Raw genomic sequence first — 144,179 nt, 5'->3', positions numbered from 1 at the left:
AATTTTCTGGAGATCAGCTCATCTTTTTAATGTCTGTTTTTCCTTTTCTTTTTTGTTGTATTTTACACTTTCCCCTTCTACTGTGTTTTAATTTTCTCGAAGAACACGTTTTTATGTCTAAAGTCTATGACTAATGTATGTTAAACACTCAAAATGTTAAACACTCAGCTTGTTTGGTGTGTTGAGTGCAGGATGTTTAGTCATTCTTCCCCTGTCCTTAGTAATATCTTTATTTGTTATGTGTATATTAGTTAGCTATCTGACAGAGAATACTGCAGCATTAGAGGTGCACATCCAGACCCTAGAGAGGGTAGTGAGAGTGAGAGCAGTGTAGTTTCTGTAGGGGAAAGTCTAGATGCCTTAGGTGGAATTAGCAATCCCCCAACTCCACCATTAGAGCCCTCACAGTGGGGTGAATGGTTAATGACTCAGCGGTAATGACAAAGCATTGCTCTGGCCCCATGCGGCATGGCGATGTAGCTTACAGCAGGTTCTGTATGCTGAACTGATGGATGTCCAGGTAGTGCTCCGAAAACAATGTAGGCTTTACAGATAATTGGAGTAGCTTTATGAGCAAGGCTGGTTTGTTAGGGTGGGACGTTATCCATCCCACTCAGGAAGGTGCTGCTTTCATTTCTTTCAGTATAGCATAGCTGTCCAACTATAGGCCAATATCAAACGTCCCTTTTATCTCCAAGATAAAGATATCTCCAAGATATGGCAGTGGTGGCTCACTGGTTAAGGCTCTGGGTTACTGTTCAGAAGGTTGGGGAGTCAAGCCCCAGCTCCACCAAGATGCCAATGCTGGGCCCTTGAGCAAGGCTCTTAACCCTCTCTGCTCCAGGGGTGCCATGTCATGGTTGACCCTGCACTCTGACCCCAAGTTCCTAACAAGCTGGGATTTGCGAAGAAAAGAATTTCACTGTGCTGTAATATATTTGTAACAAATAAAGGCTTCACCTTCTAAAGGTTGTAACACAGAAGTTATGATCATAACTACAGTATATAGGAATAATATTCCGAAAATCTATCTCATTATATTTAGCCTCATCATAACACAGAGACAGTGCTGGTTAAAGTGGTAAATGTGAAAATGGCTACTACTGGCCTCTGATCAGGGTTGTGTCTCTTTGTTTGTGTTGCCTGACCTTAGTGAAGCTCTTGACACCACTTGTCATACTATTCTCTTTGATAGACTAGAAAATGTTATTGGAGTTAAGGGATTAGCCATCTCCTGGCTCAGGTCTTGTTTGACTGTTCATTATCAGTTTGTAGATGTAAATGGTGTCTTCTCAAGGTAAAGGTATTGCTTTGCTTGTACTTCCTCTGGATAAAAGCATCTGCTAAATGAGTAAATGTAAATGCAAGTTTGGCATTCCACGAGCTTCTGTTTTATTAGTCCATTTTCTCAATGAAAATAGGTACATTTCAAAATACCAATGTCCTGCTCACAAAAGCAAAGGTTGAGGGGAATAATAGCCATTTTCAATATGTTTGCAATTAGCAATTAGGAAATAACATCTACTAACCTGAAATAAAAATCGACGGTGTTATTTTCAGTGAAGCTTGAAAGTTCTATATATCTGCATAAATATGACCTAAAACATCATCAGATTTTCAGAGTCCTAAAAGTAGATAAAGAGAAACCAATTAAACAAATAAGACAAAATATTATAGTTGGTCATTTTTTTATTGAGGAAAATTATCCAATATTACAAATCTGTGAGTGGCAAAAGTATGTGAACCTTTGCTTTCAGTATCTGGTGTGACCACCTTGTGCAGCAATAACTGCAACTAAACGTTTCCTGTAACTGTTGATCAGTCCTGCACATCGGCTTGAAGGAATTTTAGCCCATTCCTCAGTACAGAACAGCTTCAACTCTGGGATGTTGGTGGGTTTCCTCACATGAACTGCTTGCTTCAGGTCCTTCCACAACATTTCTACTGAATTAAGGTCAGGACTTTGACTTGGCCATTCCATTTCCATTTATTCATTTAGCAGACACTTTTATCCAAAGCGACTTACAAATGAGGAAATACAAGCAAAGCGATATATCAAGCAGAGAACAATACAAGTAGTGCTACTATACAAGATCTTTAATTGAGTTCTAGTAGGAGCAAAGTGCACCGAGTAGAAGTGTAAGAGCAAGAGTAAGGGTTTTTTTTGTTGTTGTTGTTTTTTTTAGAGGTTAGTTAAGTGCTCATGGAAGAGGTGGGTCTTTAGCTGTTTTTTAAAGATAGTGACAGATTCTGCTGTCCAGATTGAGGTTGGAAGTTCATTCCACCACTGAGAAACAGATAATTTGAAGGTTCTGGAAAGGGACCTTTATCCATTCTGAGTAGGCACTACTAAGCGACGGTCATTGACCGATCACAGATTGCGTGAGGGAACGTAAGCCTTCAGGAGAGTGTTGAGGTAAGAGGGTGCTGTTCCAGACACGGTCTTGCACATGAGCATCAAGGCCTTGAATTTGATACAGGCAGCTACAGAAAACCAGTGGAGGGAGATGAAGAGGGGTGTGACATGGGTTCTCTTGGGCTGGTTTAAGACAAGGCATGCTGCTGCATTCTGAATCATCTGAAGGGGTTTGATGGAGTTGGCTGGGAGGCCCAAGAGTAGTGCATTGCAATAGTCCAGTTTTGATATGACAAGAGCCTTGATTAGTAGCTGTGTAGCCTGTTCAGTGAGATAGGGTCCGATTTTCTTGATGTTGCACAGAATGAACCTACAGGACCGTGCAGTTGTTGAAATGTGGTCTGTAAACGTCAAGCTGTCATCAAGAATCACCCCAAGGTTCCTGGCTGTCCTGGTTGGCTTGAGTGTGGTTGAGCTAAGCTGTACAGTGAGGTTCTGGTTGATTGAGGGGCAGACTGGGATGACAAGAAGCTTAGATTTTGCCAAGTTGAGCTTAAGGTGGTGTTCCCTCATCCAGTCCGAGATGTCAGGCAGGCAAGCAGAGATTCATGTAGAGACAGATGGATCCTCAGTCTGGAAGGACAAATAGAACTGGGTTTCATCAGCAAAGCAATGGTATGAGAAGCCATGAGACTCAATCACCTGCCTCAGAGATGTAGTGTAAAGAGCAGTGCACCCAGAAGTGACCCCTGAGGAACTCCAGTTGTGAGTTGCTGAGTTTCAGAAATACCTCCCCTCCACAACACCTTGAAGGTTCTGTCTGAGAGATAGGATTCAATCCAGCGCAGAGCTGTTCCGGTGATGACTAGGCTGGAGAGAGTTGATAGGAGATTCCAAAACATTAACTTTATTCTTCTTTTACCATTCTTTGGTAGAACGACTTGTGTGCTTAGGGTTGTTGTCTTCATGACAACATGCATGACACACTTTCTCTTGAGATTCTTTTCATGGACAGATGTCCTGATATTTTCATTGAGAATTCGCTGGTATAACTTAGAATTCATTGTTCCAGTAATGATGGCAAGTCGTCCTGGCCTAGATGCAGTTAAACAGGCCCAAACCATGAAAGTACCACCACAGATGGGATAAGGTTCTTATGCTGGAATGCAGCGTTTTCCTTTCTCTAAACATAATGCTTATCATTTAAACTAAAAAGTTCTATTTTGGTCTCATCTGTCCACAAAATATTTTTGCAATAGTTTTCTGGCTTGTCTATGTGATCTTTAGCAAACTGTAGAAGGGCAACAATGTTCTTTTTGGAGAGCAGTGACTTTCTCCTTGTAACCCTGCCATGAACACCATTGTTATTCAGTGTTCTCCTGATTGTGGACTCATGAAATTAGCCAATATGAGAGAGGCTTTTAGTTGCTTAGATGTTACATTGGCTCCTTTATGACCTGCAGACTATTACACATCAATGGTCTTGAATTTCCTCAATTTGTACACAATCTGTCTGAGTGTGGATTGGTGGAGTCCAAACTCTTTAGAGATGTTTTTCTAACCTTTTTCAGCCTGATGAGCATCAACAACTCTTTTTCTGAGGTCCTCAGAAATCTCCTTTGTTTGTGCCATGATACACTTCCACAGCTATGTGTTGTGAAGATCAGACTTTAACAGATCCCTGATCTTTAAATAAAACAGGGCGCTCATTCACACCTGATTGTCATCCCACTGATTGAAAACACCTGACTCTAATTTCACCTTTAAATGAACTGCTAATCCTAGAGGTTTACATACTTTTGCCACTCACATATGTAATATTGGATCATTTTCGTTAATAAATAAATTACCAACTATAATATTTTTTGTCTCATTTGTTTAATTGAGTTTGCTTTGTGTACTTTTAGGACTTGTGTGAAAATCTGCTGATGTTTTAGGTCATATTTATGCAGATTTATAGAAAATTCTAAAGGATTCACAAACTTTCATGTACCACTGTATATGTGCACCTTACTATATCCACTCCGTTATTGCTGTGTCCACCCTGTTATACACTAACATGAAGTTGGCACCCCATAAAATTAAATAATCACCAAAACTATGCCATTCATTTGTGCTGATTTGTGATGCAAAAATGAACATTTGTGCTGGTTTGGTGTTTGAGATATTAAAGGGTGCTCTCCACCCCATGTCATTCAAATCATTCCTAATCGGTGCCATTCATTTCTGCTCAGTTTGTGCCAGTTTGTGTCGTTAAAACAAACACTGTATCTATTTCCATTCCTTAGCTATTACAAGAATGTTTTTGGGAGCGGTGATGTCACTCTCCACCCCATGCCATCCAAATCATTCCAAACCGGTGTCGTTCATTTGTGCTCAATTTGTGCTGTTTTGTGATGTAGAAAGAAACATCATAACTTATTCCCATCCTTAGGCATTACAAAATCTCTGGCGGAGCACTGAATTCACGCAAGCCACTCTCCATTCATCTCGTCCATCTCATCCTGTCTTGTTCATTTTTGCTCATGCAGTGCTGGTTTGTTACCATCGCTGTCATTGTTTTTTTTAGATATGGAATTTTGTGTTTTATATTTGTGCCAGATATTGTCATATGTAATTTTTTTTAAAGATAATTGCCAATGCACTGCGATCTAATAATGTAGTGTAACTACTCTAGCTGTACTAACAGACTACTGAAGTGGGACTGACACTTGATTTTGTCCAATAAAAAATAAATAAAAAACATATATGTGTGATGTCTTAAATTCTCTGAATACTTTTAACAACTAATAGATGTTTAAAGTTTTTCTCCCCTCTTAGGAAACGTTTATTTTCCCCAAACACTGCATAGTGGGGGAAAAAAAAACAAGAAATAACATTTATAGCTGTGGAAAAAGGTAAGCATGTGCTCCGAGATAAAATAATTTTTTAAAAATAGTACTAAAAGCATGTGTGCAGGTCAGGACAATTTATAGCAATTTACAACTTTTTATAATATTGGGTAAACAAGAAAAACTCACATGAGCATGTCCAAATTATCCTCCATTGGTCACATTAATACGTGTATGACATCTTTATTTCATGCCAGAAAACACATTAAGTTATAATATGCACAGCAATGTGCATTTCATGGCAATACAAGCAAGATGTTAAGCAGAGCAACACCCCCAAGCTCCATAATGACAAAAAGCAATATAAGAGCAAATAAATGTTTTACATTTAGTCTTCTGAAGTCATTTGATAGCTTTGAGGAGCTGACTGAATTTTCAATATTTCATTAAAAAATTATAAAAAAAAAGTCATTGTTTTCTGTTAATCCTTCCTTCCAATGAGCTGGATCACTAAGTCAGTGAATTCAGAAACAAATAGATCAGTCAGATTCATTAACTTATTAAGAATCATTTTGTGAACTCAATAAAATAATTCATTAATCTAACTCGAAAGAACAACACATTCACTAGTCTTGCAAAATGTTAGTTAATGACAGACTTAATCACCATTCACTTACAGTACACTGCATCTCGGCAATTCACAATTTTTCACAAAAACCTCTTTTACATGTAAGAAAGCTATAGTCATGGATGGCTGTGGCTAAGGTGGTAGAGCGGGTTGTCAACTAATCGTAGCTTTGGCAGTTCGATTCCTAGCCCACATGACTCCACATACCAAAGTGTCCTTGGGCAAGACACTGAACCCCAAGTTGCTCCTGATGGCAAGTTAGCAACTTGCATGGCAGCTCTGCTACCATGAGTGTGTGGGTGAATGAGACACTGTGTAAGGCGCTTTGGATAAAAGCGCTATATAAGTGCAGACCATTTACCATGTAACTTTTAAAAGATGTATTTTTCCTGTACATTGCCATGGTATGAATAAGCATGTAACCTCAGGATGTGCTATGTGGGCTGTTAGTAATGAGTTAGTGCCTTTGGTCGAGGGATTACATTAAAAATAATTCCTGTTTTGATCAGATGCCTAGGAGACCAGCCTGTGGAAGTGATGACATCATCAAAGTCATCAGTGCTGCAAAGGAACAGATTATTACAAGACAGAACATAGCAGTTCCCTCAGAAAAGGTGTGGGTAGATTTAAGCCAACAACTAAACAACAAAGTTTCACCAAAGAACCTTTATACTTTTGTCAAGACAAACAGGCACAATATACGGCAAATACTTAAGCTATGCAAAAACAACACAAATATCAAAGATAAAGATCCAAACAGTGACGGCTTACAGTTCAGTAGATTTTCATTCACCAGTGTCAAAGTCAGACACAAAACAAATATCAATGCTTTGACATTCAGAGATTAGAGATGAGATTAGTCTCTCTATCATCTGGCCTGAAAAAGTCGATTACAATGACAAATATGACAAATCACTCAACACATGTAAAAGGGAATACACCATCCTGAAACATGGTGCATGGGCTCATATCTTATATGAAGAGATATGGAAAAATATCAAGACCTCATGCACTCATAAGATTCATGAGAGAAATTTTTTTTCCAACTGTTGCATCTCACTGTATAGACATAATTGGGCACTGCACAGAGTGTGACACACAACTATCTATAACAGCTGAGAATATTCCTGCAGCTAACAAACAAGTCATGCTTAAATGCATGATCCGCAATGTTGACAGTCTCCATACTGGCAAAGCAAAACGCAAGTTATCAGGGGCTCTAAGAGCACATGTGTCTAAAGAACTCTGGGAAGGGTGAAAACCAGCACATGTATGGCGAGCAGCTGAGGCTTACAAAATGATGGATGTTGGTGACACAGGGCCTAGCCACCTACCAAATCTGGCAACGTTAAGAAAAATTCAACAAGAGATGGGTGACAAAAAGCTTGGAGACAAAAACCCAATCATGTCATTGCATCTAATAAATTACAGTGTTCTCCACAGTGGAAGCATTCATGACATAGAGACCGTGATAGGTTGTTTTTTTGTTTTTTTGTTTTTTTTGCCATTACTGGACCTCATCTCAGATGCAAGTTTATCAAATGAAATCAAGTACTCTGGCTCCATTGTGAGTTTTGATGCAACAGGGACAATTGTGAAAAGACTGATAAGACCCTGTGGCAATTCTGGGCATATCTTCCATTACCAAGGAGTTTTGTGTTCACTAGGAGATTATGTTCCAGTAGTGCAAATGCTATCAGAGAAGCACTCCATCAATTCTATTGCAAACTGGCTCACCGAATGGTAATGAGCAAGTGCTGCTGTGCCCAAAGAAGCAGTGTATGATTTCTCCTTGGCTTTGCTTGGAGCATTGGTTAAGGCCTTCACTCCTTACCCAGACTTGAAAACATATGTCAATCAGTGCTTTGGAGTGCTGACAAGTAAGCACAAAGACTCAAAGCTACCATCCTGCTTCATCAGGGTAGACATTGAACACTGCATCAAGGTCATTACCCGGTGGGAATGCCTAAGACAAAAAAGAAACAGGGTTTCCTAAAGACAGCTGGATTTTGACATTAGACGATGTGGTGGTTACATAAGAGCACACCAGCATGAGAATGAGGATGTTATGACAGATGCACTGTTAAGATAAGAATGCGCACAAGCACAGAAGAGCCTCAGGACAGATGTCGCAGTAGGTTCTTTTATTAACATACCAAGGCCATTAAGTGATACTAATGAAGGTTGAAAGTTTTTGTTTATTGAAGAACATAATCTAAAAATTAGAGAGAACAGGAAAAAACAAGAACTATATCAACAAGAAATGGGAAGTGTACATTCACACAGGGAAGTGTGAATTCACACAAATCAAAATGGGAAATGGGAAATCACACAGGTCAAGGCATTACAAACATATTATTGTCCCTGTCCAGGGTGTACCCCGCCTCGTGCCCGATGCTCCCTGGGATAGGCTCCAGGTTTCCCCGTGACCCCGAAAAGGATAAAGTGGTATAGAAGATGGATGGATGGATGTATAACCATCTAGCAAAAACAACCAAAAATGGGTAGTGTGAATTCACTCAGTGCTTACATAATGATGAATAATGAGGATACATAATGTGGAGACTTGTGATTGGAGACGCAAAATCATTACGTGATGTAATTGATGTAATGTATGATGTAATGGTTAAAGTTGGATAAGAGGAACTTGCATGAAATGTATACAGGTATACAGAGATTGCAAGCCACTGGTACATTGGTGGAAGTTACATCTTCATGTGGCAAACACACCTGGTACCAGTTGGTTTGTTTGCTGTCTTGCTTGAATGCTAATAAATCTACTTCATCTGAATCCAGTCTTCCTGAGTTCGGCTGTTTTATTCATCTCGAGTGTAAGATAGATATTTTAATTAGCTAATAGTTTGAATCTGTGAGCTACCAGGGTCAATGTAGGTTGGAGAAGCAAATTATCCTACAACAAAATGAAACACACCTCACCTATCCTTGCTTTACTGGTTATGCAGCTTCCTCAGAGAAAGATAAAATGCTGCAATTGCAATTTAAAACAAACTACACTTTAATCATGTTACATATTATTACTCGAGCAAACACATAGGGTTATAACACAGTAACCTAATTTATTCCCTTGGTAAATGTAAGCTACTACTTGCTTTGAATAAAATCCAAAAAACATAATGATAACAAAGGAGATTATATGCTTATTTAAGGGATGAACAAGAACACAAACAAACAAAGGGTGTAATATTAAGTCGCAATAGGCTATGTTCCGACAAACTTTTCAAACACCGTGATAAACAATGTGAATTTTCAAACAAATGATATACGTCAACAAATACAGACCATGTGTGGGGGATTGGAGCTTGATGAAGTCATTGGCAATAAAAACTTTTCCATATCTAAAAACAAAACAAAAATGATGACAGCAATGGTAACAAACCAGCATCGCATGAGCACAAATGAACAAGACAGGTATTTGGAGGAGATGGATGGAGAGCAGCCTGCGTAAATTTGGTGCTCCGCCAGAGATTATGCAATGTCTAAGGATGGGAATAAGTTATGATGTTTCTTTCTATGGCACAAAACAGCACAAACCAAGCACAAACGAACTGCACCGGTTTGGAGCGATTTGGATGGCATGGGGTGGAGAGTGACGTCACTACCCTGAATTATATTTATTATTTCTAGGGAAGGGAAATTGATACAATGTTCAATTTAATGGCACAAATCAGCACATATCGAGCACAAACGAATGGCATCGATATGGAGCTATTTGAGCAACATGGGGTGGAGAGTGACATCACACAGCCAAAAAAATTATGTTTAATATCTCAAACACCAAATCAGCACAAATGTTCATTTTTGAGGCACAAATCAGCACAAACGTAGCACAAATGAATGGCATAGTTTTAGTGATTATTTAATTTCATGGGGTGCTAACTTCACGTTGGTCTGTTATACACAGGTTTTCTGTCTATTATTTAAAGTCAGTACAAGTGATTAAAATTTAAAATTTCAATTAGTACATAAAAGGAGGGCCAACTGTATGTCCATCCATCCATCCATCCATATTCTATACCGTTTTATCCTTTTCAGGGTCACAGGGAAACCTGGAGCCTATCCCAGGGAGCATCGGGCACAAGGCGGGGTACACCCTGGACAGGGTGCCAATCTGTATGTCCATAAAAAAAAATTTAAATACCACATTCATTTTATCTGAAAAGAACAATTTTATATGGTGTGCTGGTGAGATATCAGACACAAAATTCATACATTAGTTACTATTTTAAAAAAATAATAGGCAAAAAAATATTTAAAAGTAGAAAAGGGACATACTGTATTAGCCCATAGATATTGTGTTATATGTTTACACTGAAAGTCTTTCAAACAGTTATGCACATGTCCCTAACAGGGTGGACATCAGCCACTTTATTAAAATGCTTTAATAAATGCTATAATTTGTACTTGCAGGAGTACCATCCATTTTGAAAAATTTAACATACACCTTTTATAATAAAGCATGAAAAATCTTTGATGATGATTCATTTTCTATAAGTTTTGAGGTCAAAAAGGCACAGAATATCAAGAATGACCCAACTTCAATTCAATTCAATTCAATTGTATTTGTATAGCGCTTTTTACAATAGACATTGTCTCAAAGCAGCTTTACAGAAATATCAACGTGGTATACAGATATTAAAGGTGTGAATTTATCCCAACTGAGCAGGCCACTGAGTGGCGACGGTGCAAGGAAAAACTCCCTAAGTTGTTTTAAGAGGAAGAAACCTTGAGAGGAACCCGACTCAGAAGGGAACCCATCCTCATCTGGGTAACAACAGTTAGTGTGAAAAAGTTCATTATGGATTTATATGAAGTCTGTATGGCCTTAGGAGCAGCCGTAGTCCCAGCAGTCTGGAATTAGAGAAGATTTGAGCTCCATCCAGAGGCAGAAAGGATCTGGATCTCTAGTATCTCCATAAATTCGTGTGGGGCTCGGCGAAAGGAGAGAGGGAGAAAAAAGATTATTATGACTGCGAAGTAGTAGAACAGAATCTAGTCAGGGTAGGCTTGAGTAAACAAATACGTTTTAAGCCTAGACTTAAACACTGAGACTGTGTCTGAGTCCCGAACACTAATAGGAAGACTGTTCCATAAAATAGGAAGACTGTTCCATAACTAACATTCACTCAAGCAAAAATACTGGAACATGTGACTGATAAGTGTTTCTTGTTACCCAGGTGTGTCCTGTTAGACTGATTGTTTAAACAATAAATAGCTCTGAACATCTACTCTTGGTTTTAGCCTTCAGTTTCACCCGTGAAAACTGCATAGAGAGCTGTCTATGGGAGAAAAGCAAGCTATTTCAAAGCTGAGAAAAGAGTGAAAATTAATCAGAATCATTGAACAAATATTGGGAATAGCCAATACAACAATTTGAAATGTCCTGAAAAAGAAAGAACCTGGGTTAAGGTTACATTTATGGCATTTGGCAGACACCCTTATGCAGAGCAACTTACATTTATACAACTGAGCAGTTGCAGGTTAAGACCAGCAGGGGGAATATGGCAGTGCTGGTATTTGAACCTATAACCTTCCAATCAGTAGGCCAACATCTTAACCACTGAGCTACCACTTCCTGAGGGTTGGTGATTCACTTGGCCAGTCTAAAACCTTCCACTTTTTCCCCAGATAAAGTCCTTTGTTGTGTTGGCAGTGTGTTTTGGATCACTGTCTTGCTGAATTGTGTTCTTCTCAATTAGATTGGATGCATTTCTCTGTAAATTGGAGACAGAACGTTGCTGTAAACTTCTGAATTCATTCTGCTGCTACCATCATGAGTTACAACATCAATAAAGATTAGTGAGCCTGTTCCAGAAGCACCCATGCAAGCCCAAGCCATGACACTACCTTCACTGTGCTTGACTGATGAGCTTCTATGTTTAGGATCATGAGCAGATCCTTTCTTTCTCCACACTTTGGCCTTTCCATCACTTTGGTTGAGGTTAATCTTGGTTCCAGAACTTTTGTGGCTCATCTCTGTATTTCTTTGTGAATTCCAATCTGGCTTTCTGATTCTTGCTGCTGATGAGTGGTTTGCATCTTGTGGTATGGCCTCAATATTTCTGCACTTGATGTCTTCTTCAAATGTTGGATTATGATACCTTCACCCCTGCCCTGTGAAGGTTGTTGGTGATGCCACTAACTGTTGTTTTGGGGTTTTCTTCACCGCTTCATAATGTTTCTTTCATCAACTGCTGTTGTTTTACTGTGTACTGAAATGGAGCATTGATCCAGGAATGACTTTCTAATGTATCCAACACTTATTGCTAATATGCTGTTAAGCTTTTTTTATTATTATTATTATTATTCCCTGTGTTGTTAGCAAATTGTTAATACCTCTGTGTTCTTCAGAGGGTGAGGTTCAGATGACATCAGGCGTATTGGTCATTTGTTGGATGCAGCTTTGAGTCTGGGCCCATCATCTAAGTACATTATAGTAAAGCCTAATGTTTCTTTTCTACCATATATTAAAAGAACATGTTTCTTTTTCTAGGCTAGCATGTGCTGTTATTTGAGCCCAATTTTTTTTTTTTTTTTTTTTTTTTTTACAGATGTCCTTCTCTAAAGGGCCTGGACCTACAAACACCATGTGCCTAGCAGATGTCTGCTCATTGAAACATGATGAAATAGGGCTTGGTAAATGTGGTCAGGCATGGAGAGGCAAGAGAACATTTTTTATTGCACCGTGAGAGCTATGGGCCTTGTATATACCATTGACGTATTGATCCAGCAACCCTCCCTCATTCACAACTGGCCACACACACACACACACACAGATATATATATATATATATATATATATATGCACTCAAAAGTGTTTGAGTCCCTGTCTCATATGCTTATGTGTGTGCTTTGTGTTTGTGCTCTATGTTTTCTTGGTAATGTTTCCTTCCCACAGTGTGTGCTGGTCTTGAGTATTTGTGCTCCTCATTTCTACTCAGACTTTGTGGTCAGATTTGAACGAGAGGAAATGAGACTGGCTGGTGAGCTTGATGCTTTGTGTTGATGTTGAGGTGGAGCACAGAAGTTGGGGAGAAAAGTCAGTTACAACATTCCTGACCTCTCTGCAACCATGACACATCCGTACATAACTCTCCATCTGCTTGCCCACAATCCAAATCAACTTCAGAGGTTAACCCTGACGGGAGATTTCCACTCTTCTAGTTACCTCTGGTACATTATGCATACAGTGGTTATAGTCAGAGACTTTTTGTCTCATTATTTCTAGATACTATATACTGTATTCAATGAATTCTCTCCACACTGAACAGCACTTATTGACCATTACACCTGACTTATAATAAAGCAGTGTGGGAACTATTTTGGTAGTGTGTGGTAAGTAAAATTCACAGTGCAAAGAAGTATAAGAAAACATTTGGGGACCATAAGGGTCTTTTGTAATGTACTATAGAAATGATGTCAAAGAATTCTGCTACAAAATTAACTAGCAGACCGCTCACATTTATGAATAAGAATCTTCATTTAGACACTACAAGTAGAACATGCTGGAGAAAGTCCTATTAGAAGCCATTTTTGTTTCCATTTGAGAGATGTTTTTGCTCTACCAAAAAAGGAAATACAAAAAAACAAGCTGGTGTTTACCTCAGCAGCTACAAAAATACTGGGTGGTTTTCTGTGTGGTGTGTCATTAGATTTTTCACTAGCCTGAAACAGGAGAAGGTTCATGGGTGCTTAAAATTTGACCATTTTTTTGCTACCACACCCTGTTTTCATGTGCATAAAGGAATCTCAACTGAGGCTCTGTCCCTGAGTCAAACCCAATCTCAGCATCACAGTCCTGCTAGTTGTTTTGCATGTCTAAATTGGTATTTATGTAGGAATTTTAAATTGCATGTTGGGCTGGCAAATCAAGAAGTGTGGTGAGCTTGGGTCTGTCAAAGCTGCCCTCAAACTATAACCTTGGCGTAACTATTAATATCCTTCCCAGACACCATGATTTTGAATGACTCATAACAGCTTTAAAACACTGAACACTGAACTAAGTATAATAAATTAACTGAGTATAATAAAACAATGTTAATAAATTATGAAGTTATATATACATATATACGTGTGTGTGTGTGTGTGTGTGTGTTATGAACTAATTACAAAGATAACTATAACTATCGGTATAAGAGCATATTTCTATGCTTAACACAATATTTACAGTATGTTTCATATAAGAAAGAGATTTTGTATTCAGCTCTGATTTCACTTCCTCACTTACAAACAAAAGGTTTGATCCCAAAAGGCATGTCTTTCCCTTCACCAAAATGCATTAAATTACAAGGAAAACCACAGTGAGGGAGTGGGGGAGATGTTGATTCTCCCACATATGTGCTGGCGTCGTGCTTTTTAAGCAATGGTTGCACTCAGTCACTCTGGCTTCCATTCCTTCTTCTTTTCCAATCCCCACCCCCATTTTCCTGTCTCCCCTTTATTCTCTTTGACTTTCAAATACACATCTGACCAGTTTTCAGAGTACACTATATGGAAACAGATTGAAAATGTTGACTGAATAATATGAGTTATTGGACTGCATCCAGGAGCTAAGTTAACTAATTATATATGTGCACATTGATTGACACATGAATACACATGCCTTCAAATAAGAGTTGTTTGTTTTATTACCCATAACTTTTTGTTATACAAAAACAATGCTTTTCCAACACTGTTTAAGCATAGTATATTCTTTTAGCTCATTGTATTTAATCTCAGCTGTACACTTTGAAAAACTCAGTTCTGAGGGGCCACAAAAAAAGCATTTCTCAGCTTTCTGGGTATCTAACAGCTGAAAGAAGGGTGGCGGGGTTGCATAGGAAGAAATCATAGGGGTGCAGTATCAGTCCTTCCCAGTCTTGTTTCTAGTTTCTAGTTGTTCCTGAAAAGTATGAACTCATCTGAAATCCCCAATGCATTTAGCCACCTACACAACCACACAGCTTGCACAGCTTGGACTGATTATAGCTTTCCCATGATGTTTACCTTCATAGTTGTGGTTTTCAGGCTTTGGCAACTGCATGTGGTCACGTGTGTTGTAAGTCCTGTGTGCTCCCTTGTCAAGCCTACACACGAATGTTCTTTATTTTATCTACTTTTCAGTACTATCAAATCATGGTACCACAAATGACATGCTGTGAAGCTGGGAGACTAAAAACTCTTACAGATTAGAAATTAGCACTTTAAAAAAATAATAAAAAGACAAAAATAAGAAATAAGATTAATAAGAATATGAAATATGAAATACTGCACATGTACAGGAATGTGCAAAAACAGATTTACAAAATTAGCATGGAATGTGTTTTATGTGAATTGTTGAACATATGAAGAAATTAAACTCCAAGTTATAAAGGGAGAACAGGTTTGGTTAATTTTTGTCTGGCAAACAACCAAAATTATGGAAAATCTCTTTTCTTCTGCCTATAACATTCTTTAGGAAATTATAATCATTGTGAGTTTTTTTAAACTTAAGACTGTGAGTTAAAGTGTTTGAACTAAAGGAAATAAGTTCATTTCCCCATCACAGACTTACATCATAATTCTTTGAAACATCATACTTCTTTGATAAATTGTCACATGTTGTGTTGTTTTTCTAAGTAAATTAGGTTAAAACAGGTTGATAGGATTCCATACCACAAGATGCAAACCACTGATCAGCAGTACAAATAGGAAGGCCAGATTGGAATTAGCAAAGAAATACAGAGATGAGCCACAAAAGTTCTAGAACCAAGATGAAAGCAATGAAAAGGCCAAAGTGTGGAAAAGAAAGGACCTGTTCATGATCTAAAACATACAAGCTCATCTATGAAACATGGTGGAGGTAGTGTCATGGCTTGGGCTTGCATGGCTGCTTCTGGAACACACCCACTAATCTTTATTGATGATGTAACTCATGATGGTAGCAGCAGAATTAATACAGAAGTTTACAGGACCATTTTGTCTGCCAATTTACAGAGAAATGTAACCAGATTAACTTCATCAAGCCGCAAGATAATGATCCAAAACACTGCCAACTCAACACAGGACTTTATCAGGTGGAAAAAGTAGAGAATTTTAGACTGACCAAGTCAATCACCAGACGTTAACCAAGTTCAATCATTTCACTTCCAGAAAACTGAAGGTAGAACCCCCCATGAAACAAACAACAACTGAAAGAGGCTGCGGCAAAAGCCTGGAAAAGCATCACAAAAGAAAAAACCAACAATTTGGTGATGTCAGTTAGTCACAGTCTTGATGCAGTTATTGCAAGCAAGGGATATACAACCAAATATTAAGTATTATTTACTTTAATTTACTTTCATACTTATCTGTTCCTATACTTTTGCTCACCTAAAAATTGGGTGGTCTGATACAAAAGATTCTATGTTTTATGTTGTTTAACACATCTAGATGCAAATAGCAGGAAATAAAAGTTGAAATCCTAAACTCTCTTCTCATATCCATATTTTGATCTCAAACTCAAATGTCTTTGGTGTACAGAACAAACAAATTAATTGGCCTTGCCAGTCCAATAGTTCAGAGGGGACTGTATATACACTCACTGAACACTGTTTTTTTTTAGGAACACCTGTACACCTATACATTCATGCAATGAGCTAAGCAGCCAAACAGTGGATGCAGTGCAATGCATTAAATCATGCGGATACATCAGCTTCATGTACACATAACAAGAGGTGCCTTCTTCCATTAAATGCAATTCAACATGCACTATGAGTGTTATTTGTGAAGCAGCAACATGGAGTCAACGATTTCACTTTTACCAGATTCTACAGATTAAATGTTGCATTCTGTGGTTAGTTTAAGTTACTCTCATCCTCAGGAACATCATATGACTGTAAATCTCTTTCTGCATAGAGAAATATCATCGTTACTTTGAGTGATTTCATCATCAAGTCAGTACAGTAATTGGACTTTTAGAAAGTCTTGTCCTCAACCAGGATCAGTATCTACTGAGTGATTCATCTTAAGTCGAAAGCAGTAGCAGTACCCTGAGTGATTCTAATCCTCAACTGAGTAATATTAGTAGAAATTGTAGTAATAGATTGACCAATCCTCATCATCAGTAAAGAGCAGCACTATAGAAACGCATTGTAGTTTAGTACCAAGAAGATATTGCCTTTTTCAGGATATTGGCTGACATCAATCAATTGTATAACTAAAAATCTGAGCTTGAGGCAACCATATTTTTGTAAGCACATACTGCTTTTGGAGACTTAACCAGTGTATTCTTTGCCTAGATTCCAAAATAAGCAGGGAACAAAATGTCTCTGTCTGGTCAGTGTTTAACTTGGCTTAACTTATTTTTTAAAAGCTCAAGTGCCAAAAAGGAACTTTTTCCTCAACTAAGCCTTTGTTCATCAACTTTATGATCTTTTGAGCATCATATTTCACTTGCTGCAGGGTTGTCTTTAGTAGGGAGTCAACCTGGACAAACACGTTTGCATGCTCTCTAATAAAATTTATATATATATATATATATATATATATATATATACACCCCTTACATTTTTGTAAATATTTGATGATATCTTTTCATCTGACAACATTGAAGAAACACTTTGCTACAATGTAAAGTAGTGAGTGTACAGCTTGTATAACAGTGTAAATTTGCTGTCCCCTCAAAATAACTCAACACACAGCCAGTCTAAACCGCTGGCAAGAAAGGTGAGTACACCCCTAAGTGAAAAATGTCCAAATTGGGCCCAAAGTGTCAATGTTTTGTGTGGCCACCATTATTTTCCAGCACTGCCTTAACCCTCTTGGGCATGGAGTTCACCAGAGCTTCACAGGTTGCCACTGGAGTCCTCTTCCACTCCTCCATGAAGGATTGTTCCACAGGTGCATGTGTAATACTTGTTTATGGTTCATTGAACAACTATGAAAAACATTGTTTAAACCCTTTCTGATAAGGGTCTGTAAAGCTTCAGTGTGTGACAAGTGTAAAGGGTTTGCAGGCAGGAGGTACGGATTGCTGTTAAAGTGTGACACTAACTCCATTAACTTGTGATATGTGTTGTGAAACGGCCCAATGGGAAGCAAAGGACAATCATATCAGTTTCAGGAACAGTCTCTCCTTCTTTTTGGCAGTTATTAATTAAAAAAACTCAAAGAATGTGTCTGTTGCTTCAATTGCACAATTCAATTGCCTTGAGCATGTCTCATTACAAGAATTTTATAAAACCCCTGATATGTTGCAAATTGGATACAAGGTAATCTGCCAAAGCCATCGGTCAAATCCAGGATAGAACAAAATCACTAGTTTTGATCAAATATTCCGTCTAGGAAAATCAACACAGAAGTATGTTGAATAGGACCATCTGTTTGGACATGAATTCTGTTACTATGTGACTCCTCTGTTACTCCAGCATTCTTCCCAATTCCTCATGAATCAGCTTTCCTTTGTGTTAAACTGGCTGCACAGAACCACATCCGGGGTGAGTCTCTATGTGGTTTTCTAGGAGGTTGGTGCAATCAAACAAGTGGAAAAACATGTCTGAAAACTCTGCTTACAAGTGAGTAGCTTCTACTCTCAGGATGGTGAGAGATGGCCTCAAAATGCTGTGGATTATGATTTCTGGACACATCAAATTTCCACCTCAGCCAGGATTTTGGGGTGGGTGAATTGGATCCACTCCGCAATTACTTAATGAGTCATGACTTAATGGGTTTTGGCAAACATAACCCAACTACACATTTTTATAAAATATGAAAAACATGATAACTGGGTCAGTGGACAAAATATATTACAGAACATGATGCTGTGATTGACCTTGACAGTCCTTTAATTGCAATTCTCACTCAGCACTGTGTTGGGGCGTTGGGCTGGAGTAAGCCCTCGCCCCAACACACACATACATACATACATACATACATATATATATATACATATATATACATACACACACACACACACACACACACACATATATATATATACACATATATATATGTGTGTGTGTGTGTGTGTGTGTGTGTGTGTGTGTACACACTCTACCGGTCAGAAGTTTGGAGACACTCGACTGAAATGTTTCTCATGAAATGTTGAAATGTTGAAATTTCTCATGAAATGTTTCTCATGATTTTAAAAACCTTTTGATCTGAAGGTGTATGATTAAATGTTTGAAATCGGTGTTGCACACAAAAATATAATTGTGCCAACATATTCATTTCTTTCATTAGAAAACTGACATTTTATTTACAAAAAAAATATTTTTTTAAATCGATGACTTGGAGTGAAATATTTCGAAAAGCAGACAATAAGTGTGCAGAGTAGGTGGGAACACCTTTAATACTGTTTAAAAAGCATCTCAGGGCGACTCCTCAAGATATTGGTTGAGAAAATGACAAGAATACATTTCTGGAAATTCTAAGCAAAAAGGGTGTCTACTTTAAAGATGCTAAAATACTAAATTATTCTTATATATTTTGGATTTTTTATCACAACATAATTCCCATAAATAAAAATGAAAAATGAGTGTCTCTAAACTTTTGACTGGTAGTGTATGTATGTATGTGTGTGTGTGTGTGTGTGTGTGTGTGTGTGTGTGTGTGTGTGTGTAATTGTTAGTAGTAATTAATTACTACATTAAAATTGGAATTTGATTACATTACTGATTACTGCATGTAAAAAGTAATCAGATTACTAATTACTTTACTTTCAAGTTTTAGTTTTAGTTTCAACCCCTTTACTGGTTTAAAGTAAAATAAATAAATAAATAAATAAAATTAAATGGTGTATAGCATTTTCCTTCACAGTGACTGTGTGAGCTAGCGTTTGGCAGAATTGAGAGCTGTCAGCCAATAAGATGTATTTTCCTGTAAACCCTGTCTGATTGGTCTCTGCTCCATTCACTGAAGATATAAAATTACAAGCAGCCTTCTTTACTGACATTCAGTTATGTAGTGACAAACCGCTCCAAGTCAAGAATTATTCGGGACTAAAGAAAAAATCAAAATGTGATTTATTTTTAAAATGCATTTTACTTAATATTGTTTTCTTAACATTAAATTCGTAACGCAAATAACAAAATTTTATTGACATCATTAACTGTAACCAAATTACATAAATTTAAAATATAATGCGTTGCATTACTGCATTATCAGAAAAAGTAATTAGAATACAGTAACGTGTTATACACAACACTGGTGTGTGTATAACAGTCAGAAAAGTAGCCCAAGAGCCAAGGACCACTCAGAAAAAGCTCTAGAAACACTTGGAGGCAGCAGGTGCCATCGTCACAGAGAAAACAAAAGGCAATGCAGTCCACTGCTCACGCTCACTCCGCAAGACTCCATTACTAAAGAAAAGGCATGTCGAAGCTCGTTTAAAGTTTGCTAAAACTCATTTGGACAAGCCTATGAACTTCTGGGAGAGTGTAGTCTGGTCAGACGAGAGCAAAAGTGAACTTTTTGGCTATCATACTACAAACCATGTTTGGAGAACAATTGGCACTGCACATCACCCTAAAAACACTATACCAACAGTGAAGTGTGGAGGTGGAAGCATCATGGTGTGGGGCTGTTTTTCATCACATGGTACTGGCAGACTTCATATAATTGAAGGAACGATGAATGGAGCCCTTTACTGAAAGATTCTTGAGAAGAATCTGCTGCCATCCACCAGGATGATGAAGATAAGATGTGGGTGGACCTTCCAGCAGGACAACGATCTAAAGCATACAGCAAAGGAAACTCTCAATTGGTTTCAGAGAAAATAAATCAAGGTGTTAGAATGGCCCAGTCAATCACCTGACTTGAATCCAATTGAACAGAATTTAAAGACAATATGTTTAGAAGAATGGGCCCAAATCACACCTGAATACTGCAGCAGATTAATTTCTTCATGCAGGAAGTGCCTTGAAGCTGTCATTACAAACAAAGGCTTCTCCACTAAGTAGTAATTACATTTCCTGTAGCGTGTTCAATACTTTTTTCCTCTGTCATTCCTCTTTATTACACATAACTTTATGTTTGGATTTCTTTATATATGTGGATTTCTTGAGTTACTACCAAAGTCTGGTGAAAATTTCATGTGAATAACCTCATTGGAAATATACTTACTGAAAAAAATGTTGCTATGTTCAATACTTATTTCCCCCACTGTCAATATGTAATATTGGATCATTTTCCTCAATAAATGACCAATATAATATTTTTGCCTCATTTGTTTAATTAGGTTCACTTGGTCTACTTTTAGGACTTGTGTGAGCATCTGATAATGTTTTAGGTCATACTGTATTCATGCAGAAGTATAGAAAATTCTAAAGGGTGCACGAAGTCTTCGGACAGTGACACAACATTCGTAATTTTGTTTCTGTACACCACCACAGTGGATATCTGAAATGAAGCAATCAAGATGTGATTGAAGTGTAGACATTCAGCTTTAATTCAATTTAATTTTCAGTGGATCAAAAGCAATTGGACAATTGACTGATAAGCATCACAAGTTTCATGGCCAGGTGTGGCCTGTTTCCTCATTATTTCATGGCAAATTAAGGAGATAAAAGGTTTGGAGTTGATTCCAAGCATTGAATTTGCATTTGGTAGCTGTTCATGGGAACTCTCAAAATGCAGTCCAAAGACTACAAGTGAAGGAGGCCATCATTAGGCTGAAAAAAACCGGACTTATCTCAGAGAGATAGCAGAAACTTTAAATCAACAATTTGGTACATTCTTAAAAAGAAGGAATACACTGGTGATCTCAGCAACACCAAAAGGCCTGGAAGGCCATGGAAGATAACTAAAGTGGATGATCACAGAATTCTTTCCTTGTTGAAGAGAACCCCATTCAAAACCTCTAGCCAAGTCAAGAACACACTGGAGAAGTCACTTGTCAAAGTCTACAGTCAAGAGATGCCTTCATGAATGTAAATAAAGATGGTTTACCTTAAGATGCAAACAACTGATAACACTCAAGAACAGAAAGGCCAAATTAGATTTTGCTTAAAATAATACAATATTAACTTGTACCAGAATAATGGGAAGAGAAGAGTATGGAGAAGGAAAGGAAGGGCTCATGTTCCAAAGCATACCACATCATCTATCAAACATGGTGGAGGGAGTGTTATGGCATGGACATATATAGTTGCCAATAGAACTGGGTCACTGGTGTTTATTGATGATCTGAGTACTGATAGAAGTAGCAGGATTAATTCTGAAGTGTATACAATTATACTTTCTACTCAGATTCAGTCAAATGCTGAATTAAAGCTGTCCAAATACTTATGGACCTGATTGTTTACACAGGTGTTCCTATATATACGCTCACCATCCACTTTAATAGGAACACCTGTACACCTGCTCATTTATGCAATTTATCAAATCAGCCAATCATGTGGGGGCAGCACAATACATATACATGCACTCATGCAGATACAGGTTAAGAGCTTCAGTTAATGTTCACATCAAATATCAGAATGGGGGAAAAGTGTGATCGCTGTGACTTTAACCAGGGCATGGTTGTTGGTGCCAGATGGGCTGGTTTGAGTATTTCAGTAACTGCTGATCTCCTGGGATTTTCACACACAACAGTCTCTAGAGTTTACACAGAATGGTGCAAAAAGCAAAAAAATAAATAAAAAAAATTCAGTGTGCAGAGGGTCTGCAGGCTGAAACACTTTGTTGATAATAGATATCAGAAGAGAATAACCAGACTGGTTTGAGCTGACAGGAACTCAAATAAGCACTCTTTACAACCGTGGTGAGCAAAAAAGCATCTCAGAAAAAAGCATCTCAGAATGCACAACTCAGCTTGGGTTGGGTCCCCGGTGTTTGTCAACTTCTTCCTTGTTCTGCTATGAGATTTGTTCCAGTCTTTAATCTGTGTGCTCCCAAACTTGTTCACTCCTTCGAAACCATTCAAAAAAATCTTACATCCCATAGCTTTAAACTGCAACTCTGCAACAGAGTACAATTCTTTGCTTTGCAGCAGAGATTTCTGAATCCAGTACTTATGGTATGAGTGGTCTGTGCTGGAGCCCTTTCTGAAGATCCCACACTCACTGCAGTAAGAGAAAAAATAAATATAGATCAGGAAAATTTGGTTTAGGTGTTTCACATTACTTGTCCAGCTCAACCGAAACTGAATGATTTCTTTTGCATGTAACAGAACATCTGTTTCTGTAACAGATAACGTTTAGTGTTTCTGACAAAAAAAATTAATAGATGCGACTCTATACGATTGGTCGGTATGAGATGAGAGACGTCGTGACGTCACGTCGTTTAAAGACAGCGACTCAGTGATGTTCAGCAGAACCAAAAAAGTTGCAGAGCACTACCGATAGAACGCGCGTGAATGTTGTATCAGCAATCTGCACACACTGATCTGTAAACTCAGATCGCGTCTCCAGAATTTTCTTTCAACACTGCGTTTCCTTGTCTTGAGTGTCGGATATCTGTGCGGTGGTTCTGAGGATTTATTTGGGCGATCTGATACTCTGGGTAAGCTTACGTTGTTTTGCTTGTTACTTGTTTGATTTTACTTCTTTTGAAATGTAATTGCTCGACAAACCATTAGTGTAGCAGGTTACAATCTTTTTATATCGTTTGATGATTAGTTAAACTTAATGTACATGCATGAGTAGTTGTTATATGCGCTGTAATACTGTGCAGAATATATTTCCAATGGTAACTTTGTATTAAGTTTAAAAGATAAACTGCAAAAAAAAAAAAAAGTGATTTTATTTGGTGTTATAGTGTTTTATTCCTCTTCTTCTTCTTCTTCTTCCTCATTATTATTATTATTATTATTATTATTATTATTATTATTATTATTATTGTTGTTGTTGTTGTTGTTGTTGTTACAAACTAGCTGAATAATTTCTTAAGAAGTGTTCTTTTTCTGAAGGACTTTTTATTTCAATTTGTAAAAAAAAAAAAAAATAGGGAAAAGTACACAGAGCTCTTAAAGGTGAAGGAGGCAGAAGAGTTCATGTCTAAATACAAATCACAATTTGTGCTTTCCAAGAGAATGACTAGTGTATAACACTGCACTGAAGTGACTTTTATGATAGCGGTTGATTTTAATTATGTCCTAATGTTGTTTGAACAACCTATGGCACTTCTAAATGAAGCATTTTCATTCTTAAATGTGGGTCGCACCCGCAAAAAGGTTAAGAACCGCTGTAACTAGGTCAATTTGAGGTGCTACACTTGTGACCTCAAGCGGACAAAAGTAGAATAACACGTTAAAATATTGAAACTCAAACATGAATGTTTTTTCTTTGTAAAATGTATATTCTGAAAGGAATTTTCAGAATCTGAACATTATTTTTCTGCCAAACCAGGTTGTACAGATTTCTACAGCCATTTCTGTGATGCATATGAACTGGACAGAGATGCCTATCCATAACTTCTCCATGGGTAACGGGTCAGAGGAAGACTATTATGATGAATATGATGATGAGCATGCAGAACTCAGGCAATCACTCAACATCATGTCACTCATAGTCTACTGTTTAGCCTTTGTGCTTGGAGTGGTTGGGAATGGCATTGTGATCTGGGTGTCTGGATTCACGATGAAGAAGACAGTGAATACAGTTTGGTTTCTCAACCTGGCAGTAGCAGACTTCCTTTTCACTGCCTTCTTGCCTCTCAGTGTGGCTTACACAGCCATGGGCTTCCACTGGCCATTTGGACGCTTCATGTGCAAGCTCAACAGCACACTCAGTTTCCTCAACATGTTTGCTAGTGTGTACATCCTAGTGGTGATTAGTGTGGACCGTTGCATATCAGTTGTGCATCCAATATGGGCACAGAACCATCGAAGTGTCAGCTGTGCATCTGGACTGAGCCTTGGTGTCTGGGTATTTGCTTTACTTTTGAGCTCTCCCTACTTTGTCTTCAGGGACACTGCTCCAGATTACAATAATCCAAACATTATCAACTGCTTTAACAACTTTGCCTTTTCTGATGATTATGAGACTACAGAGGTGGTGGAGCTCCGTCTCCTGCGACACCGTGCTATGATCATCACACGTTTTCTCCTGGGGTTTGTTGTGCCTTTTTCAATCATTGTCTCCTGCTATGCAATCATCATCCATCGCCTCAAAAGAAACCGCTCAATGTCTGGTCGCACAGGGCGCCCTTTTAAAATCATTGCTGCTGTGATCACAGCTTTTTTCTTATGCTGGGCTCCATACCACATCCTGGTGCTGATCGAGATGGCTCACCACATGGCCCCCAAGAATAGCCCAACCCTGGAGCATATAACTACTATTGGCATTCCCATAGCCACTAGTTTGGCTTTTCTCAACAGCTGCCTGAACCCATTATTGTATGTGTTCATTGGTCAGGATTTCAAAGATAAGGTGCGGAAGTCTATATTGAAAGTGCTGGAAACAGCATTCACAGAGGAGGTATCACGCACTAACACCTGCACAAACTCCATGCTCAACACCCGCATCAAAGATCAAGGAAGTAAGTCCTTTTCTGATGTAGAGCTGTAAGAAACAGATGCAAATGGATTTTTACCCAGTAGAGGGCACACTTCACTGCAATTTTGGCAACTATAAGAAACAACCTTAGAATGCATACAGCATAAAGGACAGAAATAAAAACTGCAAGCTGCAAACATTTTGGTCCATGACTAACTATAACACAACTTTTAACAGCAGTACAGCTCAAACTTATGTATATATGGGTAGTGTCTCTAATCCACTGCTTGGTCAATATTTTGGAAGAAGATAGTCCTTGGTCTTGAAGAAATCAATAGCTGTTCCTCATACTGAAGCAAAAGAGCTACAAAATATCACTGTCAGCTTAAACACAAAGAAAGTATAAAATTTTAGGTGATAAGTATGGAGGTCCAGAAAGGCCATGAGTTTTTTCTTTTTTTGTACTGTTATTTTGAGATCACAACTTATTTTTCTTGTCATCTCAAAATATCAAAAGCTGGGTTTTTTTTTGTTTGTTTGTTTGTTTTTAGATCACAACTTATTTTTCTCATTATGTCAAAATGCATTTTTAGGCATATATGATATACATCAACTTTGAGCACATATGTTTTTACTTTAATCAGGGATTAACACGAGAAAAAAGCTGGTGCAATGATAGAGAGTTGCAATATATGTATATTTCCACTTCAGGATCAATAAAATATATATATATGTCTATCTTATATTTATGATCGCTAGACATTTTCCAAATTAGTGTCCATCACTTGGGAAGGCGACTAAGAAGTCTGCAACTATTTTGTTTTTCTGTTACATTATAGTGATCTTGAATGGGTGGTCAATTTCATTGCCAGCCTAATTGAGGGACCAGGACATCTCCATGGTTATTTCACGATGCTTAAGAGATGCTGCATAGATGATTTGCGGTTCACGAGACAAGTGGTGATCAAAATGTTTGAAAATATGATGTAATTACTGCAGAAACACCATAATACCAATTATATGACAATGTGCCACTGGCCACAATAAAGTAATGCTAGTATGCTACTGCTATGCCACTGGCCACAATAATGTAATGCCAGTATGCTACTGCTACATGATCTTGGAAAATAACTTTTGTTACTGCGAATTCACAAGAACAATAAGGTATGAGCTCAAGAAAACATCTTTTGTTATATTGAGACCGCAAGAAAAATAAGTTGTGAACTTGATATAACAGTACTGAAAAAAAATAAGTAACTCATGGCCTTTCTGAACTTCCATACACAAGACATTGTTTTATAAGGCAAAGTTGACTTTGTTTTTTGTGGGATTACCAAAAATGCATGGTATTGTTAGTATTCCAGGCTGCTGACAGTTGGAGTTGGGCTCCACATGACAGCACATTTCTGAAATTCTAGGATGGGCAGCTATCCAAGATGCATTTTTTTTTCGTTGCTAAAAAAAGAAGTATTGATAGCCAAAATATACTACATACGTTTTACTTTAGTGCAATTTGAGTGTTTCAAAGCGCATATAGGGCTTAAGAGTGAACTAGGCATGAGAATTAAATTGTTAACATACATTTGATCTGTTCTGTACTGAAATAATATGATAAATTACCAGCAAGCATCTTACCTAGAACTATATTATTATTTTTGTATGTTTTAATATTACAGTTGGTATTATAATAAACTGGATGCAGACTGTTTCTGTACTTCCTCTGTCCTCAGCATGATGAAGACCTTTAAATATGGTACTTGATTAACCCTTGTGCGTCCTTATGGACATTTTTGTCCTCTATGGATCTATATGTAGCTTTTTTAATTGACGCACAAGGGTTAAAGTACCCAATACTGATTTTTGTTTAGAACAATTTCTTGCAATGAAAATATATGTATGTATTACATCCATACCTTGCTATTCTTTTAATTTGTTTAATATATTTAATCAGCAATTTTTCATGAGAACATATAAGAATGTATTGTAGTACTTTTTAAAAAATATATTTTTCCTGAATGTGCTTTGTGTTTGTAAAATACTAACAACATTAAATACATCAAGCAAAATACTTAAGCCTGATTTAGTATAAACCTGATTTATCATTCACCACCATAGAAAGTTGGCTGGGTGTGCTCTCTTCATTACCCTCCCTCCTAGAAAAGCCGATCACAATGATGACATTCAGAGACAGCTACTTAGAACATGTCCATCTTTATGTGTGGAAAGTTCTCCAAGTGCTTAAGTTCATTTTCTGGGCAACCCATTCAATATAATTAATAACTTAACAATATGGCTTCCATCCTCATTATTCGGCAGCTTAGGAAATAGCACTTGATGCAGCACATCATTTGTTTGCACAAGTATCTTGAAGTACAGCAGAAAAGCATGAAACTTAGGCAGGGGTGAAAAACACTGCCTCTACTCTTGAGAGATACAGCAAGTGACTGGACAGGCCAGGAAAAATATTTTTAATTCTCCGAAAGTTACTTGTGTGCACAATTTAATATAAAAATAGTAAAATCATGTCATGAAATTGTATTGTGTGCACAAAATGTAATCTATTTTATCAGGCTTTTAATTCAGTATTTTGATTTGTTGAGTAAATACGATAATGCCAAACTCTTTGTTTAATTCACTGCATTTTACTATATAGAAAACTTAAAATCCTCTCAGACATCCTGGCCGGCTTATGTTATCTGGTTGACCAGTGCTGGTTATGTTGTATTTGTTAATTAACTGTATTTGTTAATTAACTTTATTAATATTTAAGATTCTCTGAGTCAGGTCAGATAAAATTATGTTAGCTAACAGCTAGCATTAACCATGCTATTTATGAAATTTTATAAATATGGCTTTACGATCATGTCAGGCCAGCTCATGTTAGCTAGATGATTAGCATTAACAATTAGCACTGCAGTGAAGTGACTGTAAAGTGTGGCTAAGGCTAATGCATCCAACCTGCCATGATTTATTAACAGTAATCATTGTTAGAAAAAAAAGTGCCGTTTGGTTAAAATGAACAGAACATTTGTGTGATTTCATAAAAGTATATTCTTCTTTTAGTATTTTAAGTCAACAGAGGAAAAAACTGTGTGATGTAGCAACTGATAAACACTGCTAATAATGTTTAATAACAATGCATCTCCTAACAATGGTGTCTGTCTTCTATTCACTTAGTGACCAGAAGTAAGAGAGTGTACTATAGATCATAGTACCCAAGAATACTCCAGCTGGGATTAGCAATATTTTTTATAAATGTTCACAGTAAATGTTTGAAAAAGTAGTGAATTTAATCATTGGATTATATTAGATTGTTATTCTCATGTGACATTTTAGCATAACAATAAATTAACTTTACTTGGAATATAATAAATTTTTATGTCATATTGATTTGGTTTTTAATATGTAATAATAGCAAGTTCCTGTAGACTAGTCAATGTAAAAAAGTAAATTAAATATTTTAATATCATGCTAATGTTGTGTTTGATATAGTTAGTATGTATAGAATCACAGAAGCCTGGTAGTTTTAAAAGCTTTTTTTATTTGTTAAAAAAAAAAAAAAAAAATAGTCAAATGACTTAGAAATTTAGTTGTAACTTTAGTTAGTATTTAATACAGTCTGGCTGCTTGAGTCAGAGAGAAAAGTCAAGAAACTGGGGCAGAGCTGATCTAGAAGACATTATACTGTAAAGTGGATCTGGTCTGCATTTGGACTGGAGGAGCACTGAAAAATGTTGAAGCCAGTTGCTGAGCCAGTGCCAGCCCAGAAATCAGATTACAGATGTGGACACCACCAGCGCAAATATTACTGTTATATAGCTTGTTCGAATCTCTTATAATGCTTACCAAAAAGAGACAAAATCTACAGCTATGTCTACAGCTAATATGTTCTTTATAAACTTATTTATAAAAGAATTTTACTGAATGTTATTATAAATGTGTGTCTCTCTGTGTGTCTAACAAAGCTTAAACGTTTGCCTACATAAAATTAAAAACATCCCACTCCCATTATTTTTTATTGGGTCCAGTGGGACCCCAGTCCCTCTAACCTTTGAAATATATAGCTTGAAATCAACAAACTTCACCTATTGAAGCATTGAAAGGTATGGAAACTAATAAAATCAATGCACATGAAAAGTGATTGGAAAATCCTTTTCCCACTATTTCTACTGCATACAAGCTCCCAGGACAAACAATTACGTGTCATTTATTCCTGTGAAGAGATGGTCTTAGTAAGGAGCAAAATCGACAAATAAAGTGTGGGTAGGTGAACTTTGCATGTATATTAAATTACAGTCACTTGAACACACACATCACTGTTCCCATGTTAGAGCTGTGCTTTACCTGACACAAAACAGTACATTAGAACTCTGGGCACAAGGTGGGGGACATCCTGTATAGGGTGAGCAGGCAACATGTGTCCACAAATCAAAAACTTTGTTGGGGTCAACATGATGCAGTGTGGTGCTCCATAGTGGTACAAGAGTTCACCTATCACTTTATCCGCAAACTCAGGAAAAGCAGACTTGGTGCCCCGATCTCAGCTGAACTGTGCAACATGGAGTCAAGCAAATCTTTCTCTGCAATCCTCAACTGATGCAATGCTTGACTAGACTGAAATCACTCTTCAAGGATCAGGACCAACCAAGAAGACATCGAACATACAGTTGCAATAAAAATTATTCAACCCCCATTGCAAATCAGGTTTATTGTTAAAGTATACAGACTTTCAGCTGTATGCAATGAACAAATCAAACAAAAGCAATTGAAATAATTCAACACAACGAATGCTTCAAGTGGTTTCCCCAAATTCAACTGAAAATGCAACTTATAATGACTTCTCCAGTCTCAAAATTATCCAACCCCTTCATGGCAAGCATCTTTAGTACTTAGTAGGGCACCCTTTTGCTGTTATGACCTGCTGCAAACAAGACGCACAGCCAGACACCAGCTTCTGGCAGCGTTCCTGAGGAATCTTATCCCATTCCTCTTGAGCAATGGCCTCCAGTTCAGTAATATGCTTGGATTTGTATACCCTGCAACCACCTTCTTCAAATCCCAACAGAGATATTCTATGTAGTTCAAGTCACTTGACTGTGATGGCCCTGTAGATTCTTCCAGGACTTCTTCTGCAACCAAGCCTTGGTGGAATTTGAGGTATGCTTGAGATCATTGTCCTGTTGGAAGGTCCAATGACGCCCAAGGTTCAGCTTCCTCACAGACGGCATGATGTTTTCTCCTAGGATTTCCTGATAATTGAATCCAGCTCACCTTCCACATGCTGCAGGTTTCCAGTGCCAAAGGAAGCAAAGCAGCCCCAGAGCATCACTGAGCCACCACCATGCTTGACCGTGGACAGAATGTTCTTTCTTCATTCTTCTTCCTCCAGACATACTGCTGATCCATCATGCTGAAAAGTTCCACAGAACAGAATCCCAAAACTTCTGTGGCTTATTTATATGATTTTGAGCCAACTTTTCTTGTGCTTTTGGGTCAGAAGTGGTGTACGTCTTGGAGTTCTGGCATGGAAACCTTCTGTGTTTAGTATGCACCATACTGGGCTCACTGAAACCTCAGTGCCTGTTGCCACCAAGTCTTGCTGCAGGTCATTTGCAGTCACTCGAGGGTTTTCACAACCTGCCTTCTCAGAATCTGGTTGCAGCCATTGATATCTTCCTTTCTCTGCCCCATCCAGGAATTTCATGTATTATCTACCCCTAGCCAGTTCAGGTATTTTATGTGTTCCAGCTTAAGCACACCTGGTGCAACTAATGAAGCCCTTGATTAGTTGCATCAGGTGTGCTTGAGACAACACCTGTTTTGCATATTTGTGCTGTAGTGAGGGATTCTATTCAGGGGTTGAATAATTTTGAAACTGGAGAAATCATTATAAGTTGAATTTTCAGTTGTATTTTGGGGAAACCACTTGAAGCATTCATTGTGTTGAACTATTTCAATTGCTTTTGTTTTATTTGTTCATTGCAAACAGCTGAAAGTCTATAAATTTTGACAATAAACCTGATTTGCAATGGGGGTTGAATAATTGTGAGTGCAACTGTAACTATAAAGCTTCTCTACGCACCTTCTTCAATGTTGATCTGGTGGTTTAGCTAGAATTAATTGTTTTCCCCACATCACATACAATCTAAACAGCTGCCTACAGTATTTGTGTATACCTGCAATTAAGCATCATTCCACTTATTATCTAATAGTGTATCAGCTATATTCAGTACACTTTTATATATTGTCCATTGCCATATATTGTGTGTGTGTGTGTATATATATATATATATATATATATATATATATATATATATATATATATATATATATATATATATATATATATATGTATGTGTGTGTATATAATATATATATATATATATATATATATATATATGTATATATATATATATATATGTATTTATGTATGTATTTATGTATGTGTATGTGTGTGTGTATTATGTTGATGAATAACTTTCTTATTATTATTAAAAGTTGTATGTTTTATTCGTGTGTATCTCTTGTCACAAAGGAATTCTACAAACTATCAATGGATTCACCTAATTTGATTTTAAATTAAATATGCTTCAGATAATAGCAAATTGTTACTATTTCTTTTCTTGGTGATGCAACCATCATCAAGTCGTATGTCATTCTGAGATTATTTTGTCCATACTGGTGTATTGTAATAATTTCTAATATTTAATGTAATAGCAGACTATCTTTATAAGAAATGTCCCAGAACCATCCCAAAACTGAAACACACCATTTTTTGGGCTAATGTTCCACACTGCTATAACAACATCTGCAATCAGCTGCTTATGGATTATCCTGACTATAGTATACGGTCTCCTCCAAAAGTATTGGAACGGCAAGGCCAATTTTGTTGTTTTTTGCTATGCACTGAAGACATTTGGGTTTAAGATCAAAAATATGAATCTGATACTATAGATTAGAATGTCAACTTTCATCTCCTGATATTTACATCTAGATGTGTTAAACACTTTTAGTTTGAACCCACCCAAATGATAAAAAAAAATATTGGAACATAACTGACAGATGTTTCTTGTTGCAGAGGTATGCCCAGTTAGTTTGGTTGTTTAAACAATTAATAGCTCTGAATGTCTATTCTTGGTTTGAACTTTAGGTTTTGCCTGTGCAGACTGCATTTGTTGTTAAAAAAGATAAACCTGCATGAAGCCAGAGAGATGGGACTGTATTTCATATAATTATGATTAAATAAGCACAAGCATTGGTTACATTGTACATTACACAGATAGCAGTAAATATACCGTATTTTCTGAAAATGTATTTTCTGAACACCCAACACAATTACACTCAAAAAAGGGAGTAGAGAGATAAAGAAAATTCAATCTAGGTTGCAAATTACTTTAATATGTTACAATAGTAGCACTCCACTTTATCATGTGCATGGTTTGATACAATTTTAACTGATAATTTTTCTTGACTATTTATTTTAAATGATCATTGTATGGTGCCTTGTATACACTACAGTGCTATGAAAAAGTATTTGCCCCATTCTGATTTCTTCTGGGGTTTTTTTTTGTGTATATTTCATACATAATTGGTTCAGAAATTAAAACAAAATCTAAGATAAAACAAAGGCAACCTAGGTAAACACAAAATACGGTTTTTAAAAGATAATGTTATTTACTACAGCAAAAAAGTTAACCAGTACCAACTGGGCCTGTGTGAAAATTTATTTACCCTCACAGTTAGTAATTCTCCAAATCTATAAAACTGCATTCATAATGGGCTTCAGCTGGACCAGGCCCTGAGTTTCAGCGTCGAGTCTAAATTATTTTTTTTTCCCCCTGAGCTGCTCATGCTGAATTAAAGCGCCAGTACACTGTTGAAAGATTTAAATGAAGATGAGTTGACAAAAAAGTATATTGCACAGAAAAATATATTTGTAGAATAGTATGTTTCATATCCAGTTAATGTTAATATGAGTTAATACCATCAAAAAAAGTTTATATATTTTACCAGTTTGTTGCTCAATGATAAAGTAGAAATGCTTTTGTTTGTGGTGCATGAATGTGAGCCTAACAGAAGTGTTTTTTTTTTTGTTTTTTTAGAATTCAGTCAATGTTTATATGAATTAATAACATTCAATAAGTTAAGAAATCTTCTGAGAATTTTCTGAGAAAATTTAATTTTCAGAATTTAGTTAATGTGTTAATGTTAATTTGAGTAAGGTGTTGTCTGTTTATGAGACCAGTTACTGTGAAACAACTTGTTGAAATTGAGAGAATAAAGTTTTTATTGGAATTTCTTTCAGAATTGTGGAATTAGTTATTATTAATTTAAAAGAAGGTATAAAAGGCAGAACCACCGAACTATCGGTATTGACATTGGCCGATGTCACTCTGAATAATCGGCTATCGGTATTGGCTGAGAAATTTAGTACCGGTTCATCTCTAGTAAAAAGCACCAGCACAAAAATTAGGAAGTTCTGACAGATGTACTGTTAAAGATAAGAACGCACATACAGAAGAGCCTCATGACCGATGCATTGTTGATGATAAGAGAGAAGCACCCAGGCAAACGTGAAAAGTTCATACACACACGGAGGAAATTGAGGTTAACAGAATATATAAAAAACATTTAACATTAACAAAGAAACATTACTCTCTACTTTTACAGAATAAAGTTTCACAGTATGTGTAATGGGCACATTATTATTATTAGCACAAAGGCCATTTTAAAGTTTGCAGTGCACTTAGGTGCAAAAGAGAGGAACACCTGGAGATCACTCATACATCAAGGAGGGGAATATTTTGAGCAACACAGGAGGAAACGAGCGGAGAAGAAGAGAACAAGAAGAAAAACATGAGTCCTCCAGCCAAAATCTCCTCTTCCCACTGGTTTGAGATGTCCTCACTGCAACTAAATATGTATAGTCAAGAAAGGACTCTTTAGACATTTGCGAAGAGTGTAAGGGTGTCTGGGAAAAGTGTGAGAGTGGGTTTGTGTGTATCAACCATCTTGGAAGGTCCAGGGTTCACCTTGGAAGGCCCAGGGATGATGTTTGACCATATGTTTAAGTTAGAAGAACGCATAAAATATAGAATAAGTTATAAGCAAAAGTCTGACCCTACCAAGCCTCAGACAAGGAGCAAAGAGAGAGGAGACAGCCAACTAAAAGATGAACAACTATACCATGTAGAAAAGCGTTAGAATGCTCACTCATCCATGACAAGAGAAAAGTCTGTCACGCATCCAAGGTAGAAATAGATCAAAAGTAGATAAGGAACTAACTGCCAGAAAAAAATAATAGAACATACAGTATAACTGTCAAAAATAATGACATAAATAATGTTGCAAGAAAACAGACTAAGGCAAGAAATAAGGAAAAGTTTAGGGCAGCATTAAAATAGAGAACCCAAGAGGTAATGAGGATATGTGTGGAGACTTGGGATTGAATGTGCAGAAAGAGGAAACATGTGTGATTGGTTAAAGTTGGATAAGAGGAATATACATGGAATCTATATAATAGATTGTAAGCTAGCAGGTCCTTTGGTGCAAGTTACATCTTCATGTGTCGTGCATACCTGGTACCAGCAGGATTGTTCACTGTCTTATTTGACTGCTAATAAACCTACTTCATCTGAATCCATCTGAAACTCACAAAATCCCTTTGTGAGTTTGGCTGTTTTATTTATCTTAAGTGTAAGATAGATCTTTTAATCAATTTTATAGTTTGAATTTGTTAGTTAGCAGGGCCAATGTAGGTTGGAGAAGCAAAATATCCTACATTACTGATCGGAAATCTGGTTCGCTTAAATATATACTACTATGTGGTAACGGTCAAGAAAAGACCACAGCTAAAATAAACTTTTTGACATTGTCTATGGTGGCTAACTGAGGTCAGATAAATAGCTGACTAAATGTAATGTACCCTAAGCCTATAGGGCATTATTATGTTAGCCAGATAGTTCTTCAGTCAAAATATATTCTTGGCATGATTCCACAGGCCCGTTAAAAACTTAAAGGGTCAGGAAACACGCCACCACCCCTCTTTCAGCGCAAGTCCACCTCATGTATCCAACCAGTTTAGTCCTGAAAACAAGAAACAAATGTTTGGCACCACTAAATTTGTATTTATGAATATGATATATAGCAAATAACAATATCATAATAATAATTGTTATAATAATAATTTTATAATAATAAAATATTATAAAATAATTTTATAACAAGAATTATGAAATTCTTCTCTTTGTACTTTTCTCAAAATTAATTTCTTCATTCAGAATTTTTTCATTCTGAAAAGTCATCACTAAAATTAACTTGAAAAGAAATTAAGAGCTCAGACCAAAATTTGTTAGTATAAGTACATTGGAAAAGAGATGAATAATTGACATGTCTATTTTCAGACATGTTTTTAGAAAAGGAGCAGTCAGTTTCAATGTCAGCCTTGTATCTCATAAGAAATACATTCGATGGATAAATTCTATGAATTAATTTAAGCGCAACTTCTCTCATTTTGTTGGAAAGTAAGTACTTCAGTGGCAAGGATCATACTTTTCGCCAAGGTATATTCGCCACAATGCCATCCCAATATGGCATTATATAAGGAATCGTAACAATGTCTTTCTGAAATAAAGCTCTAATTTTCTTGTTATTACATTGCTGCTTTTTTGAAAAGCACACACTCCCAACAGAAGTATCCATTAAATCAAGAGAGCATGGCCAAGTGGCCATGGAAAGTTAACATCCCTCAACAACATAGTCACTCCAGCTGGAATAGTATAAAATACAATTGCATATTTCTTAACAGATAAAGGAATTTTATATTTTTGCAGGAAATCTAGGTAACTAAATGGCCTACCATTTGAGTGAAGAAATCGGCCATCTAAAATTAGTTTATTTCTGAACCAGTTTTGAAGAATAATGACTTGTTGTGTAGAGAATATGTATATTCCAGCTATAGTATCTATGTGGAGAGAAGGTATGCGTATATAGGAGAGACCAAGCCAGTAACATTTGTTTGTGGAAATTTGATTATTTAATTGGGATCTTTTGTCATGGTCCTGGCCCAAGCTCCTGTGTTTCCCATTTTTCCCCTTCCTCGTGTTTTCAGTGATTTCTCTCCCTCTCGTGTGTGTGTGTGTGTGTGTGTAGCACTCCACTTCATGCTGCTCCCTGATGGAATCATTGAACACACCTGTTCCTCATCAACTCACCGAATCAGCAGCATGTATATAAAGCCTGGTTATTCAACCACTCATTGTCAGTTCATTCTGGCTCCCAATGTACTAACACAGCTGGCCTACTCTGCCTTGATGCTCCCTGACCTGCAGCCCAGTCAGTCTGCCACTGTGGCTTCCCCTGTGTCCTCCCCATTGTAAAGCACATGTCCCAGATCCTAAACCCTATATGGGCAACCTAGTGAAGTGTAAGTCCTCCTCTAGTGCATGGTGTTTGTTCAGTGCCCCTTGACCTATGGCACTGATGAGGCCAAGGTAGCCTACATTATGGGGTTGCTGAGGGGAGATGCCCTGGCTTGGGCCACTGCCATTTGGGACAGGCAGCCATTCGGTCCAGCCTAGCTGCATGTGTTCTTTGGGTGGAGGGGAACTATAAAGGACTTGGGGTCTGGACAGAGGCTTGGGAGTAGGCTTAGCGGGTAAGCAGCGGCTCGGATGAGGGAATGGAGAGGAGTGGGGCTGAAGATATCAGCACATTGAGGGAGTCTGACTCATCCTTAAGGGCTAGTTCACCCTTCAAATGAGAGTCCATGGAGAAATATATTAATGATTCTCTCACCACCAGCATAATCTGTCCTTCCTCTTCTCCCCTGTGTGCCAGCTTCTTTATCATGGCCAAAAAGGACAAATCCCTGTATCCACTGCGGGGGCCTGAATAACATCACAGTTAAGAAATAGTATCCCCTGCCTCTCCTCAACTCGGCCTTCGAGCGACTAAATGGAGACACAATCTTCATTAAATTGGGCCTGCGAAACACATACCATCTGGTCAGAATCATAGAGGGGGATGAAAAAGTGGAGACATGCAAATTCCATGTCTGCTCAGTCACCTTCTTTGGGTATGTCATTGAGAGCGGATGAGTCAAGGCTGACCCAGAAAAGATCTTAGCCCTGAAGCAGCTTCAATGGTTTATAGGGTTCGATAATTTCTACCACCGCTTTATCAAGGACTACAACCTGACCCCTCGTGACAGTCCATCATAGAGGTGAACGCCTCATACTTGGGTGTGGGTGCAGTGCTCTTTCAGCAATCCATCCCTGACCAGAAACTTCACTCCTGTGCCTTCTTCTCTCGCTCCCTCTCCCTGGCAGAACACAACTACAATGCAGGGAATCGTGAGTTGCTAGCTATGACGTTAGCCTTGGAGGAGTGGAGGCATTGGCTCAAGTGGACTGAGCAGCCATTTTTCATTTGGACTGACCACAAGAACCTGGCCTAAATTCTTGCCAGGCACACTGAACCTTGTTCTTTGGCTAGTTCAACTTTAGCATCAACTACCGCTCGGGCTCCAAGAACACCAAGCCCGATGCGCTCTCTTGCCAATTTCCCCTGAAGAAGATTCCCTATGCCATGATACCATCCTCCCGCAGTCCTGTCTTGGCTACCACTGAGGCAGTGGTCAGGAGAGCTCAATATACCTAACCCGATCCAGGTAATGGGCCCCCTGGTCACTTGTTTGTCCCTGACCTTGTGTTTGTTCACAGGTCATCCAGTGGGCTCGCCATTCCTGGTTTGCGGTCACCCCTTCTCCAGTTGCACCCTGCTGAAGTGACACTTTTGATGGTCAACCATAGACACCAATACCCAGTCCTTCATATTGGCTTGCTCTGTGTGTACCCTGTAGACCTGTTGGAGTACTTTGTCCCTTTTCCATTCCCAGCCATCCCTTTTCTCACATAGCCTTGGGTTTTGTCACCAGATATCCCCCCTCACAAGGTAACAGCCTTTTCCAAGGTTGTACATTTTATAATGACAAAGACATTGCAGTCCCCTGTGTGCAAGCCCACATTCACCTTCACCACAAGGTATGGAGACCTTCCACCCTGCTCCGCTCCACTGATCGCAACCGTCTGTCACGTTTCGTGACGTAACGGAGATAAGGCAGGATGCAATCGCAGTAAAACAGGTTTATTTAAGAGAGAGACAGGCAGACAAATCCAAAACGTGATCCAAAACGTAATCCACAAACAAGCAAGAGGTCAGGCGATCGGCAAACAGGCATAAAGGGGCAAGGCAGGAATCAAGGTCACGGAAATACAGGGTCGAGGAACAAAACAAGAAACATGAACTATAGCGCGGGACTGGTAGCGGAGAAACCAGCGTGAACTAAACTAACTAACCTGAACATGAACCTAAACATGAACCATGAAACATGGCATAAACTAAGACTATGGTTATCTATCGTGAGGACTCTAAACTAAGTGACTAACTCATTCAAACTACTCTAATATTTCGCGCCGTGTGCTGGGAGGCGCGCGGTATATATAGATACATAATCAGCTTCGTAATGGCTGACGGCTGAGGGCAATTCGGACACACGTGACACAATAGCCAATGACGGAACAGGGAGGAGATATAACTAAACATAACAAATGCACGTGTCCAAATGTCACGAATGTCAACAACGAAAAAGCAGGTGCTCGCGCACCTTGCACAGCAGCGTGCATTCACATGCTCTTCAGCACGCTGCTTAAAGGGGAAGTCGTGACAGAACCCATCCCCAAGGGCACTCCTCCCGGAGTGCCATGAAACATCCATCTCCATCGTCGGCCCCGGTCCCCTGGGCAGAATGTCCCAAGCAGAGCCAGGAGACCACACGGCGTTTTTGGCAGAGGGATGTCCTCAGCTGAACAGGTAGGCAGTGCAACAACCACAGCCGGGCAGACAGGCTGAGCGAAGTCCTCGGCGGAGTATGAAGGCAGAGCGACGTTCTCGGCAGAGCAGGAAAGCAGAGCGACGTCCTCGGCTGAACAGGGAAACAGAGCGCTGTACTCAGCAGAGCAGGGAAGCAGGGCGATGTCCTCGTCGGAGCATGAAAGCGGAGCGACGACCACAGCCGGGCAGGCAGGCTGAGCAACGACCACAGCCAGGCAGACAGGCTGGGCAAAGTCCTCGTCAGAGCATGAAAGCAGCGCGATGACCACAGCAGGGCAGGCGGGCTGAGCGAAGTCCTCGGCGGAGCATGAAGGCAGAGCGACGTCCCCTGTAAGGCCAGGGAGAGGAGCTTGGGTCTCCGTGAGGCCAGAGAGAGGAGCGTGGGTATCCGTGAGGCCAGGGAGAGGAGCGTGGGTCTCCGTGCAGCCAGGGAGAGGAGCGTGGGTCTCCGTGCGGCCAGGGAGAGGAGCATGGGTCTCCGTGAGGCCAGGGAGAGGAGCGTGGGTCTCCGTGAGGCCAGGGAGAGGAGCGTGGGTCTCCTCGAAGCAGGAGGGGGGAATGATGTTCGCCATGGAGCAGGAAGGCTGAGCGGCATCCACAGCTGAACAGGGAGGCCGAGCGACGACCTCAGCTGAACAGGGAGGCTGAGCGACGTCCACGGCTCAACAGGAAGGCTGAGCGACGTCCACAGCTGAACAGGAAGGCTGAGCGACGACGTCGGCTGAACAGGAAGGCTGAGCGACGTCCACAGCTGAACGGGAAGGCTGATCGACGACCTCAGCTGAACAGGAAGGCTGAGCGACGTCCACAGCTGAACAGGAAGGCTGAGCGACGACCTCAGCTGAACAGGGAGGCTGAGCGACGTCCACAGCTGACCAGGGAGGCTGAGCGACGTCCACAGCTGACCAGGGAGGTTGAGCGACGTCCACAGCTGACCAGGGAGGCTGAGCGTCTGAGGTCACCAGGTGAACCTTGGGCATGGGCGGAGCTTGGCTGGCCCTGTCAGCAGACTCTGGCGTGAGCAGAACTTTGCTGTGCGTGTCAGCAGACTCGGGCGTGAGCAGAACTTGGCTGCGCGTGTCAGCAGACTCGGGCGTGAGCAGAACTTGGCTGCGCGTGTCAGCAGACTCGGGTGTGAGCTCAGGAACTTGAGACTTGACTTGGATTTCAGAGACTGGAGACTTGACTTGGACCTCAGGGACTTGAGACTTGACTTGGACTTGGATCTCAGGGACTTGAGACTTGACTTGGATTTCAGAGACTGGAGACTTGACTTGGATTTCAGAGACTGGAGACTTGACTTGGACCTCAGGGACTTGAGACTTGACTTGGACTTGGACCTCAGGGACTTGAGACTTGACTTGGATTTCAGAGACTGGAGACTTGACTTGGACCTCAGGGACTTGAGACTTGACTTGGACTTGGACCTCAGGGACTTGAGACTTGACTTGGACTTCAGGGACTTGAGACTTGACTTGGACTTGGACCTCAGGGACTTGAGACTTGACTTGGACCTCAGGGACTTGAGACTTGACTTGGACCTCAGGGACTTGAGACTTGACTTGGATTTCAGAGACTGGAGATTTGACTTGGACCTCAGGGACTTGAGACTTGACTTGGACTTGGACCTCAGGGACATGAGACTTGACTTGGACTTCAGGGACTTGAGACTTGACTTGGACTTGGACCTCAGGGACTTGGTTGTCCGTGTTAACATCAACTTGGTGGCTCATCCGCTCATAATGCATGTGTAGGAAGATCAGCACTGTTCGCCACATTAACTCCCTTCAACAGCTCATCCAAGTTGTAGCTCTGCCCTAGTTCTCCAAACTCCCTCAGAAACAGGTCCGAGAACTGCCTACTGTCCTCCAGTACCCGGGGTCTCATGGCTGCTACTCGCTGTTCCCACTTGCGAGCGATCGGGAAGGTCCATGAAAGTCCATTGCAAAAACTGCATAGAATCCAAGGCGGGGATGATTGGCGTGGACCTCCGGGTTCTGCGTTCTCTCCGTTCTCGTGCTGCATCCATGATGGGTGGAATATTCTGTCACATTTCGTGACGTAACGGAGATAAGGCAGGATGCAATCACAGTAAAACAGGTTTATTTAAGAGAGAGACAGGCAGACAAATCCAAAACGTGATCCAAAACGTAATCCACAAACATGCAAGAGGTCAGGCGATTGGCAAACAGGCATAAAGGGGCAAGGCAGGAATCAAGGTCGCGGTTACGGAAATACAGGGTCGAGGAACAAAACAAGAAACATGAACTATAGCGCGGGACTGGTAGCGGAGAAACCAGCGTGAACTAAACTAACTAACCTGAACATGACCCTAAACATGAACCATGAAACATGACATAAACTAAGACTATGGTTATCTATCGTGAGGACTCTAAACTAAGTGACTAACTCATTCAAACTACTCTAATATTCCGCACCGTGTGCTGGGAGGCACGCGGTATATATACATACATAATCAGCTTCGTAATGGCTGACGGCTGCGGGCAATTCGGACACATGTGACACAATAGCCAATGACAGAACAGGGAGGAGACATAACTAAACATAACAAATGCACATGTCCAAATGTCACGAATGTCAACAACGAAAAAGCAGGTGCTCGCGCACCTTGCACAGCAGCGTGCATTCACATGCTCTTCAGCACGCTGCTTAAAGGGGAAGTCGTGACACCGTCGGCTGGCTGACCACCAACAGACTCCTGCACCCAGTTACCAGCTGGGTCAGAAGGTATGACTTTCATCAAAGGACATTAGTCTAAAGACAGACTCCCTGTTACCTAGGCTCTTTCACCAAGGAGAGCATTATCAATACCTCCACTGTCAAACTCAAGCTCCCCAAATTTTTGCACATCCACTCATCCTTCCATGTCTCCCAACTAAAGCCTGTCCATGACAGCCCTCTGCAGCATATATAAACCCCAGTTCTTATGCCACTCATCGCTAGATCCTTCCAATGCAGTAACACGTTCGGCCTACTTGTGTTTATTTTCGATGTTTGCTGTTCAGTGTTTTCCAGTTGCATAATCCTGTCACTCTCTCTTTGTTTTCCTTTTGCTCCAGGTCCACAGCTCACCATCCTGCCTGCTCACTTCCTGCTATACCCACCCCTGCTTTGCCTTCCACGTGGCTCACCGATTAAGCACTTGACTTGAGAACACTTGACACATCACCAACCTGAGTTCGAGCCTGGCCTTGCCAACTATTCAAGCCCACTCATGCTTTGCCTCATTCCCCCTCCCCAATGGTACATTGACTGAGAAACTGACCGCCACAATACCGACCTGAGCTCAAACCTCACCCTTAGCCACACCTCTCTCCCACACAACATATCTACCCCAACCTTCAATTAAACCTGTTTAATCTCAAATTGGGAGACATTCTTTAAAAATAAGCGTAGTGTCCTCAGCCAGCTGGGTATTGATGATGTGTCTGTCAGCAGTTGTTATCCCTTGTAATGAACTACTGAAAATATGAAAAGCGAGAAATTGATAATCAATAAAAAATAAATAGTGAGAAATTGGAAAGCCTTGTCTAATACAGCGTGCCATCTTAAATCTTGGGGATGTACCAAACTTGAATAACAGAACTGCTATTATTTTTATATAGTGTTTTGATAGTTTTACAAAAAAAATCTCCAAAACCAAATGCAGTGAAAGCTTATAGAATAAAGCATGTTCAAATGAATACAAAGCTTCATAGAAATCAAGAAACAGCAAAAAAAAAACTATCATCCTTAATAAGTTCATTATAATCCAATAGATCTAAAATCTTACATTGTTTGTTTCTCATAAAACCTGATAGAGATTCATCAGTAATGGAATTTAAAATATCTTTAATACTTTTAGCAAAAATAAGGGCCAACACTTTGTAATCATTAAGGAGAGTGATTGGGCACCAATTCTCTATGCATTCCTTATCTTTGTTGGGTTTTGGTACCAGAGCAATGAGTAATTTGGTACCCCTGAGTCATACTTGGAGGAAGTTCTTCTATCTCTATGCTTTCAGTAAAGACCTTAACCAAAAAAGGGGATGGTTGTTCAACATTTTATACAATGGGGAAAATAAGTATTGAACCGTCAACATTTATTTCAGTAAATATATTTCTAATGAGGATATTCACATGACATTTTCACCAGACATCAGTATTAATTCAAGAAATCCACACATATAAAGAAATCCAATAACAAGTTCATAAATGAAGTTATGTGTAATAAAGCAGAATGACACAGGAAAAAAGTATTGAACACGCTAACTGAAATTCATTTAATACTTAATGGAGAAGTTTTTGTTTGTAATGGCAGCTTCAAGACACTTCCTGTATGAAGAAATTAATCGGCTGCAGTATTCAGGTGTGATTTTGGCCTATTCTTCTAAGCATATTGCCTTTAAATCTTGTTCAATTGGATTCAAGTCAGATGATTGACTGGGACATTCACAGATTTTTTTTCTGTGAAACCAATTAGTTTCTTTTGCTGTATGCTTCGGATCGTTGTCCTACAGAAAGGTCCACCCACATTTTCATCATCCTGGTGGATGGCAGCAGATTCTTCTCAACAATCTCCCCGTAAAGGACTCCATTCATCATTCCTTCAATTATATGAAGTCTGCCAGTACCATGCGAGGAAAAACAGCCCCACACCATGATGCGGAGTGAGCGTGCATAGAAGCCATGGTGGTGGAGTGCATTGCCTATTGTTTTCTCTGGGACGATGGCACCTGCTGCCTCCAAGTGTTTCTGGAGCTCTTTCGGAGTGGTCCTTGGCTCTTGAGCTACTCTTCTGACTATTCAAAGCTCTCCTCTCAGAGCCACCCAAACTGTCCCTATTTAGGCAGTAATACAACTTTACAGTGTGAGACATGTATCCACGTCTTACGTCCCTGACACAACCATTCCTTATCTTTGTTGGGTTTTGGTACCAGAGCAATGAGTAATTTGGTACCCCTGAGTCATACTTGGAGGAAGTTCTTCTATCTCTATGCTTTCAGTAAAGACCTTAACCAAAAAAGGGGATGGTTGTTCAACATTTTATACAATGGGGAAAATAAGTATTGAACCGTCAACATTTATTTCAGTAAATATATTTCTAATGAGGATATTCACATGACATTTTCACCAGACATCAGTATTAATTCAAGAAATCCACACATATAAAGAAATCCAATAACAAGTTCATAAATGAAGTTATGTGTAATAAAGCAGAATGACACAGGAAAAAAGTATTGAACACGCTAACTGAAATTCATTTAATACTTAATGGAGAAGTTTTTGTTTGTAATGGCAGCTTCAAGACACTTCCTGTATGAAGAAATTAATCGGCTGCAGTATTCAGGTGTGATTTTGGCCTATTCTTCTAAGCATATTGCCTTTAAATCTTGTTCAATTGGATTCAAGTCAGATGATTGACTGGGACATTCACAGATTTTTTTTCTGTGAAACCAATTAGTTTCTTTTGCTGTATGCTTCGGATCGTTGTCCTACAGAAAGGTCCACCCACATTTTCATCATCCTGGTGGATGGCAGCAGATTCTTCTCAACAATCTCCCCGTAAAGGACTCCATTCATCATTCCTTCAATTATATGAAGTCTGCCAGTACCATGCGAGGAAAAACAGCCCCACACCATGATGCGGAGTGAGCGTGCATAGAAGCCATGGTGGTGGAGTGCATTGCCTATTGTTTTCTCTGGGACGATGGCACCTGCTGCCTCCAAGTGTTTCTGGAGCTCTTTCGGAGTGGTCCTTGGCTCTTGAGCTACTCTTCTGACTATTCAAAGCTCTCCTCTCAGAGCCACCCAAACTGTCCCTATTTAGGCAGTAATACAACTTTACAGTGTGAGACATGTATCCACGTCTTACGTCCCTGACACAACCCTGCCGAATCAGTCAAAAAGGACTTGGAGACTTGGAGTCAAAGAGTATTTAGAAAGGACCATTCCATTTTGCCTCTAATGGTCCAGCGGTGTAGTTTTTGACCATTACCCACTGTCCTGGCACAAGAGCATGTCCCCCCTTTTGCTTTGAGGTCCACGTTTCCTGGACATGCTTTTGCACAGAGCTAACAGCTTCAGTGAGCCCTTCACAATACTTCATTAGGGCATCAAATGTAAGATGCACATCTGCTTGTCTCAAATCAATTGTCCCTTGTAGGGCCATTGGTCGACTCGTGATGATCTTGTTTGGACTGAGACCAACCCTTCTCTCGGCTGTGGATTGAATACTGCACAGAACAGCTGGCAATGCTGTAACAACTCACCTCTTAAAGACACTGGTTACAAATAAGATCCGAGCTCTAACAGCATATAGAAAATAGCACACCAAAAACCACCAATAACTCTCACCAAGTTTCTTGTGTATTATACAAGTGGCCACCAAATATACCCCACATCCACAGACTCTCTTGCAGTGAAATATCTTTTTAAGAAATACAGGTGCATCTCAAAAAATCGTGGAAAAGTTCATTTTTTCCCATAATTTAATTAAAAAAGTGGAGCTTTCATATTCTATATTCATTACACATGAAGTTAAATATTACAATCCTTTTTCTGTTTTAATGATTATGGCTTACAGCTCATGGAAATCAAAAATCAAGTATCTCAAAATATTAGAATAAAAAATATATAATACAGAAATGTCGACCTTCTGAAAAGTATGTTAATTTATGCACTCGACTTGGTTGGGGCTCTTTTTCCATGAATTACTGCATCAATGTGGCATGGCATGGAGGCAGTCAGCCTGTGGCACTGCTGAGGTGTTATGGAAGCCCAGGTTGCTTTGATAGCTTGGCACAGAGTTCTGGTAAATCTCATGACAATGCGAGCACAGAGCCAAGAACAATGACGATGGTGGCCATAGACATATATAGACACCGCATTGACCGCTTTGGCCTGTTGCTGCGAAAGGTCAACACGTCCGCTATATTGATCCAGGCAAGACTGCCCTATAAACAAATCCGAGTAAATGGGGGAGCTGCGTTTTTTGGATAAAATGCACAATAACATTTACATTTCTCAAACGATTTCAGTGATTTATGATCTGCATGGAGTACAAAACAAGTTCTGGAGGTTGAATGTTCTGCAGTAATACACACATTCAGTCATTTGAGCACAGTAACATGTATTCTGTAAATGTATGACACTTCTATATACAATTACTTGTTATAACCCCATTACAGTTACTGCTCTCATAAAAAAACACAATTACGTTTGTTCTCAATACAGCTAAATATAACATCAAACAACATATTTGATCAAAATGTATATTTTAGTGAGAGTTATTGCACTTTATTGAGTGCTGTTTGATTGACATGTATGCGTGGACTCACGCTCATTCAGTCACATTACTGGCATGAAATACTGGAAATACTGAAATAAATTTAAAGGACATCAATGTAAAAATGTCATTTCTGTGCTGAAGAAAACGTCTGGAACACATTAAACAACACACGCATCTGTCGCAGCATCTGACATGACAAGCCACGTTAATACGCTTATGACTTTGTTTGAAGCACTTAATATACAACCCCAATTCCAAAAAAGTTGGGACGCTGTATAAAATGTAAATAAATGTAAATATAAACAATGCAATGATTTTCAAATCTCATAAACCCATATGTTATTCACAATAGAACATAGAAAACATATCAAATGTTTAAAATGAGTAAATGTACCATTTTAAGAAAAAAAATAAGGTAATTTTGAATTTTATGGCCGCAAAACATCTCAAAAAAAGTTGGGACAGGGGCAACAAAAGGCTGGAAAAGTAAGTGTTACTAAAAAGAAACAGCTGGAGGTGAATTGGCAACAGGTTAGTAACATGATTGTAAAGATGGGCAGACATTCACCAATCTGTGAAAAACTGCATCTACAATTTGTGGAACAATTTCAGAATAATGTTCCTCAACGTAAAATTGCGAAGACTATGAATATCTCATCATCTACAGTACATAATATCGTCAAAAGATTCAGAGAATCTGGAGAAATCTCTGTGAAAAGATGAAGGGTGAAAATCAATGTTGCATGCCCGTGACCTTCGGGCCCTCACTGCATGGGCTCAGAAACACCTCCAGAACTCATTGTCTGTGAACACAGTTCGCCATGACATCCACAAATGCTGGTTAAAGCTCTGTCATGCAAAGAAGAAGCCATATGTGAACATGATCCAGAAAAGCCGCCATCTTCTCTGGGCCAAAGCTCATTTAAAATGGACTGAGGCAAAATGGAAAACTGTTCTGTGGTCAGACGAATCGAAATTCGACATTCTTTTTTGAAACCATGGACGCTGCATCCTCTAAACTAAAGAGGACTTAAAAGGAGAGGGACCATCCAACTTTTTTTATCAGCACTCAGTTCAAAAGCCTGCATCTCTCATGGTATGGGGGTGCATTAGTGCCTATGGAATAAGCAGCTTGCACATCTGCAAAAGCACAATCAACGCTGAAAGGTATATACAGGCTTCAGAGCAACATATGTTTCCATCTAGATTCCATCCCATACAGTTGCAATAAAAATTATTCAACCCCCATTGCAAATCAGGTTTACTGTCAACATTTATAGACTTTCAGCTGTTTGCAATGAACAAATCAAACAAAAGCAATTGAAATAGTTCAACACAATGAATGCTTCAAGTAGTTTCCCCAAATTAAACTGAAAATGCAACTTATAATGACTTCTCCAGTTTCAAAATTATTCAACCCCCTGAATAGAATTCCTCACAACAGCACAAATATGCAACACAGGTGGTGTCTCAAGCACACCTGATGCAACTAATCAAGGGTTTCATTAGTTCCACCAGGTGTGCTTTGGCTGGAACACATGAAATACCTGAACTGGCTAGGGGTAGAAAATTCATGAAATACCTAGACAAGGCACAAAAAGGAAGCTATTAATGGCTGCAACCAGATTTCTGAGAAGGCAAGTTGTGAAAAACCCTCGAGTGACTACAAAAGACTAGGTGGCAACAGGCACTGAGGTTTCAGTCAGCACAGTAAGGCGCATACAAAACACAGAAGGTTTCCATGCCAGAACTCCAAGACGTACACCACTACTGACCCAAAATCACACGTAAAGTTGATTCAAAATAATATAAATAAGCCACAGAAGTTTTGGGATTCTGTTCTGTGGAGCAATGAAACAAAACTGGAACTTTTCAGCACGATGGATCAGCGGTATGTCTGGAGGAAGAAGAATGAAGAATGAACACTCTGTCCACAGTCTGGCTATGCATCTCGCTTGCAGCAGGTCATAACAGCAAAATGGTGCTCTACTAAGTACTAAAGATGCTTGCCATGAAGGGAATAAATGAATAAATTTGAAACTGAAGAAGTCATTGTAAGTTGCAATTGCATTTTTTTATTTGTTCATTGCAATCAGCTGAAAGTCTGTAAATTTTGACAATAAACCTGATTTGCAATAGGGGTTGAATAATTTTGATTGCAACTGTATTTAGTTCTGAAATGTATAATACTCTTCCAAATAATAATAGGTGCAGTGGGAAATAATTAAATAACAAGGTACCTTTTCTTTGTTTCCAACATCTGTATAGGCAAAACGCTATTAATTGAGCATTAATGGCAAGTTTTTCTTCACAAACAGAAGAATCTCTACCTTGTCACCTGATAATCGGTTTCTTCTTTCATCTATCACATGTCTGGCTCAGCTAAACAAGCGCTCACTTTCAGTGCTTGTACCTGGAGCAGAGAGGTAGGCTCGGGCAAGTGGAGCAAGCGCAGGGAAACAAACTTTGTTCATCCTTCAGTAGGTCGCTTCTGCTGCTGGGTAACTCAGACAGGTAACTCTGTACCTGCACAGCTGAGAGGCTGGCCAGCAGCTGTTTCACCTCAGCATTCTCCTTCAGTATTTCAACATGTACTGAAAGTGGTAGACTACATGGCTTTTTGGCTGCAGGTGCTTCTGTGACAGGACCAGGTACTGCATATGCTTCTGCAACAGGTTCATCAACTGCATGTCTGGTCTCCCCCACCAGCATAGCCAAAAGTGCCTCTTTCACTTGGTCTTTAGCTTCTGCTGAAAAGTAGCGATTCTTGTACCCTTTGCATAAACAAAGACAAGAAGGATTGGTCAAATGATTGTGTTTCAAATATAACTAGGAAAACATAAAGCATAACTATTAACCAATAGCTACATAGTTATGTTCATACAATTTGTTTTACACTCTAGGCTACACTCAAGTTTTTAACATGATGATCATTATTATTATTGGCAATAATCATACTGTTTTTGTTGTTATATTATTATTATTAGTAAAAGTAGTAGTAAATGGCAAAAATATTGCTAATAATCATCATCATCATCATCATCATGTTTACAGTATATAGTAACACTTGGCTATATAACATACCTGGGATCGATAACAGTGGTCAAAGTATACAGTGGCAGTGGCTGTTTAAGTGCAGTGATGGCTGGAATGACTGTGATATCTTCATGACATTCTCATTAAGCCCCCACTGGCTAGCAGCTCATGTTCTGCAGTGTATGCCCCCAAAGCACGTCTCTGCTCCACCAATGATTACTATTATGTGCTGTTCCATCTGGTCAGAATATCTTGCTGCAATCTTTTACTGGGCTGACCCAACTGTGACTGAATGTCATGAAATTGCAAATAGGTGAGGGTTGTGTGTTTAAAATGTCTGAAAATCTGCCTGGCAATTGCCACCACATCAGTGATGCTTCGCTGGGACAGCAGACTCTCATTCACAACCAGCTGTAATGTATGTGCCATGCAGGGCAAACTTGGCATGTTGCCTTCGTGAAGTGCTTTGCTTATATTTCTTGCATTGTCTTAAAGCAAGGCATGAACCCTGTTCTTGTTTCACGGTGGTTCCCCCACGGTTTACTTTAATTATCACAAATTGCAAACTTTGTGTATTCTTCACTCACAGTGAAGAACTTCCACGACAATGACATGTTTACATGCAGCTGTGAGCGTGAGCGTGGCTGTGACGTTATTGCCTGTGCCACTGGCAACAAAATGGACTGGCTCAGAATCGGAAAGAAGTGAGACTGATTGGCTGGTCACCAGTCCGGGTTGAGCATGTGGAAAATCAGTTGATTCCGGTCCCAGGCCGGTCGATTGGTGCATCTCTAGGCAAGATAGCTCTGCCCAGTGAGTTAGGCTGAGAGACTCCGGAATTCAGAGTGCATTTTTCACTCCTCTTCAGATCAACTTACTTTTTACGACATGCTCCCTCCCAGTACCACTGTTTATGGCAGTACCGGCACACATCTCGCTGAACAGACTGAGTATTCACAGCATTCACAAAAGCTGCAGTTTGCATCATAGCAGACACATGAGTTTTTACATTTGAATCTCTTTCATAAGCTGAAAGAGTATCAGCAAGATCACCGAGGTGTAAGGTATGCCAGGTGGGTTTCAAAATGGGCAGCACCTTGCTGAGTGTATTTAAAGATTTTATCCCATGTTAATAAGTGACAGGAATTGCACAATGATGCGATGAGTATGTATCATTGGAGCGGGAACCCAGCCTGTGAGCAATGTCCAAAGAGTAAGGTCAGCTATGTCAAGAGAAACTTGTCTGAGCAGGTCAGCAACAGTTTTCTTGACATTCTCTCCATGTATTTCCTGAATCAGTTTGTACAGGAGTTTTTTTTTGTGATTGTTGCAGCCAAAAATGCTTGATTTTACTGCAGCTTTTTGCAAAATTTGCGATGCAATTTGTGGAGATTTTTGTTCTTTGTTGCAGAAAACTACTTGAATTTGGCAAAATTCACAGTGATGTTTGTTGGTAAATGAGACCTTTTAGCTGTACTCATATTCGACGCATGTGAATCGAAGAGGGCTTTGGCTGAATGCGCATTGTGATGTCAAATGGAGCATTGAGATGACATCACATGACGTGTTTTGGCCCAAATCTGCATAAAATCTGCTGTCATTTTTTAAAATTTGCAAGCGCCTCAGAATATTGTGGTGTTTCTTGGCTTTTGCTATTGCAGAAATTAATGCAAAATCATTTGCATCTGTTACACTTTTGATGGAGTTTGCATTGTATCTCTTGTTGCATTGTATCTCTTGTCTCTTGTTGCATCAAGAGACTGTAGTCGACTGAAAGACTCTACTTGCATTTTTTCAATTCTTTCCATTACTGTCAGCAGTTGAGATTTTAGCACAGTTTCTACAGATTTGGTTATCTCACATTTTTTTTAAACCTCTTTGCTGGCAGCTTAGTTGTTTATGGAGTGAATGATGGCTCCATCAGTTCTAGTGCTTCTTCCTCAAACACATTGACCAAGGACTTTCTGGCATAAGAGTGCAGTACTTCTCAAATGTTGTGCTCCTTCATTTTTTACCACCAAAAGAAGGGATAAGAAGTCTAAAGCCTGTTTCAATGGTCACTGTGCTCACCATCGTTTGACGAATGAGAATGTTAGGTTTGATGCATCACATATTGCAGAGCTTCAGCAAAATTATGCTACAGCAGTGCCATCTTGGCTCGCCTCAATCCTGCTGTTAGTCTATACTTCTCACTCATTTTTTGTCTTCTCAACTATCAGTTACTTCCCCATTTAAAGGGTCATGAAACCTCCCTCTTTCAGCTCAAGTCTACCTTTCAATGTTTTTGAAAAATGCAGCTTAAATGGGCATGGATGGCCGTGCGAAGAAGGGACAGGTAGTGGGCGTGGCAGGGAAAGGCAGGAGAGGAAGAGGGGGGCGAGCCTTCACAACATTAAAAAAAAAAGATGGAGAGTGACACAGTTTCCAGATGAGGCAGAGGACTTCTCTCCTCCTGAATCCCCAGGGTTAAATGTAGACACAATAGATAGCATTGCAGGTCCTACACCCAGTCTATTTGAATCATTAGCCCCTGGCATGACTATGGAGGAAAACATGACAAAACCGGTTGCAGCACAGATGACAGAAATGTTGGAATGCTAGTTAGCTAATAGGCTCAAGCTTTTCACGAATAAAAGGGAAGTACTTCCCTTCAATAGAGACTCTCGTTGTATAGTTTTGCACGCAACAGCCCACGGAGCTTTTAGCTGTTTAATTAGCTCGAAAGGTAAGTAAAACTGTCATGGTTTAAATGAGACACATACCTCATTTTCAAGGGATAGAAAAGTCCTCGGGACTGAGTACCGCATCATCGTGTGGACACAAACTGTTTTCATGAGCAAGTCCGAAGTCCACCTTTCTCATTCTCATAGCTCTCCAGAATAAACACACTCGAACTCTTACACCACTGAAACAAGCACCTCCGACCCATTTGAACGCCTCTCTCATCTACTACATATGTAGGAAAGCACCACATGCTGTCATGAATAATTAAGAGACAACATCTTCTCATATGATAAGAAAATGCAAGGCTCATGACTGAGACCCCGACAAGTCATCGAAGTACTATAGTACATTGCCACGTCACTACCTGTGGCCGAGATTTTAAACCAGGAAGATGAAAATAGCAGACAAAAGCTCAAAATTAACCAGCTTTCTCCTACAATTAAAATTAAGAGATGCTAAGATTGTCTTGTATGATGTGCAATATGAACACCTCTGTTAAAATCTCAGAAAATTTTGTTTAGTGTTTCATGACTATTTAAGGAGGGAGGTACAATCAACATGGCACCTCACACTGTGAACAATATACCCCTTCTACCCCTACTGTTTATAGCAGTATTGGCTAGATCAATTAATATACAGACACAGTACTTGGTTAAGTCTAAACCATTAACCATGCTAATTGCTGCTTTGTGAAAATAATGAGCAATGTTATAACACTGCTCCCTATTGATCGTTGTACTATACTGTGCTGCAGTGTCAGTCCACAACATTACATGAATGTTCACTATAATAGTAACAACTAATAACAGTATTAGTAGCCACTCATGGCTGTAACTCTAAAGGTGTGGATAGCTATTTATGAGCTTTATGTGCAAAGAAAAGACATGCGTCCTTGTTTTTAATTACAATTCTCACGTCGACCGTACCGAGGCGGGGAGTAACGTCATTACCACCTGCAAATGATCACTTACAAGGTACCATGAACGTAGCAATAGAGCGCCGCTTGCTGTAGCGCTCAGTTTGCAGCTGGCGCATGCGTTGCGTTATAAATTTCGCCGTTACACATATCTGAACGCAACGACGCGTGAAACTTGTAGCTCGACGCGTATGCGTTCGCGTCGATACGTAGGGTACGTTTCGGCCGTAACTCGGAATACACATTTTGGAGGTATGCGCGAGACTGTCCGAGAGTACTCACATATACACGGCGCATGCGCACATTTTTCTTTTCTTTTTCTTTCTTTTTGCGCATGCGAGTTTAAGCGTAATGCGTGGACTTCAGCGCGTCAACTTTCGCGTTACACCTTCGGTCGGTAGAAGTGCTGGATATTACTGCTAAGTTGAATTTGAATCGCCGTTGAACGGCGATTATGCTGCGAGATGAATCGACACTGCACACAAGGACGACAAAATGTTGAAATCACGAAGAATGAAAGCGGTTAGTGCTCGTTTAAAAGCAAAGCACAGAAATCCTGTTGAATATACGCAGAGTCGTTTAGCCAAGAGCTTCCGACTGCTGGCTAATGTTTAGCTACTATTCCAGTCTAGGTATCCAGCAAAGAAGCTCGCAAAATGGCCCTGTCTGCAAACCATTATCATATGATTTATCATGATTTTACAGAGCAGTTTAATTAAAGGTCTTAGCTGTCCACTTGTATGTTTCACTTGGTCTAATTTGTTATCGATTATAATACGGTTAGCTTAGCTAACAATGGTAGAGTAACGTTAATAGCCATGTAGCTAGCTAACTATTATGGGTAGCATACTGTACCGCTGTGAAGATAACTCACGGTTCTTGATTCAGTGGGATATTAATCTGTACATCTGTAAGTAATAGAGCATTTTATTTTCCGGATTTGTGAACATCGGATATATTATAGTCGATATTTATATATAGTATAATATATAGATATATTATCATCTTAAGTGTATAATGTCAAAAGCTAGCCACTCAGTGGCGAAAAAAAAAAAACCTGCTTGAAATTGACCCAGCTGATTTGTAAAAAATTTCACAGTCCTTTTTTTTTTTTGTCTGTCAGCGGAAATAAGTTTGCCATCCAGGAACAGGAAATATAGGCGTTTTTGACTTTGAGATCCTATTTGCAATACAGGTACCACAACTGTCCATGATAATCTACAATTTTGCTTTTAAAGTAAGAATGATACGGTGTTGTGTCCCAAACCCTTCTAAAAGTAGGGATGTTAGGGTTTGAAATACAGTGTTGATATCATCATATCAGACTAGTCTAAATATATCACTGGATCATTTACAAACACACAAGTCAGTGGTGAAAATGAAAGAGATCTATTTTTAAATCTTTGTACAAAATCCTCTTTCCACACGCTAATATGTAAAAGTGGCGGATTACACTGCTAAATAATGTGTGCAAGTTTCAGTGGAACTAAATATTGTGTTGAATAAAAATGGGTGATATGAAACGTGCCGAACAGCTGTAACATTAAAACCACCTGCCTAATATTGTGTAGGTCCTCTGAAGGTGTGCTGTGGTATCTGGTGACAAGCAGCATGTCCTTTAAATCCTGTAAGTTGGAGGTCTCCATGGATCGGACTTGTTTGTCCAGCACGATCAGCTTGTGATCCTGAGGAATTTGGAGGCCAAGTCAACACCTTGAACCCTTTGTCATGTTCCTCAGACCATTCCTGAACAATTTTTGCAGTATGCTTATAGACAGCGTGTTAATTTAGAACGGTGTTTTAACACACTCCTTCCAGCGAATCCGAATCAAGTATCCCATGATATGTTATATAAATAAACAAGTAACATAATGCAAATTCGTGCCAACTGTTGTCTTTGAATTATGTACAGTGGGTAGGTAAACATAATGCTATTATTTTATAACAAGTCATAACCAATTACGTCGCCAATCTGTAAGTCTGTTTACAGCAGGGTTGATTGTGTTGGTTTCTTACTTTTATCCAGACTTATCCTCGTCCCCCACACTTTTCAAGCAATGCACCCAAATATACAAACTATAAGCTTCTTTGTTCTACATATGGCTTGAAAACTACAAATTCCAGAGGTTTACCCATATGGAGTTGCATGATAACTTCATATAGGTGGCGAGACCTGGCCAAAGCAGAGAAGAAAAAACTGACAAGGATGTACAGTGTTGGAGTACTTTGGTTTCATCATATTTTAGTTATCAACAATGTAAAATCAAAATACTTGTAGTCCCATTTTAGAATAATTCAGTTTTAAATTATGTATCAATGAAATGCCTCATAAATAAGAAGCTATAGTTTTTTTAATAGCATAAATATTTTTAAACTCTCTTATGCAATTGGTTCGTGAAGACAGTATTTAAGCTGCCCACTGCCTTTGTTCAGATTCATAATTAAAAGTATGTACATTTTAAGTACTACATTGTTATTTACCTTACATTTTAAGTACTTTTAAAATATTACATAATTTTCTGCAATGGTTTACATTATAAGTAGCCTTTTCTGTGTTCCTTTTATTTGAAAGGAAATTGCATTAGTTTGTAATGCTTTCTGGATAAGGCCTACTTTTGAAGTCTAGATTACATTAATCCCTTAGACCTTAAACAAATTTACTTCCATAAAGCAATCCAAAATTGCTTCTCAATTTTTTTTAACACATACAACGTGAATTTATACAAGTTTGTAAACAAAACAGTTAATAGTAGTGCAGACTTGTGATCTATGCATTTTACTGATTGTGTGGTTCCCAGAAAGTCTGTCCCTGGTATCTGCTATTTGGAGAAAATAAAATACTGAATTTAACACAATTTTCTGTTTTTATTGCTATAGAAATCTAAGGAGGACTATGTTGTATGTGTTGGCATCAGTTGGCTGAAGAATTCAACATGCATCACAGAATCAGGGTAGGTGATGCATGAATTTCACAACTTATATGTATTATTGGAGTTATGAGAATTTTTTTCAGTAGGTCTTTCCTGAATTACTTTAATAAGAAAATGTTTACGTTCTACTTTGGCTATTTATAAAGCGGATTTTAAATTGCTTTATGATTATAAATTCAGTATGTTTTATATCCTGTTTATAATTCTACTGCGAACATACTGCTTGCTAGTGGATTATGGTAAGCCCAGCTATAGTTTTCTTTTTACTAGCAACACTGGTTGACAAGATGCTAAATGAGTGCTAGAGAAGGAATGGTTATTGAGCTTTGTATGTAGCTAGAGATTCCTAATTATATCGTAATTATTCACTGATATTATTTATAATATGGTGAATACAATAAGAAATGCCCTGAGCCTTACAATTATTAATGATCTTTCATATCTGTGTGACTTATGCCTACCACAATCAAACTTAATTATAAACAGTTTGACATAGCTAATTTATATTATTCTTGTTTATTAATTTGCCAGATATTGCCTTTAAACCTTAAACATGTGGAAAACAAGAGAATGTTTTGTTTTTGTTTTTATTTTCAGTAGTTGGAGGTCCAACAGTGCAGTAGCAAGCAAGCTGAAACGTTCAAAAAGGAAAAACAATGTTTATTATTTATTTGACATTTTCAATTAAGGTGAGTCGTAGAGAAGCAGGTTATCCAACAAAATACAATATGGTGAATATAAGACATGAAGACAAAAAAGTAAGTTTAAAAACAAAACAAACAAACAAAAAACACAACTAAAATGTAAGGTTTCGAAGATCATTAAAAAATCCCAAACCGGGTATTTACATGCCATAGCGAAATGGACATAAGCCTGAACAATTCAGTTTGTAATCAAATGCCAGCTGTCAAAATGTCTGCATGTACCTGCTCTGTCACATGATCAAAACAGAAAAGAGTGCTTCTACACTCTTGTACAGGTAAGAGTGAACATGTTTAAATGTTTACATGACATAATAAAAGATTGATTATTGAGAACAGTAAACAGTCAATCATGGGCATCTGCAAACTGAAGATGCATGCTGAAGGGGGTGGATAGCGTGTTCTGCTAAGTGCATTATACCACCCTGTGACACAACATGAGTAGCAGTTCAAAAATATGCACTTGGCTGGCTTTACGTGTCTTGGAGGAAGCATGTGAAAGCTCCCCTAGATTTGTAGCTGTCCATATGATAGGGTAGACCTAACTGGTGGGTGGGAATTGGCCAAGACTAGGGAGAAAATTGGGGAAAAGTCATTAAGTTTTGTTAGACCACGCAATTGAAATGTTTGAAACAGCCTGTACATTTACATGAGATGTGCTCTGTGGGATAATTTGTGGGAAGACTGGCATAATGAACATGCACAACACCCTTCCTACAGTCAAAATGATGTATGAAGTCTAATCATATGTGGTCACTGGAGATGCATTCAAAATGTCACATGTACACAGCTATGCGTTTTGGCTGCCCACTTATAATTAGGTCACTCGAGACAGAAGTTAATAGAGAATATGTATGTAATGGCGCAGGGGGCTGCATAAGTAGATGGTCTTATACCACCTGATGGATGGCAAGAGGGTGAACAGGTGATGACATGGGTGAGTTCGGATCCCTGCAATGTTTACTTTGTGTAGGCAAAGTGATCTGTAGCAGTCCACCAAGGTTGGAAGCTGTATTCCGACGATTTTCTGAGTAGTATTGATAACCTGCTGCAGAGACGGTGCATACCATACCAGGATGAAGTACATCAGTATTCTTTGTGTGGTGCAGTAATGGTCTCTGCTGGACTACTGCAACTCACTATTCTTGGGCCTCCCAGCCAGCTCCATCAAACCCCTTCAGATGATTCAGAATGCAGCAGCATGCCTCGTCTTCATCCAGCCCAAGAGAACCCATGTCACACCCCTCTTCATCTCCCTCCACTGGCTTCCTGTAGCCGCCCACATCAAATTCAAGGCCTTGATGCTCACCTACAAGCCCTTGTTTGAAACAGCGCACTCATACCTCAGCTCTCTCCTGAAGGCTTACGTTCCCTCATGCAATCTGCGATCAATCAACTACCGACGCTTAGTAGTGCCTACTTGGTGTGGCTCAAGGTCCCTTTCAAGAACCTTCAAACTAACTGTTCCTCAGTGGTGGAATGAACTTCCAACCTCAATCCGGACCACAGAATCTGTCACCATCTTCAAGAAACGGCTAAAGACCCACCTCTTCCGTGAACACCTAACCAACCCCTAAAAAAAATTTTACTCTGGCACTTACACCTCTACTCTGTGCACTTTGCTTCTTCTGGAACTCAATCAATGTATCTTGTATGGTAGCACTACTTGTATTGTTCTCAGCTTGATATATCGCTTTGCTTGTATTTTCTCATTTGTAAATCACTTTGGATAAAAGCGTCTGCTAAATGAATAAATGTAATGGAAAGCCACTGGCCACTGTTGGGGCAGCTTGGCTTTCTTGAGCCTTCTCAGAAAGGATAGCCATTGCTATGCTCTTTTAACCAGTGAGGTGGTGTTGGCAGCCAATGAGAGGTCCTCTGAGATGTGGACACCCAGGAACTCTCTTCACCATGTCTTCATAGAGGAAGACTAGAGAATAGTCTTCACAAGACTGCCTGAAGTCAATGATGAACGCCTTGGTCTTGCTGGTATTAACGTTCAGGTTATATTCTGAGTACCATTTCACAGGTCTCTTCACCTCTTCTCTGTAAACAGACTCATCATTGTCAGAGATGTCAGTGTTTCTGGCATGAGTAGGTACACAGTCATAGGTGAAGAGGAAGTAGAGGAATGCTTAGTGTCATTGTGGAGTAATTCTGTGTGCCCAGTTTGACTGACAGATGTGCTAAGGCCTTGGATGCATGGCATGTCATCGTGCAGGAATACCTGGAAATGAAGAACTGATCTCATATAAGAAGTTTTTAGCCATGTAGGCTAGCATGAGATGTTTAACTTTTGTGGATGCAGGCACTTGCACCAAAAAAGTGAGCTAAATACAGTGCACCAGTCCGGATTTATAACTCAATAGCCATAGCAACCCTTTAGCACCCCAGGGAAATTGTTGGTGCTTTTGACATATTTGGACAAGCAAACATTTTATCCTCTTTGAAACAGTGCCTATTAATTAAGGTGATACACTCTATCAATTGACCTTTTGTTGTAGTTTTCACAATTTAAACAAAAAACAGATCAGTCACATGGAAAAATAAGTACACCCCTACGTTTATCACACCTTCAAATCCATAAAATTAAAATCAGATGTTCAAGATTGGGTGCCAGTGATTTAGAACCTTATTTATACCCCTCTCATATCTAGTGTCTGGTGTTTCCGTTTGAGGTATGTGGTGTCATCATGCCAATATCTAAGAGTTCTGTAAGGCATTCAGAAAAAAGCTTCTGGATGCCTGAGTCTAGCAAGGGATTTAAAAAGATCTCCAAATTATCTTAAATACATCTTTCCACTGTAAGTAAAATAATCTGCAAATGGTGCAGATTTCAAACAACTGCCAATTTGTCCAGGACTGCCCGCCCCAGCAAATTCAGCCCAACAGGAGACCATATGATCCAAAAAGAAATCTCCAAGAACCCCAAAATTACATTATAGGATCTGCTAGTAAGTCTTGCAACTGTTGGTGTCAAAGTGCATGCTTCTACAATCAGAAAGAGATTGCACAAATTTGACCTGCATGGGAGGTGTTCCAGGAAAAAGCCTCTGCAGGACAGTAGTTTGCCAATGAGCATATAGGCAAAGACCAGGCCTTTTGGAATAATGTGCTCTGGACAGATGAATCAAAGATACTGTTTGGCCACAGTTTGGTTGAGTCCAAAGACAGTTTTTCAGGAGAAGCACCTCATACCAAGTGAGAAGCACAGTGGTGGAAATGTTATGGTTTGGGGTTGCTTCACTGCATCAGTGACTGGACATCTTGCATTCATTTATTCAGCTATGAATTCTGCATCATCAAAGAGTGCTTGAAGATAATGTGAGGCCATCTGTTCGAAAGTTGAAGTTGAACTGAAAGTGGACCTTTCAGTAGGATAATGATCCTAAGCACACTAGCAAATCCACCAAGGAATGGCTCAAAAAGAAGAAATGGAGGGTTATGGAATGTTCTAGTCAAAGCCCGGATTTGATTCCCATTGAAATGTTACGGGGGGGATTTGAAACAGGCAGTACATGCAAGAAAACCCTTAAATATCTTGCAACTAAATGGTCTGCACTTATATAGTGCTTTTATACAAAGAGCTTTGCACTGTGTCTCATTCACCCATTCACACACATACTCTCACACCAATGGTACAGAGCTGCCATGCAAGGTGCTAACTTGCCATCAGAAGCAACTTGGGGTTCAGTTTCTTAACTGAGGACACTTCGGTATGTGGAGTCATGTGGGCCAGGAGTCGAACCGCCAACCCTACGATTAGTGGACAACCCGCTTTACCACCTTAGCCACAGCCTCCTACAACTAAGAAAATATTGCATGGAAGAGTGGTCAAAAATTCCAGCAAACCTGGTGGACAATTAAGCAAAATAGCTACAAGAAGTAATTTCTGCTAAAGGGGGCAATACTAGCTTCTGAGGCCAAGGGTATACTTACTTTTTCCACAGAAGAATATCACATCTATTGATATTTCTGTTGAATAAATTATTGAAAAAGCTAATTTTCCTTGTGGTTTTGCTCAATATATCAACTTTATTAATAGGCACTGTTTCAAGGATGATCAAATGTTTACTTGTCCAAATATGTCAAAAAAGCCATCAGTTTACATGGGATGTACTTATTTTTTCACATGACTTTAAGTAATGGACAGGATATCCTTCCATGTGCGATGGGCATCTGTGTGAATTAAGTGGTACTTGATCTGTTGTTTGTGTCTAGCTTTGGCCTTCTTCATGCCTTTTCTCAGACTGGACCTGGCCACATTGCATGCCTCAATGTCACCAAATTCTGGTTTCTGGTTAGGGAATACATTTGTCTCCTGACAGTAATGTTGTTAGTGTAGCTATTTATGTAAAACAGCACTGTAGATGTATACTCCTCCAGGTCCATTGTAACCACATGTCTTCTCGTTGTGCAAACAAGTTGACTGTGTTGGCAGTGGGTCTGTATGGCAGGGTTAGAAACTGTGAAAAATCATCAGTCTGTCTTAGCTGGGGGAAAGGTAGGGCCTTGTATGTGTGCTTAACCTTTGTGTAAACATTACCTAATGTATAAATACTTCTGGTTGGACAGTGCAAATTCTAGGGAAGTTTGAATGTTAGGTTGGTGTGATTGATTCTACTATTGTGAAGGTGCCATCAAGAGGTGCATTTTGGGGAACAATATTGTTCAATTATTGTTGAATTTGTGCACCCCCAATTTGGTCACCTACTAATTCCCACCCACCAGCTGTTCCCTTTCACATAACTGCTACCATCTGGGGAAGGTGAAAGTCAATACGTGATTCCTTTGAGACATGTGAAGCCAGCCAGCTACATCTTTTCAAAGTACTGCTCATACTGTGTCACAGGAAAGAGTAAAACACACAGGGGAAAGGTCTATCTGCCCTTTTCTGCATACATGAACTTACAGATGCCCACGATTGACATGTCGCTGTGATTCACAGGGGAGCGAGAATATGGCCATCAACCCAGAGAGCAAGGCCAATTTTGCTCCCTTTGCTCTCTGCCATGGCATTATTGGTATTTGAACTAGCAATCCACGGAGAATAGGACAAATGCCTTTCTCTTGTGCCACTTAGGAGACTTGCACCAGTCATTGGCCTTTGGATTCACATAATACTGACTCTGCTCCTCCAGAATCCTTTATGCTGTCTGTATCATGAATCTGATGGCCTGCAAGCGCGATAGCTGCATTAGGCATCATTGACTGTAGTCAGGTTTCTGTGAGAAGAATACAGCAATCACTTACCAACCTCTCTGTCAACCTTAGGATTTTTTCACACTCTGCTTGAATGTTTTTGTAGACTTCTGAATTAATTGGGCTGCTACTATCATGAATTATAAATAAGGATTATTGAGCCCATTCCAGAAGCAGCCATGCAAGCCCAAGCCATGGCACTACCTCCACCATGCTTGACCGATGAGCTTTTATGTTTTGGATCATGAACAGATCCTTTCTTTTTCCACACTTTGGCCTTTAATCTTGGTCTCATCAGTCCAAGGAACCGTTTCAGAACTTAATCATAACTGGCTCATATTTGTATTTCTTTGCAAATTCCAATCTGGCTTACTGATTCTTACTGCAGATGAGTGGTTTGCATCTTGTGGTATGGCCTCTATTTTTCAACTCTATTTTTCAAAGTCTTCTTTGAATGGTGGATTGTTGTACCTTCACTCCTTCATTGTGGAGTTTGTTGCTGATGGCACAGGTTGAAGGTTTTTTCACAGCTCTGTGTTTGTCTTCAACAGCTGCTGTATTCCTTGGCTGACCTGTTCGATGCCTGGTTGTTAGTACACCATTGGTTTCTTTCTTTGTGCACAGTGCTTATGCAATGGCTCTGATTTTTTCCTTCTTTTCTCAGCTTCAAAATAGCTTGCTTTTCTCCCATAGATTGCTATCTGGTTTTCATGGTGGTGTATACATTTTAACTAGAAATGCAGTCTTCACATGCAAAACCAAGGGCTCAAACCAAGAGTAGACATTCATAATTGTTAAGCCTTTAAACAATCAATTTAACAGGGCACACCTGAACAACCAGAAACACCAGTCAGTCATGTTCCAATATTATAGGTGGGTTCAAACAAAAGCTGCCATATTCTAAGTTGTTTAACATATCTAGAGGTAAATATCAGGAAATGAAAGACTTGATTTTGTTTCATCTTTTGATATCAAACCCAAATGTCTTCAGTCTATAACAAAACAAAAGAATTGGCCTTGCTGTTCAATTACTTTAGGAGGGGACTGTAACTTATAAAACAGCAAAGTGTTGAACGGTTTTATTTAACTTTTTTTAATGAAAGTGAAAGGCTTTGACATTGCCCCATACATTGCTTGAACAAGTTAAAGAAAATGAAAAAAGGTACTAGCATAGGCATGTTTGATGTTCCAGGGTTATTTGGAAAATTCTATTTTGCCGTTCTACATTATTATGCAATTCTAGCTAGCTTAATTCTATTATGATTAGGGCTGTAACTAACGATTATTTGTTTTTTTTTTTATTATTATTGTTTTTTTTTAAAATATTTTTTATAATTTTTGTACCCTTTTTTTTCATTTATTTAAAATAAAATCCACAAACTGAGTGTTACAAATATGAACTTCAGACTAAAATTTACACAACTGTTAGTCCAATTATATAAGACCGAAAATAACCCAATACACACAGACACACACCAGAATATATATTATTAACCCCTTGCACACAGTGAAGCATTTTGGATATAAACATAAGTTTGTGCTTGTGCATCACTGTCGTGCTTTAGTGCTATACAAGCTCCGCGTTGTAAAGTTTGCAGGTTACAGTCTACTTCACGACGTTTAATATAAAATGCTCCCTGCCTTAGAAGACTTGGGTTACACACTTTCTTCCTCAGTCACTTGACGATTATGCCTCCATCTGATGGTGACTGAGGTCATGTTGGGAATAAAAGGTAACGCTGACAAACTGTAAACTGAAGAAAGTCATTGTTGTTGACTCTTGGTATTCTGCTAAAGCTAGAGACGTCGCATTACGTGACATAATGTGCCACTGACTTGGAAACACCCTATACTTCCGGTTAGTTAAAAAAGCTAGTGTCCCATTTGAGATGATATTACCCTTCTAAAATTCATACACTAGACGGTAGAGTATACAATGCATAGTGTAAGTGTATAGTACGCCATTTGGGACACAACTTTTAGTATTTACTCACAGTGTTTTTGGAACAGAAGTAACGTAGTGAGTAAATGTGCCCCGTGCCGTGCGCAGACCAGCTAATCGATAATGAGATTCTCTTACAATGATTAGAATAATCGGTTATTATCGATTTTATCGATTGGTTGTTGCAGCTCTAATTATGATACACATTGCAAGTGTGGGTGCAGCCATCTAGGCAGCTATGCAGCTAGGCAGCTCAGTTCAAAAGGAACAAGTGTGAATAGGAAGTGAACTGAGGCATTATAAGAGCAGCAAGTAAGCTGCTGATGTTTTCAAGGTTAAGGACTGTGAATGCAAAGAGAACTGAGCCCAACCCACTTATGGTTCAGTAACACCCTAGGGTGTTTTTACGAATAGTTCTTGAACCATAATCAGTCCTGTTAAAGTGGTCCAGAAAGGAAACTAGCTGAAAATTACCTCACTGCTTGTGGTGTTCACAAAAGAAGCAGACTCAAAAGGTGATTCAGATCTTTTCCTAGACAAAAGCTGTGTGATACTGAATTTTGGATAGCTTTTATTATCTGTAATGTTGCTAATCAAAACTACAAACTTTGCTGTGGGACCACACGACTCCACATACATGCACGCACACACACACACACAACAACAAAAAAACAGAAAGAAAAACAAACAACCACATATATCCCACACAGGGCTCATAACACTCTCCCCCATAAGAAAAGGGTATCCCTTTATGAAACCCAATCTAATCCTTTCATCCCCCCAAACTGGAGAACACCCACCATTTAGATTATGTGCTCCTAATCCCCAGCAACCACGGGCCTTGTAGAAGCAATTTAAGAGAACCAAAGAGAGCAAACATGGTTAGTCAGCAGTTAAGAAGAGTAAGGGGCTCTAGGCAATGTGTCAGCCATGACAGTGTATATGATATGTCTTGATATGTCGAATATCAAGGGCATAAGACGGGAACATAACATTAACAACGTATCTAACTATACTATATCTACTATAATACTCCGCGAGGTGTACAGGGACGCGAGCGGTATATATCCCCAATATAATCAGCCGTATATAACCGAATAGAACCATTTTTTGCTCTCTTATCAACGCACTTTTTTTTGTTGTAGACTACAGAGTGTTCCATTCTTTCAGCAGTCAGTTATAGGCCTAACATCGGCTATTCAATGGGGGCTCAAAGATGACTACATCAAAATATTTTTATTTTACTAATTTATTTATTTAAAGTTATATTGTTCCTTGTTGGTAGCCTATGCCTGCTGGACTGAAAAAAAATGTTCAGTGTTAAATAAATATTTTGAAATTGTAGTTTTTGTAATTTATTTTTTTTCTTTGAAAAGCAAGACAAAATAGTAAAAAGCACATTTTGACTATTTAATTTATGCAATGGTGAAAAAATGGTAAAATCAATGGAAAAAACGCGAAAAAACATGTTCGGTATTCAGCCTTCGGCCAAGTTTTTCATTATATTTGGTTTCGGCTTCGGCCTCGGCCAAGAATTTTCATTTTGGTGCATCCCTAGTTATAACCCCATTACAGTTACCGTTCTCATAAAAAATACAATTACTTTTGTTTCTAAATATAGCATCAAACAACATATTTGATCTAAATGAATATTTTAGAGTTATTGCGCTTCCTTTCTATTGCGTGCTGTTTGGCACATATGCATGGACTCGTGCTCATTCAGTCAAGTTTAATGGAGACTCACTTGCTGTCAGGACAAACCTATATGTAAAATTGAAATACTGGCATGAATTTCTAACATTTACAAATAAGGACTTAAACGTAAAAATGTCATTTCTGCACTGAAGAAAACAGCACACGCATCTATCGCAGTATCTGACACGACAAACCATGTTAATACACTTACAAGTTAGTTTGAAGTGTTTTTCCCGCAGCAGCTCTCTCTGTGACCTCCGCTGTTTTTCAGATGTTTTATTCATATTAATGTGTTTTTCACCATTGTGACGTGAAGTCACTGATGGGAATTATCCACAGTGACGTCTGAGACCCAACTAATCGATAATGAAATTCATTGTTGATTATTTTAATTATCGATTTTCTCGATTAGTTGTTGCAGCCCTATTGATATGCTTACGTTTGTTTGGGGCAACGCGATAAAAATGCTGGTGAATGGGCGCCGCATCCCCAACATCAATATCATGCTCCACCCCAAGGTGTATGTGAGGGTACGTCGCTAAATAAAGAAACATGATCCTCAATAAGGGCAATCAGATCAGCACATTTACCTTCTGGTAAATGGGCCAACATTGCATTCAAGTTGTTAAGAGACTCAGAATTTTTAATTTGTACCAACAATATCATATCATTGGGGGGAGAAACCCCTTCATCATTCCCCTCTCTCAAAGGAGGAGACAAAATAGGCCCAGCTATTAAGGCAGGTTTCACCTCATGCTCAGCAGTTGATACTTGAGATGATACATGAGAATGGCAATAGTAGGGCTTTAACAAATTGATATGTTACAACTGGGTTGACTTCCTTCTTTCTGGGGTAGTAATTAAATAATTTAAATCAGTAACTCCTTTGATCACCACAAAGGGGCCAGTATACTGAGCCTGGAAAGGTGAACCCTCCACAGGCAACAGAGCCAACATTTGATCGCCTGGAACAAATTCCCGTCGCTCAGCTCATTGATCAAAAAGTGACTTGACTCGCAACTGTGATGTATGCAGTTATTTTACCATCTTACCTGCCTCATATAATCTATGCTTAAAGCCATTCACATAGTTTATCAAATTCTGGGGAGGTAGCCTGTACTTTCGATCCAGTTATCCCGCAGGATCGCCAAAGGCCCACGAACAGTATGCCCAAACATCAGGTCATTGGGACCGAACCCAGTGCTTTCTTGACCTACCACCCGTACTGACATCAACCACAGCAATCCCTCTTCCCAGTCATCCTCCATCTCCGTACAGTAAGCACGCAGTAACTACTTTAGTGTTTGATGGAACCGCTCCAAAACCCCCTGGTTTTATGCATGATACGCACTAGCCTTATTCTGCATAATACACAGCAGCTGCAAAACCTGAGAAAACAAGTGAGAGGTAAAATTAGAACCTTGATCACTCTGTACACTCTGGAACTAAACTGAGACCAAGCTTTCACCACAGATTTAGCAGTGATTGTACGGAGAGGATAGGCTGCAGGATACCGAGTTGATGCGCACATAACAGTAAGTAAATAAATGCTACCTGACTTTGATTTAGGCAATGGGCCTACACAGTCAATAATAAAATGCTCAAATGGCTGACCAGTAGCAGGAATGGGAAACAATGGGGCAGGTTTAATTTTTTTTTTTTATTTAGCTTGCCTGTTAACTGACAAGTATGACATATCTTAATATACTTTGAAATGTCCTTCAATTTAGGCCAAAAGAAATGATGCAAGATTCAGTCATAGGTCTTCTTGACTCCTAAATGGCCAGCAATTTCTTCATGGAAAATCTGTAACACAAGTTAATGATATTTTTCTGGAACTACTACGTGCATAATAGGGTCCCCAGCAAAGTCCCTACCATGTGAAATCCACTTCCTCACCAGCATCCCATCCTGTAAAAAATTAGCAACATAATTTCTTCAGAAGATAACACACTCTCAAACAGCTTACAACAGAAGAGTCAAGTTGCTGTTCCTGAATCAGTTCAGGAGGGGAAACAGAAAGGTTATCAGTGACTAGAAATGTTGGTCCAAGCACAGCAGACTCAGAAGAAAAACTTGGTTGAATATTACTCATACTTTGAGTTGTGGCACAGGCTGCAAATACCTGCCTGTCGATGCTCTCATCCAAACCTAGGAGGTGAGAAGTTGATATCACATGCAGTGAGAAGCTATCAGGCCATACCATTCCCCCCACCAAATTATTACGTTATTATGTCCACCACTCCACAGGCATGGCGCACTCCAAATCACTACTTCTCCATTCACAAGGTCTGATGACAACACTATTTTATCCAAGGGAACAGACAAGACATTCACCCCAATTCCTCTAATAAGAACACTGGTACCAGTGTCATCCGAAGAGGAAAAAGACTCCGAAGCCCCTGTATCTCTTACTATCGTCACCGGAATTTTAGTCTCATTACCAACAAGCATTACATACTCGTGTAATAAAGGGAGCATAATCTGCATCTCTTAAGGAGTTCATCGCTTTTGGGAGCCCTTCACAAATTTGACTGACAGAATTTATTACTGGTGCCACAAGGATGGCTGGTTTAACCCTTGACCTTAACCACAGGGCACTCTACCACAACGATAATTACAGATCAAAACTGAATTTTTTTGACACCATCCATTCTAATTTCAGAAAATTCTTCATTCTTGCGAATGAAGGGATAATAAAATTACATTTGCGTCAAAACAATCATGGGCCAACTCCACAGCTTTAGCAGCTATGTCAGCTTTCTGCTCATTTATATATGTTGCAATTCGAGCAGGGTTTTTAAACTGCTCAAGCACAATCAAATTAGCCAAATCTTCAAACGTGGTTACCTCAGATGCCATACACCAATGATTAAATAAAGCAGCGAGCTTTCTGGCAAACCCAACATGAGCTTCATTAACACTGTTCTAAATTTTTGTTGTTATGCTTCTGGTACTAGCTCATACACCTTTTAAAATGGCAGCTTTCACCATAGCATTGTCTTCACCACCTGAAACTGAAAGGGTGAGCCCTGCAGGTAAGAACGCATTGTAAAAGCAATGTACATTCCTTACTGGGCCAACCTTTGCTTCCACCAACTGCTCAAAAAGCATAAAAAACATATCAGGCTCACGCTCATTAAACTTTGGCACTAACCTTAAATTTCCCACCGAGTCAAACATTTGAGAAGCACCCTGAGAACCAGCTCTTAAGATATCACCTAGCCCACTCTCTTATCACCTCCATGTGGTATTTCTGGATCTCAATATTTGTCTGATCGCATCTAGGTTTTTCACGCTCTATTTCTAGCTTCACACGGTCTTGTTCGAGCTGTAACAATAGTTTCTCTTTTTGTTCAAAAGTTAAATAGGCAGTTAAATTACTTGGGAAAGGTTTTAACGGGGGACTTGCAGTCACTGTGTTGGGCTCAATAGTGATCAATATTGTCTTATCTGCCAAGTTTGTCTTAAGAGTTTCTTTTACCGTGTCTTTTAACCTCGTATCCTCTATTTCAATCCCATAATGATCCGCAATTTTAAATAATTGCTAATTTAAATAATAAATGATGATAATTTATAAATTTATAGACCAAATAATTTAGTACAAGAATCAAGCAAAACTTCAGCCGGGGAACTAATGAAATCTTCCACTAGATTAGACATAAAATTCACATGATAAACAACAGAATGTGTAACCCATGTAACCCCCAACAGGAGGGATTTAAAAGGTCCCCGTTCCTATCTACAAAATTTTAAGTGATGTAACTTGCCCCTATTCTTCGTGCGGTTATTGGTGGGGCGTATTTATGCACTAAATCCCGCTGGTACAAAACAAGCAATCAGCAAGCTGGCGATTCATTCTATACCACGGATATGCCCCCTAGACAACTGCTCTACCCACAGTCACCACACAAAAAATACATATCTACTTTACCTTAAACCTATTTGTTCCAAAAGGGAACAAGCAGCTAGGCCTAACAAGGGAACACAACTAACGTTTCAAAAATCCATCCATTGTAGGATTCGCAAGATCGCTTGCCTTCTCGAACTGCCTAAGAAAATAATGTCAGCTAAACTAAGGGAAAACCACTCGAATAAATCCCCTCCTCAAACCAAACAAATCCAACGTGTATTTCCTTAAAAAGGGATGTGAAAATATCCAAAACAATAGTGCAAATACAACCCATACTTTGGACTAATATTCTATTTATTTAAACAGCCGAACACAAAACAAAGCACTCACCAAACCCGTCAAATGGAAACATTTCCAAGTCTGACAGACGAGACCCCATTTGTCACGGCCGGCTCATAAGCTGTGACAAAAAGGAGACAACACATTGAATCATGATAAGAAAATTATACATTTATTAACATAAAAAGGATAACAACTAGCACCAGAAGCACGAAGAGGGGGATCGAGACCTGAGGTATGAACTAAGGCTGCTTAAATAGCTGGGGCGCAAGCCCAACACAGGTGTAACCTCAGGTAATTAATGGCACTTAAACCCTGCTCCGTCCTGCAAAAGACACCTACACACACACAACTACAAAAAGACAGAAAGAAAAACAAACCAACAACCACATATAAGCCACGCAGGGCTCAGTTACAACCAAAATGATTCAACCCCCATTGCAAATCAAACAAAAGAAATTGAAATAGTTCAACACAACAAATGCTTCAAGTGGTTACCTCAAATTCAACTGAAAATACAATTTACAATGACTTCTTCAGTTTCAAAATTATTCAACCCTTTCATGGCAAGCATCTTTAGTACTTAGTAGAGGAACTTTTTGCTGTTATGACCCGCTGCAAACGAGATGCATAGCCAGACACAAGCTTCTGGCAGTGTTCCTGAGGAATCTTAGCCCATTCCTCATGAACAATGGCCTCCAGTTCAGTAATATTCTTGGGTTTGCCTGCTGCAACCGCCTTCTTCACATACCACCAGAGATTTTCTATGGGGTTCAAGTCAGGTGACTGTGATGGCCCTGTAGAATCTTTCAGGACGACTTTTGCAACCAAGCCTTGGTGGAATTTGAGGTATACTTGGGATCATTGTCCTGCTGGAAGGTCCAATGATGCCCAAGCTTCAGCTTCCTCACAGGCGGCATGACGTTTTCTCCTAGGATTTCCTGATACGTCAATTAATCCATCTTGCCTTCCACACGCTGAAGGTTTCCAGTGCCAGAGGATGCAAAGCAGCCCCAGAGCATCACCGAGCTACCACCATGCTTGACTGTGGACAGAGTGTTCTTTCTTCATTCTTCTTCCTCCAGACATACAGCTGATCCATACTGCCGAAAAGTTCCAGTTTTGTTTCATCGCTCCACAGAACAGAATCCCAAAACTTCTGTGGCTTATTTATATGATTTGGAGCTGACTTTTCTTGTGCTTTTGGGTCAGTAGTGGTGTACGTCTTGGAGTTCTGTCATGGAAACCTTCTGCTTTTAGTACGCGCCATACTGTGCTCACTGAAACATCAGTGCCTGTTGCCACCAAGTCTTGCTGCGTGTCATTTGCAGTCACTCGAGGGTTTTTCACAACCTGCCTTCTCAGAAATCTGATTGCAACTGTTGATAGCTTCCTTTTTCTGCCCCATCCAGGTATTTGATGTATTTTGTGCCCCTAGCCAGTTCAGGTATCAAGGGCTTCATTAAGTTGCACCAGGTGTGCTTGAGACAACACCTATTTTGCATATTTGTGCTGTTGTGAGGGCTTCTGTTCAGGGGGTTGAACCATTTTGAAACTGGAGAAATCATTATAAGTTGCATTTTGGGGAAACCACTTGAAGCATTCGTTGTCTTGAACTATTTCAATTGCTTTTGTTTGATTTGTTCATTGCAAACAGCTGAAAGTCTGTAAATTTTGACAATATATCTGATTTGCAATGGAGGTTGAATAATTTAGATTGCACTTGTGTGGGTGTGTATATTTTATAAAATTTATACTCAGCAAAAAAAAGAAACGTCCTCTCACATTCAACTGCTTTTATTTCCAGTGTGATATTTAAACTAACTGTGAAAAACTTTGGAAGACATTTTGCTAAAAAGTGGTAATAACCCCTAATGTATGGAAACTTTTGGGACACTCTGTAGATCAAGATTCCCAAGTAGATAAACCATTGTTACATCAAGTAGGCTATAACAGCTTGGTAAATTGTTTGCTTTTATACTCTGTATATTGTTTAAAACAACAAACTATCAGATAGTTTGAGCAAAATGTCAAATTCTACAAAGAAAGCTAGCTACATAATCAACATTACGTGGTCTAAACCAAGTTCCAACTTCTAGGTAGCTGCATGCTTGCTTGCTTGCTAAAATGATGCTGGGCTAGGGTTACATTACTTTATAGCTTAGTCTACAGTTGTCATCCTCAGTTACATCATTATTAGATTATCTCCACCACTACAGTTCAGCTTCCTCTTTTTTTTTCCTCTTCCTATTTTTGGGGGGGGTGCTAGTATACCATTGTAAATTAACCACCCGAGGTTTTGGGGGAGTTCTGCACAGGGTTGACATTTTCATGGACTTGGTATCAGGCCTTCATGGGCCCTCCTCAAAACTTTGGGCCACAATCAGTTTGCCTGCCTTGCCTGTCCTGTGAATATACCTTTAAGTTTGGTATTGGGGTGTTTTTCAGCAGCGGGCACTGAGCGGAAATATAAATGGATCAAACTACAGAGACATTCTTGTGGAAGGCCTTCTCAAGAGCACTTGGGGCCTCTACTAAGAATATCCCAGGGTTTCAATCATTAGTTTTCTCTTGCAGTTACCATATTTGGGACCAGATTCCTAGCTTCAGTACAAAACACAAATGTAACTAGTGATTGAAAGAAGGTTAAAATAACTTAATTTTAAGTTAAAATCAAGTTAAAATCTTGCTTCAAAAGAGAATAAAACATACTTTGTTGATAAAAAAAATGACTGTGACTCTTATGTACATTTGCCCTAAAATTGCTAATTCCACTTAAACTGACAGAAAACATTTTAAATTTGTGTTTCCCCTATATCTCATACACAACCTCTTTCCTTATTCTGGAGAATGCCTCAAAGCATTTACTTGTACATTTACCCCATTTTGCTGACACTTTATCCCAAGGGACATACAACTGTGGCAGGATACACCAGAGCAGTTTTGCTTGAAGACCCAACATTGGCAGCTTAATGGTGTTGGGATTTGAAGTCTCAACCTTCTGATCAGTAGCCCAAAGCCTTAACCACTGAGCCATCACTCTTCCCCAGGCAACCTGCCCAGGACAAGCAAATTGTGTCCATGTTCTCTAACATTGTTGGGCTTCCTGTCCTTCTTTCCCAGAGTTGCAGAGGAAAAGGTTAATAAACACCACCTTTTTGGGTCCATAAACAGTAATCTTTTATCTGGGGCAGTGATGTTCTGTGGTTAAGGCTCTGGGCTGATGACAGTGTTGTGAGTTCAAGCCATGACACTGCTAAGCTGCCACTGTGGAAAGCTTAAGCAACACCCAAAGATATTGGAACATGGGACTTACAGGTGTTTCTTGGGAGGAACTTCATCATGCAGCAAGACAATGACCCAAAAAGCATTGCCAACACAACAGAGGACTTCATCAGGGGGGAAAGTGGAAGGTTTTAGAATATCCAAGTCAATCACCTGTGAGCATGCATTTCACCTCCTGATGAGGAGACTGAAAAGACAATCCCAGTACCTGGATGGGAGACGACCTAGGGAAAACAAAAATTGCTGCTGGAAGTGGTATTAGTGAGGCCAGCAGGGGGTGCTCACCCTGTGGTCTGTGCGGGGCCTAATACCCGGGGGTTGTGACGGGGACACTATGCTATAAAAACAGCACAAGCAACACAAAAGAAAAATGTAACAATTTGATGTCGTCAGTGGGTCACCTGCTTGATGTAGTTATTGCGAACAAGGAATACGCAAACAAATATTTACTTTAATTCACTTGAAGAATATCTGTTCCATTACTTTTGCTCACCTAAAAATTGGGTGGTCTGCCACAAAAGGTGCTGCCCATAAAGCCACTGAACACCTTTGTGTTGGATGGACTGGAAGGGTAAATCCAACACGGTTGTACACAATCCCATAGCCATATTCTAAAATCGAGTGGAAAGCCTTCCTAAAATAGTGGAGGCCATATAGTTATTGTGACAATTAAGGCAGTTGTCTTCTTCTGTACCTAAATGGTTACATTACGCATTTCTTGTTGGCACCGTTTTAACACTTTTGTCAGTTATCAGTTACCTCAGAGCATAGAGAGACTTTTTCCTGTTGTGAGCCTTTTTAACTGTTTATTAGTCAAAAGTGTGGTTTGGTGTCTAACCTGGATTGTTTAAGGTTTAGGTACTGTTTCTGTTTGATTTTTTTTATTTTTGTTTAAATGATCCTTTGGTAAGCATGGCACAGACATAATCTTTACCTTAATCCTTACTCACACATTATAGTGGCAATTTGAAATTTATAAACAAAAAAATATTCACTGGACTAATGTGAACTCCTTGATAAATCATTCTACTTAAGTTTATTTTTTTTTTTTTTTAAACTTGTTTGTCAAGTTTTATAGTTCAGTAAAATGTATGAATGCCTCTGGCGGCTTGGATTATGTGGTTGGGATAAACTTGGGTACAGGCATAATGCTAGGACCATTCTCTAAATAGTCTTCATGGCCTAGGAGTATGTGTATCTGTTGGTGGGCTGTGGTGCTGGCATTCGAGAGTAATCTGTACAGGAGTGGACATCACTTCCATCTATTACAGTGCCTTTGGTGGTTGAAAATGTAATCACCACCACCATACAAATACAAATACAAAAACTCTGAATAACCCATGTTTCCCTGGCCAAGCTGCTGAACAGATACTTAAGTTGGCAGTATACTGTAAAACAAAAAAAAGTTGCTTAGACAGTTTTGTACATTGTGATGTAAGTGTCTTTTTGGTTTGAGTATGTCCCAGATAAGGCCCAGAGTATAAATGGTGGTCCATACAGAAGTTGCCTGCCAAGCATCTAATCAGAATTTGAAATTAATTCGTTTACAATACAAGTCTAATTACCCAACAATAGTAGACATCCCTATTGTCCAACACCAGGCAAAGTACATTAACCAAAGAGTAGAGGCTCCTGTTATTTACTCTGCTGGTATTGATGTACTTCAGAAGATTTCAGAAGAAATGTTGGTCAAGTGGTGTCTGGATTTGGAAATGTGGTGTATATTTAATATATGAACCTTTATACTTTGATTTTGATCAGTAATGTTCTGAATTACAGTACGTAGTGGGCTGCTTTTGTAGGTATTCTGCCTTTCTGGCTTGTTTTTCTGATTCATGAAATTAATTTTAAAAAAGAATACTTTTGTCATTTATTCATTCATGATTGAATGCAAGTTGTCTTTTTGCTTTAACTGAAATAAACTCTCCTTTTACCTTTGCATTATATGTTTTCAGTAAGAATTTAGAGGTCATGATCATACAGTGGCTGTATACAATAAAATTATTTGTAAGTGCCTAGTTTTACAGTGAAATAAGCCTTTGAATGATGAAATAAAGAAGGACAAATAGATATTTTTAAAATTCATTTTCAGTAGATGGATGTCTTTCAAGGGAAATCTACATACACTGAATTTAAAATTTTGCACATTCATACCTGACTCATGTTCTCCCATTCTTTTTTTTTAGATGGTAATATCCTGACTCAAGACCACAAGCCAGAGAAAGAAAGGAGAATACCTTTTATGCTTGGTATCCAGTATTTCTGGATCCCAGATTTCAGTCTTTTCCGTCTGCACTTTGGGGATCATGGACTTGATGATTCGATAATGTCTATAAAAGAAATGACAAAATGACAGTGGGAAGAATTGCTGGAACTTTGTAACATGTGAGCCTGTAGTAGATCTCTTAAATATTGTACTTGGTTTCAAATGGAAAGTTTAGATGTTCATGGCATTTGCATATCTACAGTTTCCAATTTAGCTTTCAAGAACACTTGAATGTTATTCATCCCACATCTTTTTTCACTTTTTTTGTTGAACTGTTTGTTACATCAGATTTTAAGTTTTGGTTGAATAGACATGGCGTATCATTCACTTGATTTTTCAACTGGAAATGATTTCATCTGCACAGAGTGTGGTGAAGGGTTTGGTCAGTACCCAAAACTGATCAATCACATGGCTAATCATGGACCCATTGGCCCATTTTCTTCCATTTCTGAAACTGCAGCTAACGGTTGTGAGAAACCTATTGAATTTGCACTTCATGAAAATGGAACACTCACAGTGGTTGATAGATCCGCTTTATCAAACTTTTCATTCTTATTTGGAAAACCCATGTCAAAATTATTGTCAAACCAAGCACATTATCAGGATTCCTTGCCTTCAAACAAAATGGCAGAAAGAGACCATGCCCAGTGTAGATGTGAGAGATGTGGCCAAGTGTTTAGGAACCAGAGAAGTTTACAACAGCATCAGCGATATCGTCCCCTTGAGCAAGGTTTTAAATGTACCTTATGTTGCAAAGATTTTTATGATAGAGAGAGCCTTCGTGGGCACCTTCAGAATCATGCACATGAACGTTTTTACAGTTGTGGACATTGTGGAAAACGATTCTTGAGACAAGAGACCTTGTTGTTACATCAGAAAGAATGGCATGGGTCACTTGGATCCAAGAGTTCCAGTAAATTTGATGAGGACCGTGAAAATGGTATAGATAAATCATATCCTTGCAAGATTTGTGGCTTGCGTTTCTTTTGGTTATCAGACCTGCAGAGCCATTTGCTTAATCATTCTCATGTCAGTAAAGCAACTGATGATCCCACACAAAAAGAGAACATGCAGGAACAGGATGAGAGCAGCCCTAAGAAAAATGCCTCCCATTCTCCTGATGATTCTACTACTGACCGATCATATCGTTGTGGCTTATGTGGAGGACACTTTAATTGCTTGTCAGATTTGAAAGAGCATCATCTTTCAGATCATCCAGATGAGGACTCTTCTGAACCAGTACCTGAGATTAGACGACATTCTGTTAATTATTATGGTATAATGCGTCAAATGGTTTCAAAACACCAAACTCAACGAATGGATCTATTGAGGCCACGAATGAGAGGTAGACCAAGAGGAGGTGCTACCAGAGGTAATCCACACTCTAAGGTATTCCCTTGCAAACAATGCCATCGTGTTTTTGTTCACTCTAGTAGCCTGTCTCGTCATATGCGATACCATAAGGGTACCCTTCATACATGCCTTTATTGTGGTAGACACTTTCCACAAAGATGTGATGTCACAAGACACGTTGCCATGTACCATAGTTCAGACATAAAGCTTAAGGCAGATGGTGAAAAATTAGACCATGAAGATGAAACTGCTACACATGAGTCTCCAAAAACGCAGACAAGCAATGACAGTGATCATGAAGGTCAGGACAATGAAGACCAGCAGTCACCAAAACCACCAGACAAAGATGAGCTGTCAGATACTCAAGAGACATCTCAACTCAAGCCACGGATGACCTACAAATGCAAAGACTGTGGTCGAGTCTTTAGGCTACTTAGCGTATTTCAGCGACATGGGCGTTACCACAGAATAAACCCCTCTCGGGTATTGCTAAGCTGTCCTCATTGTCCATGTCGCTTCACCTTCCGCTCTGCTCTAGAGCGCCATCTAGAGAATCATGATAAAGAAGGGTCTGAGAAGCATGGTCAAGAAGCATCTCCAACTGCAGAGGCCAATATGGAGTATTTAGAAAATGAAGACGATTTGAGTGTTGAAAGGAGCGAGTCAGAAGCTGATTCAAAAGAGAGTACATCAACAGACGTGTTGTATGAATGCACTGAATGTACTGAGACCTTCACAGAGCTACAGCTATTCCTCAAACATCAAAGCTCTCATGGTTGAAAGATATTTGAAGAAACAATATAATATACCTTGAACTATTGATTTAACTGTTTGATACAATGCCACATCTGCAATGAACAACAAATCAAGTACATACTGATTTCAACAAGGTTTTTCTGAATTAATTTCTTGTTTTACAATTATGCTATTTTGAGAGAGTAGGGGTCAGATCTTGGTTGAATCAAAGAGAATGCTAAATTGTAATATAATGCTATAGTGCTAATTCTAAGCCACCAGCTGTCTACGCATCTTTATTTTTCCCTCTGTTACTCATTAACCTTGAAACATTCAATTTGTCCTCTACAGAATCTAAGAACAGCTCATATCTGCCTTTGCAGTGTGTACACTTTTGATAGTGAATGTCTTCAAAGCTGCCAGTTACTGATGTCCAAGACAATCCCACAGATTTTGTGAACATGTTTTTCTTACTCTGATAATTACTGTCAAACATTGTACTAAATATAGACACAGCATGGAACATGCGTAGAAATGTTTAGTGCCCTTTCTTGTTTTCCTAGAGTAGGCCCTGATTAAATTATTGGATGGTACAGTGGCCATATAAATAACTGTTTCCATTCTTTTAACAATAAAAAAAACAGGTGTGCAGTTTAAAAAAAAAAAAAAAACACCCGTTACCCAGTATTTGTATGCACAATGCTATCAGGTTATATAGCCTCCTTTACAACAAGAGATAATGCTGAAAAAGTACTGCCAAATTTATTGTTGACACCCAAAATGTACCCTTACCAACAGTCTGGTCCTGCCTTTTGCTCCTGCCTGGTTCAGGCATTATTGTAGAAGTCCAGGCTGAAGTAGTGTTGGTTGCCTGCAACAAGTTTTGTTGGAACCCAGGGTACGGTGGTAAGTTGGTGGTATGATGCAGTACATATTGCAGATTTGTTCTGAGAGCTTCCTTGGTACTGGGCTGGCAACTAGACAGCTGAAGAGAAAGCATGTTTGTATACATAATGTGCCCAAAGTTCCTTGCCAAGGTAAAGTGCTTTTCATTCAAGAGAGTAACATCTAATATAATCACTGCATTTGCAGTTAGGAGGACAGTAGACATTTGAGGACAAGTCAGTTCTGAGACTATCTTGTCCTGCTGTAAAGACTATATATACAAAGTAGGGCTGGTTGCAATTCTACGAGCTCATTCTCGGACAGTGGGTTTTGGTCCATGATGGTCCACCTTTGCACCACTATGTAAACAGCAACTTTACCTGAAAATACCCTGGGACTGATAACCATTATATGGGAATATAACTGTATACCCCTTGTGTCCAAAGCCACAGACTATGTTCTTCAGTGAATACCAGGGTCTAAAATGAAGTATAGGTGATCATTTTCATCAGGTCAACACTTAAGTATTAATGTCTCACTTTTTATGCACGAGTCCTTCACTGTTCTGGCAAATTGTGAAAATTGTTACTAAATGGCCACCTTATTTGTTTCTGTGGCATGTGGGTGATTTCTTTTTTTAATAATGGCTAAAACTGCAGATCTCTTGCATACTTGTATTAATAAAATTTGTTATCTGACCTCATGTAGAATGTATTTGTTTATTTTGGTGCATAAGGGTGGGGTGTCCAAAAATTTCAAACAAATGTTCCATACATTTCTAAAAAAATCTTTGTTTACTTTGGTATCTACTATCTACACACCTAAATTACTGTTATTTTCAGCAGAACTGACAAAATGCACATGCAGTAATGTCTGTTTATTCTGTTAAAGGTATACAAGAATGATGAACATTAAACAAACTGCAATATCATATTTAAATCTCTGATGTATGACAAGCTGTCTTGTCAAGGGCTGTGGATTCCTCTGAAGAGTTTACTTTTTATGAACCTAAAATAAATTGGGTATGGTGGTTCAAATATTCTAGCCACTGAGTACCCATTACTAAGTGTAGTCATGGGGTAAGGGATGTGGAAGTTTGAGCCGACTTGACCTTAACGTTTATGCCGGCCGTAGGGCACACATTGGGTCAGTCACTGATTGCGGCAGCCTGTTTTACAGTTTAATTTGTGTACATGGGACTCCTGATCCTTCTGGGGCAATTTCACAACAACCCTGCTCTAATAGAAAATAGGTCAACCCAATACCACTTTGAACCGGGTTAGTGCATTGTGACCTAATTCATACCATTTCTCATTTTGCCAGAAAGACCGATATATAGACCCAATTATTACCATTGGTTATTCACTACATTCCTATAGAGCCCTTGCCTCACACAGTTTCTCTACACTCAACTCACCTGGCCCAACTCATTAGAGACTTAACAGCTGAACAGGTTTGGGTGTGCCAGCTGTAGCAAAAATTCAGTGTGCAGGCATAGGGTCCACAAGACTGGAGCCTTGCCGATAACCATTGTTCATCAGGCTCTGGTGTTCATGACAGGATTCAAACCTTGCATACACAGGGAATCAAATTTGTGTTCTTTTTACTTGTCTGAAAAAGGAAAAGGTTTTCAAGTGGACAAGGCCTTCACTCCTGAAGCAACATAGGGTTAACAAGTAGTCAGGGGAGGAAGGGGGCCATAAAAGCTTGTAGGCAGTATTTCAAAACATGAGGATATCTTGTTACACATGATTTAACCTGCCACTTTGGAGTCCATACATAGTGCATTGAGCCTTACCAATTCGCGTGCACTCAACAATACACGAAGGTATAAACATGGCTCCTTACTTGTTAAGACAGACATCGGGGCACCACAGATCAATACTGTCAAATTCTATTGGATGGTATGTTCACGCTTGAGTCACCATGTGCCTTAACCAGCAGAACAAGCAGCGTGAACAATATCAGGACTGGGAAGTAGCACCCTGGAACAGGTACACCAGACAAAAAAAAAGGGCTTGACTGCAAATGGTGGTGGGTGCCGTCGTCGGTCATGTGGACAAGTCTGGCAACAACCATGCAGCCATCTTAGACAACCTGAGCTGAAGGAACATGCGCAAAGGCAGCAGATTGCGCATAATGGACGCTGAAATGGAGGCCCCGTAGAACCGAAGGCGGGACCTAAGCGCTTTTTACTGTAATCTGATTGGTTGCGGTGGTAGTGTCGCGGAATATCCCGGGCTTCTGCACATTGTTTGGGGTTGTGTTGTGTGGCTGAAACTAACGGCAAATTCTTAATCATTCTGTAATTGTGATATTGTATTCGATTCCTTAACCATAAGGAGTTGGGTACGCACGTAGTACTCGTCGCTGGCTTTCAAGTCGCCTTTGGTACGACGGGAGCAAGGAAACAACACCTTTCCTCGGAACGACGGTAAGTCGCTAGCTGGGAGACGTGCGGACATCGAGTGTGTGGTCTTGCGGGAACCTCAGGCTGCATTTTGCTGAATGATTAAATCAAGCAAATTCAGCGCCAAGCATGGAGATAACCAAGTGGACATTTGCGTCGGTAATAGAAGAGATTATATCTAACTTTAGTTGCAGTTCTCTTTAGTTAATAAAAGGTTTTGGTTAAGGTCACGTTCGTTTTTGGTTTGCAGGCGCTGCGTTTTTGCCCAAGCCCCGTGGTCCATTTTGTCCTGTGACCAATACCATAGCTAACCGAGGAGCTAATTTGTTAGCTCCCAAGTATTCATACTCGGGAACTAGCTAGTTGCCTGATATGGTTAGTGATGCTGTTTAAGTTTGTAAATAACGAAACTGTTATAACGTTATTGCTGCACATGGAGAGGAAAAACTCGGTATCCTGGTGACTTTGTAGTTACTAGATAATATTTTGAACCAGACCAGTTAGTCAGCTTTGGCTGGCAGTGAACTTTCTTATTGATAGCTAGCTATTTAGCTAGCATGTAAGTACATAGGCTAGTTACTTCCGTTCGAGTTGTTTTGTAGATGTACTCACGGGCTAGTTAGATGTTTTGCCAGAAGCTCATCAACACTTATTTGATCGCTTTTTAAAAAAAAAAAAAAAGCTTCGAATTGGTTCATCTCTCAAACTAACAGGTCATATACATCTAGCATGTTGTTGGTGATAGAAGTATCACAGGTTTTGTAAATTCAGTAACATGAAGTGAGTACCTGAATTTGCTCCACAGTCCCCTTAGATGATGCTCTTCTGATGCTTTGTTAATGCCCCCGGCTCGATCGAACTCGAATATAATGCCATTTTATAAGGTATTGCATCACCTGAGTGTTTAGTTATTACAAAGTAAGATATATCCAGTCAACCTCTTTTATAACTCGAGCAATATGTGTGTGTGTTTTTGTTTTGTTTTTTTAGTGAGAGAACCACAAGACTCCACAAGTATCAAGATGATTCTGCTGAAGTGGATGTTGAAGCTCTAGATATATACACCATGGTATGTTATTTAAGTAATTCAATTCTGACTTTTTCCTCATGTATCTGTGTACATTGATTAAAATAATGGTGCCCTGATTCCTGTTAACAGTAAAATGATGTTTGGTTAAGTGATGTAGCCACAGAAAGCCTTACTTGGTTGGCTGAGACTCAGAAGCCTTATCTTCTGTATAGGAGAAACTGTAATGAACTTTGTCAACACCACATTCTGAAAAAATTTAGTTAATAGTGTGTCGAACTAACTTATCCACTCTCTTAAAAAAATCAGCTTGGCTGTATTCATGTTGTTAGTTTCTCAGGGTGGCATGTCCTGTGTGAATTTAAAGTGCAATGTTTTATATTGCTGCTGTAGCTGTTAATTATTATAATCGCCATTCACACTCCTTGGTTTGTGTTATTTTCTCATGTAACTATGTAAATCCTAGCAACTATATTTGAAGACTCAATGCATGCGTCATTCTATTGGTGCATTTAAAAAAAAAAAAAAAAAAAAAAAAAAACAAAAGCTAATGTGCATTCAAATGGTAGTACTTCTTTTATGATATACACTTAAAGTGCACCTATTGTGGTTTTTTAAATATTACCTTTCATGTGGTGTTTGAGCTAAAATGGTAAATGGCGTACTTGTATAGCGCTTTTATCCAAAGCGCTTTACACTGTGTCTCATTCACCCATTCTCACACACTCACACACCAATGGTAGCAGAGCTGCCATGCAAGGTGTAAACTTGCCATTGGGAGTAGCTTGGTGTTCAGTGTCTTGCCCAAGGACACTTGGGCATGTGGAGTCATGTGGGCCAGGAATCAAACCACCAACCCTACGATTAGTGGACACCCTGCTCTACCACCTGAGCCACAGCCTCCCCTAGAGCTGTTTGTGAATGTAAAAACATCTGCAAATTTTCAGAAAAATCAAAGAGCACATTATTGACTCCAGAAAGAAGGACCTGATTCTGAACAGCTGAACTGAGTTGTTAGTAATTCCAGACTTTATGTCCTGTACTAACCTAGGTAGGTTTTTAACTAAAAGCCCCGCCTCTGTTCTTCATTGGCTCTTCGCTTACAGCGGTAGACCAATCACAACAGACTAGGACATCTGACCAATCAGAGCAGAGTATGCTCTCTGAAAAGAGGAGTTTAGAATGAATCACTGAACAAGTAATTTGTGACTGGGGTGGAATGCTGCAATTTAAATTATGAGAACATTAAAATGTTTTTTGACCTTGGATGTATGTGAATCTATTGTATGCAGCCTTTTTAAAACAAAATTAGGCACATTTTAAAACTTCAAATTTAGGTGCGCTTTAAATAAACACACAAAACAAATAAAATCTTTTAACATACATTTTAAGATATTGCACTACATGTTATATAAGATTATGTATTATAAAAAACAAAATTATACTTTTAGTGATGAATAATCCCCGACAGATTATAAAGCCAGAATGACATTCTCAGTTTGTCCAATTTAACTAGTAATTCTGGATTGAACAGCCTCCAAGTAGTAAAACATTCCTTCAGAATATTAATTTCACATAACTGCCAACCTGCACAAAGTCCAACAAATTCCAACCATTTTTTTCCAGCAAAGGGGATATTTGTTCTATTTTTGTAATTATTCTAGTTATATTATCATATTAAGCTCTCAAAAATCAATTTTGATTTAACAGATGACTGTTACAGGCTGGGGATGGGATTAAAAAAACTTTGTACACACAACAGCTTTTTTTGACTTTGACTTCCTTTTTAAATCAAATCTTGAGTCATTAGTGGATTGGAAAAATGTGTTTTTCTAGCCAATTTCTTTTTTATGATGTGCTCAACAGAAAACAGGAGGTAGTGCTCTTGTCCTTTTCTTACTATACCCATCAGCCATAACATTAAAACTACTGACAGGTGACGTGAGCAACGTTGATCATGTCATAACAATGGCAGCTGTCAAGGGGTGGAATATGTTAGGCAGCAAGTGAGCAGTCAGTTCTCGAAGTTGATGTGTTAGGAGCAGGAAAATTAGGCAAGCGTAAGTATCTGAGAGAGTAGCCCTTCAGGTCCATTCCTGCAGAAGAGCTACTGTAGTACAACTTGCTGAAAAAGTTCATGCTGTCTATGATAGCAAGGAGTCAGAACATAGTGCATTGTAATTTGCTGTGTAGCTGCTGACTGGTCAGAGTGCCTATGCTGACCCCTGTCCACTGCCAAAAGGGCCTACAATCGGCATGTGAGCATCAGAACTGGACCATAGAGCAATAGGAGAAGGCGGTCTGGTCTGATGAATCATGTTTTCTTTTACATCATGTGGATGTCCGGGTCAGTGTGCGTCACTTTCCTGGGGAAGAGCTGGCACCAGGAGGCATGATGAGAAGACAAGCCGGCGGTGGCAGTGTTCTACCTCTGGGCAATGTTCTGCTGGGAAAGCTTGGGTCTTTGCATTCATGTGGATGTTTTTTTTTGACTCGTACCACCTACCTAAGCATTGTTGCAGTACAAGTACACCACGTCATGGCACCAATATTCCCTAATGGCAGTGGCCTCTTTCAGAAGGATGATGCACCCAGCCAAACTGCAAAAATTGTTCAGGAATTATTTCTGAAACATGACTGAGTTCAGGGGGCCTCCACATTCCCCATATCTCAAGCTGATGTAGCATTTGTGGGATGTGCTGGACAAACAAGTCCAATCCATGGAGGCCCCATCTTGCAGCTTACAGGACTTAAAAGATCTGATGCCAACGTCTTGGTGCCAGAAACCACAGAACACCTTCAGAAATCTTGTGGAGTCCATGCCTTTATGGGTCAGAGCTGTTTTAGCAGCACAAGGGGGACCCACACAATGTTAGGCAGGTGATTTTAATGTTATGGCTGGTCAGTCTGGTTAATTTTGCTAGCTAGTTTTTGATTGTGTGTATTTTTAATTATATTTCACTCTCATTTGGTATGTAAATATCTAAATGCATTTACATTTTCATGCATACCTTTTCTTTTGGAATTGTTCAACTAGCTTTATTGCATCAATTGTGTAGTTCACACTACACAACTTTCAATATCAGCAGATCGCTGTGATGTTCACACTACACGACTTGCTGTTTTGTAATCGGGAGTCATGAAGTCATTGTGGTATTCACAGTACGTGATTGTTTGGTGACGGGGGGGTCACACACTACACAATCTGACCACGACTGTGTCGCCAAATGACTCTATCTGGTGTCCAAACTACGTTTTGTCACAAACTCGGGCGAGAAGTGACACGGATACATGACGCGCAAAACAGTCGTTTATTTGAAGATGGACATAGGACAGAAGGCGATGCGAGTTGTTTGCGTGATGATTTGTGCTGAAGAAACCCAAAAAAGAAAGTAGGTGAAAGAATGGATTAGCACACGTGGGCAGCAGTGATTGTGTTAAAAAGTTGTACAGCTTTGCCCCTTCGTGCTTCTGCCATAGGTTTTGTGGGTTTCCCTTTTTCACGGTAACCTCACCCCATGCCTTGCTCTCTCATTGGCTGTAGCTCGTTGCTGCAATCACTGCCAGTGACAACACTTTTCACACCACAGGATGTGGAGTTGCCCAACAGCTCCATATATTCACTATGCCAAATGTCTGCGTGGCGTCACTGATGCGTCTTTGAGTAGTTCACACACAACGATTGACTGCCAATTGGCGAGTGCCGATTGCGTGCTTAGTTGCTTCCCGATCACAGGGTTTTTGTCGGCGAGCTCAGTAACTTGCAAATCAGGCTTAAAGTCGTATAGTGTGAACTAGGCTTTACTTGAACTTACCGTTGCAATGTCATAACCAAAGCATTTTTCAGCTCTTCACCAGCATTTTTTGCTTGTTGATGTATTAAGATATGTGGGGGTATTACATACAGTATCTCACAAAAGTGAGTACACCCCTCACATTTTTGTAAATATTTGATTATATCTTTTCATGTGACAACACCGAAGAAATGACACTTTGCTACAATGTAAATTAGTGAGTGTACAGCTTGTATAACAGTGTAAATTTGCTGTCCGCTCAAAATAACTCAACACACAGCCATTAATGTCTAAACCGCTGGCAAAAAAAGTGAGTACACCCCTAAGTGAAAATGTCCAAATTGGGCCCAAAGTGTCAATATTTTGTGTGGCCACCATTATTTAACAGCACTGCCTTAACCCTCTTGGGCAAGGAGTTCACCGGAGCTTCACAGGTTGCCTCTGGATTCCTCTTCCACTCCTCTGTGACGACATCACGGGGTGGGTGGATGTTAGAGACCTTGTGCTCCTCCACCTTCTGTTTGAGGATGCCCCACAGATGCTCAATAGGGTTTAGTCCATCACCTTCACCCTCAGCTTCTTTAGCAAGGCAGTGGTCGTCTTGAAGGTGTGTTTGGGGTCGTTATCATGCTGGAATACTGCCCTGCGGCCCAGTCTCCGAAGGGCGGGGATCATGCTCTGCTTCAGTATGTCACAGTACATGTTGGCATTCATGGTTCCCTCAATGAATTGTAGCTCCCCAGTGCCGGCAGCACTCATGCATCCCCAGACCATGACACTCCCACCACCATGCTTGACTGTAACCAAGACACACTTGTCTTTGTACTTCTCACCTTTTTGCCGCCACACATGCTTGACACCATCTGAACCAAATAAGTTTATCTTGGTCTCATCAGACCACAGAACATTGTTCCAGTAATCCATGTCCTTAGTCTGCTTGTCTTCAGCAAACTGTTTGCGGGCTTTCTTGTGCATCATCTTTAGAAGAGGCTTCCTTCTGGGACGACAGCCATCCAGACCAATTTGATGTAGTGTGCGGCGTATGGTCTGAGCACTGACGGGCTGAACCCCCACCCCTTCAACCTCTGCAGCAATGCTGGCAGCACTCATACGTCTATTTCCCAAAGACAACCTCTGGATATGACGCTGAGCACATACACTCAACTTCTTTAGTCGACCATGGCGAGGCCTGTTCTGAGTGGAACCTGTCCTGTTAAACCGCTGTATGGTCTTGGCCACCGTGCTGCAGCTCAGTGTTAGGGCCTTGGCAATCTTCTTATAGCTTAGGTCAGTGGTTCCCAAACTTTTCCAGGGCAAGGCCCACCAAATGGCATTAACATTTGACCGAGGCCCCCCTTTTGCAAGATGTTTTTAAAACACATTAAAAATACAGACTTCTGAATGTATCCCCCTTTTTTTATTAGTAATTACATCTTGCATCTTTACATTACATTAGGAATTGATTGTGTGTGTGTGTGTGGTTGTCTGAGAGTGAGAGAGAAAATAATGTATTTATTTATTTTTCACACCAAATTGTTGAGGCCCCCCTGGTGGCTCCCACTTTGAAAACCACTGGCCTAGGCCATCTTTATGTAGAGCAACAATTCTTTTTTTCTTTTTTCAGATCCTCTTTATTTTTTGCCATGAGGTGCCATTTTGAACTTCCAGTGACCAGTATGAGGGAGTGTGAGAGTGCTGACACCAAATTTAACACACCTGCTCCCCATTCACACCTGAGACCTTGTAACACTAACAAGTCACATGACACCGGGGAGGGAAGATGGCTAATTGGGCCCATTTTGAACATTTTCACTTAAGGGTATACTCACTTTTGTTGCCAGTGGTTTGGACATTAATGGCTGTGTGTTGAGTTATTTTGAGGGTACAGCAAATTTACATTGCTACAATGTAAAGTACCGAGTGTACAGCTTGTATAAGAGAGTGTCATTTCTTCAGTGTTGTCACGTGAAAAGATATAATAAAATATTTACAAAAATGTGAGGGGTATACTCACTTTTGTGAGATACTGTATATTTAAAAAAAAAAATACATTCTAGTTTTATGTGGTAAGGTGCTGGTCTGAAATGGTCAAATTTATAAATGAAAAATTGCCACTATAGATTTCACTAGATTTTCCATTTAACACATTTTAAGGATGAGGTGTAAATACTGTGTAATGTATGCCCAATTGTAAAATTAACATTTGAAAATTACCATTTATATGATTGATGCAGGGCAAGTCTAAAGTATCTCTTTTTTATTATTTTTTTTTTTGCTGGGTGATGGTTTGCCCATTGGATGTTCAAGAAGTCGGTCACACCATTGCAGCAGCTAGTGTTGCACTGATATGAATATTGCTGGCTGATATTGATAATTTGGTGGTACGAGATCAGTCACTTACTACCCCATTCACTCACTGACCATTAGTGCCTTTTCTAGGGCAGGATGCAAGGCTTCAAATCTTGTGGTGATTACAGTTGCAGTTTTGCTATATACCTTCTTGCATTATTGTAATTCTGTAGAAGTTGTTGAGTATCATTGTATAAGCTCTTTTGAGAGTTCCCAACATCTTTAATAACTGCCATCTCAAAAAGGAGTGTACACAGTTAACATATGGTTTTATTGTAGAATAATCTGTCACTTTAAATTGAATCAACTTAAGACCATTGTATATCAAACAGTTTATCAAAGTTGCATATGGTGTAATCTGAGCTAGACATAGGGACAACCTGGCATCGGACATGGCTCAGCTGAAATCGTGGTTCTAGAACCAAAGCCATTCATACAGCCGTGCAGCTTATGCTGTTCTGAGCCCTCCTTATTGCCCAAGGTCTATAACATTGTTCCCATTCCTTGTCTGAGGAGTCTAAGATTGTTATGCCTGTGGCCATGTCTGGGAGATTTTTTCCAAGGTATGAACCGATAGATGAAACTCAGTGTTGGATTGATCTTGCTACTAAAATAGCTGTGACAGCCACCTTCAAAATGGCGGCAGCAGCAGACAAATAGGACTGGATAATGATGAGCACAACACTGAATGTGTCCCCAGGTAATGGTATACAACCCTTGTAGTCCAAAACAGCCCTAAAAGCTTTCTTTGACCAGCCCTCTGTGTTGAAAGCTTCAGCTAACAAGCAAATTGGCATGATGCATGCGCTTTGGGCCCTAGAATGTGCCCCATTGACTCTAAACTGCACTCCCTACCACTAAAGGGTCCTGCAGAGCCTGCTCATGAAAGGCAGGGGTTGCCAGTGAGACATTTGACAGCTGGAAACATTCAGTGGATACTGATGACCGAGATGTCACAGGGGTCCAGACTCCAGTCCTGTCATTGGGCTTCCAGGGCTCAAGGCCTTGTCAACCTTGGGTACCAGCAAAATCGATGTTCTGATCCAAGGCAGAATATATGTACCTTCTCTTAGACGGATGTGATTGAAAAGGTTAATCCTATGGTTCTTAATTAAAAGATTTATAAAACAAAGTGGTGTCATTCAGTTAAAGATTTGAAGGTCCTGAATTGGTTCCTAAAAGCCCTACATTTCCACATACTAAAGCCACCAGATTTAATCCATGCAGCCACATGATTGGTTTATAATTGGGTCAGTGGATCTGACTTTAATATTTCATTGCCTGTTCCACATTCTCTTTGACCCACAACACAGATTCTTTTGGGGTTTGCCCTCCAAGGACGGGCGTTCCAATTTTTAAGTTGTGCCTTACGGCTTCTCTAGTGCTACAGATGTACTCCGGATGTATTCATACAGTCTTGTCACCTCTGAAGGCCACAGACATCAGGATTCTTCTGCAATTGGAAGGCTGGCTCCTTTGCACCCCACCTGGGAGTTGGCTGTGTGACTACTACACTCAGAGCTCACGTGCCAAAATAGGCCACACAATACATTGGCCTGATTCTAGCTTCACTGAGAATGCTAGTCACCTGGTCAACATGTGGTAGATATCACTCTTTCCAGATACAACCCCAATTATGAAGAAGTTGGAATAGTATGAAAATGCCAAAAAAAAGTGTCATTTGAAAATTCATTTTACCCTGTACTATATTGAAAACACTTTTGGTGTTTTATTTTTTTAAATGGTCTGTACTTGTATAGTGCGTGTTGTTTATTCACTTATTTTTATAAAATAACCTTAGTGGGCCTACAAGGTGCTTTACGCTGTTTCCCATTCACCCAGTCACCAGTGCCAGCAGAGCTGCCATGCAAGGTGCTAGCTTGCCAGTAGGAGCAACTTGAGGTTCAGTGTCTTGCCCAAGTACACTTCGTCATGTGGAGACATGGTTCGGGAATCGAAACACCAACCCTACGATTAGTGGACAACCCACTCTTCCACCTAAGACATAGCTGCCACTTTGTGATTTAACAATACTCCAAAAAAAGTTGGGACAGTTGACTGTGTAACATCTCTTCTTTTAATAACACTTATTAAGCATTTGGGCTGTGAAGGTACTGGTTGGTTAAGTTTATCAAGCGGAATTTTCCCTCATTCATCCATTATGCATTTCTTCAGCCGCGCAACTGTATAGGTCCCTTTGTTGCCTTATTTTGGCTACATGTCTGCCGGCAGGCCATGCTAGCACCTGTGCTCTGTTTACACAACCATGCACTTGTAATCTGGGCAGAATGAGATTTGGTGTTGTCCTGCTGGAAAATGCAGGGAAGTCCCTGGAAAAGACAATGCCTGGGTGGCAGCATATATTGCTCCAAAATGTGTACACATCTTTCTGGATTAATGGTGCCCTCACAAATATGCAAGTTACCCATGCTATGGGCACTGGCACACCCCCATATCATGACAGAAGCAGGTCCAAAAACCTGACGCTGCTAACAGCTTGGATGGTCCTTTTCCTCTTTGGCGCGGAGGTTGTTCGGACCACAAAACACGATTCCACCGTGCTACTGTCCATCTCCAATGAGACCGAGCCCAGAGAAGTCGGTGGCGCTTCTGGGCAGTGTTGATGTATGGCTTCTGCCTTGCGTAGTAAAGCCTTAACTTACATCTGTAGATGCAGCGGCGGATGGTGTTGACTGACAAAGGTTTACCAAAATATTCTAGAGCTGATGTCAGGATATCCATTACGGACGCATGACAGTTGTTATTACAGTGCAGTCTGAGGGGTCAGAGATCACACGCATTCTGAAGTGGTTTTTGGCTTTGCCCTTTATGCACAGAGATTTGACTGGATTACTTGATTTTTTAAATTATGTTGTGCACTGTAGAAGGCGAAATGCATAAAAGCTTACCGATTTGTTCTTTGGGGAATGTTGTTCTCAAAGTGTTGGATTATTCACTGGCTCAGCAGTTGGCAATTTGGCGAGCCTCGGCCCATCCTTGCTCTTGTAGGTCTAGGCCTTTTTTTTGGAGGCTCCTTATATACTATGATTAGACGATTGCCTCACCTGTTTCACATCACCTTCTTATTTCAAGTTGTCACATCGCTATTAGTCCTAAATTGCCCCTGTCCCAACTTTTTTTGGAATATGTTGCATGCATCAATTTCAAAATAAATGTTTGTTCAAAAACTTTGCAGTTGATTGGGTAAAACATCAAATACCTAGCCTTTTTATGTTTTTTGTTTAAATACATCAACATACATTTTACAAATCACTGTTTTTATTAGCATTTTCCATACTGTCCCAACTCTTTTCAAATGTCAATATTTTATTGTTTGAAGTATTTAAGGGCTTTTCTGGTATCCAAATTACTAACAAGGACTAGACTTGCTGCTGAATTTTTAAAATCCCACTGCTTTTGTTTGGACTTGTCTATGATGTTTTCTAACAAATTTGTTGCTTTTAATTTCCAAAATAAAAACGTAGTAGTCTAAATTAAATCGCTGTGACAGTTACGAAGTTTGATTGAAAGCAGTAAATGCAGTGTGCATTTTAATGAACATGGTAGATCTTTGTCCCACAAGCTTCATAACACTCACTCATCCCCGCATGGAAGGAAAAAAACCTGTAAATTTTTCTTGGCCCACAGGATCCCAGTCCTGATGCCCACCTGTTGTATCAACCAGATGTCCACTTCTGCACTTGTATCCATAATACAAATCCCTGATCCAAACATTACTGCAAATTGCAGGTAAACTGCAGTTTAAACAATGCATGCTTCCATTTATGCTGTTAACACTGAGCTGTCCTGTCCAATGACACAGGCTAGGGTTTTTTTTTGTTTTTGTTTCTTTCTTTGCCAACAAATCAATCTTGGCAGCTATGTAGTGCCCAAGTATCAACAGCACAGATTTCTTGGAGTGGTACACTGTAGTGTTACTGTAGAGGCTTGATGTCTAATGCAAATCAAAATCTAAATTGCTGACCATTACAAGACTTGCTTGTGATCAGTTATTCTGTGTTGTAGGGGTGCATACTACGATTTCTCACAAATGAGGCATTCACGTTACATGATCTTTCACCTGCAGAGATCCCTGCTGCATTGTGGTGCATGAGAGCAGATGAATTTGATTTCAGCTCAGGCTCTCACAGGCTCTTTCTCATTGCTGTTCTTGCAACTGTTTGCAGGGGGATTCACACTACTGTACTGGTATTGAAGTAACGTTTTGGTATTGTGACAACCCTAGTAGTGATTTTAATCTGACATCTAACGTGACATGTGCCAAAATAATTTGCATAATCCTTCCACCCTCTCACGCACCCACCTGCCACAGTCCTCCCACTTGCTGAACCGACCCCAATCTCCCTCTAACCACTGGACTTTATCTGGTGCCCGCCTATATAATGACTCTAAAGGGAAAAGCCCCATCGAGTCCTGGGGAACCTCCCAGACTGCAATTAATAAAGCTTCTAACAATTTTTCGTCATTTCGGCTGTGAATGCTAATAAAATGATGCAATATCCTTGTGTTGGCCAGTCTAATGGCCAACAAGATCCTTGCCAGTTCTCTCTAAGAGGATCTCTAGAAGAGGGGGAGGGTGCAGCGGTGCATTTGGGATGGCCTGCGGATTCACCCATTGACATTCACAGCAAGATGCACACCACCAAATGAACATGAGTGCAAATGCTTGGCTACTAAAGATGAACCATTAGCCAGGCTGGTGTTTTCTCCACCCCCAGGTACCCTGCCATTGGGTTATGAGCTGTGTGGAAGAGCAGTTCCCTGCAGCTTTTCTGTACCAACATCTGGGTCATGGATTCTCTGGTTTGAATGTGTCTTCACTTGGTCTAATTAGGGAAAGGTTAGGTTGGACTTCTTCCTGTCGATCACTGTCGCTTGATTGAGTGGGAAATCTGTTAGGGTCTTGAGGTGAAGTGCCAGAGTGGTTCTCTCAGAAGGCCCCACACAAACACCCCATGTTTGCCCCACCACCACTCTGCCAAGGTCCTGGTCGAATGACGTACTGGAAGTTCAAGGCAGTGCAGATCTCAAACCATCCTGATAGCTGGGACCCACCCAGTTTTACGTATGCAGCAAGCTCCTGAAACCCAGGCTAATTCCCAAGATTACTGGGTGGGAAAGGTGGAGACTAACCGCCATCTTTTTGTCTGTTATACATAACCGATTGTGTGTCTCACAATTAAGTGTGTATATTCCTGTGAATACACCTCTCCTTCAGCTTTCCAAAGCCTAGTCTTCAATCAGGCTTTGATGGATCAAGGTCTGCCCGAACACTGCCCAAATCCACAAAGGCCTGATGTATACCCCCTTGAGTACTAAAAGGCACTCTGCACATCTGCTCTGGATTTGGGGAAGGGCTGTTCGACTGCAGAAATCTGGAGCATCTGACTTGCTTCAATCCTCAGACACTGCCTGTAAAGCCCCTGTTCTCTGCAGCCCCAGCAGACCTGCCTGGGCCCCACTCCAGCTCTCTGGTACCCTGGGGAGAAGGAGAAAAAGAAAAGATAAGGTTGTAGCAATACTGCAATAGGCCCACATGCCAGGATCTGAGACAGTTGCTGTCATTGTGCAAGTTGGCTCTCCCTACCATAATGGAAAGGCATGTCCAGGAGGCAGGGTCTGCCAAGCTCTGTTGAGCTGCAGGCAGTGGTAGTCTTTTCTTCCATGGTGTAGGGGTGGGAGGAGGGCCTGTAATGTCCCTGAATCTGCGCGTGTAGACGTGGTCCTCGTTGACTTGGACAGCTTCAGTCAGTGAGCCTACTTCCAATATTCTAGCTGGCAGCTAATGGACTAACTGCACCAATGTACTCACTCAATGACCATCTCTGGTCAGGCATAGTTCAGTCACAGCCAGTGTTTGCAGGAATCGTGTGTATGTTAACGGACTGTCCTTCCCCTCTGACGACGTGGATCGGAAGCACTGATTTTCCCGCAGCGATAGTCCAACTTGCTCAAGCACTGCCTACCTCACAGCAGTGTAGTCCAGCTGGGACTCAGGTGGCAGACTATGGGCAGCCAGCTGGGCTTCTCCTGTGAGGAGAGCTTGAATGCCCAGCCCCTCCTTTCGTCTTGGCCATCCTGGAGTGTCATCCTGGCCAGAGAGAAGTTTCAGAAGGGGGTGCATGTCATCTTAGCTTACAGCTCGCAACTGTTGCAATCCACACTACTCTAAGCTTGCACCACCATGATGATTTAATGGATTTTTTCCCTCCTGTTTCCTGCACAAATCAATTAAATGCTTCAAAGTTTTGAGGAAGTATATTTATTAGAATTTTTTTTTTTTTTTAATTTAACTACTAGGTGAATTGTGGCAGCCTTACTCATGGTTGGGCTGATGAGATGAACACCCTTTTACTAAGAGTATACATAGCCTATGTACTAGGGGCTGTTGCATTCAGAAGTGTTTCTTAAATCAAAGTGCTTCCTTGGTGTTTCTGTCTGTTGGACCAGATCCATAGGCATGAGTGATATGTTTGAAGGTGTGAAATTTTGCCATACATCTAGGACAGCAGACCTATTCATAAAGGAAGCTGCCAGAGTTTTTCAAAGTAGTGAAATCAGCTGTGTAAGCCAAGTTCTTGACATTCATCTCTGGGCCATAAGTAGGACTCCTAGTTAATGAATTGGACCTCAGCATTAGGAGGCTGGAAAGATATAGAACAAGTGGTGGGGCCAGTTAAGGACCAGATTATCTTTTCCCAGTAGGCTGTCTAGCTCTGCCGGGGAGAACCACAACCAGATTGACTTGGTGCAGGCAGAGAGGTCCACCTGTGCCTGGCCAATCCTTTCCCAGTGTTGGGCTACCACCTCTGCTGTGCAGATCCCACTCCCCTGGATGTGTATGCAGCCTTGACTGTGTATTAGTAGCAACATTGTAGAACCCCAGCAGACAAACTGCTCTGTCAAGCAAAGAGAGTCACTCAACCTTGTGCTGTCCTGATGGTTGTTATAAATGACTCAAAATGCTCTCTGAATGGTTCAGAACATAGCAGTATTTGAATACTGGCAAGAAGAACTTCAAACTCCGATTTAAAATTAAGCTGATTGCTGCTTTGAGGCACTTTGACCTTACACTGGGGACTGCATACCCCCAGTACCCTTGTGGCACCCAACAGCTCCCTAGCCTGAAAGAGAAGCATTTGTCGTCGTTGTATCTATCTTTTCTGAGTTCACTATGAGCCTTATGGACACAATGAGAGCAAAGGGTGAGTGTGTTTCAAAGGACCTGTTCCTTGTTGGAAGTACACAGGAGCCAGTTGACCTGATACAGCAGTCTCTGGATGCCACTGGTTATCATATGACTTTGAAATGCCTCACCATGTCATCCTGCCATCTTTTGAGCAGGACAGTAAATTATAATAGGATCCATTCTTTGGCAGCAGGCTGAAGAGGGATCCAGACCCTCGAGGCAGGTTCCTTTCTCCCAATTCACATACTTTTTAACAATGCTAACCACACCTACTGTAGAGTAGAAACCAGCACACACTCTTGGTGTGGTTAATTGGCCCATATGCAAAAATAGACATTTATCTAATGAGGGATGGGAAGGATGACTGGCCACTGGACTTTAAGTACGAGCAAGGCTATGTTGAGGAATGCAAGCCTGAAGAGTTAAACTGTCTAGATCAATTCAGGTGAACCATGTCTGGTGTCAAATTTTTCATTTCTCCATGGAGCATAATTTGCGCTGATTTCTGTACAGATTGTTGATTTTAATCTGGGGACATTGGGTCAGATTCAGCTTTGAGCCAGGATCCAAATCTTCCAGGCAGGCATGATTTGGTCACTCCCAAATTTAAAGCACATAGCTGATGCCCATTGTCATGTTTCAAGAGATTTGGACAATGTCTTCATGAGCACAAGCCCTGTAAAATGATTAGCAGTGGTTGACGTGGTACAATTTGGACTTTTACATTTTGGATTCTGGCAGTCCATCCAAAGTGTAGAAAGTGTTAACAATGGAAAGTAGAAAAAACACAAGGCGAGTACCAGTTTACCTCCCCAGACACCTAAATGACACTTATAGGTCTGAAAAGTGAAAAGCTCAATACTGTCTTGATGCATGCAGGAGAGAAGATAAAAGAATGTTTGAATGACCCTAGTATTGTGGCAAATAGTGCATCGTGCCACAAACTCACTGCATATTATCATAAATGGCAAATAATCATGCAATGTATTACCTTGAAAATACCTTGTATATATCGGTGTATTGGTGCCATCATTAAATACTCCCTAATACCAGAGATGCACCGATGTATTGGCCAATAATTGGTATCTGCAGATAAAGGCTATTTTTCACGCTATGGTCCATCGGCCAATAGTTTAAAAACATCCAATGATCAGGGCCGATTATGTCGATCAAAAGAGGGTGGGAAGACGCATTGATTTCATGCGGTGTGTAACGATGATGTGTCTTGTGTGGAATGACAACAAAACACTGCTAAAATTTTACACAGGACGCTGTAGCAGTGAAGCGAGAAGCAGTGAGTTTCGGTGGCAAGTCTTAATTTTTTTTTTTTTTTGCTGAGCTTCTCGTGCTGAATTAAAACACCTGTATTCTGTTTAAAGATTTAAATAAAGATGAGTTGACAAAGAATATATTGCATAGAAAAATATATTTGGAGAGTAGTATATATTAATGTTAAAATATTTTTAAAAACTGTTGTATATTACCAGTTTGTTGTTCAGTGATGAAGTAGAAATGCTTTTGTTTGTGGTGAGTGAATGTGAACCTAACAGGAGGTTTTTGTTTTTTTTAAGAATTCAATTAATTCTGTTAATATGAATTAATAATGTTCAGTAAGTTAAGAAATCTTACTTTAATCTTCAGAATTTAGTTAATGTTAGAGTAATGTGTTTTCTCTTTGAGACCAGTTACTCTGAAACAACTTGTTGAAATGGAGAGGTTTTTTTTTTTCCAGAATTGTGGAATTTAATCATTATTAATTTAAAATAAGCTATAAAAGGCAGAACTATTGGTATCGGCCGATATGACTTTTAATTATTTAAAAGTTACTAACACATCACTTCTGTTATGAACTACAGAATTTACACGGATACAGCATATAATGACAATAAACTCAAATTTAACTAAACCTTTTAAGCAACTCGCGGCAGCATCACTGTCGTGCTTCCGTGCTACACAAACTCCGCTTTATAAAGTTTGATCTTCTCCATGGTGTTTGATAGAAAATGCACCCCTGCCTTAGAGGACTTGGAGGTCGCACACTTTCTTCCTCAGTCACGTGACGATTCGCCTCCGTCTGATGGTGACTGAGGTCATGTTGGAATAAAAGGTAACGTTGACATAAACAGTAAACTGAAGAAAGTTATTGTCAGTGACCCTGGGTATTAGGCTAAAGCTAGCGGCATCGCACTACGTGTGTATGACGTCATGCGCAACTGACTAGGAAGCAGCGTATTCTTCCGGTTAGTAAAAAAACCGCTACTATTCCATGATATTACCTTTCTAAAATTCACACACTAGACGGTATTGCATAGTGTAAGAGTATAGTACGTCATTTGGGACACAATTTTAGTATTTACTCTCCGATGCGTGTTTTCGGAAGAGAAGTAATACAGTGAGGGGAAAAAAGTATTTGATCCCCTGCTCATTTTGTACGTTTGCCCACTGACAAAGAAATGATCATTCTATAATTTTATTGGTAGATTTATTTGAACAGTGAGAGACAGAATAACAACAAAAAAATCCAGAAAAACGCGTGTCAAAAATGTTATGAATTGATTTGCATTTTAATGAGGGAAATATGTATTTGACCCCTCTGCAAAACATGACTTAGTACTTGGTGGCAAAACCCTTGTTGGCAATCACAGAGGTCAGACGTTTCTTGTAGTTGGCCACCAGGTTTGCATACATCTCAGGAGAGATTTTGTCCCACTCCTCTTTGCAGATCTTCTCCAAGTCATTAAGGTTTCGAGGCTGACATTTGGCAACTCGAACCTTCAGCTCCCTCCACAGATTTTCTATGGGATTAAGGTCTGGAGACTGGCTAGGCCACTCCAGGACCTTAATGTGCTTCTTCTTGAGCCACTCCTTTGTTGCCTTGGCCATGTGTTTTGGGTCATTGTCGTGCTAGAATACCCATCCACGACCCATTTTCAATGCCCTGGCTGAGGGAAGGAGGTTCTCACCCAAGATTTGACGGTACATGGCCCCGTCCATCGTCCCTTTGATGCGGTGAAGTTGTCCTGTCCCCTTAGCAGAAATACACCCCCAAAGCATAATGTTTCCACCTCCATGTTTGACGGTGGGGATGGTGTTCTTGGGGTCATAGGCGGCATTCCTCCTCCTCCAAACACGGCGAGTTGCGTTGATGCCAAAGAGCTCCATTTTGGTCTCATCTGACCACAACACTTTCACCCAGTTGTCCTCTGAATCATTCAGATGTTCATTGGCAAACTTCAGACAGGCATGTATATGTGCTTTCTTGAGCAGGGGGACCTTGCGGGCGCTGCAGGATTTCAGTCCTTCACGGCATAGTGTGTTACCAATTGTTTTCTTGGTGACTATGGTCCCAGCTGCCTTGAGATCATTGACAAGATCCTCCCGTGTAGTTCTGGGCTGATTCCTCACTGTTCTCATGATCATTGCAACTCCACGAGGTGAGATCTTGCGTGGAGCCCCAGGCCGAGGGAGATTGACAGTTCTTTTGTGTTTCTTCCATTTGCGAATAATCGCACCAACTGTTGTCACCTTCTCACCAAGCTGCTTGGCAATGGTCTTGTAGCCCATTCCAGACGTGTGTAGGTCTACAGTCTTGTCCCTGACATCCTTGGAGAGCTCTTTGGTCTTGGCCATGGTGGAGAATTTGGAATCTGATTGATTGCTTCTGTGGACAGGTGTCTTTTATACAGGTAACAAGCTGAGATTAGGAGCACTCCCTTTAAGAGTGTGCTCCTAATCTCAGCTCGTTACCTGTATAAAAGACACCTGGGAGCCAGAAATCTTTCTGATTGAGAGGGGGTCAAATACTTATTTCCCTCATTAAAATGCAAATCAATTTATAACATTTTTGACATGCGTTTTTCTGGATTTTCTTGTTGTTATTCTGTCTCTCACTGTTCAAATAAATCCACCATTAAAATTATAGACTGATCATTTCTTTGTCAGTGGGCAAACGTACAAAATCAGCAGGGGATCAAATACTTTTTTCCCTCACTGTAAGTAAATGTTTTCCGTGTCACGTGCAGACCAACTAATAAACTGATTTTCATAATCAGTTGTTATCGATTAGTTGTTGCAGCCCTAATGCTCTCATCCACAAGCATATGTGATTAAATGATTTTCATTAAAATAATTTCCACATGACATAAGTCCAAATGAATGCACACCATAACTGATTAAAACTTATTCACATTGTTTATTGTGAGATTTTAACATGCCCCTGTAGTGCACAGTGTGAACGCAACATCCAGTGTTAACAGCCTTGTTGTTGGTGATGAGGATGATGGGAAATATTAAAATAAAATGTAGCTAACAACACAAGGCTGTTTTTTGCTGACTTGTTATATTGATAGTTATAGCTAAATTGCTAGCTACAATATATGTGGAATGTCGTTAGTTGGATTACAACGTATCTTACCTCCTTCTGAGTGCATGATTTTTTATGTTGTTTTTACAGTCTCTCTCTGACCATCAGTGCAAAATATTCTGCTGGGCAGCACTTTTTTTCATCTACAAAACTACCTGTGCTCTCCCAGTCAAATGGCAGTAATCAAGCATTGTTCTATGAGGCAATAGTTGGGCAATTACTAACTTTGGCAGTGGAGGGGGGCTTTTAGTATTTTATTTATTTTATTTTTTATTACAAACAAAATGTTTCAGTTCATCATGGTATATATTTTTCGGGTTTGTAATTGCAGTTCTGATTATTGGGAACTATAGCCCCACCCCACCCCCAGGAAACTATTCCCCCAAGTGCTCCATGGCTACTAAGTCACTGCTCTGCAAAATCATTCTAATACATATTACTCTGCCATTTACTCGTCGTTTATGGTTTGGCAGCATTGATGGATCCACTCTATTCAAACTCTGTTCTTAGACCACCCAACATATAATACTAAAATGAAAGTTTTATTTCCTGAACTTCTGGATAGTTTTCGCTTGTATTGCAGATGGACGTTATACTTGCAGTTCAGTTTTTGTTTATTTGGAAACTCACGTTTTTATTTTATTCAGTTAATGACTGTTTTTTCACTGATGGTTTTAGTTTTCGTTAATGATATTTGCAAGTCTGACAGGCAGTCGAGGGGTAAAGGTGTTGCACATGCCCCAAACTCACGTTCTCTATCCGTTATGAGAATTGTCGATTTTCATATGATATACTGTGAAACCGGTATACTGCTGCAACCCTGTTAGTAGCTCACCTTTGTGGTGCAAATGCTTGCACAGAGCACTGTGAATAATGCATGTCTCATGCCAGTCTGCATGACTAAAATTCATTGGATTTGTTATACTTTATTTTTCTTTTGTGCAGTTCTTCGTAGTGGTGAATAGCAACGATTCCACTGATGTGCTCTGGATGAAGTTCAGTGAGTACTGTGCTTATTTGGTACTTAAAAAAAATGTATCATTAACACATGTAGTAGTTTAATATGTGTAAATTGCCTTTCAGAGTACCTCCTGGCTGAAGATGCAACACAATGACTCATGGACAGAATTCAAAGACTATCTGACTGAAAGATTGTGAGCAAGTAGAAGGAGTGATTTGGACATATGGATCAGTTTACTGAAGGCGATGACCTTTCAAGTATGATGGATTCTGTAGAAATTCCCACATCGGAATTGAACTGTGTGAATTCAGTGGCGAATTCTGTGCAAGACACAAATCGTGAAACAACGCGTGATGGGGAAAACCGTGTTTTCTCTTTGAGAGATCAGTATGTTACGCCAGAGCAATTGGCTTTTTCAAAAAATGATCCACCGGAGTTTGATAAACCTTTGTATGGGACAGCACTAGATCCTACGTTGTTGACGGTGACTAGTCTTGAGGATTACTCAGATGTTAGCAGCTGTTCGGAAGCAGATTTTGGCCGCATTTTGAACATATTGGAAAAAAACCCTGACCAGTCTTCTGAGTGTCAAGATACAGTGCTTTCTAGTGATAAAAATGAATTGGATAAAGATGTTTGTCATGCTGGAACACACAATGCATGGGCAGCAAGCGACACATCCATAGAAAATCAGGATTATGTTTGTAGAGCGTCTCCCGAGACAGTGTGTGAAAGACGAAGTGGCAGTTTTGATAACGTGATGGATGGTGATAATCAGGTAGAAAGGTCCTTCTTAAATGTTCAATATCGGTGCTCAAATCTCAGTACCACAGAAGGTGAAAATGGATGCCCTTTGGAAGCTGAGGAACAAATGAAAGGAGGATTTCTTATCCAGAGCACAGACTGTGGTGTTACTGAAAGAAGCAAGAATTGCAACGACACTAGAACTACTCAGATGAGTTCTGTTTGTGCCTTGGATGTAAATGGTGCCAAACAGAGTATAGAAGGTCATGAGAAGAGTGCCCTTACCACTGGAAATTTAGGTGTACAAAATGATTGCAACTTAAAAGGGATAAACAACACTTGTGAGATCAAAAATAATACTCCAGAATATGAATTAACGCATGATGTTAAAAACACTGCTCATGAAGATGAACTGGAGAATGACGGGACAAGGAGCAGTCAAGAGGATGAACGGAGCAGTTTTGAATTCTTACAGTCATGTTTTGGTTTGAGCAGTCTGGACCATGCAAAATTAGACCGAAATGTTGCAAACTTTCCGTTGTCTGGGAGTATGACTCAGCAGTCCCAGAATTGTGAGGATAGTCATACACAACCCCCAGTACTTGTAAGAGCTACACTTGAATCTGTTCCCAGAAGTCCGATAAAAGAGGCAGTACGTGGTGGTCTGCAGGAACCCCCTGTACCAAGTACTTACAGTAGTACTTCTGTGTCTCGGGTATCTGGACAGCAAAATGACTCTATGGAAAATCAAATCATTAGGGGCTTAGTAAGAACTAGGAGTACATATGACACTGGAGTTAAAAACAGTGCTTCCTTATTGTCATCCAAGAGGTTAATGAGAAAACTACAACCTGTGGTTCTTGTGAAGACAGCCAAGTGTAATGCTAAAGATGGAAACCTGTATGTTTGTTCTGTGTGCCAGAATACCACGCAGAATTTGGATGAACTTATTGAACACCATCATTGCAAACACTCTAAGCATACATTTCAGTATTGCCTCACCTGTGGAGCCTATTTTTCTAATGGAACCTTGGCAGCAAAACATTTGTGTGAGCAAATTGGGCCAAAAGATTTGGAGCTGTCTGATACAATATTGGCAAGTACTAAGCAACTGAGCGAGAAGCTTAATGCAAAATACCTATGTAAGTACTGCCAAAAGCCATTCGTTAAAATGTCTTACCATCAAGATCATGAGCAATGGCATAAAATTGTAACACGGCATAGGTGTGGTTGTTGTGGCTTATATTTTCCTCATGCAAAAAAACTTCGTGCTCACAAACGAAAAGTCAGATGTACTCCTATGATACTAGAACCCAATGAACAGGGGAAAAAATGTCCAGAAACAGCCCCTAAAAATCCAGCTAAACCAACCTTTACATTTGGAGTTGATGGTTGTCAGATTGGGCTTCAAGATTGTTTTGTGAAACTTGTAGACATAAACAAAGAGAAGCCATCTCTACGGAAAATAAATTGTCCTGTTTGTGGAAAAAGTTTCAAACTCAGAGCACAACTGAAAGCACACCTTAGATTGCACACAGGTGCAAAGCCTATTAAGTGTAATAAATGTAAGAAGGATTTTAAATATTCCTGGAATCTTGAAAAGCACAAAAAGGAGCTATGTTCTGGAAACATCACAAAGCAAGACATTTCTGAACCATCTATTCCAGGTAGACATTTTGGTAGATTTCCTTGCCCTACCTGTCCACAGATTTTTGTGTACTCCTACAACCGAACCCGCCACATGCGACAGCGGTGTTTGAAAGAATATATGGAAATAAGGAAAGGAAAAGTGGGAAGCAGGTATAAATGCCCCTTATGCAGTGAAACATTTTCTCTGGTTGCTAATCGGAATAGACATATTAAAAACACTTGTTTTCAGCAATATAAATTACAGAGGAGGGCTGACAAAAAGAAACTGGTCAAGGAAAATGTTAAAGAAGAAAAGGAGGAAAAGCAAGTGCTGCTAACAGAGAATTTGCAATCTTATAAATGTAAAGTGTGCCCTGCTTCATTTGCGCATAAATCTGGAGTCTATAGACACATGAAGAAACATTCATTGCTTCAGCGTTCTAAAGTACTAGTGGGCAAACACGACGACCCTACTGATGGGAAAGGATCAGACTCTAATAACAAGAGACCTCAAAACCAAGCGTGTTCAAGCCAAGAGTCTAGTGATTCGGTCACTGCTAACCCTTTCCTTTGCAGTTACTGTGAAAAATGCTTCAGTTCAAGTGATTCATTGAATAATCATCTGCGGATACATGGGGGAAAGAAACCCTTCCACTGCTTGGACTGTGGTAAAAATTTTGGAAGGCGTGGACACTTAATAGCTCACAAAAATGTTCACAAGCGACGAATACAGTGTTCTGTCTGTAAAAAAATTGTGCCCACTATTGGAGATTTGTTGAAACACAGACAATCCCACATCAAAAAGGGTTTGCTTCAGTGCCCTGATTGCCCAATGCAATTCAAGTTTCCTGTCTACTTGCTCCGACATGTTAAAAGGCATGCAAATGAAGAAGCCATGCCAAAATCATCTCTGCCTGCTGAAACTCCACTCAAAAATTCTGCAGATGAAAAAGTGAATGAATTGAAGGAGTCCTTTTTTTGTAGAATATGCCAAAAGGCATTTGTTGATTCCAAAACACTGAGTGAACACTGTTTAATTCACCTTCCAAAACCTTCTGTTTCCAAATGTCCAGTTTGTAAGCATAATTTCACAAGTCGAACTGCACTGATTCGGCATATTCGTCTGCACACTGGTGAAAAACCTTTTCCATGCAAGATCTGTGGAATGCGTTTTCACCGGAAGGAACCCCTCCGAGTTCATCAAGAAAAATGCAAGGGACTGCGAGAAAAAACTCTCTCTCCATCAACCACAATTCAAACACATGGGAAATGTGAAGTAAATGCAACATCAAAGTCAGAAAAATTTCCAAAACAATTTACATGCTCATACTGCCCACACATATTTACCATGTCTGGTAATTTGAAAATGCACGAAAAAGCTCACTTGGGTAGCAACCTCGTACCATGTTTAAAATGTGGGAAATATTACAAAAAGAATAAGATTTATGGACATCGGAAACGCTGCAACATCAAGGAATCCCCTTCTGGAGAGACATTAAACAGTGAAGAATCTGGAAATGCACAGAAGAGTGAATGCAAAGGTACAAATTTAGTTATTGCAAACAGAACGTGCAGAATTGCAAAAGTAATGGGGACAAATATCAATGACGGTCTTAAGGAGCGATGCCCACAGTGTCCTAAACGTTTCCGATTCAGATCTTATTTACTAAGACATCTTAATTCTCACTTGGCAAAAAACCAGTTTGCATGTAAGCATTGTGGTCAGAAATATAGCAATCAGAGCTCCTGTCAAAAGCATGAGGCCTTATGTGATGGTGTGTTGAGACAGCATGAAGCAAAACAACTGAATGAATCTGAAGAAACCAAAAGCATGCCAGAAAGTGCAGCCAGTCTAAAGGAATTCACAGTAATCATTGGAGAAAATGGTGAGCAGTTGAAGTGCAACTTTTGCACAAAAACCTTTACAAAACCTAGGTATCTGCGACGGCACATTCTTACCCACACAGACGTCAAGCCATATCGTTGTAAAACATGTGAAAATTGTTTTTCTCGATACGATCACCTGAAGCATCACCAAACACGATGTAGAAGCAAAAAGCAACAACCTGAGGTGCTTCTTCAACAGATTTCTCTTGACCATGTTGGCTCTCAAGCCAAGAGACAGCTACCAAGTGATGTGTTTGAATGCAGTACTTGTTCAAAGAAGTTTTCTACAAGCACCAACTTAACAAGGCATGTTTCCATGCTACATTCTACTTTCAAACCATTTTCCTGTAAAAGATGTGGTACTGGCTTTACGGCTATAGAAAGTCTGAAGAGACACCGCATCAGGGTGAACTGCAAGATGTCCTCAGCAGAGTGTCTGGAACCAGTGCAAATGCCAATCAAGTTAAATACTTCAGTGCAGTCTTGCAGAGAAACAGCCAAACCCATGCAAAGCATAGATGGGCACTACTCCAATAAATGGAAGTTCCAATGTGAGTACTGCCCTCGCCGCTTTAAAGCCCAAACACAATTAAAATTGCATACTCGTCTTCATACAGGGGAAAAACCATTTGGATGTGCCAGTTGTGATGAGCGTTTCATCAGAAGAGACTATTTAAAACGGCATTTGAGTAAATGCAGTGGGAAAAGAGAAGGGCCGAAAGTGCTTTGTGACAGATGTGGTGGATTGTTTACTCAGCAAGCTCTTGAGATGCATCAAAACAACTGTGTCATCAGCTTAAAGTCCACTGACTGCCCTGAAAGTGTAAGCAGTATTTCCAGCCCTTCAAAAGTCAAGGCGTTTTCCTGTGTCAACTGTAATGACCGCTTCTTATTGTTCTCCCAGCTTCAGCAGCATATTTTGACAAAACACAGATCTGATGGAAAACAGCAGTCAAGTATCCTTGAGTTTGAGCAGTTATCAAGTAATTTGCACATTAAGGAGGAACCAGCAGATGACAGTTACGCTGAGAGCTTGCCAAGCAACTGTCAAATATATGCCAACAATGAGCATGAAAGTATTGATGCTGAAAAGGAGAAACCATTTGAGTGTGAGCAGTGCCACATGAGGTTTATAACTAACAGTGGGCTTGGTATGCATATGCGTACTCATACAGCAATGTATCCTCTTTCATGCAAAAAATGCAACAAGGGATTTTGGAGCAAAAATGTACAACAGAAGCACACGAGAAAATGTAAGGGTTTGGAAGTCACAAAAAAGGAACCTAACACACAAGATGCCGTTTCATCAGAATTGGAGTCTGCTCCAAATGATGAAGTCCTAGTCTTTAATAAAGGCTCCAGCACAACTGGAACTGGTGTACTCCAGACAAAGTTTTCATGTAAAGACCAGGATAAAGGAAATGCGGACAAAGGAGATGCAGTTGTTCACAAGTATCAGTGCTCTGAATGTGAGCAAAGTTTTACAGATGGGCTCATGCTTATAAGTCATCTTGAGGCTCATGGCCGTGAAGACCAAGAGCGTAGGTTAGGCAAAAGCCATCGCTGTCACATTTGTGGTAAGAACTTTGAACAAGCAGGTGTGCTGCAAAGACATGTGAAGACACAGCATCAGGAAACAGTTAAGAATACCTGCCCTGAATGCTTTAGAAGCTTTCGCTATCCCTCTGATTTGGACATACACAGATCTTGTCATGATCCTAATCGGCCATTTGTTTGTAACACATGCGAGTTGAGGTTTTGGACTTCTAAATCCTTGAGTACTCATCAAAGGCTGACTCACTCAGCTAGCGAACCACTCAAAACTGTCGAGCCTACTCCAAGAACTGATAGGGTGTCTCCTAAAGTATTTACTTGCCATCCCTGTAATAAGATTTACACTATCAGAAGGTCATATATGAAACACTGCAGGGTTAAACATAAAGGGTGTTCAAAAGGCCTCGATGACCTTAAAAGTGCTACCGCTGAAGATCAGTTGAGCAACAATGAGTCAGATGGAAGTGATGACGACTCCGACTCTGCCCCTTACTTTCCTTGTCATGTTTGTGGTAAAACATTCCTGACATCAGAAAGTCTTGAGGATCATCAAAGATGCCATCTTGGTGAAAAGCCTTATGAATGTGAAGAATGTGGCAAATGCTTTATTCAGCTTGTAAATTTGCAGCAGCATCAGCGCAGTCACAAATCTGAGTTTCAGTGTCAAATGTGCGGAAAAGGTTTTGTTTCACTCTTTGCATTGCGCAAACATAAGCACACTCATGTTAGAAAACATCCCCATCGATGCACAAAATGTCATTTAAGTTTCACACGGTCTTCACAGCTGACAGAACATATGATCACTCATCGTGATGAAAATTTTCCCTGTGATCTTTGCCATGAAAACTTTTCCTGCAAATCAAGCCGAGCAGAGCACCGGAAAATCCACACGGAGGCAGAGGAAGAGCTCCCTCCTTTAATTCCACCAGCAAAGCAGACCACATCTTCACCAGTCTTGATCAACCCTTCATTAAGTACTGTTCAGCAATACAGATATCGCTGTGAAATTTGTCAAGTACAATTTCCAGATCCTGAGCAGCTCTCGGAGCATGGCTGTAATCCAGCAAAAGAGCGTCCATACTCATGTAAAGACTGTAACAAGCATTTCTTGCATGGTTCTCACCTTAAAAAACATCAGCTCACTCATCAGTTGTCTGGAACACGATCCTTTCAGTGTAATAGTTGTCACATGAGCTTTAGCCACCGCCATCACTTCCTGACCCATTTGCAAACACATGGTGGTGAAGAATCTTCCAAATCTCAAATTAACAATGAAGTGAAGATATCAAACACTGATGATTCACATCAGGACAAAATTTACAGATGCCCAATTTGTCCTGAGAGTTTCTCTCAAGTGTTAGAGCTGGCAAATCACCTTTCTGTTCATGCAAATATGTGCAACGTTTGTAACAAGACATTCTCAACTAAGCAACAACTTGAGAAACACGAACAGTGCCATTTGTCTGCAGCTACACAGTACGAGTGCACAGAATGTGGAAAGAGCTTCCTTGGAAGTGATGCCTTTCGCCAACATTATTGTGTTCACCAAAAACATCTTTCATGTTCATCCTTGTCAACCACTGACAAAAAGAGATGTTTAGAAAATTCCTCTGAGGTACTCACTAATATTGAGGAGGAGGAGGAGGTTGATGTTGGAGAAGACTTTTATAATTGCCCTACCTGTAGCAAACGATTTCCTTCTAACATCAGTTTGCAGGAGCACCAAAAGTTCCATGAATTTGATCGTCCTTTTAAGTGTCTGGTTTGTGGAAAAGGCTTTGCCAAAAAGAAGTATCTTACACAGCATCAGCAAATACACAATGAGCGGCCCTATCGATGTGATTTGTGCTCCAATTCCTTCAAAACGGAACAATCACTTTTGTCCCACCGTAAAACCCATGATGCAGACCGCAAATACCACTGCTCAGTTTGTGACAAATCATATAGAACACAATATGATCTTACAAGGCATGAACAGAAACATCCTGAATTGCAAAACTTTAGTGAAGTAAGTGGTGACCACAGATGTGATATGTGCTATAAGTCTTTCAGCTTGCTTTCTCAACTGAGACAGCACCAGGAAACTCACGTTGGACAAGTTGTCTATGAGTGCACAGAGTGTGACAAAGCGTTTGCTTTTCTACATCTTTTAGAAGAACATCAGCAAACTCATGGGACTTCAACAGATTCTTTCCAATCCCAGTCACCATCTGACATTCTCTTTCAAAGCCCAGTAATTGAGTAGAGTGTACTGTAGAGTATTTCCTGCAATGCAGGTGATTCTTAGTCATTCAATTTTCTGAACACGTTAAAATTGTATAGGTTCTTGACTCATGTTGTGGGTTCATGCTTTTTCATATTAAGTCATACGCTTGTTGGTTTTTTTTTGTTGTTGTTGTTGGGTTTTTTTAAAAAATAAATAGGTTTTTCATTTCAGTACTCTATGTACATACGTAACAAATTTTTGCTTTTACTACTGCAATTCAGAGAACTACTTACTGAATTTCTAGTGTTTAGAAAACTCCATATAAATGTAAATTATTGTTGTACAATTAAGAAACGGATGTGGGATAAAATTTGCATGCTTCGAATAACTGAGGAAATGCTGTGTAAATATTGTCACCACCAAATTTTGTATTAATGGGGTTTATACAGCAGCATTAAAATGTCCATCCATAAACTGTTTACCATTTTTTGGTATTTATTCAAAAGCCTTTTTTATTAGTCACGCTTTCTGTTAACATTTGTAACTTGCAGACCCATGTTTTGAATTAATTTTGTTTTATTGTACTTTTGTGTCATGTCCTAACTGGTTTTACACATATCTAATACCCATGTAACAAACTGAGTCAACATGAAATTGATAGGATTGTTAGAGTTGTGTATATGCCTTTTGTATATTCAGATGTGACTCTTGGTATCTACTGTTTTCTTAAGAATATTTTATTCTGTTTTGTTGATAACAATTACTCTTCCTTTCCTTTGCTTAATGGGTGGTTAAGAGCACCTACCAAGCACTTCATGGTGTAGTTACTCGTTATGGCAAGTGACATTTGTTTGTGTGTATATATATATATATATATATATTCATGTAACTTTTTTTTTAAACAATTTTTTAGACAATTTTGGTGTTAAAATTTTCAGACATTAAAGCCATTTGAATATAGCCATCACCTGTGGTCTACATCTGTCACATTCAGACTAAAATGTTTGACTTTGAAAGGCGTGGATTGCTGAAAGATGTCAGGATGGGCAATTATTTTATAGTATCAAAGTAGACTGCCAAAACGTAATATTTGTATACACATCATATTGACAGTTTAAAAAAAAAAAATTTAAGATGACAAACCACTTGGAAGATCACAGTATTGCCAGTAACAGTAGACTAAATGTTCACCAGGGAGGTAAAGCTAATGAAAATTATTTTTAATGCATTTAGACATTTACCTAAAAATAAATAAATAAATAAATAAAATCAGAGGCTGGTAATACATTGTGTTGTAATAACTAAAACGAGTGACTCGTTTTAGTTGCTCTTGATGCTTTTAGTTTGTGGGTGTGGTAGCATCTGCTGTTGTCTCTTGTGGGAGCGTAGCATCCATCCAGTGTGTGTAGTTCTAATGAGAAAATGTATCCAAAATGTATTGCTCACAGTGCAGTTTGCTAAAGTATATGATTGATTTTCTTTTTTTTAAATGTATTTAAAATGAACTCTGCGATTTTTGTAACATGAAAAGAAAAACATGCAAATTGCTTGTAAAAGCTAGCATTATGTGCTAGGCTTCAAATTAGCTTTAATAATGTGTGTGCTAACTGTACTAACTATATAAATTTACCAGAGGCACAATCATGTACCTATGTCTTTTTCCTAACTAATTGAACACAAATTAAATAACACCCAAGTCAGTGTGAATTTTAATTTACCTGGTCATTTTAATTTACCTGTTCTGTGACATGATGTTAGTTATTGACACATTAGCAGTGGATGCTAAATGCACTAACTACAAGCACTATCCAGGGATAACAGTGATCTCTGCAATTTCCTTTTAGCTTGTCCAAAGACATGCATTGTAGGGCTGATTGGCATCTCTATATTGTCCATAGTGTGTGAGTATGTGTGCTATTGTACCCTGCGATTGATTGGCACACCATCCAGGGTCTCCCCTGCCTTGTGACCAGAGTCCCCTGGGATAGGCTCCAGGCTCGATGGGAAGATAAAACCGCAGTGATAAGATTTTCTTCCCTTTTTTCAAGTCAAACATAGAACGTAGGAACTATAGGTGCAAAAAATGAACTTTTTCACGATATTCAAATTTTTTGAGCTGCACCTGTAATTGCATGTAGGAGCTCAAGTTGTGAGAGCCGAATTGAAAAGTGTGAAAATGAATGGCCACCTGTTACTTTGTTGCACATTTATGAGGATTAGGACTTAAGTCTTAAGCATGAAGTACAACGGTTAATTCACTGTAACTCTGTTAACAATACCCCATTTCTATAATACAAACCTATAGTGCACAAGGACGTGTTTGCCTCTTTTATGTATTTTGTAGTAAAATCAAGTCTTCAATACTCCCATGACCCATGAAAAAATGTGGGAAAACTGGGAAATGGAAAAGTTGCAATATAAAAAAGAAGAAAGGTCTTTAGATCACGTCTCTCTGAATGGTATTGTATTTTTCTCTTTTAACTATTAACAATGTGTAATAGTTAATATTTTGGTGATACAAGATCATTTTAGATTGCAGAACAGTGAGATTGTGAAGCAACAAGTGGAATTTGCACTATCACTAAAATAGGGTGGAAACAAAATATTACAACTCTGAAATAAAATATGATATTTAAAATGATTTATTCTATTCCATGGTTCCAAAGGTGAACAAAGTCCTGTATTAAAGTACATAACATTTACTAAATGAATTACCAGTGGCAATTAAAACCTCATTCATTAACTAAAGTATTGATTTACACATCTTTAAATGACCTGTTTAGTTCTTTTCACCTTTCGGTATGACATGACAGTGGATTAGCTTCATCAAAACAAGTTCAAGGTCCAGACCTAAACCAATTAAAAATTGCTGGGGTGACCTGAAGAGGGCTGTGCACAGGAGATGCCCAGACAATTTGACTTTGAGTTAGAATGCTTTCGCAAGGAAGAATGGCAAAATATTGCTAAGTCGAGATGTGCCAAACTGATTCTTACCCAAAAAGCCTGAATGCTGTGATAAAATCTAACTGCTTCAACTAAGTATTATTTTAGGGGTGTGCACACTTGTGCAACCAGGTTATTTTAAGTTTATATGTATCCCCCGCCCCGATGATTCTTATTGTATTTCATTAATTAATTAAAATCACTTTAATTAATGTTAAACTTTCACAATAAAGAGAGAAAAGGTTCTGACATGATTTATATTGGTTTATTTATTTATTTATTTTTACATCACAGCAAACTGCCATTTTAACAGGGGTGTGTAGACTTTTTATATAAGTACTTAAGGTGGAAAAGTTAGTCTTGACAGTAGCATATCAGCAGGCATGAAATTAAATGAACACTATGTGACTAGGTTTGCAGCATGGTGGTCACTTATAGTGATGGTGCTGGTTGCAGCAGTAATAACGCTCTACCAAATTTATAGGTGTATGCCTTTCCAACACTGCTTTGGAGAACCCAGTGTTCTTAATAGCCTTATTCTGGCCAAACAGACCATGATTATGCCTACTGTTTAAGATTACCGATGGGGGCTTGCTGTCCTATATGAATGGGTCATGTGTGACCAGACACCCTGAAATTGTGGGTCTGGCCCATGAGAGTGACTCCAGTATATAAACCTGACCATACTCCATAAACCTTCTAATTGTATACAGTTAATTGAAAAGTTTCCTCATTCCTAACTGTCTCAGTTAGGAGACAGCTGAAGAAACTTCACCAAGGCAAGGCTGCAGACCCTGATCATTCCCACGGTCCTAAAGTCCTGTGCTACCCAGCTGTCTGGTATCCTATAATACATCTTTAACCTGAGCCTGATGCAGGGAAGGATACCTGTGCTATGGAAAGCATCTTGCTTAGTGCTGGTACCTAAGAAAGCCACCCCATCTGGTCTCAATGACTTAAGAGCAGCTGCCCTAATGTCACATGTCATGAAAATACTGGAAAGACTGGTTCTGGCCCACCTCAGACCACATGTGAAACATACTCTGGACCTCGTCAGTTTGCTCATCAGTGGGTGTGAATGATGCTGTCAGTGGGGTGTATTAAAGATGGGCAGGATTTGGAGTACAAGGAACTGGTGGATAACTTTGTGAAGTGGTGCAGCAGGAATCATCTGCTTCTAAGTATAAATAAGACCAAGGAGATGGTGGTGGATTTTAGTATGAGAACTACGACCAAGCCCATAAATATCATGGGTGAGGAGGTTGGAATTGTCGAGCACTACAAGTACTTGGGTGTTCACTTGAACAACAGACTAGACTGGAGGACCTACACAGATGCTGTGTATAAGAAGGAAATGAGCAGACTCTTTGATGAAATGATCTTTCCTGAGAAAGTTTGTGAAGTTTGTTTTCAATCAATGTGATGACAATCAGGTGTGAGTGAGCACCCTGTTTTATTTAAAGAACAGGGATCTATCAAAATCTGATCTTCAGAACACATGTTTGTGGAAATGCATCATTGCATGAACAAAGGAGATTTCTAAGGGCCACAGAAAAAGAGTTGTTGACGCTAATCAGGCTAGAAAAGGTTGCAAAACCTATAGAGTTTGGCTTCCACTAAATCACAGTCAGACAGATTATGTACAAATGGAGGAAATTCAAGACCATTGTTACCCTCCCCGGGAGTGGTGGACCATCAAAGATCACTCCAAGAGCAAGACGTGTAATAGTCCACAAGGTCACAAAGGAACCCAGGGTAATTTCTAAGCCATGAAAGGCCTCTCTCACATTGGCTAATGTTAATGTTTATGAGTCCACCATCAAGAGAACACTGAACAACAATGGTGTGCATGACAGGGGTGCAAGGAGAATGCCACTGCTCTCCAAAAAGAACATTGTTGCCTGTCTGCACTTTGCTAACAATCATGTGGACAAGCCAGAAGGCTATTGGGAAAATATTTTGTGGACAGATTAAACAAAAATAGAATTTTTGGTTTAAATGAGAAGTGTTATGTTTGGAGAAAGGAAAACACTGCATTCCAGCATAAGAGCCTTATCCCATTTGTGAAATATGTTGGTGGTGGTGATGGTGGTAGTATCATGGTTTGGGCCTGTTTTGCTGCATCTGGGCCAGGACAACTTGCCATCATTGATGATACAATGAATTCTGAATTATACCAGTGCATTCTAAAGGAAAATGTCAGGACATCTGTCTGTCAACTGAATTTCAAGAGAAAATGGCTCATAAAGCAAGACAAGGACCCAAAACAAGCAGTTCATATGAGGAAACCCACCAACATCCTAGAGTTGCAGTTATTGCTGCACAAGGGGGTCACACTAGATACTGAAAGCAAAGGTTCACATACTTTTGCCACTCACAGATATGTAATATTGGACCATTTTCCTCAATAAGTAAATAATCAAGTATAATATTTTTATCTCATTTGTTTAATTGGGTTCTCTTTGTCTACTTTTAGGATTTGAAAGGTGTCTTAACTTTTGTTGCATCGAGTTCCTACTGCAGGGCCTGTGTTTTTAATATAGTAAATCTAAACTGTTAGTTTTTAATTTTACATAAGAGCAAATACCCTAGAGGTATTAGAAGTAATGCAATTACTGTAAGGTGATACAATTTTTAATTATTTGATATTTAATTGATATTGCACAGGAATTACTCAAATCTGTTGTATACTGTACATGCTAAACAATCTTCAATCAAACATGCTAAACAGTCTTACACTGGCCTTGGTGCTAATTAGTTTGTGCAATTTAAATTTTAATATGTTTAGCATATTTAACAATAGACATTGTTATAAAGCAACATTACAGACATCTGCATATTGATTTATATTTCGATATTTAGACAGTGTCAAGGAAGAAAGAGACAAGATAAGGAAGAAATATTTAAAGGAACCATACTCAAAAGGGAACCTATCCTCTTCTAGGTGACACCCAACAGTTTGATTATCAATCATCCTTTGTTAGTGGATGATCATCAAAACATCCCAGTTTACAAAAAATAACAAAAATTTGCCGTTAGTCTCCTTAGATCTTTACCTTTACCTATAGTAATAGTAATGCAAATAGGCTTACAAGCAAGACTTACAGGTTGAGACTATATCTGAGTATTGAACACTATTCCATAGCTGAGGGGGCTTTGTTGGAAAACTCAATTCATTCTAGGTGCTGATCAAGAACGAGCAGCTTTGGATCAAAGTGGACATGGTGGAAAATAATAATGGTCAGGTACTGTGGGGTGAAACCTTTTAGTGCTTTAAAGCACTATATATATTTGTCATTTGTAGTATTTTATAATCAAGGCAGTATTCTACAGGGAGCTGATGTAGTATGTTCAAGATAAGGCTGATGTGATCAAACTTTCTGGTTCTAGTAAGGACTGGCTGCTGTATTCTGGATTAGCTGGAACACTGGAACATCTAGACAGCAAGGCATTACAAAAGTCCAACCTAGTGGTAACAAAAGCATGAACTATATAGGGAGTTTTCAGATTGTCTGACTTTAAGTTAATATGCTGAAAACTGTAATATTTTTGTTTATCATGAAAAAAATTATTAAGTCTATGGTGGTCTCGTTCCTAGTTAGTTACAGAAATCACAATCAGAGTGACTAGGACAATTACTATGCCAACTTAAGCTGTGAAGCTAACCTGGTCTGTGGCAGATTTACTTGAATTAAACCAGGTTTTAAGTCACAGAAATGAGCTCCACTTTCAATTAACTGTTTTCCTGAACAATATTGTTCCTTGTTATTAGGTATATGTTTATATGATTGTCACTACTTTGCACTGCCATTAATGGTGTGTCTACAACCCAAATTCCTTACTTTTCCAGCCTATTGTTGCCCAATCCCAACTTTTTGAGACATGTTGCAACTATCAAATTCAAAATTACCTTATTTTTTTTCTTAAAATGGTATATCTACTCAGTTTATTGTTCTATTGTGAATAACATGTTTGAGATTTGCAATCAATGCATTCTGTTTTTATTTACATTTATTTACATTTTACACAGCGTTCCAAATTTTTTGCAATTGAGATTGTATACTGTGCTGTGTCTTACTTTGTACTGCTGTGTTTTAATGTTTTGTGCACCTGAGAAAACACTGAGACTTATGCTGGGTTGAGAATGGGGAATGAGGACTCAGGCCAGGGAGCCATCCAACCTGCCCACCCCCCGCCGAGAGAGGAAATATGCCAGAGCTTTCTGTACTAAAGATGTGCTTAAGGTACATCTTATCTTATCTGCACACTCCGTGTGTGGACCACCTCAAACTTCTATGGCTGAAGTGCCAGATACCAACAGGTGACTCGTGCATTGGCATCTTTCATGAGGTGGAACCACTGGAGCGGGGTGTGTCTGAACAGAAGGTGAAAGCTCTTACCAACAGATAGTACCGGAGAGTAAGAACCACTCATTTGATGCCAGACACTCCTTCTCTATTGTTCTCTACTTAGTCTCTTGCAGAAGGAGCTTGCAGCTGAGGTACAGTATGGGGTGCTCTACCACCACCTGGGACAACACAGCCCCCAACCCCCTGTCTGATGTGTCCATCTGTAAAACAAAAAGGAGAGAGAAGTCAGGAGAATGTAAGTTGAGTCTGCCACATAGTGCAGCCTTTACCAGAGTGAAAGCCTGCTGGCATGGCTCCATCCACTGGACCGGATCTGATGTTCCCTTTTTAGTGAGCTCAGTCAGAGGGCTGATGACATCCAAAAAAATAGGCACAAACCTACAATAATAGGCAGCCAGCCCAAGAAACTGCATCACCTCATTTTTGGTCTTGGGTTGTGGGCAGGCTACAATTGCTGCTGCCTTAAAGAAATAAATAATAAATATTTATAGGACACGCCTGCCCATTGCCCAAGTTGAAACCCAGACACTACACTTCCACCCGTCTAATCACACACTTTCTTGGGTTTGCCCTGAGTCCTGCCCACCTCTGTGATCTCAGAACAGCCCTCAGATGCTGAATGTGTTGCTGCCAATCATTGCTGTAGATAATGTCATCTAGAAAGGCAGCAGCATAAGCAGCTTGTGGGCAGAGGATTCTGTCCATGAGTAGCTGGAATAGTGTGAGGGCCCCGAACAACCCAAAAGGAAGTGTCATGTGTTGGTGTAAACCAAACAGAATGGAAAGGGCTATTTTTTCATGATATTGGAGTCAAGGGGATCTGCCAATATCCCTTTGTCAAATCCATTGTCAAATAAAAGCAAGCCGCACCTAACCAATCAAGCAGCTCATCAATGCAAGGCACTGGGTATGCGTCGAATTTAAACACCGTGTTGACTTTGATAAAGTCCACACAAACCTGACTGAACCAAAACTACTGGGTTGGACCAGTCAATGTGGGACTCCACGATTACTCCCATGGCCTTAACCTCACTCCAAACCATCTGTTTTGTATGTTCAGGTATACGATGGGGTGGCTGCATACCACCACCTCTGGGGGTATCTATGTGGTGCTCTATGATCTTAGTACAACCGGGTAGATGCAAGAACATATTGGAAAATTCTACGTGCAACTTGGAAACATCCGTGATTTGGGACAGAGAGAAGTGGTCTCCATAAGTGACCGGTGTGGATTAAGCCAGCATTTTTAAATTCACCTCCAGTCCTAGCTCCTCCCACTCTCTGGAATGACTGTCACCAAAGCCACAGGAACCACTTCCCTCAATGGTTTGAGGAGGTTAAAGGTGGTAAACCTGCTGTGCTCTGCCTCTATTTGTTCACTTACCACATAGTCAAACATCCCCAACCTGCTATGTGACCTCATAGTGCCCTTGACAATTGGTGAGTAATTAAGAGCTCGATGTAGGTAGCAAAATGAGCACTTTATCTCCTGTAGACAAACTCCCATAGCTGAGTACCCCTGTTATACAGCCATGATTGATGTTCTTGTGCCTGATGCCAATTCTCCTGTGTTTAAGGTGTGGAGTTTTGCTCTCAGGTCAAGAACATACTGAATTAAATTTTTATTGGTAGAAGGCCCCTCCTCCTAATTTTGCAGATGTCAAGGACACTGCAAGGCTTCCGCCCATACAATAATTTGAATGGGGAAAACCCCATGGAAGCTTGCAGGACCTCTTGTACAACAACAGGGGCTCTAGCCACTTATCCCAATTCCACACATTGTTGTGAATGAGGTTAGGAATCCTGTTTTTAAGTGTTTGATTAAATCATTCAACCAGCCCATCCGATCGGGGAAGGTCTCCATCACATGGCATTGATACTGGAAATGCCCAGGCTCCATGCAATGCCATCACACTTGCCCAGGCTTTTACTCCCACTCATGCAGTCTGGGATTCACACACCTGGGGACAGAAGAAACAATCACAGGGGGAGAGGGAGAGGGAGGGGGAGGTAAAGCACATTGGCCCCTTTCCATGGTGCAGGGATGGGGGAAGGGTGAGGAGGAGGGGGAGAGTTATGAGAGAGAGAAAAGGGAGGGGCTGGCGTGCCCCTGTATACGCCGCCAAGTGGTCCTCTGCCAGCTGGATCGGCTCGTCTAGCAAAGCTGGACAATGGCACCGCACCCATTCCACAGGGCCTAGATGCACTGCTCCTGCTCTTGTCGTAGCGTAGCATCTGGTAAAGGCTGGTGAGGGACCTGATTATCTCAGCCACTGGTGAGGATTCCATGACGGCACTCTTTCCTCAATCCTGGGTTTCAGCACCAGTCTGACACTTGTGTCGAGAATGAGGAAGTGGGAGGCAGGCTTGGAATAACTCAAAAATGGCTTTATTCACAACTTTACTTTTGCTTTTAAGTATTTTAAATCAAACACACACATGCACACACAGCTCCGTGTTGGTTGGCTCTCTCTCTCTCTCTCTCTCTCTCTCTCTCGAGGTGTTCATCTCTCTCCTTTTTATCCTCACCTCCACTCTGTGCCACCAAAGAGAACCCATTAAAAGTGTGTAATGCTATCCATGTGCTCTTCAATTATACCATTAGTATATCAAGTTATATACTTGATAACTACATATTTACAAATACAGTCAAACATATTTGTACTATAGTATACAGTAAATATATGGTTAGTATAACAAGTCATACACCTTTAATATATTTATAGAATATGGGAAGCACTTTTGTAATAGTCTAAATGTATATTTGCAACATACCTTCAAGATACTTGTATATGTACTTTAAGTGTACTACAGTATAATACTGTATTTGAATAAGCTATGGAATGGCATTATAGTTAAACTATATAAATACTAAACATACAGAGCACGCAAGCATTTTACTTAAAATACAAGTATTTAAAATACATAAATAATATAGTCAAATTGTATCAAACTGTAAAGACAGGCAAGGAAGAGGCCGAACACAGCTGAACAGAAACATAATGTTTAATAATAAACAAAGCGTAAACATAACAGAAATATAAAGTAAGTAAGTAAATTTTATTTATATGGCACATTTAAACACAGCAAAGCTGACCAAAGTGCTGAACAGAGTAAGAAAAAGTTAAAGTGCACATGTGCCTCTCTCTCCGCCTCTGATGCTTCCAGCCGCTCCTTTATCACTCTTTCCCACTGATTAGACAACTCAGTGCCCGGTGTGCATCCTCACAGCCTGGCCACTCCCTCCTCCTCGCTACATTCCTCTGCGGCCAGATTCAGGCCTCCGGCCTGACGTACACCCCTTTCGGGAAAGTGGGGCTGCCCTTCAGGCTACATCCTTCGGCCGGCCAGCCCAGCATCCTGGAAGCGAAAGGAGAGACGAGGGGAGGAAGAGGGGAGAGAGAAGGAGCAAGAAGGAGAGACATCAAGAGGAAGAGAGAGGAGAGAGAGAGAAAAAACAATCTGGCCCCCAGACACACTGTCATCTGGTCCTCATTAAGCTGGGAAGCGATCTCCTATGACATCTGCCAATTTTCACTGGACTTCCTGCCGGACGTCTGCGGCTCCTCCCCTTTTCAGGCAGACGGCCCCAGTTTCTCTGCCTCCTGGTGGACAGCAACGACTCCTCCATCCTCCCCGGCAACCGCTCCAGCACCACAGCCTCCTTGACGTTGCTGTCCTCTCACAGCGGCGAGTGCTCTCCGACAGCGCGTACCTCCTCCTTCCCAGGTTTCAGCACCATTGTCACAAACTTTAAAGACGGGCAAGGAGGAGGCGGGAACCGGCTGAACATAAACATAATGTTTAATAATAAACAGAACGTAAACATAACACAAACATAAAGCGTGCATGTGTCTCTCTCTCTCTCCCACTGATTAGATTGATTAGACTGATTAGACAACTCAGTGCCAGGTGTGCATCCTCACAGCCAGGCCATTCCCTCATCTCCGTCACAAAAATGTTTATCCTAGGAGCTATATATAATACGTACAAGTACTACCTAATTACCAAGTTCAAACAGTGGATTGTACTTGGTCCAGAAAACTTTTTTAAAAATCAAAACATGTATACTTGTTCCTCCAAGATTTTCCAAGTTTGTGAAAGTATAGTTATATCATAAAATAAGTCAGTAAATGTGTTTTTATACAGTACAAAAAAAAATACCAAATAAGCATACCCAAACTGAAGTATACTTTTCCAAAGCAGGCTTGGGCAAAGTGGCAATAATATCAGGAACCGCAGAGGGAGTCCAACTATCATGATGACTATCAAGTCAGGCGATATACTTGAAGCATTCTGCTTATACACTCACAAAGCACTTTATTAGGAATGCAATACTAATAGAGCCTCAATTCTTCAAGCCATAGATTCTACAAGATGTTGTAAATATTCCTTTGAGATTCTGGTCCATGTTGACATTATTGCATCATGCAATTCCTGCAGATTTCTCAGGTGCGCTTTCATGTTGGGAATCTTGCATTGTACCACATCCCAAAGGTGTTCTATTGCATTCAGATCCAGTGACTGGGAAGGCCACAGAAGAACATTGACCTCATTGTCATGTTCATGAAACCAGTTTTAGATGACTTTTGCTTTGTGACCTGGTGCATTATCATGCTGGAGTAGCCATTATAAGATGGGTAAATCAGGGTCATGAAAAGATGCACATGGTCAATAAGAATATTCAAATAGGCTGTGGCATTCAAGAGATGATTGATTGATATTAATGAGCCCAAAGTGTGCCAACAACTCATTGCACCACCGCCACCAGCCTGGACTGGCAGGCTAGGTCCTTGGATTCCTGCTGTTGGCACCAAATTCTGACCCTACCATCTGTGTGCCTCAGCAGAAATAGAGATTCATCAGGCCAGGCTACATTTATCCAGTCTTCAGCTGTCCAGTTTTGGTGAGACTGTGCCCACTGCAGCCTCAGCTTTCTGTTCTTGGCTGACAAAAGTGGAACCCGACGTGGTCTTCTGCTCTTGTAGCCTATCTGCCTCAAGGTTTGACATGTTGTGCATTCTATGATACTTTTCTGCTCATCACAATTGTACAGAGTGGTTCTGAGTTGCTGTAGCCTTTCTGTCAGCTCAAACCAGTCTGGCCATTCTTCGTTGACCTCTGTCATCAACAAGGCTTTTCCATCCACAGAACTGCCACTTACTGGATGTTTTTTATTTATTGCTGTAGCACTCTCCCCAAGTTTGTGTAGAAATGAGGAAGTTGGAGGCAGGCTTGGAACAATTCAGAAGGCGCGTTATTTTATTTTTGCTTTTCAGCTTTTTAATCACACACACACACATGGCTCTGCACTAGTTGCTCTCGCTCTCTCTCTCTCTCTCTCTCTCTCTCTCTCTCTCTCTCTCTCTCGGTGCTCGTCTCTCTCTCATTTTTATGGAGATCTCTCATCTCTCAGCGCTTGAGCATGCCCTCGCTTTCACATACCCCCACTACCCGAATACCCCCCGCCGCTTTTACCTGAGTGAAAGTAGGCATGCATGGCTCCATCCACTGGATTGGATCTGTTGCTCCCTTTTTAATGAGATCATCAGCGGGCTGGTGAAGTCCAAATAATTAGGCACAAACCTCCGACAATAGCCAGCCAGCCCAAGAAACTATCTCACCTCCTTTCTGGTCTTGACCGAAAGGTTGACCAAAGTGCTGTACAGTGAATAAAAGGAATAAATTAAGACAGAGAATAAAGAAAAATAAAAGACAAAATAAACAAACAATAAAAGTCATGAATATAAAAGACCCCAAAATACTAATATATTTAGTGGATGTTAAAAGCCAGGGAAAATACAGTGGGGGAATAAATATTGAACGCATCAACATTTTTTTCAGTAAATATAGTGAGGTTATTCATATGAAATTTTCACCAGACATCAGTATTAATTCAAGAAATTCGCAAATATAAAGAATTCATGACATTAAAGTCCATAAATAAAGTTATGTGTAATAAAGTGGAATGACACAGAAAAAAGTATTTAACACACTAAGAAAAAGCAGTTCTCCAAGGCAAGGAACCAGCTGAAATCCATAAGTAGTTAGAAAGTAATTATACCTCCTATCTGTGCAAATTAATATCAGCTGGGTTAGTAAATTGATGGTCTATAAAAAGGCTTTTCATTACCAAAGTGTCACACAAGAAACATCTCATGATGGGTAAAAGCAAAGTGCTTGCTAAGGTAGCACATATACTAAACAAAATGGAGTGATGAAGGGGGACTAACATTAACAAGGTAAAAAAAAAAAAAAAGCAACATGCTCTTCGCAACCTAATTGTTGCAAAACATATTGATGGAATCGGATACAGACGTGTTTCAAAACTTATGAATCTTACAGTAAGTGCCATTGGTGTTTCCACAAACGGTTGCAACATAACTCTGTCATCGACCAGCCACACACAAGAGCGCCTCGTAAGATTTCTGACCAGGGAGTCAGAAGAATAGTCAGAAGAGTAGACCAAGAGCCAGGGACCAATCAGAAAGAGCTCCAGAAACACTTGGAGGCAGCAGGTGCCATGGTCACAGAGAAAACAATAGGCAATGCACTCTACTGCTATGGCATCTATGCACACTCACCCCGCAAGACTCCAAAGAAAAGGCATGTAGAAGCTCGTTTAAAGTTTGCTACAACTCATTTGGACAAGTCGATGAAACACTGGGAGAGTGTAGTCTGGTCAGATGAGAGCAAAATTTTACTTTTTGGCTGTCACGCCATGTTTGGAGAAGAATTGGCACTGCACATCACCCTAAAAATAGTATACCAACAGTGAAGTTTGGAGCTGGAAGCATCATGGTGTGGGGCTGTTTTTCATCGCATGCTACTGGCAGACTTCATATAATTGAAGGAACAATGAATTGAGCCTTTTACCAGGAGATTCTTGAGAAGAATCTGCTGCCATCCATCAATATGATGATAAGACGTGGGTGGACCTTCCAGCAGGACAATGGTCCAAAGCATACAGCAAAGGAAACTCAATTGGTTTCAGAGAAAAAAGTCAAGGTGTTAGAATGGCCAAGTCAATCACCTGACTTGAATCCAATTGAACAAGATTTAAAGACAATATGTTTAGAAGAATGGGCCAAAATCACCCCTAAATACTTCGGCCAATTAATTTCTTCTTACAGGAAGCATCTTGAAGCTGTCATTACAAACAAATGTTTCTCCACTGACTATTAAATAAATTTCAGTACATTTTCCCTGTGTCATTTTGCTTTATTACACATAACTTCATTTATGGACTTTAATGTTTGAATTTCTTTATATGTGTGGATTTCTTGAGTTAATACCAAAATCTGGTGAAAATTTCATGTGAATAGCCTCATAGGAAATATATTTACTGGAAAAAAAACGTTGACGCGTTCAATACTTATTTCCCCCACTGAAGAAGAGAAGATTTAAAAGCAGAGATGGATGGAGCATTCTTGATATAAAGAGGAAGGCTATACCAAAGTCTCGGACCAGTGGTAGCGAAGGCACAATCACCTCGATTTTTAAGTTTGGCCTTAGGGACGGTGAGTAGGTGATGGTCACACAATCTTAAGGTTCGAGAAGGAGTATACGGGAGCAATAAGTCAGTTAAGTATTGAGCTGCCAGATTATTCAGGGCTTTGTAGACAATAAGATTTTCAAGTCAATCCTATATTTAACAGGGAGCCAGTGCAAGGAGATTAGAATTGGTATAATATGGTCATATTTGTGCTTCCCTATGAGAAACCAGGCAGCTGCATTTTGTACTAGCTAAAGACGAGAAATAGAAGACTGAGAGAGATTATAATATAGTGAGTTACAGTAATCAAGTCGAGATGTTACAAAGGCATAGATTACTGTTTCAAAGTTACTCATGGATAAAAAGGGCTTAACTGGAAAGAAAGCAAAGATGACAAAACAAGACTTGACAAAACCAGTTATCTCTTTGTCAGACTTTAGGCTGCTGTCAAATAGTGTACTGTACCAGCGTCCCAGGTTTCTGGCACACTGCCTATTATATGAGGCAAGAGAGCTGAGATCGTACTCAAAAACACTGTTTTCCTTAGGGCCAAACAAAATGAGTTCAGTCTTCTTTTCGTTAAGGTTTTAAAAATTACTTGAATGCTATAGTTTAAGTTGAAATAGGCAATCTAACAGTGGTTGTAGTGAGTTTTTATAGTTAACCTGTAAGGGAAGACAGATTTGGGTATCATTAGCATATAAATGATAGGACATTCCACATTTTAAAAAAAAAATAGATGGCAGGAGGCACATATACAGGGAAAATAACACAGGACCAAAAATGTATCCCTTTGGAACACCACAACCAATAGATATGCTGGAAGAAGAATGATGTCCCAGATGTACAGTAAACCACCTGTTTGGCAAATAGAAGCCATGAAGACCCACACATGTCTTCAGGCAAGACAGGAGTATGTCATGGTCTACTAAATCAAATGCAACACTTAGATCTAATAGGACTAGAGCCATGGATTTCCCTGTATCAGTTGTGAATAGGATGTCATTTTAAACTCTTAAAGGAGCATATTCAGTTCTATGTAATAGTTTAAAACCTGACTGGAAAACTTCATGGATAGAATTATTTGACCAGAAAGATTGTAATTGAAACAGTACAACTTTCTCCATGATTTTTTAAATAAAAGGCAGGTTTGAGATAGGCCAGCAATTAGAGGAGGTAGGATCAAGATTTGGATTTTTAAGATACAGTAACACTACAGCTTGTTTAAGACAAGCAGGAATGGTACCAGTGTATAAACACTTATTGATTATTGATAACAGACATGGGCCAACTGCATCCATAATTCTTTTGAGGAAACAGGGTAGAATAATGTCCTGGGGACATAGTGTGGTCTTTGGTCTTAAGTCTCGGGCAGGTCGCAATAGCTGCTGTCTTATCAATTTATGGTCGTACCTGCCCATGGCCTAAGTGGAAGCCCAGATACTGTACTTCAACCCATCCCTTCACACACTTCTGTGGGTTCGCCATGAGTCCTGCACATCTCAGCGATCTCAAAATAGTCCTCAGGTTCTGCATGTGCTACTGACAATCGTTACTGTAAATAATAAAGTAATCTAAAAAGGTAGTGGTATAAGCAGTGTGTTGACAGAGGATTCTGTCCATGAGTCGCTGGAACGTTGCGGGGCCCCGAACAACTCAAAAGGAAGGGTCATCTATTGGTGTAACCCAAATGGAGTAGAAAGGGCCCTTTTTTGCAAGATATTGGTGTCAAGGGGATCTGCCAGCATCTCTTTGTTAAAATAATTAAATAAAAATTGAATAAAAGTGAGCCGCACCTAACCAATCAGGCATCATCAATGATGGGGTACGTCAATGCAATACATTGGGTATGCGTTGAATTTAGACACCGTGTTGACACTTCCACACAAGTCTACACAAAACTGGACTGCCCATCGGCTTTGGGCACCAAAACCACTGGGCTGCCTCTGTCACTGTGGGACTCCTTGATTACTCCCATGTAGAGCATAGCCTTGAGTTCACAGCGAACCACCTTTTTTGTGTTTGGGCAGATGATAGGGGCAGCTGCATACCACCATCCCTTTGGCTGTCTCTATGTGGTGCTCTGTGAGATAAGTGTGACCAGGTAGCACAAACTGATGCCCTCATGTGGTTCGATGTAATAGCCCAATGAGGTCAATGCCAATTCTTTCAAAGGGGACGCAATTAATGGGAGTGAGCACAGCAGTGCTTTTGGGGGTGGCCGGCAGATTCACCAGCTGACATTCACGACATGCCACACACTACCTGCAAATACTGGCATGAATGCCCAGCCAATAGAAGCAGGCCATGAGATGGCTTAATGTTTTATCCTGACCTATGTGCCCCACCATCGGCTTATGGTGAGCCGCCTGGAAGAACAATTCCCGACGGCTCTTCAGAACCAATGATTGGTTAGTTTCTTCCTGCGTTTGAGGATCCTGCTTCACTCTATATAACCTATCCTTAATAATTGAGAAATATGGGTGGCACTACCTTCACAGACAATGCCGTGCACATTTCTCTCACTAGCACTAAAAACCCCTGCCAATATGTCTCCAGGATTAGTGGATGGGTGAGACGTGGACTAACTGCTGCCTCGACTATATATTTTTGTCCTCAAAATTTAATGATGATTGGCACTAGCAGATATTTGTGAACATCCCCATGCACACACCTCACCACTTTATTAGCATTTGCCAATGCCTCACCTTGAACCAAGGTGCTCAATTCATTGGTGAATTGAGTTCTGGTTACAGCCTGAATCCATCAATCCTGTTATACACGCACCGGTTTGTAGTACGTCCCAGCTCAATCGGGGTGCCTGCAGTCTGTCAGTGATCCGGACCAACGCTCCCACCTCCATGATATGGCATTGGTCCAAGCTCCCTGTAATGCCAGCACACTGGCCCAGGATTTACTCCCACACCTGCAGTCCCAGATTCACTCACCTGGGGGAGAGAGGAGACAGACATAGGGAGAGGAAGGGGAGGGAAATAACAGGTTCAAAGAACTGGTTTCAGGGGAATTGGCCCATTTATGTGGAGCAGGGACAGGGCAGGAAGGAGAGAGGCATGAGAGAGAGAGAAAAAGAGGAAGAAGGAGGGGCTTACCTGCTCCTGGATACGCCGCTAAGTGGTGCTCTGCCAACTGGACCGCCTTGTTAAGTGATGCTGGATGGTGGTATTGGACCCACTCTGTCATCCCTTTCCGAAGTCGGGCAACAAACTGTTCTAGCATCACGTCTGTCACATCCTCAGCTCCACATCCCTCAGTCAACAACCACCACCGGAAGGTGTCCCAGAGCTTCTGGGAGAATGCAAATGGGCAGTGGAGCTTGCAGACAGTCAGCAACCGGAAGCGCTGATGATGCTGTTCTGGGGTGTGGCCAACCTATTGCAAAATTACCTGTTTCAGGTCTGGATATTCTAGCATGTTGGCAACCAGTCGCTGCTGGGCCCTCTGGCCAACCCCATGCCACTGTGGAGCACTCATACAACTCCAAAAAGGTTTCTGGGTCATCCTGCGGTCCCAGCTTGGTGAAGGCAATGTGGGACATGGCCACAGCGGCCACTGGGGCTGTGGCTAGAATATCGGCCTGCTGGATCAGGTCCTGGAGCACCTGTCAATCAGCTGCCTGGGTGATGATCAGGACCTTAAAGGAGACCTATTATGCAAAATTCACTTTTACATGATGTTTGAATATAAATATGTGTCAGCAGTGTGTGTACACAACCACCCTACAATGCTCAAAATCCACCCACTCCTTTTTTTTAAAATTCCTAATAAATTATAAACATTGTTTCAAAAAGAGTCATTTTCATTTTCTCTCCAACATGAAATCACGTTGGAGCTGGCCCTGCTCACAACTGGTGACAGACTCTGCCCTATTAGCATAGATCCTCCCCTGAGTTAGCCAGTCCACCATGTTTTCCACGCTGGAGCAGCTACAGTGATAAGAATGTCTCAGCTTCGTAAGCTTTGTGAGTGTATGGTGTTGGCTGTAAAATATAAATATAATGCAGCATTTGCTAAAAATGAGATTTTCAAAGCATGGATCAGTACCACCTGTTCATGATCCCGGTTTATATCCATAAGACACAAGTATAGCACTTTATATTTGGTGAATGTTTGTAAATCGCCTTTCCAAATATGCTTGTTAGCAGATTCCATGGGTAATGTGGCTAAAGTTATCGTTGTCTCTGATTGTATTCATGGAGTCCAGATCTATGTTGTCATTTTTATTTTTAACCCGAAAATGCTTACTGTCTGTATAATTCATAACCGCACCTTTATTATGTATAATACAGTAAGGTGAGGTCTTTTTGAAAACTGCGTACGTTTTCTGTGAACATAAAAGAGTTCTAAAAGTGGAATGTTTATTTGCAAAGGCCCGTACATCTGCACATATCAGCACCATGAGGGATGTTGGTTGCCAGACAGACTCACCACAGCAGCACAGTGTCGGTACACAGCTATCAATGAGGACACTTTAGGCACCTGTACTCACTACAGGAGTACAGGTCTGTGGAAGGGTTTAATCATATTTCTTATACACACTAGCTATAATGGATATTGGTTCTCCTGATTTGTTGTTGCTGTAGTATCCGAAGCACAAGCTGTAAAGGCATGGCCTTCTTCTGGAAAGGGGACGGGGAGCAGCAGCTCATTTGCATTTAAAGAGACACATACCAAAACAGCATGTTTTTGCTTCCACCCAAAAAAGGGCATTTACAGCATGGTATAATAAATGATCCATGGGGTATTTTGAACTGAAACTTCACAGACACATTCTGGGGCAGTACAACCCAAAGGTTTGCTTGTGCATAGTGCATTTCATGGAGGACAGGTTCCTGAACCAGGCTACACACTAAGGCTACTTCTGAAAAGTCATGCAATTCCCACTTTGCTCTTATATTCTTGTGCTTCTGAATCAGAACGTGTAAGTGTGTTTGATTATTTTATGAAATTCAATGCAATGCAATTCAATTTTATTTGTATAGCACTTTTAACAATGGACGTTATCTCAAAGCAGCTTTACAGAAACATATAAACACAGGATACAGACTTTAAGTGTGTGAATTTATTCCTATTAAGCAAGCCGGTGGCGACGGTGGCAAGGAAAAACTCCCTAAGATGATATGAGGACGAAACCTTGAGAGGAACCAGACTCAGAAGGGAACCCATCCTCATCTGGGTAACAAGGGATAGTGTGAGAGTATATGAAATTTCATTATGGTTTTAACATGAAGTCTATTTGTTGAACTAGTTCTAGTGTGGTGAACCACTGTTCACCAAAGAAGACCTGAATGCAAAACTGCATGTGGTAATTGCATTCCCAAGGCCATAGTAGCAACCGTGTCCCAACAACCACAGCGAGAATGTCCATGTGGAATTGAGGTCCAAAACCATTTCCATGGTAATTCAAGCAGTACCATCCTAAGCAATCTTCAGGCTGTAGCCTCCAGTTGATGAGAGCTGCATCCAGAGGTAGGGCATCAGGGTGGAATTAGGCAGGTCCGGAGAGCAGAAAGGGTCAGCATCACTGGCATCTCCATAAAATCATGTGTGCCTCGACAGAAGAAGAGAGGAAGAGATTATTAGGTATGCTTACTTTCCCGTGATGGATAAGACTGTGTACTTTGCGTAAAAGAAAGTCTATTCATGGTAAGCTTGAGTAAACAAATATGTTTTCAGCCCCGAACACTAATTGGAAGGCTGTTCCATAACTGTGGGGCTTTGTGAGAGAAAGCTCTTCCCCTGCTGTAGCCTTAGCCTTCAATATTCAAGGTACCAACAAATAGCCTGTACCTTTTGATCTAAGTAGGCATGGCGGATCATAGAAGACCAAAATTTCACTTAGGTACTGTGGTGCAAGACCATTTAGTGCTTTATAGGTCAGTAGTAGTATTTTATAATCAATGCAAAATTTCACTGGGAGCCAATGCAGTGTGGATAAGATTGGGGTGATGTGGTCATACTTTCTGCAACTTTATGCAGCTTATGTCTGTCATCTGGCTTTGCTGAAACATACAACTGTGTATCATCAGCATAACAGTGGAAGCTAATTCCATGTTTATGAATAATTTGACCCAGAGGTAGCATATATAATGTAAAAAGCAGTGGGCCTAAAACAGAACCTTATGGAACACCAGATTTAACCTTGGTATGCGTGGAGAAGTCACCATTAACATCTACGAACTGATAGTGATCGGTCAAATAAGACCTGAGCCAGGAGAGGGCTGTTCCCTTAATGCCGACAACATTTTCTAGTCTATCAAGGAGAATAGTATGATCTATAGTATCAAAAGCTGCACTAAGGTCAAGTAACACAAGCAACGAGACACAACCCTGATCAGAGGCCAGTAGTAGGTCATTTACCATTTTAACCAGCGCTGTCTCAGTGCTATGATGAGTCCTAAATCCTTACTGATACATTTCATGAATGTTATTCCTATGTAGGTCCGAGCAAAGCTGCTGTGCTACAACCTTTTCTAAGATCTTGGAGATAAAGGGGAGATTTGATATTGGCCTATAGCTGGACAATTGACAGGGGTCAAGGTCAGGTTTTTTAATCAGTGGTTTAGTAACTGCTAGTTTAAATGATTTCGGTACATAGCCAGTGCTAAGGGAAGAATTTATTATTTTTAGAAGGGGTTCAATTATTCCCGGACAAATCTGTTTAAAGAAACATTTATGTACAGGATCTAGTTTACAAGTTGATGATTTTGCTGAAGAGATTAATGAACTAGTTCGGTCTCTCAAAGGGCAGTAAAACATTCTAATTGTTGATCTGTTATTGCTATATTATTATCTACAGGGTTAGTTATAAAACTGTCTGGTTTTAAATTAATTGTCTGAAATTCTAACTAATATTTTCAACTTTACCAGTGAAAAAATTCATGAAATCTTTGCTGCTATATAATAATTGTGATTGTGTGCCTGTTTCTGTGGTGGTTTTATTCCTAGTTAATTTCACTACCATGTTGAATAGAAATCTAGAATTGTTTTGTTTTCTTCTATTAAGGTGGAGAGATAGATTTTTCTAGCATAACTAAGAGATTTTCTATGGTTGAGGAGGCTCTCCTTTCATGCTGTTTGAAATACTACCAACTTGGTTTGATGCCACTGTCCCGTCGCGAGACGTAAGGGAGATTAGTCTCAGCTTCAGAGGTCCACTGTAATGCCAAGTTATTGTCCCAGGTCGAAGAGAGGACCAACCCAAGCTCTGCTCACGCCAAGTTTCTGTCCCAGGTCAAAGAGACAGCCAACCCAGGCCCTGCTCATGCCACGTTCCTGACCCAGGTCGAAGAAACGGCCAACTCAGGCCCTGCTCACGCCAAGTTCCTGACCCAGGTTGAAGAGATGACCAACCCAGGCCCTGCTCACGCCAAGTTCCTGTCCCAGGTCAAAGAGACAGGTCATGCCACGTTCCTGACCCAGGTCGAAGAAACGGCCAACCCAGGTTCTGCTCACAACTGAGTCTGTTGACACGGACAACCAAGCTCTGCTCACATCCAAGTCTGCTGACATGACCAACCAAGTTATGCTCACGCCAGAGTCTGTAAATTCAATCAACCAAGTTCTGCTCACACCCGAGTTTGCTGACACAGACAACCAAGCTCTGCTCACGTCCAAGTCTGCTGACATGACCAACAAAGTTATGCTCACGCCCGAATCCGCTGACACAGCCAGCCATGTTCAGCCTGCAGAGTCTACTGAGAACGTCACTCTGCTTTCCTGCTCCACTGAGAATGTCGCCCTGCTTTCCTGTTCTGCTGAGGACGTCGCTCTGCTTTCCTGTTCCACTGAGGACATCGCTCTGCTTTCCTGTTCTGCTGAGGATGTCGCTCTGCTTTTCTGTTTCGCTGAGGACGTCGATCTGCTTTTTTGTTCCGCCAAGGACGCCGCATGGTGTCCTGGTTCAGCTGGGGACATTTTGCCCAGGGCACCAGGACCGCCAATGGAGATGGATGTTTCATGGCGCTCCGGGAGGCGCACCCTGGGGGGGGGGGCTTATGTCACGGTTTCCCCTTTAGGCAGCGCGCTGGAGAGCATGAGGGCGCGCGCGTGCACGAGCAAGGTGCGCGAGCGCCCACTCTTTGAATGTTGACAACCGTGACATTGTTTACCATGGACACGTGCGTTTGTTTTGGTTTTGTCCCTGTTCTGTTATTGGTTGTAGTTTGGGGTGTGGCTTTATTGTTTTCAGCTGCCAGCACTTAGCACTGATTATGTTTGTTATATATACTGCGCGCCTCCCAGTACACGGCGCGGAGTATTAGATAGATTCCTTAGATATAGTTAGCTGCATTGTCCATGTTATGTTCCTTGTTAGGTTAGTTAGGTTAAACTTCAGATTAGTCCATTTGGTCCACGCTGGTTTTTCCGCTCCCAGTTCTTTGCAAGAGTTTATGTTTCTTGTTTTGTTTCCTGACCCTGTTTTCTGTGACCACGACCTTGATTCCTGCTTTGCCCCGTTTATGCCTGTTTGCCGATCGCCTGACCTTTTGCCTGTCTTGACTATGTTTTGGATTATGATTTGGATTTATCTGCCTTTGTCTCCTTTAAATAAAACTGTTAACTGCACTTGCATCCGTCCTAATCTCCCTTACGTTTCGCAACGTGACAGAATACTATGCCTAACATGGATGCAGCAGGAAGATGGGGGAGACATGACGCTACGACAACCATAGAAGTAGCAGGAGAGCACCTTATCGGGAAATGCTCGGATTACTGGCCGCGTTTCTTGTCTGTGCAGTTCCCTCAAAGGTATGCCATCGAACTCCCGCTGGAGACAGTGGGATTGGGGAGCTACCCACTGGAGTTCCTCTGCAGCTGCCAGGTATATTTCTGCAGCCTGGCATATCCCAAGCCTAATAAGAGACAGTGGATCGGGTTCTTAGTGTCCAGGTTTTGCGGTCCGGCCCGTGACTGGGCTGAGCAGCTGGTGAGTACTGGGTCCTCTGCCCTCCATGATGTCATTCAGTTTGCGGAACTTTTTATGGAGGAGTTCACGCAGCCAGGGCAGCTACACAGTCTGGATTTACTGGGGTGGAGAGTCAATGGAAAGCCCCAGGCTGACCTGCCATTCAACCTCTATTATGAGGGGATTGACAGCGCAGCCTCCACAGCTCTGCTTCAGGTTCCGGCCAACGTGGGGGAGGTTTCTCCAAGATGCATGACTGAGGGCTGCGGGAAAGAGACTCAGCTCCAATGTCCCACATGCAAGAAGCTGGGTCTCCAGGAAGTGTTTTTCTGCTCTAAGGAATGCTTCAAGAGCAGCTGGTGTCAGCACAAGCGTCTACACAGAAAAGCCCCTGCGGAACTACAACCAGAGGTCAATGTAGCAACCTCAGAACCCGAGCTTGAACCTGTGACCCAGGAGGCGATCTCACCCACCAAGCTCCAGCCAGAGGTCCATGTGACGACCTCAGAGCGCCAGCTGAGACCAGTTTAATCCATTGATCTTGGCTTTTACTAGACTCAGGTGTGGCTTCTGCTTGGTTGGAATGAAAACCTGCACCCACACCGGCCCTTTCCGGATAAGAATGGACACCCCTGATCTAGAGAAACAACCAGATTTTAGATAAAATCTGCAAATTCACTAAGGAATTCAGAATATGGCCCTGGGGGTCGGTAAATAATAATTAGCAGAATTTACTTGTTTTTTGTGGCTACATATGTTATACTGGTATAAAGAACTTCAAAAGAGTTGAATTTATGACTAGGTTTTTGTGTGGGACCTAGATCATGACTGTAGATGAGTACAACACCTCCTCCTCTGCCAGTTAGATGGGGCTGATGCATATAATTGTATTCTGGAGGACTGGTTTCATTTAGTGCTATGTACTCGTTAGGTTTAATCCAAGTTTCTGTTAAACACATTATATTAAATTCCTGCTCAGTAATGATTTAATTAACAATAAGTGCCTTAGACATAAGAGATCTAATATTTAATAGTCCTAACTTCAGATCAAAGGTGCTGGCAGTGCATTCAGTATGATCTAATTTTATGTTATTTAGGTTACTAAAACAAACTTTCTGAAATTTTCTATGTATTTGTTTAGCTCGGGGAACAGACAGTCTCTATAGAATGTACTACAAATGCTGAATTATTATTTGAAAATTGATTATGATAAATGTTGTTGAGGTTGGAAGTTGTACTTACGGCAGGCAGTCACATGGTGTGTAGTGTCTTGGAGATGTTGTCTGACAGGAGTTCCACTCTGAGACTCCTGGGGTGCAGGCCATCAGCAGGGAACAACATAGGATGCTCCCAGAACAGATTCCAGTTATTAACAAAGAGCAGATTCTGTTCGTTGCACCATGATATTAACCACTCATTCAAGGTGAAAAGTCTATGGGAATTGTGGGGAGAGGTCCAGATGCGATGATCTTCAGAGCGGGCGATCTGCTTCATACCATCTTGATGAGGCTGCTAAAGTCCCTCTTCAGGATTTCTGTCTACTGCAGCCTGATGTCATTCACCCCCGCGTGCAGCCTGACCACTCTGATGCTCACGTCTTTCTTCAGGATTGCAGGTACCTGTGCAGTGACATCAAGAACACGAGCACCAGAGAAACAGTGTGTGTGCACCTTACCTTTACATGAGGCGACGCGGACGTTCTGAACAATAGAGTCTCCGATCATGGTGTTCGTTTTGTTCTCACATAGAGGGGCAAAGTGGTTCCTGGTGGAGATCTCGAAGACTGGGAGCGGCAGTGGGCGAGAGGTCCTCGCCCGGGGTCTGGCCCGCGCCTTCTGCTGCTGGTGCACCCAAGGTCTGTGGTGTGTTGGCATGTGACAGAGATCTGGGCTGGATACGTCCTGGGTGCACGGTCCCTGCACAGAGAAATACATGGCGTAGAGGGGCTGGGAGTGATAGTACCATGCTCTGGGCTTACCTTGGATTTGTAGATGATAGTACAAGATGTTTCCAGCATGGTTCTTCGCTCATGCAGCTGGGCCTGCTTGTCTAGTAGGTCAAGGATCTGTTTCTTCATGGCCTCCAATTCCAACAGCACTATGTACAGCTCGAGTGAGTCCTCATCTGCACTCAAAGGTGGAGAAACAACTGACATATTTGTCTTTATAAACAGCGGTAGATGAGAGAAATCTGAAATGTAAAACAATGCTAGCGGGCTACAAGCTAGTCGCAGATGTTTGTAAGATCCGATGGAAACTTAGTGACAGTGCAACGTTACGACTGTTTTTATCTAAAATAGTATTGTGATATATGTAAACGTTATAAAAGTAAAGATTATATTTTTAAAGTATAGAAATTTAGAAAAAATAACGTCAACTCAAGGGACACTGCTTCCTGCGACACTGCAGGAATAGTCAATAGAAGTATCTTCTATTGACTATTCAAATGCGGAGTTTTGTGTTGTGACTCATTTGTCGACATCTGTTAACGTGCTAGCTAAAGTTTGCTAAGTTGCTTCAATTTTTTAAGTGTTTGTATGATGGTGGTCTGACAGAGATGTTGATTGTAGCTGCTGTTGTGATTGTATCTTGAAATGGTTTATATCAATCGAATCACAAGAATCCTAGCTTTCCAAAGGTATATCGCATAAGTCAGTATGCACACACAGAAGCTGTGTACATAGCAAAGTGTTGCAGACCACCAATGGGGCGGTGGAATCGTATCTTAAAAGTGAGAGAGTTAAAAAATAAAAACTTACCACTGTGAAACGTTCTGCTCAAGTAATGTTTGCTAAGTTGGTTCCACTTGACCATCCACATTTTCTGAATTTGGCTCGAACTGATATGGTAAAACCGATGACATGTTGCTTAGAATTGCTTTAGAAGCTTTGGAGGCTAAAGCTAAGCCAAGGGGCATTACATTTCTGACTTACGTGTGAGGCTTTTGGCCAGAGCACTCTGGGCTTTTCGGAAGAAGGGGCTTTAATGTACATTATTGGGGCTGTAATAATGTACATTATTTAACAAATAATGCATTTTTGAACATTAACGCATGTTAACCAATATTATTACACCCAATAAGGAAAATAATTAACATTTAAAAAGTGTTTGTCTTGAGCTCAGGTTACTGTCCATATACGTTCACGAGGTCAATCCAAACAACGTGTAGATCTTTCTTTTCACGCTTGACCAGATGGGCACAGAACCCCGACTTCCAGAACCCCGACTCCTTTAACTGGTGCTCATAACTAGCTTCCATTCCTAGCATTCATTTCCTCTTTTGGAGATTAGATTGGTTCATGTGAAGATCACACGTTTTTATTTGGTTCTTCAAATAGACCTTATAGTATAACTCATTAATAGACATCTGGGAATAGGTTATAGTTAAAGTTCAAAAAGTCTATAGTATTTATTTCCTTTCTGAAGTGGCCATCACAGTCCCCTCAACTTCATCCTGTAATGAAAATGCATTATGGTGGATGTGGGCTTCTTAAAACCATTGGGCAAAAAAAAAGGATAAACCAACATGAAGACCAGAGAGTTGTCTATGGGAGAAAAGCAAGCCATTTTGAAGCTGAGAAAAGAGGGGAAATCTATTAGAGCCATTGTGCAAGCATTGGGCATACCCAATATGACAATTTGGAATGTCCTGAAACAGACTACCAACCAGACATGGAACAGGACAGCCAAGGAAAACAACACTAATTAATGAGCTGTGAAGAAAACCCCAAAAACAACAGTTAGTGACATCACCAACAATCTTCACAGGGCAGGGGTGAAGGTATTATAATCATGCAGAAATATAGAGACCAGACCCCAAGATGCAAACCACTCATGAGCAGTAAGAATTAGAAAGGCAGATTGGAATTCACAAAGATGAATTACAGCGATGAGCCACAGAAGTTCTGAAATCAATATTAACCTCAACCAAAGTGATGGAAAGGCCAAAGTGTGGAGAAAGAATGGATCTTCTCGTGATCCAAAACATCCGAAGCTCATCAGTCAAGCACATTGGAGGTAGTATCATGGCTTGGGTTTGCATGGCTGCTTCTGGAATGGGCTCACTAATTTTTATTGATGATGTAACTCATGATGGTAGCAGCAGAAAGAATTCAGGTGTCTACAGAAACAATCTCTCTTCAAATTTACAGAGAAATGCATGTAATCTAATTGGGAGGAACTTCATCATGCAGCAAGACAATGACCCAAAAAGCACTGTCAACACAACAAAGGACTTCATCATGGGGAAAAGTGGAAGGTTTTAGACTGGCCAAGTCAATCACCAGACCTTAACCCAATTGAGAATGCAAGTACACCTCCTGAAGAGGAGACTGAAGGGAGAAACCCCCTTAAACGAACAACATTTTAAGGAAGCTAGAGTACAAACTTGGGAAAACAACACAAAAGAAAAATGCAACAGTTTGGTGATGCTAGTGAGTCACTGGCTTGATGCAGTTATTGCAAGCAAGGAATATGCAGCCAAATATTAAGTGTTATTTACTTTAATTTACTTTAAGACTACCTGTTCCTATACTTTTGCTTACCTATAAAGTAGATGTTATGCCACCAACGGTGTCCTTTTATAAGTTTAACACATTTAGATGTTGATTGAACAGGTAGATGCTGGCCTGCTATGGCATTATTGCCTGTTGCACCTCCTCCGGTGCCCATAGGATTACACAACCAAAACCTTACAATCCGCACCAGTAACTAAGGCTGTAGCAAGCCCCACTGGCACCGTTAATGCATGCTCAGTGCCACTGATTCCATATGGCATAAGTCAGCTGCAGGGTTGACAGCTGGGTACCACATAAACAACGTTTCACTTTATGATTCGCTCCTTTAACCCCAGAATTCTCCTGGTGGGTTGTCCACTAATCACAGGGTTGTCCACTAATCACAGGTCGATCCATGGCCCACATCCCTCCACATGCCAAAGTGTCTTTGGGCAAGACACTGAACCTCAAGTTGCTCCCGATGGCAGGCTAGCACCTTGCATAGGGCCTGGTGTGTAATTATGTGTGTGAATGGGTGAATGAGAAACAGTGTAAATGCTTTGTAGAACTGCTAAGGTTAAAAGGCGCTATATAAATGCAGACCATTTACCATTTACTTCTCCTTTCTCCTCACCAGAGCCAAAAGCTGCTTTTCTTGGCCTCTTCAGTCAGGTCTTTCAAGGCCTTCCACTGGATGGCTCCAGTTACTCCCAAATTACTCAGTTGATGCGAACAGTTGATGTTCCAACAAACCCATGGCATCCTACTTCTACCAGGTAGATGATGGAACTTCATCCACCCTCCTTACACTCAGCGACGAGATCTGAGTACTTCTGCCTCTTCCTCTCAAAGGCAGCTTCTATTCCTTCCTCTCATGGGACAGTTAGCTCAATGAGGAGCATGGTCTTGGCACCACTGGACCAAATCACTATATGAGGGTAAAGACTTGTGTTGGTGATCTCACTAGGGAACTGGAGCTTCCTGCCAAGATTGACTCTCATTCTCCAGTCTTGGGTGAAAGGAACTATCCTTGATGGAACTCTTGGCATGGTGCTTGTGTTGCCCCCACCTTCTCTGACAAATTGAATGTGTTAACACACTGGAGGATGACCTCTGCTTATGCCCCTCCAGCACCTCGGCCAATCTGCTCAGAACTTGATTGTGACACCAGTCTTGCAGCCTGACAAGATGTGCTGCAGACTTACTTTTGGACAGCTACAGAGGGGCAGCATTCATCCTAGCCAAACCACTGGTGCAGCTTCAGTGGACAGGGGAGTGTGTTGTCTGTTGCCCTGATAAGAAAGCTAAACCTTGCCTGTGGGATTTCCCACAAGTCCGCCATGCTGATGTTTCTGCCAACGATGCCTTCCCACATTGTCCAGCCCCCCTGCTGTCCCTGTGTTACAGCCTTGATCTTATAGTGCTCATCCTCCATCCTTGTCATCTCAGACACTACCAGTCCCTTCCTCTCTTTCATACTGGCCTTGGACAAGACCTGTTGAGCATCTCCCCACCCAAGACCTGTCCTTGCTGTCTGGACTCTGCTGCAGCCTGCTAATTGTATCGTGGTAAGCCCAGCCACTTTTGGATGAAAGAATTGGCTTTCCCATCCATCTTGCTTACTATGGATAAGGGGATTTCACACAACTTCAAGGGTCACATTCTCTGATACAGTGTGGTGCTATCACCTTGAACTTTCTGGGAAGCTGGATTTGGCCAATCCTTGCCAGACCATCAGAAAGCAGTTTCATCACGCTCTTCCCCTCATGCTTGTCAGATAGCTCAGCTGTGTATTGTCTCTCAAGGCTTTTGATCAGCCAGCACTGGGATTTTCTCACTGCCCACGACAAAGATGGTGTTGTTGTTCCTAACCCCTTTCCTGAGTGACAGACTTCAGTATTTAACGGGCTTGATCTTCATCCCTGCCCAGGATATCACTTCATCCATCCTTTTTAGCAGCCTAGCTATACATGCCGCTGTCGGCAGGAGGCTAGTAACATCCAGACATTTTCACAAGTCCCTGAGGTCCAAGTCCAAGTCAAATCTCAAGTCTTTCTCCTATTTTTAACAATAGTTCTTTCAGCTAGTTATTGTAATTAACAGTGTATGAAACTAAATCAATTTTGAAATATTAAGCCTGATCACTTCTACATAATGTCTTGTTCATTTGTTCAAACTTGTCTAATAAAGTACACAAGTTTTAACTTAAATTATTAATTAATTTTTTATACACAATCAAAAAACTATTACTTTTGATACAATTTTTAAGTCATTTTTATTGGAAATTCAGTTTGAAGCAAACTTAATTACTCTCCCTTCAAAGTGCCCTTCAGAGGGTGATTTATACCATTTGGAATGCAGAAACTGTCACGACGAGAAAAAGTGTGCTGTGTATTTTGAGCTATTTGAGTTGCCATAGTTTGCTGTAGTTCTCAAACAATGATGGTTAAGGTAGTCTTCCAGTGAGCGCCTGCGGTAACAAAACCCCTGTGTATAGATGCACTTTAACTTAATAAACTTGGATATTATATGCATATGGTAGCTAATATGTGTGGTGAAAAAACATGAAAAAGACATGGAAACATTTGTACTTCTTGAAAATGGACAGCAAGCAAACCCCTGACAGCTGTATAACACCACAGCTTCCCTTTGGATTAATTGATTGCTTTTCAAATAAATGACACAAAGATTATCACAAGGTATGCCTTGGCTATATTGTTATTGTTTGTTGCTCATTTAAATAACAGCACTTTTCCAATGGGTGATGAACACATGCCTTCAGATGTGTCACGCGTGTATGTAATAATGCTGGTTGGTGTGTTTAGAGATGAATTGTTGTGATATTTGCTGCTTTAGCACATACTGATAGGGAATGAATGAATGAGGAATGACGAAAAATGTGGTGAGAATTTTTAAAAATGTGGTATTTGTTGCTGTCATGTGGGGTAGTAAAGAGATAACGTAATTGGGAATGCTAAACCAAAATGACTTGTGTTTTTCACTAGTCTCTGTCTTCAAGTACAAGTCAAGTCTCGAGTCAGTTGTTCACGAGTCCAAGTCAAGTTGCAAGTCATTTTTTTTGCGACTTAATTCCAAGTCGCAGACTTGAGTTTCCATCTCTGGTAACATCATTTGTGTAGATTATCAGTGGTGGCAGTTGCTGTCCAGATAGCAATTTGATTCCTCCCACCATCTGTCTTGCTCCAATGAATATTACCTTGAAGGTGGCCACAAACAAGATGGGGGCGATTAAGCATCCCATGGCAATTCCTACCTCCAACTGCTGTCATCCGATAGTGAAATCCTGGAGGGCAAAGCCCATCTACGGGTCCTTGAAGTAATTGGAGACCAGGCTCCTGATGTTGTCTGGCATGTGGAAGAACTCAGTGGCATAGTTGCTGAGCTGATGTGGTGCAGCTAGATATGTGTTCACGAGGTCAATCCAAACACCGTGTACATCTTTCTTTTCACACTTGACCAGTTGGATCTGCTCCCAAATCACCTATAAGTGCTCCACACACACTGGGAAGTCTGGGACACCACCAGGCCCCGCCTTCTGGAAGTTGATGTTCACATAGCCATTCTCTGTGAGGTTCTTCAACGTGGCAAAACAGAGAAGAAGATCTTTCCTTCAATGTTGAGCAAGGTGATGCTCCTAAATTGGCTGATCAGTCTTTTTCCTTGGGGATGAATACCACCACTACTCTTCGCCACTCTGATGGGATGCATTACTTTTTCCAGGCAGCTTGTGTGAGGGTCCATAGCAGCTCCAGCACTGCAGGGCAGTTCTTACAGAGCTTGTAGGGAATCCCATTGAGGCCTGTAGCTGCTGATGATCTGGCCTTTCTTACAACCTCTCTGACTTCGCTGAGGTTGGGGGGCGAGATGTTAAACTGGGACATGGTTAGGGCTGAACGAGTCATGTACCCCGGTGAGCCTAATGGCTCATTCCTTGCTGGGTTGCTATACTGCCTTCTGATGTATTCTTCCACCTCCTCCCTGGTCATTTCTAGGTTCCCACTCTTTGCTTCCTCCAACAGCTGCCTGGCATGCTTGAAAGAATTCTTGTAGAAGTTGGCTTGTTCCTTCTCCTTCCTCTTCCTGTGATTTTGGATGCACTCAACCCTCCTCAGGCTGGCTAGCCTCTGCTTGATATCCTTCCACAGCAAATTGACATCTTCTTTGAAGGCCGGTGTTACCTTCTTCCAGTTCCTTTGGATGTGTCATTGCTGTTGCACCAGTTGCTTGATCTCTCTCTCTCTCTCTCTCGCCTCAATTTTTGTCTTGGTACTGTGGTTTTCTTGGTGGTAATTATGCTCAATGGCCTTTAGCCACTTGATTTTGTCCTTCCTAGCTGGTGCTCACAAGACAGGTAGTTCTACACTACAGGTTCTTCCTCCTCACCTACTTGTCTTCACTCAGCAATGATGGGTCCATCTGCTCTGTGGTTTTCGACCTGGCTTTTGGTCCCTCTTGTCTGATCTGACATTCAGTGCAAGGTTGCTCTTGGCCTTTCCCTTTGCATTTCACTATTCTCTGGTTGATTCCTAGTCCCCTGAATGTGGTCATCTTTTCTTACCCTCACCCACATATCTGCAGGCTCCTCTCATTATCCATATTCATTCCTGTCATTTCTGTATGATTCCATCTGATTAGGCCCATCTTTCGCCCTGCCTCACGGAGGGACTTTGAGTTGTCTTCTCTTCATTGACTTCATAGTAAATACTTAGGGTTAGGGTAACCAGCAGCCCAATCCTGTTGCAGTCTTTCCCGCCGCTGTCCTTTCTTTCCTGGCTGTCCTCCAGTCTTCCCTGGACTCCAGCTGGGCTGTTCACATTAGTCACTGGGTTACCAGGAATTACATGGGTAGATGTTGACTTGCTATGCCATTACTGCGTGTCACACCTCCTCTTGTGTTCATAGGATTACCACTCTTTCTTCAGCCTTGCCACCATGCCTAACACAACCAAAATGTCACAACCAAAAATAAACAAAATTAATTCAGCTTTTACTCACTAAATTAGACTTAATTTACGTACACTTTGTTAGTATTTTGTGACATTGCCTTTTAATTGTTTAAGTTGAATCAATTGCTCGGGGTAGCCTTCCACAAGCTTCTCACAATACTTTGACAGAATTTTTGCCTATTCCTCCTGACAGAACTGGTGTAACTAAGTCAGGTTTGTGGACCTCCTTGCTCAGACAGGCTTTTTCAGTTCAATTCACAACTTTTTATGGGATTCAGATCATGGCTTTGTGATGACCACTTCAATACTTAAAAAAAAATTTTTTTAACAACTTTGGAGGTATACTTAGGATCATTTTTCTTACTTAGTTTTAAGTTTCTGGCTAATGTCTTGAGGTTTTGCTTCAGTATTTCAAGATAATCCTCCTTCTTCATGATGCCATCTATTTTCTGAAGTGCACCATGTCCCTTTTCCAGCAAAACACCCCACAACATGAAGCTGCTACCCATTGGGATGGGTTCAATTTTGTTTAATCTGACCAGAGAACACTCCTCCAAAATGTTAGGTCTTCATCCTGGGCCCAGTTGTTCAAAAAGTTTCATCTTGATCAAAATTATCCGGATTTGGTAATCCTATGTTTTCCTATCTAGGATCAGGTAATCCATCTTAATTTTGTGTTGGTTTTTCAAAGCAACACTGGATTGGATCACCCTAATCCAGATACAGACCTTTCAAGATTACCAAATCCAGATTACAAGTGCTCTAAATGGGACTACATGGGACTACAGTGGGACTCACAATGTAGGCTACTAGCTATGTAAAGAACAACATGTAGATTAGCCAGCATGGGGTCACTTTAAGTGTTTTTATTTGAAGATACAGAAAACAGCACAATAAACCAGTACAAACCCTTCCTTTTTTCAATATCTTTTAAAGAGTCAGACCCCTCATCTGACCCACAACAAATAAATACAAACAAACAAATATACATTATTCCCAAATACATTTGGGATATTTTGAATACATATTTTACATCATAAAAGTCTAAATGTCCAACTGTGAACAACATAAGAACGTTCAGAGTTGTTCATGTGAGGAGAGCATAAAGTGACGCAATTGTTAGAAACTACTTTTCACTGGTTCATCTCTGATGTTTGTGTCATTGTAATTAATATACAGTGACAAAAGACAGATAAAATTAAACATATTATTTTTGTTTGATATTGATAGCTGTTTGGAGGATTATTTATGGGGACAATTTTTTTTCTTTTTTACTTTACTGTACTGAAAGGCTTAATTGGTAGCCTAATGCAGTGGTTTTCAAAGTTGGGGCCACCAGGGGGCGCCCGGGGGGCCTCAACAACTTGGTGTGAAAAATAAATACATGATTTGTTATATACATGCATTACTATAACATGTTATTTGTAACAATACATATTAAAATCAAATTTGCTATACTTAACTTTCTAATTGCTAAACAGACAAAATATCAACGTAAAAAAGGGGGATATATTCAGAAGTCTGTATTTTTAATGTGTTTTAAAGACATCTTGCAAAAGGGGGGCCTCGGTCAAATGTTAATGCCATTTGGGGGGCCTTGCCCTGGGAAAGTTTGGAAACCCCTGGCCTAATGTATACTTTAACTACTTTATCACTGTAATTGTTAAACAAATAAAGTGGAAAATATAAATAAATGTATATACTACATGATACAAATGTTGTATTATTTGACCAGATTTTGTCCCCATAAATTATCCCCCCAAAAGCTATCAATATCAAACAAAAATAATATATTTCATTTTAACTGTCATTTGTCACTGTATATAAATTACAATGACACAATCATTGGAGATTAACCAGTCAAGAGTAGTTTCTAACAATTGCATCCCTTACTGCTGTCCACACAAGAAGAACTCTGAACATTCTTATTTTGTTAACTATTGGACATTTAGACTTTTTATGATTTAAAACATGTGTTCAAAATATCCTCAATGTATTTGTGAATAATGTATATTTGTTTGTTTGTAGTTATTTGTTGTAATTCGGATGAGGGGTCTGACTGTTCAAAAAAAAAAGAAAAAAGGAAGGGGATATTTGTATTGTTATTTGTGCTGCTTTCTGTCTCTTCAAATAAAAACACTTAAAGTGACCCCATGCTGGCTAATCTACATGTTGTTCTCTACACAGCTAGTAGCCTAAATTGTGATATGTAATCTGATTTAGAGCACTAGTAATCTGGATTTGGAAATCTTGAAATGTTTGTATCTGGATTAGGGTGATCCAATCCAGTGTTGCTTTGAAAAACCGGCACAAAAGTAAAAATGGATTAATTGGTCCTGGATAGCAAAACATGGGATTTTTCAAATCAGGATAATTTTGATCCAGATTATACTTTTTGAACAACTGGGCCCTGGTTGCACTGTCCTTTTTACAGTAGGGAAGATTTAGGAAAAACAGACCAAACTTTTCCAACCGTACTATAAAACACGCCACATTCTAGTGCCTCTCAAGAGTCCAGTTTAACCACCATGTCTAACAGTGTTCTCGTGTAATGTGTTTTATCAGTAGTCATTCATTTATTCATCTTCTCGAACCGC

At 40.3% G+C, this 144,179-nt stretch overlaps 3 protein-coding genes across 8 annotated transcripts; all 3 read left to right on the top strand.

Annotated features, from left to right (window-relative positions):
- Nucleotides 1-22,811: 22,811 nt before the first annotated feature.
- Nucleotides 22,812-26,954, top strand: fpr1 (formyl peptide receptor 1). Its single transcript, XM_053622853.1, has 2 exons — nucleotides 22,812-23,272; nucleotides 24,118-26,954. The coding sequence occupies exon 2, from the start codon at nucleotides 24,148-24,150 to the stop codon at nucleotides 25,276-25,278; it is 1,131 nt and encodes a 376-aa protein (XP_053478828.1). The 5' UTR covers nucleotides 22,812-23,272; nucleotides 24,118-24,147; the 3' UTR covers nucleotides 25,279-26,954.
- A 25,146-nt stretch (nucleotides 26,955-52,100) lies between these two features.
- On the top strand, nucleotides 52,101-78,955 carry si:dkeyp-84f3.5 (uncharacterized protein LOC334144 homolog). 2 transcript variants are annotated; one of them, XM_053622756.1, is made up of 4 exons: nucleotides 52,101-53,588; nucleotides 55,944-56,017; nucleotides 56,594-56,685; nucleotides 75,200-78,955. In XM_053622756.1, exon 4 carries the CDS (start codon nucleotides 75,592-75,594, stop codon nucleotides 77,410-77,412), a length of 1,821 nt encoding a protein of 606 aa, XP_053478731.1. In that variant the 5' UTR covers nucleotides 52,101-53,588; nucleotides 55,944-56,017; nucleotides 56,594-56,685; nucleotides 75,200-75,591; the 3' UTR covers nucleotides 77,413-78,955. The 2 variants fall into 2 exon arrangements, with proteins under 2 accessions (XP_053478731.1, XP_053478721.1); XM_053622746.1 differs by lacking the exon at nucleotides 56,594-56,685.
- Nucleotides 78,956-79,726: 771 nt separating this feature from the next.
- znf1035 (zinc finger protein 1035) lies at nucleotides 79,727-114,202 on the top strand. 5 transcript variants are annotated; one of them, XM_053622715.1, is made up of 6 exons: nucleotides 79,727-80,686; nucleotides 81,653-81,731; nucleotides 91,481-91,582; nucleotides 97,043-97,149; nucleotides 100,351-100,405; nucleotides 100,489-114,202. In XM_053622715.1, exon 6 carries the CDS (start codon nucleotides 100,590-100,592, stop codon nucleotides 108,423-108,425), a length of 7,836 nt encoding a protein of 2,611 aa, XP_053478690.1. In that variant the 5' UTR covers nucleotides 79,727-80,686; nucleotides 81,653-81,731; nucleotides 91,481-91,582; nucleotides 97,043-97,149; nucleotides 100,351-100,405; nucleotides 100,489-100,589; the 3' UTR covers nucleotides 108,426-114,202. The 5 variants fall into 5 exon arrangements, with proteins under 5 accessions (XP_053478690.1, XP_053478699.1, XP_053478681.1 ...); XM_053622724.1 differs by lacking the exon at nucleotides 91,481-91,582; XM_053622706.1 differs by lacking the exon at nucleotides 97,043-97,149.
- The last annotated feature ends 29,977 nt before the right edge of the window (nucleotides 114,203-144,179 follow it).

The sequence above is a fragment of the Ictalurus furcatus genome, chromosome 1, assembly GCF_023375685.1.
Source record: "Ictalurus furcatus strain D&B chromosome 1, Billie_1.0, whole genome shotgun sequence".
In the NCBI taxonomy this organism is placed as follows: domain Eukaryota; kingdom Metazoa; phylum Chordata; class Actinopteri; order Siluriformes; family Ictaluridae; genus Ictalurus; species Ictalurus furcatus.
Note: the sequence above shows the minus strand (reverse complement) of the source record. Positions and strands in the feature narration are given on the sequence as shown.

Coding starts and splice junctions, on each gene's coding strand:
- fpr1 (XM_053622853.1), top strand. CDS start 24,148: ATGCATATGAACTGGACAGAGATGCCTATCCATAACTTCTCCATGGGT.
- si:dkeyp-84f3.5 (XM_053622746.1), top strand. CDS start 75,592: ATGGCGTATCATTCACTTGATTTTTCAACTGGAAATGATTTCATCTGC.
- znf1035 (XM_053622697.1), top strand. CDS start 100,590: ATGGATCAGTTTACTGAAGGCGATGACCTTTCAAGTATGATGGATTCT.